Genomic DNA, 144,179 nt, shown 5'->3' with positions numbered 1-144,179 from the left:
AGAGCTGAATGTATTGCTTCCTTCAGGAAGGACAAGCCCCATCAGTCACTCACGGTCTCTCTGAACTGGCCACACTGCTGATCTTATGTAGAATTTTTGGGAAGTGTGGAGTTCTGGAAATGGTGAATGTCAGGGACATAAATGAGCTGGTGTCAGCTGCTGACAGGTTGGCACTCAAAAGCAGTAGACTAAGATGTGGTAACGTGCTGATTTACAGTAATGCGGAGACTGCATTGATTGACATGCTTTAGAAATGTGTTCACTGATGGGGGTAGCTATGGTAGAGTAGAGCTTCCCACAAATGTCCACATGATCACCCCATGAATTTGGTAATAGGCTACTTTACATGGCATAGAGACTTTTTAGTTGTGATTAGATTAAGGAACTTGATCTGAGGAGATTAGCCTGGAGGGGCCAATGTAATCACAAGGGTCCATGGAAGTGAAAGAGGGAGAGTCAGTGTCAAGATACCGTATTTTGAGAGTAACTGATCAGCCATGGCCAGCTTTGGAGATGGAACGGGCTCTGAGCTGATAATGTGGGCATCTTCTAGAATCTGGAAGGGACAACAAACAGATACTTCCATGGAGCCTCCAGAAAGAAACGCAGCCCTGCTGCCTTGTTGACTTTAGTGCAGTGAGCCTCATTGTGGACTTTTCATGTTCAGACCATAAGAATAAGTTGGTGTAGTTTTAAGAAACTAAAACTGGTAATCTGTTACAATAGGAATAGGAGGCTCCTAGAGTGGTCATTGACAGATACAGATGATTGAAAAATGAACCGAGTCCCTGAGAACTTTCCCAGGCTTTGGACATTTCAACGCAGTCTGTGTCGTCCTGCTCCTGAATTCACAGCCACTCTTCCCTGTTGACTAAAAGCGCTTGATGAAGGGGAAAATCTCCTGAGATCTAAGGTCATACCTCAGAATACATGTGTCCCAAGCTCACCAGACCTTGAGTCACATCTCACAGGAAACTGGCAGGAGGGGGAACTCCCTGGTCTTGCCTGGTACCTGCAAGGCACACCGCCAGGGCTGGGACATTTTTGGATGGGGACTGCTGCGACATCCAAGGTTGTACAAAAGCCAACAGATACCATAAGCAATTCACACGAAGGGCCTCACTCATACTTCCTGCCGCTCCCAGCCTTTAGGTACACTAGAGCTAAACACAGACCAATGAAATAAGAACAAATGGACCAGAGGCCCACTTGGAACACTGAACTACAGGACAGAGAAACCTGAGGGCAGGAGGGGAAGGCAGAAACAACGTGCACAGAAAGTGGCTTCTGTGATCACACAAAGAGGCTACATGAGAGCTGTTCTAGACATTGGACATTTGAGCATAGTCTGTTTCCATCCTGAGTCTGTAAAACGAAGCCACAGTCCCCCGTTCACAAGTATCCCATGATCTAGGGACAATTCTCGTGTGATATAATGCCAAATCTTGCAAGATCTCACTGTTACTCTCAGGAGATTTTGGGCCAAATCTCCCAGGAACACAGCAGGAGGGGGAACTCCCTAGCCAAGTCTGCTTTGTGCATGGCAGGGACATTCATGGATTGGGGACACCTAGGTGCACCTGGGTCCCACAAATGTCTTCAAACTCCACCATCAAAATGCCATAAAGTGTCTCACTAGTAGTCCCTATCCCTCCCAGCATTCTAGGAGCAGTGGGGGTAACAAGGACCACTGACCTAGGAGAGAATGGCTGTCAGAAGAAAAACTAGGAAAAACAACAACAACAACAACAACAACAACAACAAGATAAAAGGGACCAGCCAGATGCCTGAGGCTGCATGCTTCCCATGCCTTCATTTGGCTTCTTCTGTAATCTTGTTTTCCTCCTGCCTCCACCAACTATCCATGTAGCACCACTAGTAAGGACCCCTCTATTTTTCCATTGTCTCTCAACTGCCTAGCATAACAGCCAGATAAGGAGGTGAATGCCAAGGTACGGGGCTCAGCCTTTGGAGGTGACTCTGCTGGGGCGTCATGGGTGCACAATAAACAGTTTTTCTGATTCCCCGAGTTCTGTGGCTTGTCTCTTTCTGGGCACAGCATTTGCTGTAACAGCTGGACTTCATATTGTTCATGCTAAATAAGAGGTGATACAAAAAGGAGGTCAGGAGGTACAGAGAGAAAGAAAGTGCCGCCTCTTCTGAACACACAGGCAGTCTGCCATTGCACCTCTTAGGGTGCAGGAACTTCAGGGTATTCTGTGTCTCTCCTGCCGCCAGAGAACACAGCCACCTTGTCCCTGTTGACAAGTCTCCTGTGATCTAGGGGCAGATCTCATGAGATCTATGGCCAAATTTGGCAAGATCTCTTCCAACCTCCTGGGAACTTGACAGGAGCAGGAACTAGGTAGCATAACCTCTTTTGTGCAGGATAAAATAGTAGAGTTGTGATATGCCTGGGTTGGGGACACCTTGGAAAACCTGTGGTCCCACAATAGACCCTGCCATGTCACCAGCACCAAGACACGAGGGGTCGTGTTCATATTTCCTGTCTGTCTCAGCATCCTAGATGTGGTGGGTGAAACACCTGGCCACAGAAACAGGGGCTGCTGGACCAGACTAGCCTGCTATTCCCAGTAAACTAGAGGCACAAGACACAGGAGAGAAGGAGGAGTGGGGTGAAGCACAGTGCACAGAAATTGATTCCTGTGAACACAGAAAAAGTATCGCTGAGTGCTGTCCTAGGCCATGGACACTTAGTGCAGTCTGTGTCTGTTGTGACTCGAAAAGATGCAACCACCTCTGCTCTGTTGACCAATCTTATGAGATCCCCAGGCCAAATCTCATGAGATGTCAGGCCAAATATAGCCAGAAGGAGGCAGGCATGAGAACTCCTTAGTGTAGTCACCTTTATGAAGTGTAAATAGGTAGGTTGGGACACTCCTGGTTTGTGGACTGCTACCAACACCCAGGGTCCCACAAACAACCCAAGGCCACCACCAAAAGGATAGGAGGTCCCTGGCTCATACTTTCCAACTCATCCAGTATTCTAAGAGCAGCGGGGGTAAGAACCACCACTAAAATAAGGAAGACTTGGCCTGGTGAAGCTAGAGGGGATTGAAACGGGAGGTGAGGATGCATAGGGGAAAGGAAAGTGCGCAGGACCTGTCTCCTCTGAACACACAATAAGCCCTCATTGATTCTCTCAGGCTATGGAACCTTCAGGGGAGTGTTTCTTCTCATCTCAGAGCAACGGGCCAACTCTGTCCTGTTGATAGATGTCATGAGATATAGGGGCAAATCTCATGAGATCTTAGGTCAAATATGTAGAGATCTTGGGCCAAATCTTACAGGAAGTTGCGGCAGCCACAACTTCCTTGCCTAGCCAGGTTTGTGCAGGGGAATTAGGGAGGGTTGTAATATTCCTGGACTGGGGACACCTAGGAAAACATAGGGTCCCACAATAGCCCCCTCCATGTCACCAGCACCAAGACACAAGGGGGCTCCTTTGAACTTCCTCTGTCTCTCAGCATTCTCACTACCCAGAGATCATGACCTGAATAGAAACAAAGAGTGGGGTGCTTAAGTGTAAGTGAACATAGATATATGTAATTATTTCAATTTAACTGGCTAATTGTGCTGGAGTTTCAATATTTACACTATACTTACAGTCAAGTGGTTTAAAGAGTTTTCATACTTGAAAACAATTTTAAGAGGCACTTAATTGATTTCTCAACCACCAATCGTTTAATTCATACTGTCATTTATCTTAATGTAATTTCTTTAAAAATTTTTTAATGTTTATTTATTTTTGAGACAGAGGGAGGCAAAGTGTGAGTGGGGGAGGGGCAGAGAGAGAGGGAGACACAGAATCTGAAACAGGCTCCACGCTCTGAGATATCAGCACAGACCCCGATGCGGGGCTCAAATCCACAAACCATGAGATCATGATCTGAGACAAAGTCAGACGCTCAACCGACTAAGCCACCCAGGCGCCTCGATACTGTCATATATCTTAATACTATATGTCTGTAAGCTCACTAATTCTTATTTTTAACTTATTGTTTTACTAATTATTCTATTTAAAAGTCAATGATCATTCACTTAAAATATTCATATATATTCATTAAACGTCATATTCATTAATATGTATAAATCACACACAAACATACACATATATTTTTACTCTTCTTATTTCCTTCATAAATGTTTACTGGAGGGAGAAAATTTTCCTTCAGCTCAGGAATTACCTTTTGTATATTTTGTGGTGCATATCTAGGGATGCATTTTCTATGTTTTGTGGGACATAGTTTCTCACAGATCATTACTTAAAAACCCTTGCCTTTAAAACAAGGAATGAGTATAAAGGCAGATATTTTAGGCACTCTAGACCTGGCTGATAACATGCTCCCATGTGGATTTCTTTGTTCCCTTTCCCCTTTATCACCCCTTGTGCCACTGGTTGTGGAAGTACCTGATATCCTCAGGAGGGAGACAGGACAAAATGGAGGAACACTGGGTTCCTGAATGACCATATGAAGAAGTTTAGTCTCCAATCTAAACACGCACCCAGCACTGTCATGTGAGGAAATCTATGGGGGCAAGCTATTGAAATTTGGCCCATTCTCTGGTAATTCAGCATAACTTAATGTACCTACAAAATGTTAACCTTTAAGATAACTTAGAAATCAGTCTAGTTCCATTAAAATTGCCTGTTTCACTCAGCAGGGCATGAGACTCTTGATCTTGGAGTGTGATTTTACACCTCAAGTTAGGAGTGTAGTAGACTGAAAATATATAAAATAAAATAAGTATTGAAAAATGACCCAAGTAAATCAGGCTATAATGACTGGGCTGCTAAATGGTGGGATGGATCCCCTTACCTCTTCATTCAGCCACTGGGAATGAACATCTGAGCATTCAGATAGTGCTAGTGCTGGTAAGGAAGCCAGGCCTTCCCTCTAGAAGCTCAAGATATAGACAGGAAGATGGAAAGAACATGAAAGAAAAATGTGAATGACATGAGCAATGACTCCATAGAAAAAAATCAAGGTGCTAAACAGGGTCCTGAGCTCCACCAGGTGAGGGTCTGACAAGTCTGTGCTGAGGAAACATTAATACCTCCTGCAGCAGTGCAAGAATGAGTCAGCCCTGCACAAATCCGAGTATATGCAGCCTGGCAGAAGGCACAGTGGTGCAGACCTTCGGAGGCAGAGGTCGGTGTTGTCAGGGTGGACATGTGAAAGGATACCAGGGAGACCGGAAAGAGCTGGGGAGGAGAGCAGAGAGGGAAGGTGAGGAGGGCCAGGGCCTGGGGCAGGAGGACATTTTCAGTACTCTGCTCTAGTGCTGTGTGACAATATTCCCTCACCCTTAATGGCTTCCCCATAAACTTACCATCTCACAGGCCCAGGGGACCGGGAATTCAGCAGTGCTCAGCTGAGGGCTCTTGCCAGAGCCTCTCAGGACATTGGGGCTGCTATCATTACTGAGACAGAACCTGCTTCACTCAACCCCTGAGCTCACTTCAGGGTGGTGGCAGGATTCAGTCCACATTGAATGCCTTAGTTCTTCCCTGTCTGTTGTTGTCTCTCAGGGCTAGGGTGTGTGTACTGTCTGTGTTATTACTCAACACAGGCGTTGTTCCCCAGTGTGAGGATCCGAGAGACAACACAGAGAGTAACAGTGTGCACGTGGCTGTGTCATAGACATTTTATCATCAAACTTGGGTGGTGTGGGGGGTCACATTGCCATCTTCTTTGGAACATAAATCAAACACTAAGTCCATACCACACTCCAGGGAGGAAATTACACAAGGATGTGTTTACAAGATGTGGGGATCCCAGGGAGCCACTGAGTGGAGGAGAAAGTGAAGACCTTTCCAGGGTCAGTGCCTTGCCCAGAACCAAAGACTGGTAAAAAGTCCGAACCAGGCATGAACCCAACTCCATGTCCTCAAAATGGGGTCCTTGACTTGACCCAGGTTTTCTGAGGGGGCTCTGGAAAAGGTTGTGTCACTGTAACTGTGTGCAGACATGGAGGTGGCGTGGGGGTGAGGCTGAAGAGGAGTGTAACAGGAGGCATTCCAGCATGTTCTTCTCTGAGGAGCACTCCAGGCTATGGCAACCCACTGAGTACAACCCTGTCCCCACTGTACCCAGTGGAGTGGGAGGGAATGGCTCATGGCACACAACTAACAAAGTCTAGGTAAATTGAGTTCTGTCCTACTAGACCACAACTGCAATCCCATCTGTAGGGATTGCTTTAGAAATTAGAGAACCTAAGCATTTAAGAAATTTTTGGCCATCCTTCCCTAGGTGGGGATGTTGTCTACTGGGACTCCAGAAAATGAGCACTGGTAAACACACATACACGCACACACACACACTTGCACGCACACACATATGCACACACGTATGCACACTTGGGATCAGAGGAGCAGCAGAATCAGAGGAGGTGAGAAGTTGAAGAAAATGTGGTTGGATAAATTTCCAATGGGTGACACCACTCCTCCAATTTCACAGGTATCATCCCACATATGCCTGAGGACATCCTAAGGAAGTACATGCTAGAATTATCTCCATTGGGCAGAAAAGACATGGACCATACCTGAGAAGCACAATCACGAATCTGGGACCAGAAAGAGGTAAGAATGAAGAGTTATGTCTCAACCCAGATATGTCTCACGGCTGGGACCCTGGCTGCCCCTATACCTTTCCAGGGGGCTGTGGAGAGGGGTGCATTGGTGTAACTGTGGACCGATGTGACAGTTCATGGAGAAAGGGGTGAGCAGTCAGCAAATAGAGAACTATTTGCATAGGTGTTATCCTAGGAGGGGACCATCTCAGGAGGTGGATCATAGGCAGTGCCATCACTTTGTTCACAATAGGCCCCAGGAGATCTTGGGACTCCTGTAACCTGGCACCCATGTTCTAGTAAGGTCCCATACCAGGCTCACTTGTGTACAGACACAGAGAGTTTGGGATGTTCTCTTGTTGTTTTCCCAGGTACCGGGGCTCTGGATACCAGAAACCCCAGTGTGCAGTATCATTTTGATGTTGGAGAGGGTTACTTAACCCACACTGGTGATGTCTCAGGATGTTTTCCAGGAGGTCACATAAGGTAACACAGAGCACCTAGAGCATGGCAGGTCAGGTCAGGTCAGGACACAGCTATGAGCCATCTCTGGGCACCCCTATCCCCTCGAGTTCAGTTCCAGGGAAAGGGGGACATGTGAGGCGCTCCTCTCCTGGACTGAGGGAGGTTGGATGGCAGTGGACGACCTGGTGGACCCATCATGGCCATGTAGATGTCATGCTGGGAAGGAGGGAAAAGGGATCTCTTAGATGCCGCTAGCCGATTACAGGTTTAATCCAAGGTCCTCAAACCACATGGCTTCTCCTTCTTGGGCGAGGTGTGTGCACACTGTGGTGTCATATCTGGAATGAATTCACATGGGTCTGAGGAGAAGCAAAAGCAAGCACACAGGGCTTTGAGGACTCCTGCCTGCCTGCTGGGCACTGTCTTTACAGAGCCACATGACACAGATGGAGGAGAAGCTGAATGATGAGAGCCCCTGCTCTACTTCCCTGAAGGACAGGAAGAAGCCCCATGCCATCAGGAGGATGCTGCGCTGGCTCAGGGTGAGTGCAGGTACCAGGGAAACCCAACACCCAGGCCCCCAGGCAATGAAAAGAATCCCAGGGCACAGAAAACACACTGCTACTCTCCTGGTATCTCTCGTAGACTCCTGTTCCCAGATGAACCTGGAACCCCATGTGCTCCCCAAACATGACCTCATGGCCCAGCCCCTTCCATGGCCAGATGCAACGTCACTCTCCATTTATTTGTAGGAATATCAGAAAAGAGATGTGAAGCCATTTCACGTCCCATTCTGTCTAGGATATATTGGCATTGTCGTACATGTTTCCTCAACAACTGTTCCCAGGTGTCCTGGTTCACCTGACCATCCTTCCACAACTTCTCCACGTCTGACACATGTTCATGATGAGCAGGGAGATTTTTACACAAAGGGCATGGGGCTCATGGTATTATGTCTACTGCTCTGCACTTTGGTTGCCAAGGAACACACGCCTGGGGCCCCTCCAGATCAGGAGCAAAGGCCTTACCACTGAGACTACATTCTGGAAATGAGATCACTTACCTCACCCATTCAGCCCTTCACAAATGCGGGACTGTGACATGATTCCCTCTGTTGCCATGTTACAGTGCTGCACTGAACATCCTACATGTCCTATTATCCTGACCCAACCTCTGCCAGGTAATGTTCCTGTCTTCTGGTCCCTAGAAAGGGCTGTACTGTTAGAAATCACAGGGACAATGCTGTTAATGCAGGGGGATGCTGTCCATACTCATCTAAGAATCTGACTTGAGATCCTAACGTGTTCAGTCATTCCCCACCTCAAATTCTCGTGTGAATGCCAAGATCCTTTTTCCTACTCTGGGCACCCAGGTCTCACGCTTGCCACAAGTCACTGGGGTCTGGGGATTTGGTCTGCATTCTGGACTCCAACCCTCCTGTTGGCCATAGTGCTGTGTCTGATTCTGTGTCCTTCCTGTGTTCTACCTCAGGGTACAAAGGTCACACCCGGGAATGAGAATGAGAACTGTGTGGGGTGGACCATCGAGGCAGGCCTGCTGAAGCAGCGAGTGGAGCACCTCGTGCCTGCCTTCCTGGGGAGAGACCCCATGTATGTCTCCACATTCATGGGCACGTACACAGCTTTTGCTACCACCCAGCAGGTCCTGGAACTGTTGTTTATGAGGTGAGCACCTTGCCCTTCACAGCCCAGTGTGATTCAGCCCCTTAAAGCTTTGAGTCTAAGGAAAGTCACCAAATGTCCTTGAGTCTGATTTTTTTCCTCTCATAAGAGTAGAATAACTCCAGGCACTCAGTGGGGGCACTGCAGGGAACGTCACCCTGGCCCTGCAGAAATGTCTGCTGGAAGGGCTGTGTCTGTGCTGGGTGATCTTTGTCCTCTTCCCCATGATCAAGTTTCTGCCTCATCCCTCACTGTCACCAGGTGTTGTGTTGTGCTGTTTCCCCATTTGAAAAGGAGATTGGAGGTTCTATCTGTGTGTCTGAGTCCTGGGTCAAACCAGTCAAGGATGCCCAGGATAAGCAGCAGGCCCAGACCCACACCAATATGTGTGATGGAGCTGATTGGGGCCCTATCATTCATCAAACATACAGGAAGCCCCACTACATGCAGGCACGTCTGTAGGAGCTGACTGGGATCCAATGCACAGAGCAGACAGCACCCTCCCCTCCAGAGCTCCATTCTAGTCAGCAGTCAGTGACTCTGGATATGACAAGAGGTAGTATCCACAGGACACCTGATATGATGCCCTTCTGGCCTCCTCCAGATATGACTGCTTCCTTCCTGAGACTGAGGAGGATGGCGGACCCTGGGAGCAGGAGAAAATTTGAGTAGGCTGAGCTCATGCTGGAGGGCCTTCCTTCTCCAAGATTGCAATTCTGAGACTGTGCGTGGGAGGGCCTGCAGGACCCAGCATCCCACACATCTGAGAGTCCTGTGAGAAGGCAAAGGCCTGAGGGCTTCTCCTTGGAAGCAAGGAAAGGGGTCTTGTCCTGTCTGGTAGAGGATGGGCTGTGGGCACAGTGAGACAGTAGACAGCACCAGAGGACAGCATCAGCCCCTTTGAGAGTCCAACCCCATCCCTTTCCCACTCACAGCCTTGCCTCCACCCCCATCAGGGGACCCAGATAAAGGTTTTGGGGAACATCACACTCACCACCTTGTAGAACATCAACAGTGTGTGCTTAGCATGAGTTCAGGAGACACAGTGAGGGTTCAAGGAGCACATATCACCCACACTATGGGAGACCAGTGTCAGTGGGAGGACACCCACATGTGCACTGAGTGAATGAGGCAGCATAGAGGCACAGGTCGCCACGTTGAAGGTATGAGGAGGGTCCCAGCAAGCCCAGGTAAGAGACAGAGTCCCTTTGTCCCATATTTGTTCAGATTTTCATGGAGCGCTAAGGTATGCAGTGAAGGCACTGACTCATCCTGACACAACCCCTTCACTCACGCACGGAGTTGAATTCTAGTAGGAGGTAGGCAGGGGGACACACTGAGGAGTCTGGCTGGCTTCCCCAAGAGGGACAGACTTGGCCACATCATTGGTTAAGGGGTTCCCGTCAAACAGAGTCTTGACAGTCCCTCTTCAGTGACCAGGACTCTCTTAGGTGGGACTGCCAAACCCCAGGTGGACAAGGTATAGAACCACCCTCTGTACATCCAGGAGCAGGAGTATAGAGGCCAGGCCCCACAGGGCTGTCCTGAGACATCAGGGAAAGAGGAACACCCCATGTTGATTGTTCTGGCTACTTTTGTATCCCCAGAGCCATGTCTTCCATCCTGGGCACCTGGCTGGACCACTACCCGGAGGACTTTTTCCAGCCCCCAGATTTCATCAGCCGTAAGATGTTGCAGGAATATGTATGGGTCCACATGCCAGGCTCCGAACTGCAGCACCACACTCGCCTTCTCTACTCATTGTGGAGAAACCATGAGCCCAATGAGCCAGAGTCCCTGGGTGAGGAGGACTCTGGGTGGGAGATGTGGGGATGTGGAAGTGACAGGGTATGCCACACAGAGCACGTTTTTTGAGACTGCGGGTGGGCTAGGAGTTGTGAGTAGTCTCAGATCACTGTTCCATTAGCCTGCCATCTGGGAGATTTCCTCCTGGTGGGTTCTTTGACTCAGTTGACAATGTCTATGGGAGAGGTTTCCTTTATTTGGAAGGGCCATGGAATGGCAATCACGGTGATGACACTTTCTATTCTTGAAGCTATGACACCAGCTCCAGAGCAAGATCCAGACATCACTCAGGAGCTAGCCCCCACTATCTCTGTGGTGCCCACTTCAGCTTCACAGCCCAGGTTGCCTGAAGCCACCACTCATCCTGGAGCTCAGCAATTAGAAGCAGTGATGCTCCCTGCAGAGTCACCACCAGTGCAGGTGGTAGTCCCAGCTCTGCTTCACTGTCAGGAGCTGGAAGAGCCACCTGCCCCTTTGGTGGACTCACAATCTGAGCAGCCTCCAGCCCCAGCTGGCGGGGTCATGGAAGGGCTGGAGCAACCACCTGCTGCAGCTGAGCAACCAGCCTCTGCTCCCAAGCAGTGGGTCATGTTGGCTGCAGCCCCAAACAATGAATTCCCTGACCCTGTCATTGTGTTCTTTGTAATTTTTGTGGTTTTTATAGAGGTATTTACTGTCTTAGGTATTGTTTTATAAATAAAACATAAATTAACTTCCAAAAATTTACTCTTATCCTTTTAATTTACAAATTCAAATCTCATTACGTACATTCGCAGGATTTTACACCTGTGACCACTATGTACTCGAACATTTGCATCACAGAAAAACGTATACTACTAATCACCCACAGCTCATTCCCTCACCCCAGTACTCTGAAACCACCTATCTAGGTTTCTGCTGCTTTAGCTCCTCTAAAATTTTCAGGTGTGTGCAAACACACAACATTTCTTGTTGTGTCTGGCTACATAACATGAGAGCGATTAATAATTGGTTAAATATTTAATGAAACTAATATTTTTATGACAGAGGAATATTCCCCAAAAGACAAAGATTATGTGAAACTCCTACTTGAAATATCTTCTTTATCTGACATGGGGACCCTTTGAGGTTTGACACAAGAGCAGAAGCCAGAAGAGAAATGTGTGGACCAGAGTGATACCTTGAAAATCTTTCATTTCCCTGGACAGGCCATGTTGATATCGGTCTAATGTGTATATTATAAGAATACCCAAATGAGATATTCAATATCCCATTTATGCTAATCTATTAGCATATTAGCAATAAAGTATAAAGTTCTTAAAGGTTTTCTATAAGTGACGTTTAAGTAGTAAAATTAAGATTTAAATAATGAGGACAGGCACCAAGGTGGCTCAATCGTTTGAGTTTCCGAGTTGAATCTGGCTCAGGTCATGATCTCATGGTTCTTGAGATCAAGACCCAAGTCAGGCTCTGCAATGACAGCTTGAAGCCCTGGTCAGGATTCTCCTTCTCGCTCTTTCCAAATAAATAAATATGAAAAAATAAATAAATACGGAGAAAAAAATTATATTATTCAAAGAAATAATTGCCCATAAGACATGGTGTCATCTTCACAGTCCTTTTGCTTTGAGTGTATCAGGTGTCTGTGTTTGTGTCTACGAGTGGTGTGACAGGTTGGGCGTGTAAGGATCCAGGACTATGGTCTTGTAGTACGTGATGTCCCCACAGTGGGCAGGCACAGTCCTGTCCCCTTCTTCATTCTCAGTGGCCACACATCATCATTTACTCTGCGTTTCCAGAAGCTGAATGACTGGGCCCATTCCAATATTTTGACTCTCATCATTGTACAAAAGGTTACATCTGTACCACAAATCTCTCTTTCTTTAGGCATGTACACCGAGCACAATTTTTGGAACATTATTCATATCCATTGTTCGGGTGCTGCTTCCACTTTCAAATATCTACAGACTCTTTATACATTGGGGCCTTATGTGAAAAGCAGGGACCCCTGGGACTGAGTGGATACCTGAAGAAATAGGAGGACAAGCCAGCACTGAGGCCATCAGGGTACTTAGGAGTGACCCATGGGGCAGGAAAGAAACTACACTCCCTCATTCTGACCTTCTGCACAGCACCCCTGCCCCATGTCCTGGAACACACTCATCCAGGCCCCATACCATGACAAACCCCAGCCACCTGTGCACCTCCTGTTCCATAGCTCTGCTTCTCAGTAGAGCAGCCAGTCCCTGCTTTCAGGCCAGTGGAGGATGCAGGCTGGGCCACTGCTGTCTGCTTGCTGGCCCTCCACCCAGGCTGTGTCCCTTACTCTCTGGAAAGTACCTGTAAGTGCAGGTCAGGTCAATGAGTTAAAGACCATGACCTGAATGTGTTCATCCTGAGGATTGACAACAGCAAGAACCACTTGAACCTCAGCAAGGAAGAGAGTCCTTTACAAAGCACATCAGGAGCTCAAGGAGACTGCAGGATGGAGACTCAGTCAAGGGTTTGATACCAAGTAAAGCCCCTCCACCCTTCAGGCTCCTCCAGCAGTGACGCCCTGCACCTGCCAGCCCCATCTTTGGGGAGCAGTGTCCTTGTCATGAGCAGCTACACGACACCCTCTGCTGACCACAAGACACACAGGAATATTTCAGGGCTCCCTGATCTCTCAGCAAAGAAAGTGCCATTCCAACTTAGACATCCTCAGAGGATTCCAGGCAGATCACTGTAAAATTCAATGATTTTTCAGGTGCCTTTCAGGAAGCCTATGAAAAATATAGGTCTCTTCCCAAATGCAGTATTCTGAGATGAATTCACTGAGTGGTTGAGTCAGGCACTGGGTTCCAGGACAGAAAATAGAGACAGGGTGGCTACCTCCCAAGATGCACAGGGTGTGTTGTGGGAATGTGTTGGGAAGCATATGCTTATGTTACAGCTCTTGTGTCTGGTAAAAACAAAAAACAAAAAACAAAAAACAAAAAAACAAACTTATATCCAAACAAACCTTATTTATGGAGTTGTTTGATTATATCAACCACAAAACATTTCAGAAAATTTGTATAGTATCGCTCCATATATCTGCTTACTCTCATCTAAATTTGATCACATCATCCTATATTCCCAGATAACATTTCACTTATTAGGAGTGCATGATATGCTATATAGAGACTGCAGTGACTCTAGAACATTACTGGTAGACCTAATAAATGATTTCAGTAATTGAGATATGTATGTTGATGTATATAATGTGCTTCATTTCTATACATGAATCAAACTATCAGAGAGAGAAATTAAGAAAATAATTTAAAATCACTCCAAAAGAATAAAATATTTAAGAATAAATTTAGCCTACAGGCACCTGGGTGGCACAGTCAGTGAAGCATCTGACCTTGGCTCAGGTCGTGATCTGATGATTTGTGTTTTGAGCCCTGCATTGGGCTTTTTGCTGACAACTCAGAGTCTGGAGCCTGCTTCAGAGTCTGTGTCTCCCTTTCTCGCACCTCTTCCCCACTCATACACGCTCTCTCTCTCTCTTTTTCTCTGTCTCTGTGTCTATGTATCTCTCTCTCTCTCTGTCAAGAATAAACATAGAAAACTCAAAAAAGAAAAGAATGACTTTAACCAAGAAGATGAAGACCTCTGTACTGAAACCCAGAAATCAGTGGAGAAAGAATTTGGAGACAGAAATAAGCGGAAAGACATTCCATGCTAGTGGATCCCAAGAATTAAGATTTTCAAAATATTCACACTACTTAAAGCCATCTGCATATTCCCTAGCTATGATCCCTATCAAAGTTTAAGCACGTCTCCAAAACTAGAATAATCCTTCAATGCAGACAGAACCACAAAAGGCTCTGAATACCAAAGTAATTTTGAGAAGGAAGAACACAGTTGGATGCATCATGCTTTCTGATTTTCAACTAGCTCTCAAAGCTACAATAACCCAAGCAGTACGGTATTGGGGTAAAAGCAGACACACAGATCATTGGAACAGAACTGAAGGCCCAGGAAGAAACCCACACATATGTAACCAATGAATTCACAACAAAAGAATCAAGAATATAACATGAGGAAAAGGCAATCTCCTCAATAGGTGGTGTCAGAAACACTGGGCACAGAAAAACAACACGCAAAGAAAAACAACTTGACGCCTATTTAACAACACACACAGAAACGAATTCAAAATGTATTAAAGACTTAAGGCCTAAAACCAGAAATATCCTGGATAAAAACTTGGGCAGAAGGTGTGGGATCACACAACTATGTCCTGAGTTAGGAGATTATAGGGAAGGCTTTGCAAAGCAGATCACTGCTCTCTGGCCTTGGTGCAAACAGCCAGCAGCAGTTCACTTACCTAGTTGGTGTGTATCTGGGGGGCAAGCTAGACTTCACTGATCCAGTGGATGTGTATCTAGGGGTTGGGTTCTGCATGTGCTCACAAAGTGTTTAGATCATGTTGTTGCATGGAATATTTTATCTTATCTATATTTGGTTTTCACCATGTCTTCACTACTTTCTTTCCAATATGTGGCCCACTAACGTGTTGTACGTTGTATGTAGGCTTAATGAATAAGGGAGCTTGAGAGCAGCTCATGGAGATGTCCCTTAAACTCCCTTTCACCTCTCTTGACTTGCATGAAGTCTTAAGCAATCCTTTCTGCTGTCCTTGGCTCTGCTGGACAAATCCAAATGCCGAAACCCGGACAATGTTTTTCATCTCAGTCTAAACACTGAGTTTTTGGATTCGACACCAGAAGCCAAAGGTACAAAGGAAAAATAAAGAAGTGGGACTACATGAAACTAAGAAAAATGAGTTCTGCACAGCAAAAATATCTTCAAAGGAATGAAAAGGCAACACAGTTAATGGGAGAAAATACTTGCAAACTACATACATGGTAAAGGGTTAATACACAAAAGATATGAAGAACTCCTACAGGACAACAATGTAAAAGCAAAGAGCAATGATGAAACTGGCAGAGTCCTGAAGAGGCATTTTTCCAATGAAGACATGCAGATGGCCACCACATACATGAAGAGATGTTCAATGTCACTCCACATTAGGGAGATAAAAAGCCAAAGCCAAAGAAATATCACCTGAAACCTGTCTGAATGATCTTATCAAAAAGACAAGAAATTCCAAGCGTTGGGTAAACTGTGGAGGAAAGCAAATCATTGTGCACTGTTGGTGGGATTGGAACTTGGTGCAGCAGAAGTCGAAAACATATAAAGTTTCTTCAAAAACTTCAAACTAGAACATCCACATCATCCAGCAATTTCCCTCAATAACCCCCCTAGGTAATACTCAGAACACATGAAATCACTAACTCCCCAAAATACCTTCACACCTGTATTATGCCACATTGTTTTTAATAGCCTGGAGGGCATTATGCTAAGTGAAATACATCACACAGAGAAAGGCAAATACCAAATGCTCGCACATATATGTAGAAACTGAAACAAAAATAAGAAAACAAAATACAAAAATCCTCAAAACATAATAAAACAAACTCATAAATACATAAAGATTATTGCAAAGGTGAGGAGCAGGAAGGAGGGAAATAGACAAAAGACATAAAGGGCAAAAGACATCAGCAAATAAAAAAAGACCATGTCAACAGGGAAATAGAGAGTAAATATGACTTCAATAGCTCAAATTCTAGCTTCCTCTATTTCAAAGACCTTAGTTCATTCCATTACATTCACCAGACCTACCTGAATAATAAGGAATTATGATGACTCAGAAGTTTTTGAAAGATGATTTCTTTACTTAGTATTTCATATCAAAGAGGACAGAGTGCTTAGATTACTAGCTATGTCAGATTTGCAATTATTTTTATGGTGTATTGAAGTATCATTATATCAGAAAAATCTCCTTAGATCTATGTGGACACTCTCATCAGTCAACATATGTACATACCACTAAAACAGTACAATAAAGATAAGGTACATTGTCCATCGCACAACAGTGAGTTTTTCCTCCTTGTTGTAGCGAGCATTTTGTGATGAAAACATTTCGGGTATCGAGCACATGTATCAAATTCCATGCGATGGGATATGAAGAAAATAGCAATCATGGTAATCATGAAAATAACAATATTCAAGATAATCATAATCTCCTTAATTTCTGAGAGAGACAACTTACCCTCCCACCCCCCAAGGACAAAACAGATGCTTAGGAGCAGCTGCTGCTGAAAGTGGCCTACACCACACCATGTTACTGAAAACCTAAAGTACCAATCATCTTGATATGTAAGTTTGTGAAAGCCTCTGCTCTTAGGCTTTTGCTTTCAGTGAGGTCATGGTGCTGCCTTCAGGATGTTTTCAACCTTTGAGACAAGATTGGAACAGTCTATTGAATTGAGATATTCCCATGCAACAAAACAGTGTCTTTGGAAAGAACTGGGACCCTATCGTGGTCCAGACTACATACAGTCCACAACACCAAACACATACACACACACACACACACACACACACACACACACACCAACAAACTGGGAGAGGGAGAACCCATGGAATGAAAGAGCATTTGCTCAAGAGCTGATTTCAAAAGGAGGCTGAGAGGTGAGCACTGCCTGCTGACATACACATGCACTGGTTTCTAGGGACATGGTGGTCTCAGAGTCAATTCTCCCTCGTGCTGCCTGGTGAGTCCCAGAGGAGATGTGATTCCTAAGGTATGAAACTCTTGGAACACGGGATGAATGCAAGAGAGGAGGCGCTCCACAGAAACATGAAACACCACGCCCCCCAGATATGAAGAACAAAACCGACAAGTCTGCCTGGAACAAGGAGCTTTTCCATCTGCCTTCCTTGGGAGACTGTGAAGAAGACGTTCCCACCAAACTTTTCCCAAAGATTATTTTGTGCTGAATCCGAAAAACCCAGTCCTCTCCAGCACACAACTCCAAGTATGAAAGAGTCTGGACCACCCTCTAAAAGAACGAAGCTCCACTTGTTCATCACCCATTTGCTTTGAGTTCATTGATTGAATGCAAATTGCCTTCAGAAATGAAGAGCTCAAAGAGAGTTGCACAACCCCTAATTCAGACTCCATACCCCATAGTCCCATTAACTCCCATGTTAGAGGACCGCCTTTAGCCAAAAGCGGGGTGGGATCTCCCTGCCCCATCAGAGGGTGCAACCTTGCTGCCAGGGGCGGGGTGGGGCAGGGCAGGGGGTGTGGAGGGAGGAGGCAAGAGGCTTGTGTTGACCTGCCGCTTCCACTGTAAATGGCTTCAACAAGTTCCCTGGCTGGGCTCCAGCAACTGAAGCCCACCACCCTGACTCTCCCTGGAATGTTTCTCTGCAAACTGAGGTCCCTGCGCTTCATTTTCACAGGCAGGATTGTTTCATCCTGCTCATGACTGTGACTTCCCTGGCCCTGCCTTGACATTTTCCGACAACCGCAGGTCCACGCGTTCTTTCCTTCGTTTGTTCGCACCTCCACCCTCCAGCCACCAACCCAGTCAGACCTCCAAGGGCACTCAGGGCGTCCCCTCTCTGTACCTGTGCTTCTCTCCACCACCGGAGCCTAACCCCCTACTCCATCTCGGACCCTCCTCCTCCAGGGAACCAGGGTACAACCCATAAAGGTCACTCCTATGACCGCAGCCAGAAAGGAGCCCAAGAAGAACCCCGTAGCATGAGGGAGGGAGGTGGGGATGAAAGGGGAAGACAGAGAGGGGCAGGGGGAAGTCCACATGGCACCTTGTCACTAGGATCCCTACCTTGGCAGCGCCGCGACTGAGGCAGGTCTTGGAGGGAGGCTGTGGGTCTCAGCTGCTCCACCTTTAGGCTTCTCCAGATGGTCTTTTGGGGGCACCTGGGGGCATCGCATCATGCTCAGCCCCTGGCAGTGTTGGTGCTCCAGGAGCACAGCTGCAGCTCAGAGGCGCCTTTGGGAGCACGTCCGGGGACTTGGCCTCTGCCTCCAGGAGCAGCAGGAGCAGCAGGGCCGCCACCCTCCGGGGCTGGAGGCTCATGGCTCCCAGTCCTCCCTGCAAGTGCCCCACTACTCTTACCTCCACAGCTACCTGGACACAGGTGCCAGGCAGCAGCCATGTCCCTGGTGGGGGAGTGGGTGGGCAAAAGCCGCTGGCTGGCAGAGACTTGGGAGCTTGGGGTGGCAGGTGGTCTGGGAGCCAGGATGCACAGCACAGCTGCACCCTCAGCTGCATCCCTCACCGGGTTCTGCTCCTGACCCATGCGCCTATGCTCACCCGTGGGCTCACTCCTGCACACCTCTTGGATCCAGGATCCAATTCCCACCCCGCCTCCCCCTCTCCCTGCAGGGGACACAGCTGCTGGGCGCCAGGGTCTGCAACACCACACCTCTGTGCGCCCACCAGATGGTATGATGGCCTGCCCACCAACCTGACAGCCAGGAGCCAGAGAGAGGGCTCCAGAGACCAGGCTAGTGGGAGAGGGACTGTCAGGTGTCTCTTTCCCAGGTGGAGACCTACCTGTCATCCCTGAAGAGACCCAGGAAGGTTTTGAAAAGCTGGTTTCACAGGGAGGTGGCTGTACATGAACCTAGTGCTCCCTCTTGCATCCTAGGCCTCTGTGTTTGTTCCTCAGTCTCCCTCAGATTCCTGCTAACTAACATCTGCAGCTAACATCTGCAGCTGTGCACCCTCCCCACTCATGACCCATGACTGAAAGGGCAGCCCTGAGGGACAGGGAGACACTCTGGGAATACGAGACTCCTTCCACCTCCCTCCTCCTTGAAATGTCGGTGCTTTTCAGCTCTGCATGCCTTTCCCATGGCTCTACCTGGACTACACCACCATTAAGTCCACCCTGCCATCGCTGACTTTGTCATGTCCTTCAACTCCGTGGAACTGCCTTTCCACCTCCACTACCTCCAACCCCCATGTTTTCTTCACAGTGTGCCTCGGATCCCAACTCATCCGTGTGATTTTTCTTTTCTTTTTTTTTCAATTTCTTTTCAATGTTTATTTATTTTGGTGACAGAGAGAGACAGGGCATCCTACGTGCAATTTTTCAACAAGCATCTATTGAACGTGTAAGGTGTACCAGACCCTGATCTGGAGGACCAGTGTGCAGAGGTGGGCAAGAAAACTTATGCCTGAGGTTTCAAGGGTAGCCACAGGACTACCATACAGGGTGAGGAGGAGTAGAGAGACCAAGTAGTCAAGGGTTTATATGAAAGGAGCATCAAGGGCATGAACCTACGCAGCACTGGAAGGAGAGCAGGGAGTCATGGAAATATAGATCATCGAAGGCTAGTCCCAATCTCCAGCCTTCATCACATGTCCTCACCTGAGGACTTGCAAATAGGCATCCCCAGACTGGACAGGTTAGAAACAGGACTTACAGGAAAAACACAAAACTCGTCTGTGGACATCATGGTCATGGTAAGGGCGCCATCACACAAGCCCACCAAGGGACTCTGGACTCTGGCAACTTGGACATACTGTGTACAATGAGGACCTGTTAGGACTCTTGCAAGTGCACAAGTGAAGAGAAAACTAAGCCACAAGCCTAGGAGAATAGAGATGCAAAACCTTTCTCTCCCCAGGGGCAATGTAAATGATCTCATGCTATACAAAAGCCAATGACCTCTGCTAGCATTAAAAACTTTACCAGTTTTCTGCCTCATTTATCAGTCTCATCCCAGAAGTGGACTCCTGCTTCATTGGCTCTATACACAGCATTTGCCTGCATTCTTCTTGGAAGCAGCTTCCTACCTACCAGAACCCTGACGTGTGTCTCCATGTCATGGCACGTATTGAAATGTAAGTGAATGATGTTTCCATTTCATTTTGAACATTATGCTGATGCCTGCCTCCTGGCTCTGCATCTCCACTGAGAAGACTGTTTAGCTGAGTTTACTTTGTGTGTGTGTCTGTGTGTGTGTGTGTGTGTGTGTGTGTGTACGTATATATGTATATATGTTCTTTATCACTGTGTAGGGCTCCCTAGTGTGGATGGAATGCTTTGTTTATCCATTCGAGGGACATTTTGTTTGCTTTCAGTTGTTTGGCTATTACACATTACCCTGCAGTGAACATTTGTGCTCAGTGTTTTGTGGGATTTTAAGTTTAAATTCTCTGGGATAAATAAATGTCCAGGAACCTGACCGCTAGCTTGTAGGGTTTATGTTCAGCTATCAAACTGTCTTGCAGAGTGGCTGTGCTATTTACATTCCCACCAGCAATGCATGAGAGAGCCGCCTCTTTCCAACATTTTATCTTTTCACTGTATTAGTTGAACTAGCTCTTCTAACAGGCAGGGAGTGATTACTCAGTCAATTGTCATTTGTATTTACCTCATGGCTAGTGATGTAGAACATTTTCTCATGTGCTTATGCCACCTGTATGTTGTCTTTGCTGAAATGTTTCTTCATGTCTTTTGTCCATTTCCCATTTGGAAAATGTTTTCCTTATTATTTTTTGTTGCATTCTGAATTTTTTTATACTGTGTAGATATAAGTTCGTTGTCACATGTGTGGTTTGCAAACATGGTCGCCTAGTGTATAGCTTGCATTTTTATCATATTAACAGGATATTTTTTTAATGTTTATTATTTTTTTTGAGAGACAGAGTGCAAGTGGGGGAGGGTCAGAGAGAGAGGGAGACACAGAACCTGAAGCAGGCTCCAGGCTCTGAGCTGTCAGCACAGAGACTGATGTAGGGTTCGAACACATGAACAAGGAGACCTTGACCTGAGTTAAAGTCGGACACTTAATGGACTGAGCCACTGCCCCTACATTATTTTTAATATAATTTACATTATAGTATCATCATTATAATTATAATAATTATATTTATTATTTATATAATTAATAAAATTATAATATATGTTATATTAAGTTAGCTAACAAACAGGGTCTTTAAAGAGCATAATGTTCTCTCTCTCTGACACTCCCCCGCTCATGTTCTGTCTCTCTGTGTCTCAAAAATAAATAAACGTTAAAAAAAATTTAAAAATGGGGCACCTGGGTGGCTCAGTCTGTTAAGCGTCCGACTTCAGCTCAGGTCATGATCTTGCGGTTCGTGAGTTCAAGCCCCGGGTCGGGCTCTGTGCTGACAGCTCAGAGCCTGAAGCCTGTTTCAGATTCTGTGTCTCCATCTCTCTCTCTGACCCACCCCCGTTCATGTTCTGTCTCTCTCTGTCTCAAAAATAAATAAACGTTAAAAAAAATTTAAAAAAAAAGAGCAAAATGTTTTAATCTTGATAAAGTCCAATTCACCATGTATTTTAGTTTCTGAATCTTGCTTTATTGCAATGTGTAAAAATGCACTAAGTTTAAGCCAATGGATAAATATCCATAATGCACTTTCTTACAGTTTCTAGGATAGAAATCCAACAAGGGCACCAGTGTGGTCACGTTCTGGGGAGACTCATCTTCTTGGCTTGCAGATGGCCACCTTCTGGCTTTGTGCTCACATGACCTCTCTCTGTATGTGTGCATGGAGAGAGTGTGCCAGCTCTCTGGCATCTCTCCTTGTAAGCATGCTAACCTCATCATGAGGGTCCTTAACTTGTGACCTAACATAACCTCATTACCTTCCAAGTCCCTACATGCAAGTTCATGGGGATAGAACTGGAAAATTGTGAATGGGGTGGGAGCATAGTGTAGTCCATAGCATGTTTCTTGGTGGACTTCTTGAGGTTTCAACTCTTTGGTATTTACTCATTTTCTTAGATCATTAGGTTCACCGAGGCTTCTAGGGACAATTCCTGGATCTGTGCACAGCAAACCCCAATAATGCAAGAGGTTATGGGTCATCTCAGAGGCTTGTTGCCATGTTGAAATAAGCAAACCTATGCAAACTTTTAATTTTCATGTAAGTTGTTATGGACTAAAATGCTGCCACAGGGTTAATACTGTAAATGTTAGCTGTCACTATTGTTGGGTTTTAAATTGTAATTTTCTTAGATCCAAGTTGCCCCAAAGCAGCCAGAAGACCTCCTGAGCATGCTGTCCAGAGCCACATGATGGAGTATCTTGCCTTCAGTCCCTAACACCCCTGGGGGCAGGCAGGGGACAGGCTGTTGCATTCAGTATACAGGTGAAGAAGCTGAGGCTTGTGCAGGGAGTGTCCTCATCCCCAGGGGACACTGCTCAGGCCCTTCCAGCCTGCCTGAGTGACCCTGACATCTACCAATGCAGCTTCTATGTGAGGGGCTGGGTGGGGGGGTGTGCAGGTGTACAAATCCCACCACTCCCTTGCTCCCTCCAGGACTTTCAGGCTCTGAAGCCAAATAAAGCACCAAAGCTCTCTCAGAGCATGTGGCCTGGACAAGGGATACGAAACAGGGTTTCTTCTCTCCAAAATCCAGAGGGCTGGTGTCTATGGGAAAATCCCTAACTCTGCTCACCAAGTAGCTGCAGGTACACACACAGCTAACCTGACTCAGCCACCCCTGGTCGAGTGGACAGACACTGCATATAGCCCACACTAACCCCTGTTGCGTGCTGACTCTGCCACTGTGAGCGGAGCCCACGGAAGGCCAGCCCTCATCAACAGTACCCTTCCTCCCTTGAGGAGGTACCAGTCCTGGGTGGGCAGAGGACCCAATGGGGCACCTGTCTCTTCCTCTACAGTCCATAGGCCCCACCTGGACCACGCCCAGACCCACGTGGGCAGGCTTGATCGCCACTGTGTTCCCAGCAGCCAGACAGTCAGCCGTCTTCCAGGAGAGCATCATCAGGGGGTAGTTCCAGGGGATGACGATGCCACAGACCCTGTGGTACAAAGAAGTGGGTCTTCGTTTCTCCACTTGGCCTGGGTGCCAGACTGCACCTGCCAACTGCTTCCTCTCCCCCAGCCTGACCCCTTTTCCACTACAAGCATCTTGATATGGTGCCCAAGGTCCCCCTGAGAGAGTTCACCCCTGGCCTTCCAGTCCCTGATGGGCAGTATGTCCGGCGTGGCAATAGCCCCTCTTCCTGGCAGGGCACAATGCCAGGGAACATGTTTCTCATTGGAACTGTCAGACCTGCCTAAGGACAGTCCAGTAGGGCATGACACCAGGCAGTGAGGGGTTGACAGCAGGCAGGGCCAGGGAGAAGGACAGGGATCACCCAGGTGGGCAGAAAGAATATGGGAGGGAGTTGGAAATGGGTGGGCCAGGAGGAAGTCAGCTAGGGTCCTCTTGGGTGAGGCCAGGGTGTAGTTCCATGGAGAAAAGGAAGCAGTCAGCTGAGGAGGCCTAACAAGGCTTGTCTGCTTTGCATTAAGAGATGGTACCCAGCATCTCTGTTCCCCCTTGGTCCCAGAGAAAGCCTCTGGGTGAGCAGTGTCTCCATCAAAGCAAAGCCCCTCATGGTCCTGGGGGGCCTAATGATGACACATGTGGTCCCAGCAGCCTACTTTCCCCTGACTCCTGTAAAACACAAGGCACTGTCTTTATCAGTGTCAGACAATTAATAAGCCCATCCACACAGAGCTGCTCAGGCTACCTAGCTTGTATTCTTCATCATATTAATGATCATCATTACCACAGAATGTTTCCCAAAAGAGGACTTAGCTGAATGCAGGAAGGGGGAAGATCGTGTGTGAAGGCTGAGGTCAGGACAATCTGGGGACCAGCACACCATCCTGGGAACAACATGGTACACTCAGGGGTTTGGAGAGCCACTCCCCACCCCATGTACATCCAGTAGACCCAACAGGATGAGAAAGAGGATGGAGCACGGTGAGTGTGTCTAGAGAAGAGGGTGAGGTCATCAGGATTGTGGAGGCTCCAAAGGAGAATGGACGTCAGAAAGTCCCACTGTCATGGCTGAACTGTACTCCCCAAAATTCGCAGTTGAAATCCTAACTCCAGAATGCCCTTATTTGGAAATTGGGCCATCCCAGATGTAATTAGGTAAGACGAGGTCATACTGAAATAGGGTGTGTACCTAACCCAATAGGACTGATGTCCTTCAAAAAACAGAGCCATGTGAACAGACAGACATGCACAAGAAGGACACCAAGTGAACATGAGGGCAGAGATTGGGGAACACCCAAGACTGCCAGTAAGCCACCAGAAGCTGGGGGAGACGCCTGGAGCAGATTCTCCCTCATACCCTTAGAAGAAACCAACACTCTGACAACCAAATCTGGAACTTCCAGCCCCAGAATGCTAAGGCAACAAATGTGTGCTGCTTGAGTCTCTTAGTTTCAGTACTTTGTTATGGCAGCTCTAGCAGACACATAAACCCGCCCATATAGGGACAGCTTTCCCAGTCCCCCAACTCCCTGGGAGGCTCTGCATTAGTATCCTCCTCAGTCTGATGGGGACAGACTCCTCAGGAGGCATCTGGAAGAGCAGTGACCATGAAAATTCCTGTGACTGGCAGCCAAGTGGGCCCTGGTCCCCCTGTCCAGCCCTTCTCAGGCCTATGCCCAAGGAAAGGGCTCCAAGCACATGGGCTATGCAGGGCTCTCACTCTACACTCTGACACCTGGGCAGGGGAGTTCCTCCAAAAGTTCCTTTGCAGCCTTCCCATTTTGAGTAGAGACTGCCCCACTACAGTCTCTGGAGGGTCTCCCACTAAGGGGATGTCGCCTCCTGAAGCCTGTTGCGTGTTTCTACTTCTCATAGTCTGATCTTTCCCCTCGATTAGCCCCAAATCCTTCCAATTCTTCCAAACAATGTCACCTGCACGTGCACATGATGCCATGTCATAAAGCCCTGAAGTAACTATCACCTGAGCACGCCATTTGGGAGGCTCAACGAGAACTGAGTAGGATTGTTCACTGTCAACTTTGTTGAGCTGTACCTCTGCCTCCAGCATCCTGTCTACAGAAAGCACCAGGGGGAAGGCAGTGAAGCAACCACCATCATCCCAGAGGTCCTCAGGACAGCCATGAGGAAGGGCAAGTGTGTGGTGCCACACAGGCTCAGCCTCACTCCCATCAACCTGGGCCACCACCAGATGCTTGTCTGTGAACCTAAGGAAGTGTCTAAAGAAAAGGTGACAGCTTCCTACAGACTCTGCCACCAGCTCTTGGTGGCCCCACTCTGGCAGCTGTGGACACTAGCCTCTAGGTTCCTGAGAGGCTCTATCTTCTCCCTCAATGGTTCTTGCGGCCTGTCTATTGACTTTAACTACTTTTCTGGATTTTTCTTCCTAGTATCTCCCACAATTGCATAATGTCTCAACCCTCTAATGTATTCTGTATTCCATAATATGTATCCATGGTGGTCTAGTTTCCTCATTGAACCAGGGGCTGCTCCATTCTGAACCAGCAATGGGTGAACCTCCACCATGGGGACTGGGAGGTTGAATGAGGCAGCAAGGCCAGCACCCTGCTTGTTACCACAGGCATGGTACACCCTCCCTGCCCAAGGGCCCAGAACCCAAGCAACCCTGTCCAGACAGCTTCCCTTCTGGGATTCCCCAAACAGGCCTCAAGGTGGTAGCAGCTCATGTTTCTGCCTGAGGATCCCCTTGTTTGTGTCCCCACACCCGGTATACTCCTTTGTCAATTATTTTCTTTAAGCTACCTTCAACTGACCCATTTGATTGTGCTGTTTTCTGCAGGCCCTGAGGGATGATATAGGTAGGGCAAAATGGAAAACTGAGTATGCACCTGTAGGAATAAGTGTTGTTTCAGGTAGGTGTGTGTATGTGTGTGTGTGTGTGTGTCTGCGTGTGTGCATGTGCGTGAATATGATATGTGCATACTGGGTCATGACATAAAAAGGCCAAGGTCCAGAAAGTCTGACAAACATGGGATTCAAGGAAGAGTTCTCAACAGTGGAGTGTCACATATTCAAGAAGGGAACACCCATGTTGAGATTATTGTTGACACGTGGAAGGGGAAGGAATGGCTTCATTTCTTCCATGGGGATGTTAGGTCTGGTCCCAGTCTCTGAAGCAGGCTCCAGACCTTTGGAATCCTCCCTCCTCCCAGCTCCAGCTCCCCTCTGAGCCATTCCTGTGGAAGGAGTGTAAACTGACTGCAACCATTCTGTGTGCAAGTAGAGGCTCCTTAATCCAGCATCCCAGACAACAGGTGGAGTAGATGAGAGAGGAGGCCTTGCAGGGGGAAGGTGGAGGGAGAGCAGGAGGGAGTGCAGGAAGTGTACTTACCCATCAATCTGTTGGGTTGACGGCCTTCTAGGTCTTGGCACCCCAAACACGTCCCGAGTGAAGAGCTCTGGGCATCTGGAGGGTCAGCTTTTTCACCACCTTTTCCACCTGGGAAGGGAATTTTTGCACAGATTTACTGCAGTGTGGAGTCTTCACAAGGTGCATTAGTGACAGATATGAACCCACAGAGAGACACAGAAAACACAGACAGATAGATAACCACTCATGCACACATGTGCGCGCACACACACACACCAAGGGGTCAGGGCTCAAGGCCCCTTGGCCTTGTCAGGTCTCTTTAGCCAAATCCAGTCCTGCTGCCCTCCTTATCCCAGGGAGCTGTTATGTAGGCAGTGGTGGCAGCTGAACAATAAGAAGCGATGATGAGCATGGAATCTGAGGTCAGGCTGCTTGGGCTGCAACCTCTGTCCTGCCACTTACCCGCTGTGTGATCTCAGACTGGTTGCTAGGCATCTGCAAGTAGGAAGTGCCAGCTGGCAGACAGACACTTGTGAGTCACCAGACATGACACCAACTCCATCGCTCATTTCCCTGTAGACCTGAAATTCCAGACGGAATGGCATCCTCTGAAACACCATCTGTCTCCTGAAATCTGTTCATCAGTCATCTGACCACAATCCTAAGGCCAGCCTGGTATCCATCCTGGCCACCTACACTTTCTTCATCAGCTTTTGATCCAAACAAACTATCCCAAATTTAATTCCTATGGCAGCTCGTAGCCTGCCAAGACACCTCAGGATGATTTTTCAAGAGTTTCTTTTAAAAATATGCTTGCAGGGGTGCTTGGGTGATCTCAAGATTCGTGAGTTCGCTCCCTGCATTGGGCTCTCCACGGTCAACACAGAATCTACATCAGATACTCCACTACCTGCCTCTTTGTCCCTCCCCGCATACTCTCTCTCTAAAAATTGAATAAAATGTTTAAAAATTAAAAATAAGTTTGCAATTATACCATCACACTTCCATATATGCAAGTTGAATGTATAAGATCACTTGTTTCCCTTATTGGGAAAATGTTCTCAATTACTCATTCTCTTTCTCTTTCTCTCCTTCTCTTTCCATATAGCTACCTCACTCTCTCCCTTTCTCTCTTTCTTTTGACGTTTCAACAAAAATAATTTAATGCATGCAGTTCGTTACAGAGGTGATGAAAGAGCTGAGAAGCTATGAGTCAAACCAGAGATTGATAACAGCAGGAAACCCCTGTCATTAATAGATTAAAAGGACAAATGGAGGAAGTGGTGGTCCCAGAACTAGGGTTTAGGGTCCGCCAGCAAAACTAGAATACTGGAAGGGTGATCTGGCAGAGGCTGGAGCCACAGCAGCGAGAAGGCAACTACTTGGAAAAATCACCATAGGACATAGAGGGTAGGAAGTACTCTGTAAATGTCACTTCTTAATATCCTACTCTCATATCTTTGGGGGTCAAAATTTGTCCCATAGACAACAATTTCCTCTGTTGCATTGGCCTACATGTGCTGGCAGCCTCAGGCTATCAGGGTTACCAGGGAGAGTTTGGGACATTGAAGGTGGGCTCTTGAGTGCCCTGGATTCTGGGATGCTCAGTTTTTCCCCATGTGTCATTGAGATCACGGATGTGAGTGTTTGAGAGGTCTTCAGGGCCAAGGCCACATGGAGGGTCCCAGGACTCACATAGCCAATGATTCACTCGCTCTCTTTGTTGTCCCCTTGTAGCTTCCTCACTAATAGTTGGATGAAGTCCCCAAAGGTCGTTGCCACATAAACATCCTCATTTTCTAATTCCAGTCCATCACACATCTCCTTCATTTCCTCAACCAGTCTGGAGAAAAGAAGATGGGAAAGTGGGTGCATGGAAGAGGCTTGGCAGACCTGCGTCATTCTAGCGGCAGAGGTTATGGTGCCAAACATTTACCCAGAAGGAAACTTCATCTCAACAACCAAACTGTCGGTGTTAATCTTGAACTGGGGTTAAGAGCCCAGTCCATTGATTCACAAGGCCCTAGTTTCAACCTATGGCTCCGCTACTTACTAATACATGACCTTGCACAAGTGGAAAACTCTGAGTCTTAGTTTCTTCACCTGCAAAACTACAATAATAGCTCCTCTACTATTTTCTGATAAGTAAATGAGATAATCTACATTTTGAGAATAATCAATAGCAGATTAAGAATAGTCATTGACCACAATTTCTTTATCCATTCATCAGTTGATGGACATTTAGGCTCTTTCCATAATTTGGCTATTGTTGAGAGTGCCGCTATAAACATTGGGGTACAGGTGCCCCTATGCATCAGTACTCCTGTATCCCTTGGATAAATTCCTAGCAGTGCTATTGCTGGGTCATAGGGTAGGTCTATTTTTAATTTTCTGAGGAACCTCCACACTGCTTTCCAGAGTGGCTGCACCAATTTGCATTCCCACCAACAGTGCAAGAGGGCTCCTGTTTCTCCACATCCTCTCCAGCATCTATAGTCTCCTGATTTCTTCATTTTGGCCACTCTGACTGGCGTGAGGTGGTATCTGAGTGTGGTTTTGATTTGTATTTCCCTGATAAGGAGCGACGTTGAACATCTTTTCATGTGCCTGTTGGCCATCCGGATGTCTTCTTTAGAGAAGTGTCTATTCATGTTTTCTGCCCATTTCTTCACTGGGTTATTTGTTTTTCGGGTGTGGAGTTTGATGAGCTCTTTATAGATTTTGGATACTAGCCCTTTGTCCGATGTGTCATTTGCAAATATCTTTTCCCATTCCGTTGGTTGCCTTTTAGTTTTGTTGGTTGTTTCCTTTGCTGTGCAGAAGCTTTTTATCTTCATAAGGTCCCAGTAGTTCATTTTTGCTTTTAATTCCCTTGCCTTTGGGGATGTGCCGAGTAAGAGATTGCTATGGCTGAGGTCAGAGAGGTCTCTTCCTGCTTTCTCCTCTAAGGTTTTGATGGTTTCCTGTCTCACATTCAGGTCCTTTATCCATTTTGAGTTTATTTTTGTGAATGGTGTGAGAAAGTGGTCTAGTTTCAACCTTCTGCATGTTGCTGTCCAGTTCTCCCAGCACCATTTGTTAAAGAGACTGTCTTTTTTCCATTGGATGTTCTTTCCTGCTTTGTCAAAGATGAGTTGGCCATACGTTTGTGGGTCTAGTTCTGGGGTTTCTATTCTATTCCATTGGTCTATGTGTCTGTTTTTATGCCAATACCATGCTGTCTTGATGATGACAGCTTTGTAGTAGAGGCTAAAGTCTGGGATTGTGATGCCTCCTGCTTTGGTCTTCTTCTTCAAAATTACTTTGGCTATTCGGGGCCTTTTGTGGTTCCATATGAATTTTAGGATTGCTTGTTCTAGTTTCGAGAAGAATGCTGGTGCAATTTTGATTGGGATTGCATTGAATGTGTAGATAGCTTTGGGTAGTATTGACATTTTGACAATATTTATTCTTCCGATCCATGAGCAGGGAATGTCTTTCCATTTCTTTGTATCTTCTTCAATTACCTGCATAAGCTTTCTATAGTTTTCAGCATACAGATCTTTTACATCTTTGGTTAGATTTATTCCTAGGTATTTTATGCTTCTTGGTGCAATTGTGAATGGGATCAGTTTCTTCATTTGTCTTTCTGTTGCTTCATTGTTAGTGTATAAGAATGCAACTGATTTCTGCACATTGATTTTGTATCCTGCAACTTTGCTGAATTCATGTATCAGTTCTAGCAGACTTTTGGTGGAGTCTATCGGATTTTCCATGTATAATATCATGTCATCTGCAAAAAGCGAAAGCTTGACTTCATCTTTGCCAATTTTGATGCCTTTGATTTCCTTTTGTTGTCTGATTGCTGATGCTAGAACTTCCAGCACTATATTAAACAGCAGCGGTGACAGTGGGCATCCCTGTCGTGTTCCTGATCTCAGGGAAAAAGCTCTCAGTTTTTCCCCGTTGAGGATGATGTTAGCTGTGGGCTTTTCATAAATGGCCTTTATGATCTTTAAGTATGTTCCTTCTATCCCGACTTTCTCAAGGGTTTTTATTAAGAAAGGGTGCTGGATTTTGTCAAAGGCCTTTTCTGCATCGATTGACAGGATCATATGGTTCTTCTCTTTTTTTTTTGTTAATGTGATGTATCACGTTGATCGATTTGCGAATGTTGAACCAGCCCTGCATCCCAGGAATGAATCCCACTTGATCATGGTGAATAATTCTTTTTATATGCTGTTGAATTCGATTTGCTAGTATCTTATTAAGAATTTTTGCATCCATATTCATCAGGGATATTGGCCTGTAGTTCTCTTTTTTTACTGGGTCTCTGTCTGGTTTAGGAATCAAAGTAATACTGGCTTCATAGAATGAGTCTGGAAGTTTTCCTTCCCTTTCTATTTCTTGGAATAGCTTGAGAAGGATAGGTATTATCTCTGCTTTAAATGTCTGGTAGAACTCCCCTGGGAAGCCATCTGGTCCTGGACTCTTATTTGTTGGGAGATTTTTGATAACCGATTCAATTTCTTCGCTGGTTATGGGTCTGTTCAAGCTTTCTATTTCCTCCTGATTGAGTTTTGGAAGAGTGTGGGTGTTTAGAAATTTGTCCATTTCTTCCAGGTTGTCCAATTTGCTGGCATATAATTTTTCATAGTATTCCCTGATAATTGTTTGTATCTCTGAGGGATTGGTTGTAATCATTCCATTTTCATTCATGATTTTATCTGTTTGGGTCATCTCCCTTTTCTTTTTGAGAAGCCTGGCTAGAGGTTTGTCAATTTTGTTTATTTTTTCAAAAAACCAACTCTTGGTTTCGTTGATCTGCTCTACAGTTTTTTTTAGATTCTATATTGTTTATTTCTGCTCTGATCTTTATGATTTCTCTTCTTCTGCTGGGTTTAGGCTGCCTTTGCTGTTCTGCTTCTATTTCCTTTAGGTGTGCTGTTAGATTTTGTATTTGGGATTTTTCTTGTTTCTTGAGATAGGCCTGGATTGCAATGTATTTTCCTCTCAGGACTGCCTTCGCTGCATCCCAAAGCGTTTGGATTGTTGTATTTTCATTTTCGTTTGTTTCCATATATGTTTTAATTTCTTCTCTAATTGCCTGGTTGACCCACTCATTCGTTAGTAGGGTGTTCTTTAACCTCCATGCTTTTGGAGGTTTTCCAGACTTTTTCCTGTGGTTGATTTCAAGCTTCATAGCATTGTGGTCTGAAAGTATGCATGGTATAATTTCAATTCTTGTAAACTTATGAAGGGCTGTTTTGTGACCCAGTATATGATCTATCTTGGAGAATGTTCCATGTACACTCGAGAAGAAAGTATATTCTGTTGCTTTGGGATGCAGAGTTCTAAATATATCTGTCAAGTCCATCTGATCCAATGTATCATTCAGGGCCCTTGTTTCTTTATTGACTGTGTGTCTAGATGATCTATCCATTTCTGTAAGTGGGGTGTTAAAGTCCCCTGCAATGACCACATTCTTATCAATAAGGTTGCTTATGTTTATGAGTAATTGTTTTATATATCTGGGGGCTCGGGTATTTGGCGCATAGACATTTATAATAGTTAGCTCTTCCTGGTGGATAGACCCTGTGATTATTATATAATGCCCTTCTTCATCTCTTGTACAGCCTTTAATTGAAAGTCTAGTTTGTCTGATATAAGTATGGCTACTCCAGCTTTCTTTTGGCTTCCAGGAGCATGATAAATAGTTCTCCATCCCCTCACTCTCAATCTAAAGGTGTCCTCAGATCTAAAATGAGTCTCTTGTAGACAGCAAATAGATGGGTCTTGCTTTTTTATCCATTCTGATACCCTATGTCTTTTAGTTGGCGCATTTAATCCATTTACATTCAGTGTTATTATAGAAAGATATGGGTTTAGAGTCATTGTGATGTCTGTATGTTTTATGCTTGTAGTGATGTCTCTGGTACTTTGTCTCACAGGATCCCCCTTAGGATCTCTTGTAGGGCTGGTTTCGTGGTGACAAATTCCTTCAGTTTTTGTTTGTTTGGGAAGACCTTTATCTCTCCTTCTATTCTAAATGACAGACTTGCTGGATAAAGGATTCTCGGCTGCATATTTTTTCTGTTTAGCACACTGTAGATATCGTGCCAAGCCTTTCTGGCCTGCCAAGTTTCAAAGGAGAGATCAGTCACGAGTCTTATAGGTCTCCCTTTATATGTGAGGGCACGTTTATCCCTTGCTGCTTTCAGAATTTTCTCTTTATCCTTGTATTTTGCCAGTTTCACTATGATATGTCGTGCAGAAGATCGATTCAAGTTACGTCTGAAGGGAGTTCTCTGTGCCTCTTGGATTTCAATGCCTTTTTCCTTCCCCAGTTCAGGGAAGTTCTCAGCTATAATTTGTTCAAGTACCCCTTCAGCACCCTTCCCTCTCTCTTCCTCCTCTGGGATACCAATTATGCGTATATTATTTTTTTTTAGTGTATCACTTAGTTCTCTAATTTTCCCCTCATACTCCTGGATTTTTTTATCTCTCTTTCTTTCAGCTTCCTCTTTCTCCATAACTTTATCTTCTAGTTCACCTATTCTCTCCTCTGCCTCTTCAAGCCGAGCCGTCGTGGATTCCATTTTGTTTTGCAATTCGTTTAAAGCGTTTTTCAACTCCTCGTGACTGTTCCTTAGTCCCTCGATCTTTGTGGCAAGAGATTCTCTGCTGTCCTGTATACTGTTTTCAAGCCCAGCGATTAATTTTATGACTATTATTCTAAATTCACTTTCTGTTATATTATTCAAATCCTTTTTGATCAGTTCATTAGCTGTTGTTATTTCCTGGAGATTCTTCTGAGGGGAATTCTTCCGTTTGGTCATTTTGGAGAGTCCCTGGCGTGGTGAGGACCTGCAGTGCACTTCCCCTGTGCTGTGGTGTATAACTGGAGTTAGTGGGCGGGGCCGCAGTCCGACCCGATGTCTGCCCCCAGCCCACTGCTGGGGCCACAGTCAGACTGGTGTGTGCCTTCTCTTCCCCTCTCCTAGGGGCGGGATTCACTGTGGGGTGGCGTGTCCCGTCTGGGCTACTTGCACACTGCCAAGCTTGTGTTGCTGGGGATCTGGCGTATTAGCTGGGGTGGGTAGGCAAGGTGCACGGGGGCTGGAGGGGCAGGCTTAGCTCGCTTCTCCTTAGGTGATCCACTTCAGGAGGAGCCCTGTGGCAGCGGGAGGGAGTCAGATCCGCTGCCGGAGGTTTGGCTCCGCAGAAGCACAGAGTTGGGTGTTTGCGCGGAGCAAGCAAGTTCCCTGGCAGGAACTGGTTCCCTTTGGGATTTGGCTGGGGGATGGGCGGGGGAGATGGCGCTGGTGAGCGCCTTTGTTCCCCGCCAAGCTGAGCCATGTCATCCGGGGGCTCAGCAGCTCTCCCTCCCTTTGTCCTCCAGCCTTCCCGCTTTCCGAGCAGAGCTGTTAACTTCTGATCTCCCAGACGCTAAGTCGCGCTTGCTGTCGGAACACAGTCCGTCCGGCCCCTCCGCTTTTGCCAGCCAGACTCGGGGGCTCTGCTTGGCCGGCGAGCCGCCCCTCCGCCCCGGGTCCCTCCCGTCAGTCCGTGGAGCGCGCACCGCCTCGCCGCCCTTCCTACCCTCTTCCGTGGGCCTCTGGTCTGCGCTTGACTCCGGAGACTCCCTTCTGCTAATCCTCTGGCGGTTTTCTGGGTTCTTTAGGCAGGTGTAGGTGGAATCTAAGTGATCGGCAGGACGCGCTGTGAGCCCCGCGTCCTCCTACGCCGCCATCTTCCGGAACCCCCCCCCCCCCCGATCTCTCTTTTGAAACTTGGCAGGCGAGAACGGATTGGCATGAGATCTACAATGTGCTGAAGAGAAAAACTATGCAGCCGAGAATCCTTTATCCAGCAAGTCTGTCATTTAGAATAGAAGGAGAGATAAAGGTCTTCCCAAACAAACAAAAACTGAAGGAATTTGTCACCACTAAACCAGCCCTACAAGAGATCCTAAGGGGGATCCTGTGAGACAAAGTACCAGAGACATTTCTACAAGCATAAAACATACAGACATCACAATGACTCTAAACCCGTATCTTTCTATAATAACACTGAATGTAAATGGATTGAATGCGCCAACTAAAAGACATAGGGTATCAGAATGGATAAAAAAACAAGACCCATCTATTTGCTGTCTACAAGAGACTCATTTTAGATCTGAGGACAACTTTAGATTGAGAGTGAGGGGATGGAGAACTATTTATCATGCTACTGGAAGCCAAAAGAAAGCTGGAGTAGCCATACTTATATCAGACAAACTAAACGTTAACTTAAAGGCTGTAACAAGAGATGAAGAAGGGCATTATATAATAATTACCGGGTCTATCCATAAGGAAGAGCTAACAATTATAAATGTCTATGCGCCAAATACCAGAGCCCCCTAATATATAAAATAATTACTCATAAACATAAGCAACCTTATTGATAAAAATGTGGTAACTGCAGGGGACTTTAACACTCCACTTACAAAAATGGATAGATCATCTAGACACACGGTCAATAAAGAAACAAGGGCCCTGAATGACACATTGGATCAGATGGACTTGACAGATATATTTAGAACTCTGCATCCCAAAGCAACAGAATATACTTTCTTCTCGAGTGTACATGGAACATTCTCCAAGATAGATCATATACTGGGTCACAAAACAGCCCTTCATAAGTATACAAGAATTGAAATTATACCATGCATACTTTCAGACCACAATGCTATGAAGCTTAAAATCAACCACAGGAAAAAGTCTGGAAAACCTCCAGAAGCATGGAGGTTAAAGAACACCCTACTAAAGAATGAGTGGGTCAACCAAGCAATTAGAGAAGAAATTAAAAAATAAATGGGAACAAATGAAAATGAAAATACAAAAATCCAAACGCTTTGGGACGCAGCGAAGGCAGTCCTGAGAGGAAAATACATTGCAATCCAGGCCTATCTCAAGAAACAAGAAAAATCCCAAATACAAAATCTAACAGCACACCTAAAGGAAATAGAAGCAGAACAGCAAAGTCAGCCTAAACCCAGCAGAAGAAGAGAAATAATAAAGATCAGAGCAGAAATAAACAATATAGAATCTAAAAAAAAACTGTAGAGCAGATCAACGAAACCAAGAGTTGGTTTTTTGAAAAAATAAACAAAATTGACAAACTTCTAGCCAGGCTTCTCAAAAAGAAAAGGGAGATGACTCAAATAATAAAATCATGAATGAAAATGGAATTATTACAACCAATCCCTCAGAGATACAAACAATTATCAGGGAATACTATGAAAAATTATATGCCAACAAATTTGACAACCCGGAAGAAATGGACAAATTCCTAAACACCCACACTCTTCCAAAACTCAATCAGGAGGAAATAGAAAGCTTGAACAGACCCATAACCAGCAAAGAGATTGAATCAGTTATCAAAAATCTCCCAACAAATAAGGGTCCAGGACCAGATGGCTTCCTAGAGGAGTTCTACCAGACGTTTAAAGTAGAGATAATACCTATCCTTCTCAAGCTATTCCAAGAAATAAAAAGGGAAGGAAAACTTCCAGACTCATTCTATGAAGCCATTATTACTTTGATTCCGAAACCAGACAGAGACCTAGTAAAAAAAGAGAACTACAGGCCAATATCCCTGATGAATACGGATGCAAAAATTCTCAATAAGTACTAGCAAATCGAATTCAACAGCATATAAAAAGAATTATTCACCATGATCAAGTGGGATTCATTCCTGGGATTCAGGGCTGGTTGAACATTCGCAAATCAATCAACATGATACATCACTGTCAATCGATGCAGAAAAGGCATTTGACAAAATCCAGCATGCTTTCTTAATAAAAACCCTTGAGAAAGTCGGAATAGAAGGAACATACTTAAACATCATAAAAGCCATTTATGAAAAGCCCACTGCTAACATCATCCTCAATGGGGAAAAACTGAGAGCTTTGTCACTGAGATCAGGAACACGACAGGGATGCCCACTCTCACCGCTGGTGTTTAACATAGTGTTGGAAGTTCTAGCATCAGAAATCAGACAACAAAATGAAATCAAAGGCATCAAAATTGGCAAAGATGAAGTTAAGCTTTCGCTTTTTGCAGATGACATGATATTATACATGGAAAATCCGATAAACTCCACCAAAAGTCTGCTAGAACTGATACATGAATTCAGCAAAGTTGCAGGATACAAAATCAATGTACAGAAATCCGTTGCATTCTTATACACTAACAATGAAGCAACAGAAAGACAAATAAAGGAACTGATCCCATTCAAAATTGCACCAAGAAGCATAAAATACCTAGGGATAAATCTAACCAAAGATGTAAAAGATCTTTATGCTGAAAACTCTAGAAAGCTTATGAAGGTAATTGAAGAAGATATAAAGAAATGGAAAGACATTCCCTGCTCATGGATTGAAGAATAAATATTGTCAAAATGTCAATACTACCCAAAGCTCTACACATTCAATGCAATCCCAATCAAAATTGCACCAGCATTCTTCTCGAAACTAGAACAAGCAATTCTAAAATTCATATGGAACCACAAAAGGCCCCGAATAGCCAAAGTAATTTTGAAGAAGAAGACCAAAGCAGGAGGCATCACAATCCCAGACTTTAGCCTCGACTACAAAGCTGTAATCATCAAGACAGCATGGTATTGGCACAAAAACAGACACAGAGACCAATGGAACAGAATAGAAACCCCAGAACTAGACCCACAAACGTTTAGCCAACTAATCTATGACAAAGCAGGACAGAACATCCAATGGAAAAAAGACAGTCTCTTTAACAAATGGTGCTGGGAGAACTGGACAGCAACATGCAGAAGGTTGAAACTAGACCACTTTCTCACACCATTCACAAAAATAAACTCAAAATGGATAAAGGACCTGAATGTGAGACAGGAAACCATCAAAACCCTAGAGGAGAAAGCAGGAAGAGACCTCTCTGACCTCAGCCATAGCAATCTCTTACTCAACACATCCCCAAAGGCAAGGGAATTAAAAGCAAAAATGAACTACTGGGACCTTATGAAGATAAAAAGCTTCTGCACAGCAAAGGAAACAACCAACAAAACTAAAAGGCAACCAACGGAATGGGAAAAGATATTTGCAAATGACATATCGGACGAAGGGCTAGTATCCAAAATCTATAAAGAGCTCACCAAACTCCACACCCGAAAAACAAGTAACCCAGTGAAGAAATGGGCAGAAAACATGAATAGACACTTCTCTAAAGAAGTATCTTCTCTAAAGAAGACATCCGGATGGCCAACAGGCACATGAATAGATGTTCAATGTCGCTCCTCATCAGGGAAATACAAATCAAAACCACCCTCAAATATCACCTCATGCCAGTCAGAGTGGCCAAAATGAACAAATCAGGAGACAGATGCTGGCGAGGATGTGCAGAAATGGGAACCCTCTTGCACTGTTGGTGGGAATGCAAACTGGTGCAGCCACTCTGGAAAACAGTGTGGAGGTTCCTCAGAAAATTAAAAATAGACCTACCCTATGACCCAGCGATAGCACTGCTAGGAATTTATCCAAGGGATACAGGAGTACTGATGCATAGGGGCACTTGTACCCCAATGTTTATAGCAGCACTCTCAACAATAGCCAAATTATGGAAAGAGCATAAATGTCCATCAACTGATGAATGGATAAAGAAATTGTGGTTTATATACACAATGGAGTACTACTTGGCAATGAGAAAGAATGAAATATGGTCTTTTGTAGCAACGTGGATGGAACTGCAGAGTGTGATGCTAAGTGAAATAAGCCATACAGAGAAAGACAGATACCATATGGTTTCACTCTTATGTGGATCCTGAGAAACTTAACAGAAACCCATGGGGGAGGGGAAGGAAAAAAAAAAAAGAGGTTAGAGTGGGAGAGAGCCAAAGCATAAGAGACTCTTAAAAACTGAGAACAAACTGAGGGTTGATGGGGGGTGGGAGGGAGGGGAAGGTGGGTGATGGGTATTGAGGAGGGCACCTTTTGGGATGAGCACTGGATGTTGTATGGAAACCAATTTGACAATAAATTTCATGTATTAAAAAAAAAGAATAAATAGAGCAAAAATGGAGACAAGGAGTGCAGTGAGTTTCAAGAATTGTGTGTAAAGGGACAGAAAGAAATAAATGACATGGTGGCTGCATGGCAAAAATGGGTTTAAATATGTAGAGGATATTTGAATGATACAATTATTCATTACATATCGGAAACAGTCAATTGACCTGAGTTATATCATCTCAGTGTACTGACTACATTGAAATAATTTCACCCAATCTAATGAATGAGAAATTTTCTCCATCAGGCTTAATTAGGTACTTATTTTAGCCATGGTAGGTTCAGCTTCCCTCAGGTGGTTCTGTCACTGATATTCATAAACGTTACCAGTATGCTTTCTGTATGAGTGAATCCATGTTCAATATAGTGCCTGGTTGTTCTTCAATAGCACATTGCCTAGTCATATTTGGTTGACGTAAAGTCAAAATACCTTCAGCCACAAGAAATGGAAAAGAATGGAAATTTGTGGGAGGGATCTGTGGAAATTGTTCTATGAGCAATACATCTTTAGTGGATTGGCTGTGCTCTAGAGAAATTCAAGCTTCTATTCTTTGCTTTTAGTGCTATCTTTATAGGAAGTTGTGGTTATTCAAATGATAAACATAACTCTGATATTATGATTGAAACTGACCTATATACCAAAAACAATGTGAAAAGGCAACTTACTGAATGTGAGAAAATAGTTACACATTATTTATTTTATTGGAGTTTAGTCTTTAATGTATATACCTCAATAACAATGTAAAAAACAATTTCATTAAAATATGGGCAGTTTGGGGCACCTGGGTGGTTCACTTGTTTGAGTATCCAACTTTTGATTTTGGCTCTGGTCATGATCCAGGGTTGTGGGATCAAGCCCTGCATCAGACTCCAGGGTGAGTGTGGAGCCTGCTTGGAATTGTCTGTCTCCATTCCACTGCCCCCTCCCCTGTTTGCATGTTGTCTCTCTAAAAATTAAATATCTTAAAAATTTAAAATAAAATATGGGCAGAAAATCCAAATAGATATCTATAAAAGGAAGATGGCAAAAGAGGTAAATGACAGGATGGCCAACCCCAGGAATTATCAAATAAATGCAAATGAAAACGAGGAGCCATTACCTCATACGGATTAGAATGGTTATTATCAAAAACCAAGAAATAATAATAATAATAAAGAGTTTGCATGTATATATATAAAAAAAGTAAACACTTGTGTAATATCGGTGGGAATGTAAATTCATGTAGCCACTATAAAAACATTATAAAGCTTTCTTTAAAAAATTACAAATACAACTAAGACATGATCCAGCAATTTCACTTCTGAATATATATTGAGAAATGATATAAACACTAAAAAATATATATGCATCTACATGTGCATTGCAGCATTATTTACAGTAGCCAAAATATGAAAACAACTTGTGTCCATCAAATAGTTACATGGACCAAAAAAAAAAAAAACAAAAACAAAAACAAAACGTGGTACAAATATGAAGAGACTATTATTCAGTCAAAAAAAAAATTATCCTGGCTTTTAGAACAACATGAATGGATGGGTATTATAGGAATTATTCTAAGTGAAATAAGTCAGGCAGTGAAAGACAAATACCATGTGAAATACTTATATATGGAATCTTAAAACAAATAGAGCTCAAAAGTACAGAGAATAGACTGGTGATTTCCAGAGGTAGGGGTAGAAAAATGATCAAAATGGGTTAATGGGGTAAAAAGGTACTAAAGCCCAGTTATAAAATAATGTCAAAAGGGTATTTAGTATAGTTAATAGTGTATTGCATACTTGAAAGTTGCTAGAAGTACCTCTTAACAATTCTCATCCCAAGAAAAAAATATAACTATGTATGGTGATGGAGGCAGGAGTTAAGATGGTTGAGGAGTAGGGAGACCCTAAGCTTGTCTCATACTTTGAACACAGCTAGACAGTTATTAAATCATTCTGAAATCCAAAGAAATAAATCAGAATCTGTAATGAACAAAAACTGCAAAACTTTATGTAGAAAAGGGACCACTGTTTGGAAGGTAGGAAATGCAGAGTTTACCTGGGGAGAAATTGCTCTGGGTCCAACCACCAGGAGGGAGCCTGTTTACAGAAGCTACAGCAAAGTAGTATAAGGAACATCGTGCAAAATCTCAACCTTTCAGCAGTTTCCACAGTAGGGGAAGTGCCTGGTTAAGGGGCTCAAGTGGTGAAACACAATAGAATCCCAGGAGTGACTGTGTTCTGAGGATTCCTTGGTCACAAGAAAGATAGGTCCTGCCAATGTGCCGCGTTATTTCCAGGCATAAGAGAGGGGACTGGCTCCAGCCAAGGGCTACAAGCAGGGGTGCCTGCTTTCTGCTCTGTTATGAGTGAAACTGAACAGTCGCTTAGTCATGAAATTGCTTTTTTTGCTTTGTTTGTTCATTTGTTTGTTTTGCAAAAGCCAGCAAAAGCATGGCCAGACCCTTCCCCAAGAAGTAGCAGAGGTCCATTCTGAGAGAATCCCTAAAATTTGAGTTTTGAAACTCAGTGGTGTGCCTAAAATGAGAAACATGTTTGAAGGAGTAAAAAGTAGGATGGAAGAAGCAGAGTAATAAATTAATGACCTAGAAGACACTGTTCTGGAAGGTAATCTAGCTGAAGAAAAAGGGAAAAGAAGTATGCAAAGTGGCAATAGACTTCGGGACCTCGGTGACTCCATCCAATATAATAACATGTATTATAGGAGTGATTGAAGAGAAAGAAAGAAGTGGAAAATTTCCTCTAAGAAATGATAGCTGTAAAATTTTCTAATTTGGAAAAGGAAACAGATATCCAGACCCAGGAGGCACAGAAAGCCCAAACCTAATCAACAATAGCAGACCCAAATCCAGATATGTGGTTAATAGATTTACAAATTATACAGATAAAAACAACGTCTTAAAAGCAGTAAGACAAAAGAAGTCATTGACTTACAAGGCAAGGCCCATAGGCTAACTGTAGATTTCTCAACAAAATCTTGACAAGTCAGAAGTGAGTGGGATGATGTTTTCAAGGTGTGGATTGGGAAAAATCTGCTGCCAAGTATACACTACACAGAAAGGGGATCATTCAGAGTAGAAGGAGAGATAGAGTTTCCACACAAATGAAGACTGAATGAGTTTCTGACCACTACACCAGTGCTGCAAGACATAATATAAGTGACTGAGTGAACAAAAGAGATAGAAGTGACAATGACAAGAAAGCATCAGAGAAAAACTCCAGAAAAGAATAACAAAACAATGATGAAATGATATTATCTAAACGTATCTATCAATACTTAGTTTTAATGAAAATGCATTTAATGGTCCAGTCAAAAGGTAAAGGGTTTCAGAATGGATAAGAAAACAAGATCCACCTAAAAGTAGCCTAGAAGAGATGTATTTTAGACCTAAATTCATCTGCATATTGAAAGTGAGGGGATGGAGAAATGTGCATAGTGTAAATGAATGTCAAAAGAAAGCTAGAGTATCAAAGTTTACATACAGAAACTAGATATTAAAACAAAGACATTAAAACAAGAGATGAAGAATGGCAGTACAAAATAGTAAAAGTTCCAAGGCAAGGAGAAGACATAGTAATTGCAAATGTTTATGCATCCAACATAATATCACACAAATATATAAAATTATTAATAACAAACATAAAGGAACTAACCCACTGTACTAAAATATGTTAGGGGACTTAAAACCCGACTTCAATAGAAAGATCATATAAACAGAAAGTCAAAACATTGGATTTGAATGATACCCTGGATAAAGATATATTCAGAACATTTCATCCTAAAACAGCATGATACACATTATTATAAAGTGCACACAAGGAACATTCTCCAGAATACATTACATACTAGGTAACAAAACATGCCTGAACAAATACAAAATATTAAAATCATACTATGCATATTTTCTGGTCACAACACTATGAAACTAGAAGTCAATGACTAGAAAATAATTCTAAAGTCTACAAATACATGGAAGTTAAACAACATGCTAATGAGGAAAAGAGGAAATCAAAGAAGAAATTTTAGAAATGCATGGAAGCAAATGAAAAGGAAAATACTATGGTACAAACCTTTGGTATACAAGAAAAGTGGGCATGAGAGAGAAGTATATAGCAATACAGATCTACCTCAAGAAGCTAGGAAAAGCTCAAAAAAACACAAATTTACACCTAAAAGAGCTAGAAAGCAAACAACAAATGAAACCAGCCAAAGGAAGGAAGTAATACAGAGAGCAGAAATAAATAATATAGGAAATAAAAAACAAACAATCAAACAAAGAAAAAAGAGAACAGATCGATGAAACCTTGAGCTAGTATTGTTGAAAAAATACAATAAACTTCTACTCATAATATCACAAAGAAAAGAGAAATGACCCAAATAAAACCACAAATTAGAGAGGAGAAATAACAGCCAACACCACAAAACTGCTACCAATTATATGATAATATAAAGAAAAACTATATGGCAAGAAATTGAACAACATGGAGAAATGGATAAAGTCTGAGAAACATATAAACTACCAAAACTGAAAGAGGAAGTAATAGAAAACTTAAACAGACCGATACACAGCAAAGAAAGCAAATAAGTAATCAAAAATCTCCCAACAAACACAAATTTAGGGCCCAATATTCACAAATTAATCAACGTGATACATCATATCAATAAGAGAAAGGATGAGAACAATCTATTCAATAGACACACACAAAAAATAATTGACAAGCATCCATTTATTTTAAAAACCCTCATTAAAGAATGTGTAGAGGGATCATACCTCAACATAATAAGAGCCATCTATGAAAAACCCACAGTTAATATTATTCTTGATGGGGAAAAACTGAGAGCTTTTCCTCTATGTTCAGGAAGAAGATAGGGATGTGTGTTCTCACCACTGTTACTTAACATACTACAGGAAGTCATACTCATAGCAATTAGACAAAAATAAAAATAAATATTAAATCATGGGACATTCAAATGGCACAGAAGAATACTAGGTTCTCTTTTTGCAGATAACAGGATAATCTCTATACTAAACCTAAAAGACTCTACCAAAACACTGCTAGAACTGATACACAATTCAGTAACCCTGCAGAACACAAACTTAATGTAAAGAAATCTATTACACTTCTCTACAATGGTAATGAAACAGCAGGAAGAAAATAAGCAATCAATTCCATTTACAATTGCACCAGATATTTAAAAATAAACCAAAATTTAAAAAGGACAGAGGTGAAAGACTTGTACTCAGAAAACTATAAAACTCTGATAAAAGTAATGGGAGATGACACAGAGAAATGGGAAAATATCCCATGTTCATGGACTAAAAACAATATATTGTTAAAAAGGCTATACTATCCAAAACAGTCTACACATTTAATGCAATCCCTCTCAAAATACCAACAGCATTTTTGACACAGATAGATTAAACAATCCTAAAATGAATATGGAAACACCAAAGACACTGAACAACCAAAGCAACCTTGAAAAAGAAAAGCAAAGCTGGAGGTATCACAATACCAGACTTCAAGTTATATTACAAAGTTGGAGTGACCCAATGTTGTAAGTGGGGTATTAAAGTCACCGAGTATTACAGCATTCTTTTCAGTAAATGTCTTTGTGGTTGTGATCAATTGATTTATATATTTGGGCGCTCCGATGTTGGGATCATAAATATTTATAATTGTTAGGTCTTCTTGGTGCAGCCACTCTGGAAAACAGTACAGAGGTTTCTGAAGAAATTAAAAATAGGACTATGCTATGAGCCAGCAATTGCACCACTAGGTATTTATACGAAGAATACAAACATGCTGATTTGAAGGCCACATCCACCCCAATATTTATAGCAGCAGTATCAAAAACAGACAAATTAGGTAAAGAGCCTAAATGTCCATCAACTGATGAATGGATAAAGAAGATGTGGCATATATATATACAATGGAATACTCTTTAGCAAGGAAAAGGAATGAAATTTTGCTATTTGAACAACGTGTATGAAAATAGAGTGTATTAAGCTAAGGAAAAAAAGTCAGCCAGAGAAAAACAGGTATCATATGATTTCACTCAGATGTACAATTTAAGAAGCACAAAGATGAAATGGGAAAGGGAAGGAAAAATAAAATAAAAACGGAGAACAAGGTAAACTGTAGAAGATTATTAATACAGAGAGCCGACAGAGGGTTGACAGAGGGAAAGTGAGGAGTGCAATGGGCTAAATAGTTGTAGGCATTAAGAAGGACACTTGATAGGTTGAGCTCTGGGTGTTATATGCAAGTGATGAATCACTGGGTTCTACTCCTGATGTCAATACTCCACTGTATTGGAGTAAATAAATAAATAAATAAAGCTGAAATAATCAAAACAGCATACCACTGGCATAAAAATAGACCCACAGACCAATAGAACAGAATAGAAAACCCAGGAATGAACCCACCCCTAAGTCAAATAATGTTTGACAAAAAAGGAAAGAATATCCTATGCAGAAGACAGTTTATTCAATAAATAGTGTTGGGTAAAGTGGCTAGTGACATGAGAAAAAATGGAACTGTACCACTTTCTTACACAATACACGAAATTAAAATCAAAATTGATTAAAAATATAAATGTGAGACCTGAAACCATAAAATCCTAGAAAAGAACACAGGCAATAACTTCTTTGAGTTGAGCTGTAGCAACTTTGCTGATATGTGTCTTTAATCAAGAGAATCAAAAGCAAAAATTAATTTTTGGGACTTCATCAAAAGGAAAAGCTTCTGCACAGTGTAGGAAACAATCGGCAAAACTAAAAGGCAACTTACAGAATGGGTGAAGATAGTTTCAAATGACATTTCTGGTAAGTGTTAGTATCCAAAGTATATAAAGAACTTACAAAACTCAATACCCAAAAACTGAAATGGGCAAAAGATATGAAAAGACATTTTTTCAAAGAAGACATACAGATGGCCAACAGACCCTTTAAAAGATGCTCAATATGATGATTATCAGGGAAATACAAATTCAAACTACAATGAGATATCACCTCACCCCCCTCATAATGGCTAAAATGAACAACACAGGAAATAACACGTGTTAGCATGGTTGTGGATAAGGAGTAACCCTCTTACACTGTTGGTGGGAATGTAAACTGGTGCAGCCACTCTGGAAAACAGTATGGAGTTTCTTCAAAAAGTTAAAAATATAAGTACCCTATGACTCAGTGATTGCATTACTAGGTATTTACCCAAAGAACACAAAAATAGTATTTCAGAGAAATACATGCACCCAGATGTTTATACCTGCATTGCGTACACTAACCAAATTTGCAAACAGCTTAAGTGTCCATTGACCAATGAATGGAAAAGGAAATGTGTATGTAGGTATCACATATAATAGAATATTACTACGCCAACAAAACAAAACAAAACAAAACAACGTATTCTTTTTCTTTTCTTTTTTTTTCAATTTTATTTTTTTATTCTTTTAAATACATACCCAAATTAGTTAGCATATAGTGCAACAATGATTTAAGCAGTAGATTCCTTAATGCCCCTTACCCATTTAGCCCATAGCCCACCCACACCCCCTCCAGCAACCCTCAGTTTGTTCTCTATATTTATGAGTCCTTTCTGTTTTGTCCCCCTCCCTGTTTTTATATTACTTTTGTTTCCCTTCCCTTATGTTAATCTGTTTTGTCTCTTAAAGTCCTCATATGAGTGAAGTCATTATTTGTGTCTTTCTCTGACTGACTAATTTCACGTAGCATAATACCCTCCAGTTCCCTCCACATAGTTGCAAATGGCAAGATTTCATTCTTTTTGATTGCAGAGTAATACTCCATTCTATATACCATTTTTTAATGTTTTTTTTTTTTACTTATTTTTGAGACAGAGAGAGACAGAGCATGAACAGGGGAGGGGCAGAGAGAGAGGAAGACACAGAATCCAAAGCACGCTCCAGGCTCTGAGCTGTCAGCACAGAGCCCGACGCGGGGCTCGAACTCACAACCTGAGCCGAGTTCGGACGCTTAACCGACTGAGCCACCCAGGCGCCCAGACCATTTTTCTTTATCCATTAATCCATAGATGGACATTTGGGGTCTTTCCATACTTCAGCTATTGTTGATAGTGCTGCTATAAACATGGGGGTGCATGTGTCCCTTCAAAACAGCATATCTGTATCCCGTGGCTAAATGCCTAGTAGTGCAATTCCTGGGTAGTTCTATTGTTAGTTTTTTGATGAAACTCCATGCTGTTTTCCAGAATGGCAGCACCATTTTGCATTGCCACTAACAGTGCAAAAGAGATCCTCTTTCGCTGCATCCTTGCCAACATCTGTTGTTGCCTGAGTTGTTAATGTTAGCCATTCCGACAGGTGTAAGGTGGTATCTCATTGTTTTGATTTGTATTTCCCTGATGATGAGTGATGTTGAGCATTTTTTCATGTGTCATTGGCCATCTGGATATTTTCCTTGGAGAAGTGTCTATTCATGTCTTTTGCCCATTTGTTCACTGGATTACCTGTTTTTTGGGGGTTGAGTTTGATGAGTTCTTTTTTTTTTTTCAACGTTTTTTATTTATTTTTGGGACAGAGAGAAACAGAGCATGAACGGGGGAGGGGCAGAGAGAGAGGGAGACACAGAATCAGAAACAGGCTCCAGGCTCCGAGCCATCAGCCCAGAGCCTGACGCGGGGCTCGAACTCACGGACCGCGAGATAGTGACCTGGCTGAAGTCGGACGCTTAACCGACTGCGCCACCCAGGCACCCCGATGAGTTCTTTATAGATTTTGGATACTAATCCTTTATCTGATATATGTCATTTGAAAATATCTTCTGCCATTCTGTTGGTTGTCTTTTAGTTTTTCTGATTGTTTCCTTTGCTGTGCAGAAGGAGGTCCCAGTAGTTCATTTTTGCTTTTGTTTCCCTTGCCTCCAGAGACGTGTTGAGTAAGAAGTTGCTGCGGGCAAGATCAAACAGGTTTTTGCCTGCTTTCTCCTCGAGGAGTTTGGTGGCTTCCTGTCTTACATTGAGGTCTTTCATTCATTTCGGGTTTATTTTTGTGTATGGTGTAAGAAAGTGGTCCAGGTTCATTCTTCTGCATGTCGCTGTCCAGTTTTCCCAGCACCACTTGCTGAAAAGACTGTTTTTATTCCATTGGATGTTCTTTCCTCCTTTGTCAAAGATTAGTTGGCCATATATTTGTGGGTCAGTTTCTGGGTTGTCTATTCTGTTCCATTGATCTGAGTGTCTGTTCTTGTGCCAACAACAATGTATTCTTGCTATTAGCAAAGTCATGTGACTGAGAGAGAGGTTATGAGGCTAAGCGAAATAAGCCAGTGATAAAAAGACAAACACCATGTGATTTCATTCATATGTCGAATTCAAGAAAGAAAACCAATGAGGAAAATGACAAAAAAGAGAAAGAGGCAAATCAAACCACAGACTCTTAAGTATTGATGACAAACTTCTGGTTACCAAGAGGGAGGTCAGTGGAGAATGGAGTGAATAGGTGATGGGGGTTAAGGAGTGAACTTGTAATGATCACTGTCTGATGTATGGAAATGTTGAATCACTATATGGTATATATGAAACTATATTTAACTATATGTAAAAAAACTGGAATTTAAATAAAAATTAAGGGCGCCTGGGTGACTCAGTTGGTTAGGCTTCCAACTTTAGCTCAGGTCATGATCTCACAGTCCGTGAATTTGAGCCCTGCATCAGGCTTTGTGCTGACAGCTCAGAGCCTGGAGCCTGCTTTGGATTCTCTGTCTCCCTCTCTCTCTTCTCTTCCCCTGCTCATGCTCTCTCTCTCTTTGTCTCAAAAATAAATGAAAACATTAATTTTTTTTTAAATGTATGGTTTTCAGGTTTCACATTTAGGTCTTTAGTACAGTTTGATTTTATTTTTATATATCAATAAGAAATGATCCAGGTTCTTTCTTTTGCATACGCCTGTTCAATTTTGTAATGGTGTAAATATATTGACCATATAGTTGTGGGTCTGTATTCATTTTCATAGATCTATGTAACTATGTTTGTGCCAATACCATGATGTTTTGTGTTTTTTATCATTGTAGTGTACCTTGAAATCTGAGATTGTTTTTTTTAATTTTTTTTAACGTTTATTTATTTTTGAAACAGAGAGAGACAGAGCATGAATGGGGGAGGGGCAGAGAGAGAGGGAGACACAGAATCGGAAGCAGGCTCCAGGCTCTGAGCCATCAGCCCAGAGCCTGACTCGGGGCTCAAACCCACGGACCGCGAGATCCTGACCTGAGCTGAAGTCGGACGCTTAACCAACTGAGCCACCCATGCGCCCCTAATATCTGACATTGTGATGCCTCCAGCTTTGTTCTTTCTTTTCTTTTTTTTTCTTTTCAAAATTGCTTTCTATGTGGATTTGTTGGTGGTTCCATTCCAATATTAGGATTCTTTGTTCTACTTTTGTGAAAAACCCTATTAGCATTTTGATAGGGAGTCCACTGTATCTCTAGGTTACTCTGGTTGTATATATATTTCATCAATATTAATTCTTCCCATTCATGAGGATTGCATATCTTCCCATATGTTTGTGTCATTTTTCATTATTTTGTTGTGTTTTTTGTTTGTTTAAATGGTATTATGTTACTATGTAAAAGGAAATTTTAGAACACAATTTTCTTTTTTTTTAATATATGAAATTTATTGTCAAATTGGTTTCCATACAACACCCAGTGCTCATCCCAAAAGGTACCCTCCTCAATACCCATCACCACCCTCTCCACCCTTCCACCCCCCATCAGCCCTCAGTTTGTTCTCAGGTTTTAAGAGTCTCTTATGCTTTGGCTCTCTCCTACTCTAACCTTTTTTTTTTCCTTCCCCTCCCCCATGGGTTCCTGTTAAGTTTCTCAGGATCCACATAAGAGTGAACACATATGGTATCTGTCTTTCTCTGTATGGCTTATTTCACTTAGTATAACACTGTCCAGTTCCATCCACGTTGTTACAAGGGGCCATATTTCATTCTTTCTCATTGCCATGTAGTACTGTATTGTAGAACACAATTTTCAAAAATTTAATTGGGCTTATCACACCCTCACAGGTTCAAGACACATTATGGTGAATGATTTTTAGAATTATGCTACGCCGAAAAAGAAGTAATATTAGCTAGATTATAGGAAGGTGTTCTCAAGTGAAAATAAATATAAATATACAATTTCACTGTTTGTAAATCTCTGCTCTGTGGTATTAAACTTCTGTCATCCATTACTTGATGTTTCTAGAGATTTTTTTCTCTATGCAATAGAAGTAACGGAAATACACATTTTATTTTTACATTTTCAACATTAATTACAAAATATTTCAGATTCCAAAAATGTTCAAGATATATGTGTGTGTATATATGTGTGTGTATATATATATATATAGTCATAATCCCCATCACCCATTTTACCCAATCTCCCACTCACCTCTTCTCTGGTGTCCAACAGTTTGTTTCCAAGTTTGTTGGTTGGATTGTTTTTCCTTTCCTCCTATTATTGATTTGCTTATGTTCTTAAATTGTGTATGTGAGTGAAATAAAATGGAATTTGAATTTTCTGAATTATTTTGCTTAACATTATACTGTTTAAAGAGGAAAGAAATCTTGCCATTTTCAATAACAGGATGGATATAGAGAACATACTGCATATATCCAATCACTCAAGGTCATGAGCAGAGGACAACCTGGGACTTGGAGGACTGAGGACCCTGGTTTCTGGAATGCAGCAGAGCAGTGGATGCAGGTGTGGGGACCAAGGTCACAAGCCTACTTGCAGGAGTCTCAGGTCCTCCTTAGGAACTGGTTCCAGAGGTAGTCCTGGATGCGGGAGGGGATGCCTCAGGAGTGACCAGAATACTAGGACAGGGGTGGGAGACAGGGCACCAGGGAGGATTCTGAGGATTATCACCTGGAAGCTGAATCCCACAAGTTCTGTTCATATGGAGACACAGAGAGAGTCTGAGGCAGAAACAGAATGGACACAGGAGAGAGGAAACCAGGAGAAACCACAGAGTTGCACAAAGCAGCTTGGAAATGACACCCCATAATTCTATTCTATCCCTTAGAACCAAGTCACATGGGCCACCCACCTGGGAGGAGAGGGCATGACAGGGATGTGTGACCAGGAATCAGGAACTCTGGGAGACACTATGGGGACTGCCCAGCACATTGGCCCAGAGGAGGCCCTGGGACCTGAGTCCAAATATCATGGGATCCCCTGTAAGTATGTGTCAGGTGGGGACAAGATCTGAATGAGTTCATTTCAACTTTTCCACTGGGCTTGGGAACCAGACAGGAAGGGGTGCCTGTGCCTGGAACCCAGAGCAGACCCAGGACACTTTGAGTGTGTTCTATGCCATGACCACCCCTCTCTCACCTTTTCATGGCCAAATGTACGCATGAGCCTCATGTGATAGCAGGTATGGGGCATTTCTATAGGCAGATCCCCTCATAGTGTCCCTAGAAATAGATGCCAGAATGACCCCACATTGTAGATACAAAGACTGGGGAGGCTCTGAGAAGGCCAGAATTTGAGCAGGGTCACACTTCTGGTCAGGGTCAGGAACCTGGCCTCAACCCAGCTTTGTGTCCTCAAATCTGGGGTACTGGCTGCACCCAGGCCTCCTGGGGGCTTTAAGTGAGGTGTGTTGGTGTCACTGTATAGACAGGGGATGGTGTGGAGTGGAGCCCTTTTGAAGTCTGAGGGAGTGGCTCTTGTATGAGGAGGAAGCCCAGTAAGGGGACCCCAGGCAGTGAACTCCATTCTTTGACAACAGAGCACAACAGAATTCAGAACCTGGGTAACCAGGCACCCAGATTCTGGAGACCGCATCCTGCTGGGCTTCTTTGTTTGGAAACCTGCACATAAGCAACATGCTCTCCTACTGTGTGCCCATGTCATGAGGCTATTGGCTCAGGAGGGCGAACAGTGACACAGTTTCCCGGTCCTGGAGACTGTGTCATGTCTCACACTGGGCACCGCTGGATTCTAGCTTGGAAAGACCCAAAGGTAACATAGGGAGTCCCAGATCTGACCAGCCAAGCCTGATACCACTCTTACTGACCTGTGTGGCCCCACTTCCCCTCCATAGGTATATGTGTCTATGTGTGGAAGGAAGGGTCATGTCTCGAGGGCCCACCTGAACAGGTGAAGTCTGATGAGGGGTCAGATGCCTGGTGGGCCCTCATGCTCACAATCCAGGTAAAGGCTGACTGAGAGGGACAGGGTGTTCTAGGGCTTGCCTCTTGTCCCCAAAGATCATGCTGAGCCCTGAAGTTGTATGTCACTGTGTCCTGGGTGCAGGGCTGTGCACAGGTCAGTGTCCAATCTGGGAGCAGCAGGGGGAGAAGGCAGAAGGACCCTGAGGATGTTCGAGCAGAGCTGTGATACCTCTGGGACAGCTGCTATTCAACACTTTTACAGAAGTCTACAGATGAAATCGGGTATCGGCTGGCAGACCCATGCTTTGTCTCTCCTGTTGAGGTGCCCATGTGTCCAACTACCCAGGAGGGTCACCCTGGACACAGGGATAAAGTGACCATTGGGAAGTTTCCAGAAACAAGGCCTGGAGATTGCTTAGAGAGGTCACAGTCCAGAACACTGCACAGGACAATGGTCCACCAGTCACTGGTCCAGGAGATAAAAGCCCACGGAGGTAGAGCCAGAGGGTGAGAAGGCTGAGGGTGGGTAATGTGGGTGTATGGTGCCAGTCAGAGTTTGGTTACCCAGGGAGGAGCCCCCAGGTCGTGTTGGGGGACAGGAGCAAAGAATGGCCTCAGGGTACCCAGCTTGGGATTGCAGGAAGGAAGAAGTCCTGATGTGGGTTCCTGTCTGTGGCTTCTCTGGGAGGCTCAGGGTGTGTTTTCTCCTTGCAAAGGCACCCTGAGGGGTGATCTTTCTCGTCTCACAGCTGAGGACTTAGCATTGCTCCAAATATCACTGTTTTATTCTGAAGAGTCAGGTGCAGGAGCAGAAGCCACTGTGTCTCCAGAGCTTGAGGCACCACCATCGCTGGCATCAGCAACTCTGCAGGGAAGGGTGCTGTCTGGAGGGACTCCTGCAGAGTCCAGGAGCCAGAAGATGACCTGGCACATTTGCAGGGAAAGCCAGTACCTGTTCAGAGTGTACAAGCTCCTGCCCCAATTGTTGCCTATGCTCCTGATCCTATTCCTGCTTCTATTCCAGCTCTTGCTCCTGACACTGTTCCTGACCCTGCCCCTACTCCTGACAGTGTTTGTGCTCCTGACACTCCTCCTGCTCCTGCCTCTGCTTCCACTGTTCCTGCTCCTATTCCAGCTTCTGCCCCTGCCACTGCCTCTGCCCCTGTTCCTGTTCCTGCCCCCAGCCCTCCCACAGTTCCTGCCCCTGGCCTTGCTCCTGCCCCTGTTGGTGTCACTGCCCCTGCGCCTGCCCTTGGTCCTGTTCTTCCCTTGCCCCTGTGCCTGCTCCTGCCTCTGCCCCAGTCCCTGCTCCTTCCCCTGCCCCTGTTCTTGCTCTTTCCCCTGACCTTTTCCCTGTCATTGCCCCCACCATGATCCCAGAGACATTGAGAGCCCACACAGCCCCATGGGGACACCTAGTTGTAGGATCACCCTTAGTTCAATCACCCAAGCCCAACACCCCAGCAGAATGCTTCTTCCTCTCCCCACTTGTGCTTTCTTTCTGCTATATTTCAACTATTATTTTATCATTTTGGGTTTTGTATATTCTTTATTATTAATTTAAAAATTGATTATATAATTGAAATAGTAAAATTCCTGAGCATTGAGTACACTCACAAAGCTGTGTAACATCGCCACAGAATAGTGTTGCAGAATATCTCGGTCACCAAGGGACACCATGTATCCGAAGCCCTTACTCTTTATTTGTCCCTGCACCCAGCCTCTGGGAAACACTAATCTGCTTTCTCTCTTACCTACTATGGATGTTTCCTATAACTGGAACCTCACAATACGTGGCTATGTGTCTGCCCACATATTCTAAGTTGGGACAGATTAATTTTTGTATTTTGTGTTTATTTGAAATAGAATTCTTCTCATTTGATATTTAAATCCAAAATGGATTAAAAATTGGATGTGAAAAAATAAGACCATTTGGTAAAAATGGGCACAATCTTGGGGTAGAGACCCCTGTTCCTTCTGTGATACTACAGCCTGACAGCAGACAAGACATGACTGTTCATCTTGTGGCCAAAACAGAAAGAGGGAAATGCAGGAAGCTGGACACTGACACAACAGAAGGGAAAAGCGTTCCTCACAACCCAAGTCCAGAGAAACATTTCACAGGCCCCGGTTCCAGAAATACTCCAAAGTCAATGTATTCCTGGGATGAAGAGCAAACACATGCAAGTCCAAGGGGAGGTCACCTCCATGGGGATCAGTTGTCAGATATATGGGATGTTTCTGGAAGGAATTCAGGCAAATGAAACCTTATGGAAGCAGTGCTGATCACCCTAAGATGGTGGTTTATGGTCTGGGGAGCAGCAGGTGAGTTGACAGCATAAGTAAACCAAGCCCCAGGAGATCCACAGTGAGAAATCCTGACCTGAAAGGGAGCGGCTGTCCAGTACCAGGAGAGTCCATGGAGCCCAGCTGATCTGTTACTGGGAGAGACAACAGAGCCCAGATGGTCCAGTACTGGGAGAACCTATAGAGCCCAGGGTCCCCCTTCCCCAGCCACCATGTGTGGTCCCAGGCAGATGGGTCAGCTCGGCTCCCTTGAGTTCAGAGGGGCCTCATGGCAGGAGGGTGGGGTGCTCCGGAGGCAGGACCTGATTTCCAGAATGCTGAGATGCAGGCCTGAGGTTAGGACAATCAAAAGTCAAAGGGACTGCGATCCTCACCTAGTTTGTCTTACTAGTGACCCCAGGCTGTGCTATTAGCCTCAGTTACCACATAGGTGACTGGGGGACATAACTGGCCCATCATGATGGGTGGTTTGTTGGATTCTCTAAGAGATGAGGTGGAATCATTGCCTGGTGCCTACAAGACATAAAGAGCCACCTGGCAGGTTGCCACATGATCCTCTAGGGCAGGGCACTCCTGGAAGACCCTGCTCAGGCCTCGTCCTGGTGCCCAGCTCCTGGGAACATTCATCATAGTCTGAGGAGATGGAGATGATCCCGGATGTCAGCAGGTGCCACACAAAGGAAGGTCAGCCATGAGAGGAGAGCAGGACGCATGCTGTGCCACCTTTCAGGGCCCAGGCTGTTATACCTTTTGACCTCAGCCCAAATAAATTCCCCTGCTGTGTGTACTTGACCTCCATCATTCACTTCCTCACTCCCTCTCTCATTCACTCCCTCATTCACTCACTTCTTCCTTATTCAGCAGGTGATCTCTGGTCCCTGCCATGTGCCCAGCACACTGACTCCATCCGTGAACATGACCCCAAGGGGGTCACCACATGAGGCATCTTCCTTTGCAGAGTCTGCACCTTCCTGTGCTGTGTCCCCTTTGATGAGGCTCAGGTCTGCTGTGTGACCGTGTCCTCCTGACCAGCTCTGTCCCCAAGGCTTGGGGTCCTCAGGATATCTGTGTTCCCAGACTTCCAGGAGAGGATGTGACTGTGACTGTGGGGAAGGATCAAGTCCTCTGGAAGAGTGCAGAGTCACAGATGCGACTCCCTTCCAGGGGCAGGTGGGCTCTGGGGGCATGAGGTGTCATCAGCAGGACTGCAGTGCATTTCTAGCTTCAGATTCCCAAATCCAGGACCAAGACCCTAACAGCACCTGCCACACACCCTTGTGCTGTCAAACTAACAGTCACCATCCTGTGTCCCTACTTGCAGTCTGCTCTATTTGCATTTGATCATGTTCTGTCCTGATTTGGGGAGAAGGGGCCACCTTCTGTCTGACAGGATTCTAAAGAATGAACAGGGAGAGTCCTGCTGTTGTGCAGATTTGGATTTTCGAGTTCTGTGTTGTCCAGAAAGAGAGTGGTTGCAGAAATATTATGAGAGTCAGGGAGGAGATGTCAGGGAGGAGAAAAGAACTAACGGTCCTTGCTTTGTATTTTTTAGCAACAGAAGGCTTACAAACATGATGGACATGTAGAAAGAGACAATAAAAGGGTGATTTTTAACTCACGTGTGTGAGAGAAAGAAGCGTTTTATGTTATGTGGTGTTAGGGGTTTGGTCAATATAAAAAAAAAAAATCCTGGCACCCAGCAGATGGCTGTTTATGGCAGGCATGAGACGCATTGTCTGTTTATCTTAACTTGCCTAGCAGATAAGACAGATAGAGAATGCTACCTCAGGGTTAAGAAGGCAGGTTTCTGTTGCTAGTTAGCTCTGCTCCAGGTGATTTCACCCTGTTGAGGCTGTCTTTATCCCTCTTTACCTGTATAACTATTCTGGACCTTCCATCTTGAGAAAGCAGCTTTCTGCTTTTGTAGTATGCTAGGGGTGCTTTCGCCCTGTTTACTTAACCTTAGATGCTTTCATCTGTGTCTTCCTATTCCTGTGTCTTTTTTCTATGCTGGGGGTGCTTTCACCCTCTTTACCTCTTCTGGATGCTTTCATCCTGCGGCTTCCTATTCCTCTATTTCCATGCTCAGGGCGGTTTTGCCCTGCTAACCTAATCATGGATGTTTTCATCCTTAGCCTTGTTAACCCATTGATACAAGCTCAGGGATTCCTATACTCAATTCCCACAGTCCCACCTTTTTTTTTCTTGTTTTTTTTTCTAGTTTTTTTTTGTTCACAGACCGTCATGATAAGCTCCTGGTCCTTGTTTTATTTTTGGGTGGCTTGGCACTTGACTCTGCAAAGATATAAAAAGAGACACGGTATAAGTATTCTGCCTCCCAGAGCTATCCAGAATTTGACATGTGTGCTAGCTGTAAGTGAGAAAAGATTTAAGTCATGCCACCTTGCCCCCGAATCAGGCCATTCATTTTTAATTTGGTCGTCTGTAATATTGTAGCTGTTGGCTCAATGTCACATCCAAATTTCCTATATTGTTAGACACATAGAAAAACAAAACAAAACAAAACAAAACACTGCAAAGGTGTGTCTGGAAAGCACCCCAGGCTTGGGAGTGACTATAAGGAATGGCAGTCATGCAAATGTGCTGGTAGTTAGGGTCACGTGGCAGTTTAGAGTAGAGGAAAAAGGCTTCCTTTCTTTTTCCAATAAATTCCACTGCAGCTTCAACAGATTCAAGGCAGGCCAAAACTTGTCTATCAATAGAAATTTGGTTTATTAATTCTTTGGTACTGCTGACCATAAATTTATTGAGGACATGGGCTGTTTGATGTAGGCTGATTCCAGTGACAGTGGCAGAGGTGATAATGCTCACTGCTGCTAAGGCGCCCATGATTAACAGGCCAACAAATCATTTTTGCCTTACAGCTGAATATGAGTGTTGAACAAGCTTGGAAAGTGAGCCTCGTCCTGATGGATGCATATAGGCTCAGAGCTATTAACAGAAACCCAGGCTGAGACACACTAAGTACTAACAAAGAGGAGAGATTTAATTGGTTGAAGTTATATTTATTTATTCAGGACATAAACCAGCCCATGGTGGTAGAAATGTTATACTTATTTCTATTTGTTGGGTTTGTAAAGTGGAGGTAATAAAGAGAATGTAGGGAGAAGGAATGCAAATAGTGGCCCATGCAAGTTGGTCATTGGTCAGGGAGTCCCATGTTTTGTTAATATGTGTATTTATATAAATTTCATCATGGCTAACACTATGAGTCCAGAAGGGAAGGCCAAGCTCTCAAAGGTTAACAATCAAGGTCCTTTACATTTTCCTTTATGAGTAGAAATACAGGGGCAGACCAATCTCTGTCTTTCCAAAAAAAAAAAATATTATTCTTACTAGACTGGTCAAAGGATATGGTCTTATTCGAATACTTTCTTCCAAGGTGTCATCTAGGATCCCTATCAATTAAAGTCCAAGTGACCCAGCAAATATTATGCTCAGTCTTTCCATACCAGGTTGTCAAAGGAATATTATTCCAGCGGAGATATGAGATATGAGACTTGAGGCTAGAGCAAACTAGAACATTAGCAGCATGAGATAAGTTTGTTTTTGAGGTATATCAAAGATTGTGTCTGAGAAAAATCTAAAATTGCCTGGCCTTGTAGAGGTTTTGGCCTGTACATGTAAATGTCAGTTGACTCTTCATTTGAGACAAGCACATAAGTTGCTAAGTTTAGTAACACACCTAAGGAGGTTCTGAAGTAAGCCACCATTGTGATCTGGACATATAAAGCCAATGCCCTTGTTCAGCTTGGAGGGGTGGGTTGAGATTGGCTCCTCCCATGATCTCCATGTCATTATTGCTAATAGGTATATTATCCCCGTCTAGGAGGCAGACAAAGGCACAGAGAGTAGAGAAAGATTTCCTGTAGTCTCAAAGCATGTCAGCTCAGATAGATGATCAGATATAGATTTTTGTTTTGTTTTATTTGGTTTTGCACTAGCAGATTAGGTAGTCCATGTCAGGCCAGAGAAGACAGGGACATTCGCCAAAGCAAAAGGAGTTTCAGCGGCTGCTAGGGAATATTCCTTAAAGTCTCCATCCCGAGGTACACTAATCAGAGACAATTGGCTCTATTCATTATAGTCATTGCCCCAGGAAATGAATGAGAGAGAAGCTCCTACATAAAGTTAGATATTGGGAGAAAGGGGAGAGACAGAGTCCCCTTCAATAGGGATGGCCTGTGTAGAATAAGACACACTATTTTAGTGTATTGTTGTTTGATAATTATTCGAAGCTGGGCTAGCTGCCTTAGTTGGGAATAGTGTCCTGGGCCAGAAAATTGTTGAAAAGACACCAGGATAGCAGCATCAAAGTTATGCATGACATGAGTCACACAAGCATATAAAATTCTTGGGCATACACAGCATGGACGGCTGGGGTCAAAATGATTTTCATAAGAGAGCCCCCATCACTGGCAGACATGGAATAAGTGCCACAAATAGGTCCTAAACTGATGATTTTAAAAGGGCTGTGGAGACCATTCAACTGAACTGATTTCTGCAATTCTTTTACTATTTGGCAGAGGACTTCATTTGCTTGACAGTGTGAAATGGCTGGAAGTCACCAGTCTTATGGGCATCCTTAATGTACTTTTGCATTGGGGTGAGGACTTTATCAGAACTAGTCAGTGAGGTTTCTGGACTCTCAATATCATCTAACCCTTTTGAGTGGGGGGAGGAGTATCTTTTGGCTGTAAAGACACCAAAGGCACAGGCTGACTATAAAAAGCTTAGTCCCCCCCCCCATTTTGGTAATTCTACATTTTCATATACATCTTCTGAACTCAAGGGGAGAAGGGCATAATGGACAAGGGACTGAGTGAGGATTACCTCGGCATGGGGCGGGGGTGGGGGGCATTGGCCCCCTCAGAATGTTGAGCTTTTAATGTTTTCTGTACTCGTTCCCAAATATCCAGATCATAAGTTCCTTTTTTTGGAACCAAGTGCATTGTTGCTTGTTAATCATTTATAACTTAAGAAGTGCTTTCTGATTGAGTACAGTGGTGAACCTATCCCAATGATTGTAAAATATGAATGTATTATTTCTGCTCTGGGGGTAGGGAGTCTCCCCTAAAAATTCTCTCAAAAGTCCCATGGCAGCAAATCCTAATACAGTTTCACTTTTCTCTGACCTCGTCAGGAAGAGATTGAGGTCTGATGCATTTTTGTTGTCATTTTGCAGAGTTCTGCTGCCCTTGGGTCACGTCAGCTTCTGGCCACATTGACTTCTAGTCACGTCAGGGTCACCATCTGTTACAGGCTTTGAGTCTGGAGTTCTCTCTTGTCCTAAATTTTCCCTCCTCATTTTTCTTTCTTTATTTTTTTTACTTCCTTTACTTATTATGAAGAGAGAGAACCAGTGGGGGTGGGGCAGAGAGAGAGACAGAGGACACAGCGTGGACTCTGTGCTGACAGCATAGAGCCCTATGAGAGGCTCAAACCCATAAACCATAGGATCATGATCCGAGGTGAAGTCGAATGCCCAATGCAATGAGCGCCCCAAGCAACCCTAAGTTTTATCTCACTAAATAATCAGCATTACTTTAGGATACAATTACTTCTTTTTTCCTCAAGAATAAGTGCATTTTCCTTTCCTTTACTGAAAGCAAAGGTTGGGTCCTGGTGATAAAATGACAATTCAACACTTCAGGACATTTTGTTGCTAAGACCAAGATTGTTTACATTAATAACTCCTTTGTTCTGGAAAAGTCAGTGGAAGCCCCAGGCAGAAAATCACTAATTTTCAGAGACAACAGTGGGCAAGGAAATCAGGAACAAAAAATCAAGCTAATTCTGACTCAGCAACTGGCCACCTGCTCCCTCTGCCCACTGAACCTGTACGAAAACCACAGGTGATGTGTGTGCTCTTCAAGGTGTCAGGAGAAAGGGACTGGGTTTTCATTTAGCAGTTCATGCTGGGGACCTGAGTCCAAGGACATCTTGTACCTTGTGCAGAAGTAATTCCTGCATTCCCCAAAGCCAGCCAGAAAGAGGCTCAGAGTGCCCTGGGGGTGACATACCTGGCAAGCACTTCTGCCCCTGAACCAGTGACCTGAGTGAGGCATTAGGCAGAGTAGTCCATGCAGAAGGCTGAAGTCGCTCAGGATGCAGAAGCTGGAGATTGGGCACAGAGCCCAAAGTGGGACACGAGGGTACCAGTGACCACTACACGTCACCTGTTGCCCTGAGGAGCATGGGCCGATAGGTGCCCAAGGGCAGTGCATACTTGATGTCTCTGTGAAGCACCCAGAGTCTGAAATGTGCCCCATATATGTGGTCTTGGGCCTTTCAGAGCTGTGGCTTTATTCCCCACCCCCTACCATGGTCCTGTCCTGGGGCTCCATCTGTCCTGAGTCTCATGTCCATTTGGATTTAATGCATGGTTTACCTAACAACAAATCAAGCCCACTCTGGGTTCAGGGTAGTTCCGTATCCTGTTCACAAGGACAATGCGTTAAGGTATTTAATAAAGATTGTGGGGTCAGTGGAGCCCTTGGATGAAGAGCTACTGTTCAGATATTACTCCATATTGCATAGAACTAGATTTTGTTAGACTGTATCTTTCAATGTGGCTTGCTAAAAAAAATGCATTCATTAGTGGAAAAAAATACCTACTGGACACTGACCAGACTGATGGGTTAAGTACCTGTGCTCATGGAGGTAATGTTCTGGGAAAAAGAAGACAGTCAAATGAGGTAATCATAATGAATCCCGGGGCCAGTGTGTTAGCTCAGGGGCTGGATGTAGAGAGCTGAGTGGTGGATTAGTTTGTGGAGAGAGACCTACCCTGAGGGGTGTCTTAGGGAATGTGAATGCCCCAAGCACATGGATGTGGTGAGGAGCACTCCAGGGGAAATAGATAGTGACAGAGTGGGTGACTGCAGGACTGGGGGACCCTGTTGGGTAGGGTCAAACAAGAAACATGTGTCTTGGAATCCACATGAGGACGGTTCAGGGACAGGGTGGGATACAGGGTATTTGCTCAGCTTTCACTTGGGCTAATACAGGGAGAACATCTGCCCAGGCAAATAGAAGCAACACCAGGAAGATGGGTGTGTGCCGGAATGTTGTCTACAAGGACAATTTGGTTATGGACATAAGCAGGCAGAATGGGGCCATTTGATGAATAGTAATAATTTTACATATTTGTGTGATATTATGTTGGATGCATAAACATTTGCAATTACTATGTCTTCTCCTTGCATTGACACTTTTATTATTTTGTACTGCCATTCTTCATCTCTTGTTTTAATGTCTTTGTTTTAATGTCTGGTTTCTCCATGTAAACTTTGATGATCTAGCTTTCTTTTGACATTCATTTACATAATTCACGCTTCTCCATCCCCTCACTTTCAATATGTAGGTGACTTGAACTCTCAAATACATCTCTTCTAGGACGCTTTCCGGTGGATCTTGTTTCCTTATCCATTCTGAAACCCTTTACCTTTTGACTGGAGCATTGAATCCATTTTCATTCAAGCAAAATATTGATACATGTTTGTTGGCAGTTTATATTTGTTGTTAGATATTTATTGATAGTTACTGTTTCAGAAGTTTTTCTCTGATACTTTCTTGTCATTGTCACTTCTATCTCTTTTGTTCACTCAAACAGTCCTTTATATTATGTCTTTCAGGACGGTTTAGTGGTCAGAAACTCATTCAGTTTTCATTTCTCTGGGAAAATCTTTATCTCTCCTTTGTCTCTGAATGAAACCCATTCTGTATACTGTACACTTGGCAGCAGATTTTTCCCAATCAGCACCTTGAATACATCCTCCCACTCACTTCTGACTTGTCAAGATTTTGTTGAGAAATCTACAGATAGCCTATGGGCCTTGTCTTCTTTTGTCTTACTGCTTTTAAGATGTTGTTTTTATCAGTATAATTTATAAATCTATTGACCACATACCTTGATTTGGGTCTGCTCTTGTTGATTAGGTTTGGGCTTTCTGTGCCTCCTGGGTCTGGATATCTGTTTCCTTTTCCAAATTAGAAAATTTTACAGCTATCATTTCTTAGAGGAAATTTTCCTTTTATTTACACTTCTCTTCAATCACTACTATAGTACATGTTATTATATTGGATGGAGTCACTGAGGTCCCTAAGTCTATTGCCACTTTGCATGATACTTTTTCCTTTTTGTTCAGCTTGATTACTTTCCAGAACTGTGTCTTCTAGGTCATTAATTCATTCCTCTGTTTCTTCCATCCTACTTTTTACTCCTTCAAACATGTTTCTCATTTTAGGCACACCACTGAGTTTCAAAACTCAAATTTTAGGGATTCTCTCAGAATGGACCTCTGCTGCTTCTTGGGGGAGGATCTGGCCATGCTTTTGCTGGCCTTTGCAAAACAAACAAATGAACAAACAAAGCAAAAAAAGCAATTGCATGACTAAGCGACGGTTCAGTTTCACTCATAACAGAGCAGAAAGCAGGCACCCCTGCTTGTAGCCCTCGGCTGGAGCCAGTCCCCTCTCTTATGCCTGGAAATAGCACAGCACATTGGCAGGACCTATTTTTCTTGTGACCCAAGGGATCCTCAGAATACACCGTCACTCCTGGGATTCTATTGTGTTTCACCACTTATGCCCCTTAACCAGGCACTTCCCCTACTGTGGAAAACTGCTGAAAGGTTGAGATTTTGCACAATGTTCCTTATACTACTTTGCTGTACCTTCTGTAAGCAGGCTCCCTCCTGGTGGTTGGACCCAGAGCATTTCTCCCCAGGTAAACTCTGCATCTCCTACCTTCCAAACAGTGGTCCCTGTTCTACATAAAGTTTTGCAGTTTTTGTTCATTACAGATTCTGATTTATTTCTGTGGATTTCAGAATGATTTGATAACTGTCTAGCTGTGCTCAAAGCATGAGACAAGCTTAAGGTCTCCCTACTCCTCAACCATCTTAAATCCTGCTCCATCACCATACATAGTTATATTTTTTTCTTGGGATGAGAATTGTTAAGAGGTACTTCTAGCAACTTTCAAGTATGCAATACACTATTAACTATATTAAATACCCTTATGACATTATTTATAACTGGGCGTTAGTACCTTTTTACCCCATTAACCGAGTTTGATCATTTTTCTATCCTTATCTCTGGAAATCACCAGTCCATTCTCTATACTTTTGAGCTCTATTTTTTTAAGCTTCCACATACAGGTATTTCTCATGGTATTTGCCTTTCACTGTCTGACTTATTGTACTTAGAATAATTCCCATAAGACCCAACCATCCATGTTCTAAAAGGCAGGATTTTTTTTTTTTGACTCAATAATAGTCCCTTCATATTTGTCCCACATTTTCTTTGTCCATGTATCTATTTGATGGACCCAAGTTGTTTTCATATTTTGGTTACTGTAAATAACGCTGCAATGCACTTGGAGATACATATATATTTTTTAGTGTTCATATCATTTCTCAATATATACTCAGAAGTGAAATTGCTAGATCATGTCTTAGTTGTATTTTTAATTTTTTAAAGAAACCTTTACACTGTTTCCCATAGTGGCTGCATGAATTTACATTCCCACCAATAGTACACTAGTGTTTCCTTTTTTTTCTATATACATGCAAACTCTTTTTTTTATTATTTCTTGGCTTATGATAATAGCCATTCCAATCCATATGAGATAATGGCTCCTTGTTTTCATTTGCATTTCTTTGATAATTCCTGGGGTTGGCCACCTTGACATTTACCTCTTTTGCCATCTGCAGGTCTTCTCTTTATAGCTATCTACTCAGATTTTCTGCTCATATTTTATTTGAAATTTTTGAGATTTATTTAATTTTTAGAGGGACAATATGCAAGCAGCGGAAGGGGCAGTGGAAGGGAGATAGACAATTCCAAGCAGGCTCCACACTCACCCCAGAGCCTGATGCAGGGCTTGATCCCACAACCTTGGATCATGACCTGAGCCAAAAATCAAAAGTTGGATACTCAAATGACTGAACCACCCAGGTGCCCCAATCGGCCCATATTTTAAAGAAATTGGGTTTTTTTTCTTTGTTATGAAGGTATATACATTAAAGAGTAAACTCCAATCAAATAAATAATGTGTAACTATTTTCTCATATTCAGTAAGTTGCCTTTTCACTTTGTTTTTGGTAAATAGATACGTTTCAATCATAATATCAGAGTTATCTGTACCAATTTAATAACAACAACTTCCTATAAAGATAGCACTAAAAACAAAGAATAGAAGCTTGAATTTCTCTAGAGCACCGCCAATCCACTAAAGATGTATGGCTTATAAAACAATGTCCACAGCTCCCCCCCAAAATTTCCATACTTTATCCACTTCTTGTGGATTAAGGTATTTTGACTGAAGTTCAATCAAATATGACTAGGCAATATGTTATTGAGAAGAACAACCTGGGTACTATGTTGAGCAGGGATTCACTCATACAGAAAGTGTAGTAATGATTATGAATATCAGTGACACTCAGAACCACCTGAAGGAAGCTGAACTTACCATGGCCAAAATAATATCTGATCAAACCTGATGGAGAAAATTTCTCATTCATTAGATTGGATGAAATTATTTCAATGTAGTCAGTACACTGAGATGATATAACTCCGGTCAAATGACAGTTTCTAACATATAATTAATAATTGTATCATTCAAATATCCTCCACCAATTTAAACCCATATTTGCCATGCAGCTACCACATCATTTCTTTCTTTCTTTTCCTTACAGCACCATTCCTGAAACTCACTGCACTCCTTGTCTCCATTTTTGCTCTATTTATTCTCTTAAAGGTAGGGTGAGTTTGGTTTCCTCCCAAACTCCACTCTAGCTTCTAAATTTAATATCAGATCCCAGATCCAGCTTTCTACCCCACTTACACCACACACCTGATGCTTCTTCTCTGGATTATTCTCATCACAAGCTGTCTGGGACCCCACTCTCAGCCGTCTTCATTCCCTGGAAGACACTTCAAATTTAACAAGTCCAGAATTTACAATCTGAATTACTTTGCTCCAAATTTCTCCCATTGTCCTCTCCATCTCTGCTAATTAAAAATTCACCTTCTAGTTTCCAAGATCAAACTCCTTGGAACTTTATTGGCTCCTCTCTTTTGCTTACAGCTTGTCCTTTGTTAACATAATTGTGCGATCTACCAGAGAAGACCATAACTAAAACACTTTCACTGACTTCCTAGCAACATCCCAGACCCTGTGACCACCATTTCCATTTAATTTTTCATTGGCATCTTTTTCCCCCGTGTTGTTTTTTAAATGTTTATTTTTGAGAGAGAGAAAGACAGAGACAGAATGTGAGCAGGGGAGGAGCAGAGAGAGGGGGAATCCAAACCAGGCTCCAGGCTCTGAGCTGTCAGCACAGAGCCCTACGGGGGCTGAACTCACAAACCATGAGATCATGACCTGAGCCCAAGCCGGCTGCTCAACCGACTGAGACACCCAGGCGCCCCCAAAGTAATATCTGTGTATATTTTGTTTGTTTTAGTTTATTTTGTTTTATATACAAGTTAGTTAATATACATTGCAGTCTTGGCTTCAGGAGTAGAACCCAGTGAATCATCTCTTATTTTTGACACCCAAACGTAATCCCAAAAAATGCCCTCTTTAATGCCAATCAACCATTTAACTTACCCTGTGCCCCCTTCCAGCAACCCTCCGTTTGTTCTCTGGTTTTAAGAGTCTCTTAGGGTTTGCCTCCCTCTCTGCCTTTATCTTGTTTTCCGTTCCTGCCCTTATGTTCACCTGTTGAGTCTCTCAAGTTCCACATATGAGGAAATCATATGATATCTGTGTTTCTCTGACTGACTTATTTGGCTTGTTGCAAATGGCAAGATTTCATTCTTTTTCATCATGGAGCATATAACCATTGTGTATATGTACCACATATTTTTTATCCATTCATAAGTTGATGGACATTTGGTTTCTTCTCATAATTTGGTTATTGTTGATAATGCTGCCATAAACATTGGGATATATGTGCTGTTCAAATCAGCACTTTTTTATTCTTTGGATCACTTCTTAGTAGTGCAATTGTCAGTGTTGCAGAGTTCTACTATTTTTTATTTTTTGAGGAACTCCCACCCTGTTTTCCATAATGGTTACACCGGTTTGCATTCACACCAACAGTGCAAGATAGTTGCCCTTTCTCCACGTCCTTGCCCACATCTGTTAATGTCTGAATTGTTAATTTTAGCCATTCTGAGAGGTGTGACATGGTATCTCATCATGGTTTTGATTAATATTTTCCTGATGATGAGTGTTGTTGAACATCTTTTAATGTGTTTGTAAGCCATATGATGTCTTCCTTGGAAGTGTATATACATGACTTCTGCCCATTTCTGCACTGGATTATTAGTAGTAGTAGTATTATGTGTGTGTGTTGAGTTTTGTAGGCTCTTTATGGATTTTGGATACCAACCCTTTATCAGATATGTCATTTTCAAATATCTTCTCCCATTCTATCAGTTGCATTCTAATTTTGCTGATTTTTTAAATTTTTTGTGCCGAGGTTTTTAACTTGATGAGGCCCCAATTGTTCACTTTTGCTTTAATTTCTCTGGCCTCTGGAGACATGTCAGTTAACTAGTTTCTGTGGCCTAGGTGAAAGACGTTGCTGCCTGTTTTCTCCTATAGGATTTTGAAGGTTTCCTGTCTCACATTTAGGTCTTCCTCCATTCTGAAGGTATTTTTGGTTATGGTGTAAGAAGGTAGTCCAGCTTCATTGTACAGCATGTTGCTTTCCAGTTCACCCAGCACCATTTGATAAAGAAAGTATATATTTTTTCCATTGCATGATCTTTCCTGCTTTGTTGAAGATTCACTGGCTATATATGTGTGTGTGTCAATTTCTGGGTTCTCTAATCTATTCCATTGATCTATGTGTGTGTTTTTGTGCCAATATCATACTGTCGTTATTATTACAGCTTTGTTATATAGGTTAAAGGTCAGGATTGTGATGCGTCCAGGCTTGGTTTTCTTTTTAAATATTACTTTGGAAATTCAGGGTCTTTTGTGTCTCCACACAAATTTTAGAACTGTTGCTCTAGCTCTGTGAAGAATGCTGGTGTTATTTTGATAGGAATTTCACTGAATGTGTAGATTGCTTTGGGTAGTATCTACATTTGAACAATATTCCTTGTTCCAATCCATAATCATGGGATGTTTTCCCGTTTTTTGTGTCTTCTTCAATTTATTTCATAAGCTTTCTATACTGTTTAGCATACAGATCTTTTAACTCTTTGCTTAGGTTTATTCCTAGGTATTTTACGGGTTTTGGTGCCATTGTAAATAGTATTGATTCCTTGATATTTCTTTCTGTTGCTCCACCATTGGTATATAGAAATTCAACTGATTTCTATACATTGATTTTATATCCTGCCACTTTGCTGAATTCATGTATCAGCACTAGCAGTTTTTTGGTGGAGTCTTTTAACTTTTCTATGTTATCTGCGAGGAATGGAAATTTGACTCTTTCACAAACATCTTTTACTGAACTTCCGGATTCCACCCCACTCTGCATTCTGATCTTTCAACCCAGCAGCCACAGTGACACTGTCACAATGTCAGGTTGCATATGTCATTATTTTGGTCAAGACCCTCCACTGGCTTCTAATCTCATAGTAAATATTTCATCCTTTTTTTCTACCTGCAAGTCCCTAAGGGCTCTGATCTTTTCTTCAGCTGATGCTTATTTCATGAGCATTCTGTACTACACTACACGTGAGGACTTAAAATTACTTCTCCATTCCACGTGCAATTGACACTGCAGGTATTTGCACCTTTTCCACCTGCCTGCAATTTTTCTTCCAGATTCCCACAAAACTCATGCCCTTACTTCTTCAGGTTGTTCCCTCCAAAGTCTCCTTCCTATCGAGAACTTCCTTAGTCCTGTCTTCTCAACTGTTTTACCTGCCTTATACTTCATTCTCTCTTTTTTATGTATGTTGCCCTCTTTTAATTATCTCTCTAAGAATGACATAGGTTTTTACATGTTTACTTAATGTCTTACTTAGTGTTCATATGTTATGGTGGTAGCATAAGCATCATTACATTAGTAAATGGTGTCTTTTTTTTCCAAACCTGCATTATCAGCCTATACAACTGTACCTTGAGGTCTGGATGAGAAGACAGTTCTTAACTGTCATCTGAAAATAGAGACAAATGGGAAACATGTGTGCAGACCACTAGAAAGTACTTGAACCTATGGGGTGCATTAAGGAAATGTGACACACTATTCTATTCATCTGGAGTAAGAGTTATTGTTTAAAATTTTGTTGACAAGAACTGAGACAATATAACCTACCAGGGCAAGGTGACATAGGAAAACAAATTCACCCATGAGAAAGTTTGGAACCCAGATGCTTCTCCTTTGTTATAGTCCAAAAATAAGTTCAGTTTTTCTTTTGGTGGCTCCTATGTCTAACCATCCAAACACCAGGTCTTGTTTAGCTTCTATAGATGACATGATAATTATGGAGATGAGCTACTGAATCCCGCCTTAAAACTGTCTTAAATAGGCCTCTGCTTATATATATGAATGCACTGCAATGACAGTCAAGTAAGTATGTATTTCTCAGTTTTATTAAATTTGAATGTTCAAAACTCAAGAGGAGGGTGAGATAAGGAAAGTGATTTCAATAAGATGTTAAAGGAATCTAATTCACATATTCAAACTCTTAGTCATAACAAATACAGTAGATGTTTCAGAGAAAAAAGACAATTTTTGTAAATCTTATGAGACAATAAATTTATAGATTTTTGAAAACACCTTTCAAAATTTGTTGTGTTTTATTTGAATTGGAATTACACTTGTCTTTTTATTATTTTACTTATTTTTCACAATGTCACTATTATATGCTTTTAGTAAAACATCTTTAATCTTAAAAAAATAGTGTTTATTTTTGAGAGAGAGACAGAGAGTGAGCAGGGGATGGGCTGCGAGAGGAAGAAACAGCATCCATATCAGGCTTCAGGCTCTGTACGGTCAACACAGAGCCCGATGCGAGGCTCATTCCCATGAATCGTGAGATTATGACCTGAGCCAAATTCAGACACCCAACCGACTGAGAGACCCAGGCACCCCAGTACTTTTATCTTTAAAAGAGAAGTTGTTTGAACTAATTTAGAATACTGTAATTATATGCCTTCCTCTTTTAAGCTTGTAATTACTTTGGGGTGTGTGTATGTGTGTGTGTGTGTGTGTGTGTGAGATATACACACACACACACACACATATATATATATAATTTTTTAATGTTTATGCATTGGAGAGAGAGTGTAAGTGGGGAAGAGTCATAGAGAGAGGAGCACACGGAATTGGAAGCAGTCTCCAGGCTCTCAACTGGCAACAGAGGGCCTGACCTAGGGCTTGAACTCACGTACTGCAAGATCATGACCTGAGCTGAAGCCAGATGCTTAACCAACTGAGCCACCCAGATGCCCCAAGAATGGACCACTTTCTTTGGCCACATACACAAATATAAACTCATAAGATATTAAATATCAAAAGTATTTAAAATGGCAGATTAGTACGGTCCCTGGACTTGCCTTCTCCCTTGTACATAGTACACAGTTACATCAACTACAAATCATTTTGAACATCTAGGAAATCGATCTGAGAATTAAGAAAACATTATACATAATCTGAGGGAGAGAAGTGGCAGGTATTCTGTGTGGAGACATAAATTGAGGGAGAGAAAGCCTCAGTGTCAGAGAGGGAAGAGAACTCTTTGTAGAAAGGAGAAAGAAAGAGGGGGAGAGAGAGTACTGTATTGGGTTCACATAAGAAAAGGACTCCTCCCAAATCATTTAACTGGGGAATCTGGAGGAATTTCCTATTGCAAATTTTTGCAAACAGTGGAGCTCCAATTATGAGCTTTTGTAAGCGCGTGTCACTTTCCAGAGTCAAACCTGGTGGGATGTGACGCTACTGGGGATGGGGCAGAGACCCAGAGCAAAAAGCATGGCATGGGGAAATCCTGGTTCATACTGGCTGAGAATATTCCCCTTCCCGGAGTACGTTTGGAAGAGGCTATATAGCTTCTTAAGAACAAAAGACCCTCTGGTACCTTTGAGCAACTGTTCAACAACAAAGACAGAGTCCCACACATTGGGTGCATAACCTGGTCACAGATTTCTCTGTGGTTCACCATAAACTCCAGGCCTTTGTTCGGGGATGCGATTGTTTTTCCGGCACAGAAGGGCACCAGGTGTAGTGCTGAGAGGCTCTCCTCCAGAGGAGGGGATTGGGTCCATAGCTTGCTGAGTCCTGTAAGATTTGGAGTTTTTAATACCAGCTATGCACCAGAGATAAAACACAGGAGAGCTGTGATGCTGGGCATGTCAATGTCGAGGCAGAGATGAGTTGAGGGCAGAGATATGATGGAAGCCTGAGGCACAGAAGAGGAGATTGCTTTTCTGTTAGGGCTCCCTCAACAACAGCGCGTGTGAGATCTCCCACCTGGGACAGAAAAACAGGGAGATGCCATCTTTCCTCTTTGCCCACTGCCCACTTGCAAGGTCAGAATTTGGAGAGCAATGCAACACCCCTAGTGGAGGCTGGGGCTGCTCATATCAGCCACCCTCTACTCATCAACCACCCCCCACTCCCTGCGGGGCGTCTTCACCAGGACAGTTCTGCCAGCAGACATTTCCCACAGAGAACCAGCACAGCCCTCCCTGCCATGGACACACCAAGTCTACTGATCACAGAGTGCTCCAAATTATCAGCTCTAGTGTGGTGGAAATAGCACCAGCATTTTTTTTCTGTTCTTTTCTTTTCTTTTCTTTTCTTTTCTTTTCTTTCTTTTTCTTTTTTTTTGTTTCCTTTTATTTATTTTACTTTCTTTTCCCTTTTTCCTTTCCTTTACTTTCTGTTCCTTTCCTTTCCCTTTCTTTCACTTCCTATCCTTTCCTTTCCTTTCCTTTCCGTTCCCTTCCCTTCTGCTCCCTTCCGTTCCCTTCCCTTCCCTTCCTTCCTTTCCTTTCCTTTCCTTTCCTTTCCTTTCCTTTCCTTTCCCTTCCCTTCCCTTCCCTTCCCCTTCCCTTCCCCTTCCCTTCCCTTCCCTTCCCTTCCCTTCCCTTCCCTTTCCTTCCCTTCCCTTCCCTTCCGTTCCCTTCCTTCCCTTTCCTTTCCATTCCATTCTGTTCCTTTCCTTTCCATTCCTTTCCCTTACTTTTTTCGTTTTCCTTTGAGATGCAGCAAAGTTAGTCCTAAGAAGAAAATACGTTATAATCCACTCCTATCTCAAGGAACAAGAAAATAATAGTAGTAGTGCACAGCATTTTAATGACATTGATGTTACCTTGTTACTTGTTTAAAGAGACATTTATGTCTATAATAGTTTTCTATCATGTTTCAACACAGTAATAGTAGATACGCAAAGGTTAAAGAGAAAAGAATCAAATCGTATCACCAAAGATGATCAAACCACTAAGAAAGACAGGAGGAACATAGTTAGGAATAAGAGAACTACAAAATATAAAGAAAATTGTTAATAAAATGGAAATAATAAGTTCTTACATTTGAGTAGTTTCTTTAAATGTAAATGGAGAATTATGCCAATCAATGCAGACATATAGATTGTTCAATGAAAAATAAACAAAAACAAACTAAAACATACATTATTTGCAGGAAACATCTTTGATTTATAAACACATAAATCTGAAAGTGAAGGTACAGAAATAGATATTTTATGCAAATATTGACAACAGGGGTAGTAAAAAACAGGGGGAGTCAGTTATGCTTAAAATACACATGAAGTCAATATTTGCCACAAGAGAAAACAAGTTCATTACATAATGATTAAAGGTTTGAGTCAATAGCATGATACAACAGTTATAAGTACATATGTCCCCAACATCTGAATATTTAAAGCCAATATTGATACAGCTTCAGGGAGAAATAGACAGCAACATCATATATAATAGTAGACTTCAAGAACCCACTTGTGATAATTGGTATCTCATCCAGAGAGAATATATATAATAATCTTTTTAAAAATCATACTTGAAAAAGGTATAAACCAAATGTGTGAATCAATCCTATACAGAACATTCTACCCAACAACAACAAAATACATCTTCTTATCAAGCACACTTAAATACATCATTGTCTAAATTGGATCACATGCTAGGTCACAAAGCAAATATGAAGTGATTTAAAGAAATGGGGTTATACCAAGGATCTTTTCTGAGAAAAACGAAATGTAAAATGATATCAATAACTTAAGGAAAAGAGAAAATTCAAAATTATATGAAAATTAAGCAGCACACTGTCGAACAAGCATGAGGTTAAAACAAAACAACAAAATTTGTCTCCAGACCACGAAAAAAAAAGTTAAAACACAGCATACTGAAGCCTATGGGATGCAACATGAAAAAAGTAGTAAAGATGGAAAATGCCTACATTAAAAAATCATTTCAATAAACAAGATACCTGCATCTCACAACATTTGCAAAAGGGGAAACTGAGCTCTAAGTTGGCAGAAGGAATTAACATGGTGTATATCAGAAATAAATCAAATAGAGAACAACAAATTTAAAAAGTAAAATCAATCAAGTTAAGATATATGTTTTTGTTCTTGGAAATATAAGCAGATTCAGTTTTGTTTTGTTTTGTTTTCCCGGACTGAGACAGAGAGTGAAAAAAAGGATAAATGGAAGGAGGAAGGTAAGGAAGGAGAGATATAATAAGAGATTATTATAAATGTTATGTCAAAAATTTATACAACTTAGATAAAGAAAATAATTCCTATAAACACAAAATCTACCAATATTGAATTGCAAGGAAGTTGAAAGTTTGAACAACCCAATAATAAACCAACCCAGAACTGGATATATTCCAGGATAATTCTATTAAATAATTTTAAAAATACTTAATTGTGGGAGATGCAGGAGAGAAGCATCAAAGGAAAAGACTTCAAAAGGGAAGGGCTGGAGAAGGTGCAAGGCCTCAGGACATGTTTACTTAGCTGAACTTGGTTGTGGCTCCTAAGGAATGCCTAGAGACATTAACATCCTCCAAGGCCAGATCCTCCTTCACACCTGACCCTTCCTAGTGTTATAGAAACCAATTAACTCAAAATTCAACCTTGAAAAGCTAAACCGCTAGACTGATTAACACACTTGCTTAGCTGAATTTATGCACGTGGTCTTTAGCAATTGTCCTCATAAAGAGGAACTCCATTCTGGAGTTGGGGCCTCATTCTGACTCCAGTATGAGGACCTTCACTTAGCAGCATTTTGTTTGCAGACTCATCTTTTGCTACTCCAGCCATATTCCCTGCAGCACTTAACATTGACTCTTTCTCAACTCTTCCAAAATGATAAAGAGGAAACTATTCTGAGCTCATTTTATGTAGCCTTATTACACTGATACCAAAGCATGAAAATTACACTACAAAATAGGAAAGCTACCTGCCAATACCCTGATGAACATAGATGCATATATTCTTTTTCTTAATTTATTTTGAGAGAGAGAGAGAACACAACTTGGGAAGTGTCATAGAGAAAGAGAGACACAGAATCTGAAGAAGGCTCCAGGCTCTGAGCTGTCAGCACAGAGCCATATATAGGGCTCAAACCCACGAACCCTGAGATCATGACCTGAGCTGAAGTCAGATGCTTAACCAACTAAGCAATCCAGGAGCCCCTGATTGCAGAAATTCTTAACAAAATAGAGGAAAGAGAAATCAAACATCACATAAAAATACTCATATGTAATTTTCAGCAGAATATATTCCTAATACACAACATATATAAATCAGTCAGTGTGATAAGCCACATTAGGAAATTATGGAGGGGTGACCTGGATGGCTTTTTTGGTTAAGCCACTGTCTCTGGATACCAGCTTAGGTTATGATATCCCAGCTTCATGAATTTGAGCCCAGGATCTCGTTCTGTGGTGGCAGTGTGGAATCTGGTTGGGATTGTCTCTCTGTCCCCTCTTTCTGCCCCTCCACCCACTCATTTTGTTGCTATCTCTCAAAATAAATAAATAACCTTAAAAAATATGGATTAAGATTACAGGACTATGTCAATGGATGCAGACAAAACATTTGACAAACTTCAGCACCCTTTCATGATAAAAATTTTCAACAAATAATTTAGAGGAGTAAGTTATCACAACACAATACATGCCATGTAACTAAACTTACATCTTACTCCTGCTCAGTGGTGAAAAACTGAAGTTTTATTTTTCCTGTAAAATTTTAATAAGGAAAAAAATTCCCCATTCTCATTCCTCCTATTCAATATCATATGGTTATTGCTAGTAAAATTAGTTGTATCAAAAAAATAAAAGACATCCAAGTCTGAAAGGAAATTTTAAAATATTTGTTTGCAACTGGCTTATAACCACAATTAGAATCAATAAACAAACTTAGTAATATTTCTGGATTCAAGGTCAACACATTAAAACCTTTATACTACCTATGAAATATCTGAAAAGTAGATCACAAAAACAATCCCATTTTCAACAGCATCAACAAGAGTAAAATAATTGTGAATATGCCTATTCAGGGAGGAAAATAATTGTATGTACCCTGAAAAGTGTAAAACATTGCAAAATATGAAAAAGACAGAAATAGTTAGAAATATATTCTGGGTTTATAAATTGGATGAATCAATAACGTCAAAATGTCCATACTAACACTAAATTACACATTCAGCAGAGCCCCTATCAATATCCCAATGACTGTTTTTTACAGACATAAAAATATACACTGAAAAGTTTTTTGGAAGCATAAATTACAATCAAAATGAAAATCAGTCTTGAACAAAGAGAAACAAACTGGGGGAATAATACTTCCTCTTTTCAATATATATATTACAGGCTAAAGTGTATCACTGGCATATAGACATACACGATAGACCAAAGAGGATTCTGAAATTAATGCACACATATAGAGACAATTGATCTTTGACAGTAGGTTAAAGAGCATATCATGGCCAAGCTAAATCTCCACAACAAATATATTTTTAAAAACTTAATAATGGCATGTAAATGAATTAAATCCCACTATTTCCTTATACTATACAGAAACACAACTATATGCTGATTAAGATTTACATGAAACCCCTAAAAATGTAAATCTACTAGAAAAATAACATAGAGGAAAAACTTCTTGATTTTATCCTTGGGAATTATTTCATACATGATACCAGGAGCATGTAAACACAAAATTTTATTTAAGCAAGATACTAAGTTCTAGAAAGCTGCTGTACAACATTCTACTTATATTCAACAATAATACATTGTGTGTACAATCCTCTTAACATAGGATCTGTTTAATGTTAAGAATTCATTTCAAAATAAACTGAATCTAAAAAATAGCATAACACAAAAAGTTCAATGCTTTAAATGTATTTATAGATTCATTTTATTAGATTTATTAATCCATAATTTAAATATAATCACAGATATTAAAAACACAATTCAATGCTTTTGAAATGTGTAGTGACTCATAGAAGCAAGATTATAAACTTAGAATATTTTGACCTACATCACTGGACAAACCTACATTCTTTTTTGAAGGATTATTTTAATGTATAACTTTTGTCAGGGAAATTATACATTATATGGTCTTTTCTATATGGTTTATTTCATTTAATATGATGTACTTATGAGGTTCATACGTGCCATGTGAGATATTATCTCTTTTCATTGTGGAACTCTACCCAATTGTATGGATGCACCACCTTTTTCTTTGGCCTATATATTTTATTATTATTAGAGACCAGAGACCACAGGGGACAGTGAACTAATAGAAATGAAAAGCTTTCAAGCAGATGCCATAAGCCATTGGAGGGAGTAGAATAGAGGCTTAAAGAGACCACAGGTAAGGAGACAAGAAATGAGAATGTGGCCATGAAGGTACCTCTTTAGAAAAGCCTGGGTGGATGATTACCCACCAGCAGAGGGAGTCTACAGGTAACATCTTTCCCCTCCCTTTCCTCTGGCTATGTCCAAATGCCTTTTAGAGTTTCCTGTTCTCTGGGAAGTTGTCTTTGACAGCCAGGTCCATGTGTGTTCTGAGAATACCCTGGGTTTTCTCCTATCAGAACACTTATTCCACAGCACAGCAACTGCCTGTCAGCTATCTGTTTCTTCCACTGTTCTGTCAGGAGCTCCTAGAAGACAGACACTATTTTCTCTGTATTGTCAGTATCAAAGACAGAGCCTGACACACAACTGGCTCCTTCTCTGTTGGGCAAACACGCATCACACACTTGCTATCTGCTACCATTGTATTAAGAGTATAGATACATTAGGAGCAGGGGCGGCACATTTGGTCTCTGCCTTCATGGAGCCTGTTTAACTGGTAAGTGCTACAAAGGGCACCAGGGACATGTCTACAGTGGGAGTGATACATGAGTTGGGGGAGGTGCTTGGTAGCCCAAAGGGAAAAAAAAAACAACTCTCATTGGCCAGAGGAGGAGGGATTGGGTCTGGAGCACAGAGTGGAACACAGAGAGCCTAGGAGACCAACTTCTGACCTTATCTCAGAACAACACATAGCCATTAAAGGTTTTTAAGCATTAGGGCCCTGGTGGTAGCTTTGGCCATGACTTTACAGGGCCAATCTTTCATCAAACACTCATGAGTGAGCGCCACCTCACCTCAAAGCTAGATTCCACTCTAAATCCCATTCACCCCTTTTCTTTATGGCTTAGCACACACCAAATGTACCCCATCCTCCTCCCAGACAGAACAGATCACTCTGTGCTTTAAATCAGTTATCCCAAACTTTATGAATGTACACTCCACCAGAAAATGCTTTTTTCCCATTCTGCCTGAACCACACATTCATTTTTAAACTGTATTCATGCTCAAATGTGTTTTTATACACAGCATAAAACCCACATGATCAGGATTTAGGATGTGGGAAAGGTGGCTTCAGTTAGAAGTGACTCTTTGTACACAGGAATGGCTCTTCTTCCGTGAGACTATCTCCCATTTGTGAGCCAAAGGATTTACTAAGGAGACAACCTGCCCTTGTGCCACTTACTAAATTTCACCTTATTCTCATAAAATAACTCCTATAAAAATCACAAAAGCAGCTCCAATTACAGAGATAGTACACAAAACAGCAAGGTACTGGCATAAAAATAAACACATGGATCAATGGAACAGAATGGAGAGAACAGAAATGATCCCATAGAGTTTATGAATTTACAACAAAGAAGCCAAGGACACACAATGGTGAAATGACAGTCTCTTCAAATTAATGGTGCTGGGAGAATAGAAAGCCACATGCAGAAACATGAACCTAGACCCCTATCTTCAACCACAACCAAAAGTCTCTTCAAAATGTTAAAGAGTGAAACATAAGACATGAAACCATAAAACTGCTAGAAGAGAATGTAAGTGGTAAGCATCATGGCATCAGTCTTTGTGATGAATTTTTTGGAGGGATTTCACACCACAAGTAAATAAATGTAAAAATAAACAAGTGGGACTACATAAGACTAAAGAGTTCTGCACATCAAAAGAAGCCATCAACAAAAATGAAAAGGCAACCTAACGAATTGGTAAAATACTGTCAAATTGTAATCTGAAAAAGGGTCTAGTATCCAAAATATAAAAATAAAATAATTTCTACAACTCAATAGCAAAACAACCATTCCTCCAATGAAACCATGGAAAGTGCTGACCAGTAGGAAAATCATAATCAAAATCACAAAGCGCTATCACCTCACACCTATCCCAATGGCTTTCAGTAAAAAGACAAGAGCTAACAAGCGTTGGCATACTGTGGAGAGTAGGGAATCCTGTGCACAGTTAGTGGAAATGTAACTGGGTACAGTCCCTCTGGATAACAGCATGGTGTTTCCTCAAAAATTAAAACTGAAACTACCATATATTCCAGAAATTCACTTCTGGGTATTAATCTGAAGGAAACAAAAAACACTAATCCTAAAATATATACCCACACCCACAATCGCTGTGGCATTATTTACAATAGCCAACATCTGGAAACAGCCTATATGACCATAGATGGATGTGTGGGTACAGGAAACATCACACACACACACACACACATACACAGTGGAGTACTATTTAGCCATAAAAATGATTAAATCTGGCCATTTGTGTCAACATGGATTGACCTTGAGTGCAGTGTGCTAACTGAAGTAAGTCAGAAACAAATATACATGATCATTTATACGTGGAATTAAAAAAAAAAAAACAAACAATAAAACTCTTAGATACAAAGAAGAGATTGGTAGTTCCTGAAGTGGGGTCAGAAGGTGGGTAAAATGGGTGAAAGTGGGCCAAAAGTAGAAACTTCCAGTTACAAGACACACAAATTCTTGGCATATAACTAACGTGCAGCATGGTGACTATAGGTAATGATCTTTTCTATTTGAAAGATATTAAGAGAGTTGATTTTCACTAGAAGAAAAAAATGTAAATACACATGGTGACGAATATTAAGTACATGTTCTGTTGATATTTTCACACTATATACAAATATCAAATCATTATGTTGTGTGCCTAATACTGTTATATACCAATTATATCTCAAAAACAAACAAACAAAACTACTATGTAATGTGTAAGAAGATACACTGTGAGAACATGAATACTTAGTGACATTAAAGGTAATAATAATGGTGATCCTGACTGGGCACATTGTAAGGATAGACACTGTGCACACAGTTTCATATGCATGATCTCATTTAAACCAAATACAACCCTAACAAGATATGCACATGATGTCATTTTATAGAGAATGAAACTCAGGCTTACTGAAATTAAGAAATTTTCCTAAGACAGCAAATGGTAGGGCAAAGATTCAATCCCAGGTATTTCAAGTAAAACTAATTCAGAGAACAAGTTATGGGCATTCCCTAAAAAGGAATATACCTGAAGCAGGTAACTGCAAACTCAGGTGGCAGGATCCATGCAGGGAGGTGGGAGGGAGGGATTCAAGTGGTAGAACCAAAGTACTATGCCAGCATCCCTGTTGTGGGAAGAGTCCTGAGCCTGTGACCATGGGAACCCTGGGGTGGAGGGTCTCCTGCTTCAACCTCTGTCCTCACTCCCAAGAATCATTGCCCACCTGAGAGCCCCAGGTTGGGGGAATTCTGATTGGCTGGTCTTCTATGACATCATATGTGCCCTGGACATCCGCCTGGGATGCTGCCATGATGGTATTTGTGGTGCAATCCTCCTTTATTCTAATGAGTGTCCATGAGCACACACTAGCACACACAAACTGGCACACGCTAGTATAAACATTGGTGTAATTTACTACACATTATACATATTAGATCACATTAGCATGTCTAGCACACTCTACTACTCACTAGCACACAAAAGCATACAAGCTAGTACTCATATTAGGACAAATACAAGTACACTCCTAGTACATGCACTAGTACACAATAGTATACAACTGGTGTATGTCAGTACACATAGCAGTATGTTCAGTAAATGCTACTACACATTAATACACCATAGCACACATGTTATACTCAACCTAGCATGAATGCTAGCACACAGACTTGCAATCATATTACACATTAGTACATATGCTAGTACTAGTGCACACTAGTGAACACACTGGCATCGACTAGTATACACACTAGTACATACTAGCATACATTAGCACATCTCATACACACTAACACACACTAGTACACATACTAGTTCCCAAATATTAGTTCACACGAGTACACCTATGAGCACACACACTATCATATGCAAGTACACATGCTAGTATACACCTGAGCACACACAAGCAGTAGTTGTACACTCACTGTCACACCTGGGACGCATACTATCACACACACTAGCAGGCACAAGTACACATGCTAGTATACACAAGTTTCCACACTAGCACTGGCTGTAGGCTCACTGGCACACCCAGGACACATTAGCACACACAACAGCAGACGTAAGCACACATGCTGCAATATACACTAATGTGCACTAACACTACATCATTACACACACTAAAACACAGAACACATCAAGTGGGAAGTCCGACACAAAACTTGTGACACGTGTGTCTAAATGCCCAATTTACTGCTCTCAGTACTGAAAATATGCACTGCAAGGGGCGCCTTGGTTGCTTAGTCAGTTAAGCGCCTAGCTCTTTCTTTTGGCTCAGGTCATGATCTCACATTTCCTGTGTTTGAGCCCCATATCGGGATCTGCTCTGACAGTGTGGATCCTGCTTGGATTCTCTTGCTCCTTCCCTCTTTCTGTCGCTCCCCTGCTCTATCTCTCTACCTCAAATAAATAAATAATTTTGGATTCTAATTAAAAGTAGCTGGCAATTGAAGAGTGTAATTTGTGACTTTACAATTGACTTTACCTTCTTGGAGGTGTCTTATGTATAAGTTCAAGTCTGCAAAAACAAGCAGGCAGGTACAAAATATCAATTTGTGGCTTTCAGCAAGAATTCAGTAATTTATCATAATTAACAATAATAATTTCCAAAATGATCTTTTTGGCTTGTTATTGACCACCATAAACAAAGAAATGAGAAGGTTTTCTTTTTTAGATACAACTGGTTCTTTGGTAAAAACATAATTTAGGGGCGCCTGGGTGGCTTGGTCGGTTAAGCGTCCAACTTCACCTCAGGTGACGATCTCACGTTCCGTGAGTTCAAGCCCCGCATCGGGCTCTGTGCGGACAGCTCAAAGCCTGGAGCCTGTTTCAGATTCTGTGTGTCTCTCTCTCTCTCTGCCCCTCCCCTGTTCATGCTCTGTCTCTCTCTGTCTCAAAAATAAATAGACGTTAAAAAAAACAATTTAATGTTTTTATGACACCACCTGTGTCAGATGCTTTGATCAGCTAGTAACACACATATAGGGTAAAGTTACAAAGAAAGGGAAGGAAAAGGCATCCACAGAGAGGATATTTAGACACATCTGATTAAGTGGAGCACTGATTTTCAATCCATTTTAACATGTTTATACTAAAGTCCTCACAGTGGGGTGGTGTATTTTTGGACTACAGCACGCTTCAGGGTTCCCTTTGTCATGGCTGCATCTGAAATATATGGAATCAGAGTGGGAGGCAGTGAGTGGATGAGAACTCCCCTCCCTGTACGTACGTGAGCACAGAGTGTTTCAGATGGACAAGTGCTTGGATCACTGCAGTGTAAACCCAGTCCTTCCAGTGCTGTTATCATTAAATATCCTCACTCTTAGCTACATAAACTTCAAAGTGTTCCCAACATAGAAAAAATGAAGGGCATTTCTGTTTTCTCAAGGCTGCTCACACACACACACACACACACCAGAATTATAGTGTTCAAAATCAAAGAACGCTAAATTGAAATCCAGAGTGAAATTGTATCACCTTTTCTTCAGTCTTGGAAGAAAGTCTTTGGTAACATAAACATTATTGTAACATGTCTATTGAATATATTTGGCTGACGTCTATGAAAACATACAAACAAACAAAGAAAGCAAACAAAAACTGCAAACACTGTTTTCCTGGGGTAGGTTTAAATAGAAGAAAGGAGGTGCAAATAAAATAGGTGACCTTGGTGGAAAACCTCATCGTGGTTTACATAAATGTCAATCTACGGGTACCTAGCATTGACAACAACATAGGATTATATGCAAAGAAGCTGGCATGTCTTTACACGATACCAGTTATTTGAATTATATGGGAATGTAGGCATTGGAACCCTTATAACAAAATTTTGGAAATGGTTGTAAACTCCTTTTATCTGAATGACTGCAGATTGAAATGAAAGAGCCATTTTGTTGAGTATCTTAACATTACCAATTGTCCATTGTGAACAATGGGCTTCAGAACACTGGTGATTACTAGGCATTTTCTATTCATAATTCAACTGAATCTAACAAGGCCTAGTACCAAAGTTGATATTGATGAGATATGTAAGGAACCACATGAAATAGCATGAAAGACACAGAAGAATCCCTTTCTGAAGATCATCAACACATAAGAGTCATGACAGTTGTATACAGTGTCTGTGTATTGTGGGTAGACATGTGGGTAGGCCAGGTGTCGGATAGAAACAGAACCCAGGCTGCTTTCCTCTCAGAGTTGAAATTTTCCCGTTAGGAAGAAAGAGCCAGGATCAAAGTGGACCTTCCACTTTTCCTCCATCCATTGGACACCATCTCTCCTGTGCTCTGTGGATCCCTCCACAAACTTGCCCTCTCCTGGCTCTTATTCATACAATCACCTCCCACCCAAGTTGTCCACATTCTACACATGAAGGAATGGGGATTCAGGGGGTGAGAAAATCTCCGTGGTCTCAGCTCAACCAGGAGTCTGATGTTTCTGGAAACCCAGGGTGTGATGAGCAGGGTCTGAGCAGCCATGCACAGGATGTTCCAAGTGTAGGGATCACATAAGTAACACACATCCCCCTTACATCTAAGTGACCTGGACTCCACCAGCCTCCCCACAGGCTCTTAAAAGCAGCAGCTCTCATGTCAGCTCAGACACCATCCATCTTAAAGACAGACTCCTCCACTTCCTATATCCTCCTGAAATTCGTGTTCCACCCCCACAGCTAGTTTCCTCATGGCTCCCATCAATTGTGCCCAGTGGCTAGGAGAACAGTGTCTTGAGCTGACCTGAGAACCAACTGGACTAGGAACTTCCCTTGAATCTCAGGTGGAGCCACAAGTGGGCCCCACCTCACTGGTTCTGCACCTCACTTGAGCTTCCACCCCACATCCCTGCAACTAAGAGGGACCATTTCCAAGGAGGGTTTGAGACTGGAACCTTGACCTCGAAATCCCTTCTAAACCCAGTGCCCAATTCATCATGGAATCTTAGCTGTACCTCTTGAGAGTGACTACTTCCTTCATGCTCATGCACACCCTACAATTGCCAAGGTGTATCTGTTTCCTCCTCTCTCACACACTGCCTTACTCTGTCGAGACCTCTGAATCTAAAGCACACAATTTGAATCCCACATGTGTCCCCGCAAGTCTGCAGTGCTTCCTTTGTCAGAACAGAACCGACCATCATGGCCCCTCACCCCACTCATTGCTTACTGCACCTCCTCAAGCAGAGGCAGGGAATGATCCAGTGCCCCTGGCCTCCCTCCTCTCTGGTTACCTGGTATTCTTGTGACATTAGCTCTTCAAAGGCCTGCATGAGAAAAGACACTGAAGTGTAGATACACCTGTTGCTATGGCCTGAGTTTGAAGCCATAGCATCAGGGTCCAAACTCAAGTTTAGGAACAACCTGGCTGGGACATCTCAGGACAGAAATGCTTTATGCATAAATATCTGTGTGCAGACATATTGCTTCTCTTATTGTTTCTAACAGAATAGAGCTGATTTGATCAACTGACCTGGGGTTCGAGAAGTCAGTGTGTGCGAAAGTGCTCATGGGGACAGGCAAGTTGATATCAAGGTCATCTCCCTGTAGTTCACTTACACTTTCTCAGAGCCGTGTAGACACTGTCCACCATCAGAACGATGTTATGAGTCATAAAGCACAGTATTGACTGAGCCAGTCTGCACATCACAATCACCCAGGGATTGTTTCTCATAATTTTTCTTATAATATCATCGTAAATTATTTATTTAAAATTCATTTAAATTGTACACTTATGCCATGCCCCCACTCCTGGAGATGACCACTTTATAATTGGTGGCGGTTTTGTGGTGTTGGCTGTTATTAATCCTCTCTCATTTGTGGGTTTTTTTTTTATTTGGGTTATTTCTATTTTCTTTGTGATATTATGACTAGAATTTTATCAGTATTATTTTTTTTCAACAAAACTAGCTCCAGATTTCATTGATCTGCTCTCTTTTTTTTAATTGTTTGTTTGTTTTTTTACTTCTTATATTAAGTATTTCTGCTCTCCTCTATATTCCTTCTTTTGGCTGGATTCATTTGTTGTTTGCCTTCTAGCTCCTTTAGGTGTAAAGTTGGGTTGTTTATTTGACCTTTTTCTAGCTTCTTGAGGTAGATATGTATTGCTATATACTTCTATCTTATGCCCATTCTTCTTGGATACCAAAGGTTTGTACCATTGTATTTTCTTTTTCATTTGCTTCCATTCATTTCTAAAATTTCTACTTTGATTTCCTGGTTTACTCACTATTGTTTAGTAGCATGTTGCTTAAACTCCATGGATTTGTGGACTTGAGAATTATTTTCTAGTGATTGACTTCTAGTTTCATAGTGTTGCGGTCAGAAAATATGCATAGTAGGATTTCAATCTTTTGTATTTGTTCAGGCATGTTTTGTCACCTAGTATGTAATGTATTCTGAAGAATGTTCCCTGTGTGCCCTTTATAAGAATGCGTATCATTCTGTTTTAGGATGAAATGTTCTGAATATATCTATTAACCGGCGTACCATTCAAATCCATTGTTTCCTTTTTGATACTCTGTTTAGATGATCTTTCCATTGAAGAAAGTGGGGTTTAAATCCCCTAAGCTTATTGTAGTTCAATGGATTAGTTTCTTTATGTTTGCTATTAATAATTTGATATATTTGTGTGGTACCATGTTGGTTGCGTAAACATTTACAATTCCTTTGTCTTCTTCTTGCATTGATACTTTTATTATTTTCTACTGCCATTCTTTTTTTATTCTTTTTAATTTTATTTTTTATTTTTTAAAATTTATATCCAAATTGGTTAGCATATAGTGAAACAATGATTTCAGGAGTAGATCCCTTAATGCCCCTTACCCATTTAGCCCATCCCCTTCCCACAACCCCTCCCCCCAGTAACCCTCATTCTTCATCTCTTGTTACAGTCTTTGTTTTAATGTCTAGTTTGTCTATGTAAGCTTTGATACTCCAGGTTTCTTTTGACATCCATTTACATGATTCACATTTCTCCACCCCTGACTTTCAATATGCAGGTGAATTTAGGAATAAAATACACCTTTCTAGGTCACTTGTAAGCGGATCTTGTTTCCTTATCCATTCTTAGACTCTTTACCTTTTGACTGGAGCATTAAATCCACTTTCATTCAAACTAATTATTGATAGATATGTTTAGATAGTGTCATTTCATCACGTGTTTTGTTATTGTTGCTGCAGTTTTTCTCTGATACTTTCTTGTCATTGTCACTCCTGTCTCTTTTGTTAACTCAAATACTCCTATTATGCCTTGCAGTGGTCACAAACTCATTCAGTTTTCATTTGCTGTGTGCTGTGTGTGTTGGCTGTGTACATGCCAACTCTTTTCTAATTTCTTGGTTTTTGATAATAGCCATTCTAATAGGTATGAGGTAATAACTCCTCATTTTCATTTGCATTTATTTGATGATTCGTGAGGTTTACCTTGTTGTCATTTACCTCTTTTGCCATCTGCAGGTCTTCTTTTTATAGATATCTATTCAGATTATCTGCCCATATCTTATTTTAGTTTTTCTAAGATTATTTCATTTTTAGAGAGACAGCATGCAAGCAGGGGAGAGGGGCAGAGGAAGAAAGATAGATAATCCCAAGCATGCTCCACACTTACCCTGGAGCCTGATGCAGTTCTTGTTCCCACAACACTGGATCATGACCTGAGCCAAAATCTAAAGTTGGATACTCAAACGACTGAGCCACCCAGGTGCCTCAATCTGCCCATATTTTAATGAAAATTTTTTTCTTTGTTATTGAGGTATATACTTTAAAGGGTAAACCTCAACCAAATAATTTGTAACTATTTTCTCACATTCAGTAAGTTGCCTTTTCACATTGTTTTTTGATATATAGATCAGTTTCAATCATAATATCAGTTATCTATACTATTTTAATAACAATAACTTCCTGTAAATATATAACTAAAAGAAAAGAATAGAGGCTTGAATTTCTCTAAGGCACATCCAGTCCACTAAAGATGAAAGGCTTATAGAACAATTTCCACAGCTCCCCCCCAAATTTCCATACTTTATCCACTTCTTGTGACTTAAGGTATTTTGACTCAAGTTCAACCAAATATGACTAGCCGATGTGCTATTGAGAAGAACAACCTGAGCACTATGTTGAACAGGGATTCACTCATGCAGAAAGTGTACTGGTAATGATCATGAATATCAGTGACATTCAGAACCACCTGAGGGACGCTGAACTTACTATGGTGAAAATATGTACCTAATCAAGCCTGATGGAGAAAATTTCTCATTCATTAGATTGGATAAACTTATTTCAATGGAGTCAGTACACTGGGATGATATAACTCAGGTCAAATGACTGTTTCTAATATATAATAAATAATTGTATCCTTCAAATATCCTCCACAAATTTAAACCCATTTTTGCCATGCAGCTACCACATCATTTCTTTCTTTCCCTTTACAGCAAAATTCCTGATGCTGCGCTCCTTGTCTCCATTTTTGCTCTATTCATTCTCTTTTAAAGGCAGTCCCTAGCTTCTAAATTCAAGATCAGATCCCAGGTTTAGCTTTCTTCCCCATCTGAACCACACACCTGATACTTCTTCTCTGGATACTTCTCATCACAGGCTGTCTGGGACCCCACTCTCAGCTGTCTTCATTTCCTGGAAGACGCTTCAAATTTAACAAGTCCAGAATTTACAATCTGAATTCCTTCCCTCCAAATTTCTCCCATTGTCATCTCCATCTCTGCTAATTACAAATTCACCATCTAATTTCCAAGATCAAAACCTTTTAACTTTTTGGCTCCTCTCTTTTGCTTACAGCTTATCCTTAGTCAGCATAATTGTCCAATCTACAAAAGAAGACCATAATTAAAACATTGACCAACTTCCTAGCAGCATCCAGGACCCTGCGACCACCATTTCCATTTAATTTTTCATTAGCATCATTTTCCCCCATGTTTTAAGTGATATCTGTTTATGTCTTGTTTATTTCATTTTGTTTTATATACAAGTTAGTTAATATACACTGTGGTCTTGGCTTCAGGAGTAGAACCCAGGGATTCATCTCTTACATATGACACCCAGTGCTAATCCTGAAAAATGCCCTCCTTAATTCCCATTACCCATGTAACTCATCCTGTACCCCCTTCCAGTTAACCCTCAGTTTGTTGTCTGGATTTAAGTGTCTCTTATGGTTTGCATCCCTCTCTGCCTTTATGTTTTTTTTTTCTATTCCTGCCCTTATGTTCACCTATTGAGTCTCTCAAATTCCACATATGAGTGAAATCATATGATATCTCTGTTTCTCTGACTGACTTATTTGGCTTGTTGCAAATGGAAAGATTTCATTCTTTTCATCACGGAGTATGTACCATTGTATCTATGTACCACATCTTTTTATCCATTCATAAGTTGATGGACATTTGGGGTCTTTTCATAATTTGGTTATTGTTGCTAATGCTGCCATAAACATTGGGATACATGTGCTCCTTCAAATCAGCACTTTTGTATTCTTTGGATAACTTCTTACTAGTGCAATTGTCATTGTCTCAGGGTATTTCTATTTTTAATTTTTTTTTAAGAACCACACTGTTTTCCAGAATGGCTTCAGTGGTTTGCATTCCCACCAACAGTGCAAGAGGGTTCCCCTTTCTCCACATACTTGCCCACATCTGTTATTGCCTGAGTTGTTAATTTTAGCCATTCTGACAGGCGTGACATGGTATCTCATCATGGTTTTGAATAGTATTTTCCTGATGATGAGTGTTGTTGAGCATCTTTTCATGTGTCTGTGAACCATCTGATGTCTTCTTTGGAAAAGTGTCTACATATGACTTCCGCCCATTTCTTCACTGGAATATTTGGGTTTTTTATGTGTTGAGTTTGGTAAGTTCTTTTTGGATGTTGGGTACTAACCCTTTATCTGATATGTCATTTGCAAATATCTTCTACCATTCCATCGGTTACATTTTAGTTTTGCTGATTTTTTTCTTTGTTGTGCATAAGCTTTTAACTTGATGAGGTCCCAATAGTTCAGTTTTGCTTTAATTTCCCTGGCTTCTGGAGACATGTCAATTAAGAAGTTGTTGTGACCAAGGTCAAAAAAGTTGCTGCCTGCTTTCTCCTGTAGGGTTTTGAAGGTTCCCAGTCTCACATTTAGGTCTTTCATCCATTTTGAATTTATGTGTATAGTGTAAGAAATTAGTCCAGCTTCATTGTTCTGCATGTTGCTGTCCAATTCACGCAGCACCATTTGATAAAGAGAGTGTCTTTTTTTCCATTGCATACTCTTTCTGGCTTGTCCATGATTAGTTGGCCATATATTTGTGTGTCCATTTTTGGGTTCTCTATTATATTCCATTGATCTATGTGTCTGTTTTTGTGACAATATCATACTGTCCTTATTATTACACCTTTGCTCTATAGGTTAAAGGTCAGGATTGTGAATGCCTCCAGCCTTGGTTTTCTTTTTAAATATTATTTGCAAATTCAGGGTCTTTTGTAGCTGCACACAAGTTTTAGAATTGTTGCTCTAGCTCTGTGAAGAATGCTGCTGTCATTTGGATAGAGATTTCACTGAATTTGTAGATTTCCTTGGGTAGTATCTACAGTTTAACAATATTTGTTCTTCCAATCAATAGGCATTGAATGTTTTCCCATTTTTTTGTGTGTCTTCCTCAATTTATTTCATAAGTTTTCTATCCTGTTCAGCATACAGATCTTTTAGCTATTTGCTTAGGTTTATTCCTAGGTGTTTTATGGGTTTTGGTGTCATTGGGAATGGTATTGATTCCTTGATATTTCTTTCTGCTGCTTCATTATTGGTGTATAGAAATGCAACTGATTTCTATACATTGATTTTTATCCTGCGACGTTGCTGAATTCATGTATCAGCTCTAGCAGTTTCTTGGTGGAGTCTTTTGACTTTTCCATGTAGAGTATCATGTTATCTGCGAAGAGTGGAAGTTTGACTTCACTAACATCTTTTCCAGATTCCACCTCACTCTGCACTCTGATCTTTCAACCAAGCAGCCACAGTGACACTGTCACAATGTCAGGTTGCATATGTCATTCCTTTGGTCAAAACCCTCCACTGGCTTCTAATCTCAAAGTAAATTTTTCATCCTGTTTTTTCACCTCTAAGTTACTAAGGAGCCCTGATCTTTTCTTCAGCTGATGCTTATTTTATGAGCTTTCTGTTCTACACTACACTTGAGGACGTAAAATTACTTCTCCATTCCAGGTGCAATTTCCACTGCAGTTGTTTGCACCTTTTTCTTCTGCCTGCGATTTTCTTTTTCTTTCAGGTTCCAACAGCACTCATGCCCTTACTTCTTGAGGTTGTTCCCTCCAAAGTCTCCTTCCCCCTAAGAACTTCCTTAGTCCTGTCTTCTCAACTGTTTTTTCCTGCCCTCAACTTCATTCTTTCTTTTCTGGGTACATTGTCCTCTTTTAGTTAGCTCTCTAAGAATGACATAGATTTTTATATGCTTACATAATTTCTTACTCTGTGTTCACTTAACATAACCACCATTAAAATAGTGAATGGTGTCTGTTTTATTCCAAAGCTGTTTTCTCAGCTTATACAACTGTATTTTGAGGTCTGGATGAGAAGGCAGGTTCTTAATTCTCATCTGAAAATAGAGATTAATGGGGAACATGTGTGCAGACCACTAGAAAGTACTTGAACCTGTAGGGTGCATTAAGGGAATGTGACACGCTATTCTATTAATCAGAAGTAAGAGTTACTGTTTTAAATTTTGTTGACAAGAATTGAGACAATATAATCTACCAGGGCAAGGTGACATAGGAAAACAAGTTCACCCATGGGAAAGTTTGGAACCCAGATGCTCTTCCTTCTTTGTTGTTCTCCAGAAATAAGCTTAGTTTTTCCCTTTGGTGGCTCCTATGTCTAACCATCCAAACACCAGGTCTTCTTTAGCTTCTATGGATGACACGATAATTATGGAGATGAGCAAACTTAAACTTCCTTAAAACTTAAGCAACCTACTTAAAACTGTCTTACTGGCCTCTTCTTATATACATGAATGCACTGTAATGACAGTCAAGTAAGTCTGTATTTCTCCATTTTATTAAAATGAATGTTCAAAACTCAAGATGGGAGGTGAGATAAGGAAAATTCTTTCAAAAAGATGTTAAGGGAATCCAATTCACATATTCAACCTCTTAATGAGTTATAAGACATGCAGTAGAGGTTTCAGAGTAGAAAGACCACTTTTTTAAATCTTATGAGACAATAAATTTATAGGTTTTTGAAAACACCTTTATAAATTTGTGATTGTTTTGAATTGCAAATACACTTGTCTTTTTCATATTTTACTTATTTTTCCCAAGGTCACTTCTATATGTTTTTAATAAGACATCTTTTATCTCTTTTCAAAAAAAATTCTTTATTTATTTTTGAGAGAGAGGCAAAGAGAGAGTGAGCCGGGGGTGGGCAGGGTGAGGGAGAAACAGCATCCAAAGCAGGCTTCAGGTTTTGAACTGTCAGCACAGAGCCCGAAGGGGGTCTCAAACCCAGGAATTGTGACATCATGACCTGAACCAAACCCGGACGCCCTACCGAGTTAGCCACCCAGGCACCCCAGAACTTTTATCTTTAAAACAGAATTTGTTTGAACTAATTTAGAATATTTTAATCATATGCCTTTACTCTTTTAACCTTGTAGTTATATAAGGTTGTGGAAAATGAAGATCCTTTAATATAAATACTTAGGGATTTTACCTATTAAGGTATGGAAAAACATGAGATGTGGTGGTCAGAAAAAAACACCGCTAGTCAGGATTCTTGTAGTTTACTGATTATTTAATAAGATTGTAATCAAAGCCTTCCAGTAGTTTTTTGTCTTTTACTTGTTCAGTGAACACTTTCCCTTCTTTTATTTTTCATAGGGGAACTGAGAAATTAATGTCTGGAAATTATAAATAACCTTCTCATGAAACAATGTGTTTCTAGCTTCACCCTACACTAAATAAATTGCTACACAATCATGGATGAATTTTATTTATTCAATTTTATATGGGTATCTGATTTCTTCTTTGGCATTTGTACACTCAACAAAGTTCTTTTTATGACTAACCTTGGTGAGGAAAATGATTTCCTTTCCTGGCATTCTTAGCTCTGTTTTCCTTGTTACTAAATAATGTCATTGTTTCCATTACCAGAAACCCTCAAAATTACGTAATTCTGTCAGTGTCCAGTCACATGTCTCACAATGATATTCATAGAATATGGTAAATATAATGAAAATTAAACTCTTTATTAGTGTAATCATAAGCAGAACACAGTATGTTATTTTGTCATGTGGATCATATATTTAAATTAATAAACAGACTGAATGCAAATATCTGTAAAAATAATTGTAATCCTTATATAACATAATTCTAACAATCCCATATTATTGTCAGTATAAGGGAACAGATTTTATCAAACTTTCCTTTTTTCAAAAGAACATATTCATCTTATGAAAATAGCACATGCTTTTTTGTAAACATCTTCATTTTATTACATCTCTAGTTCAATGAACTGATCTAAGTGCAAACTTTATGGTTAGTGTCTTGTTCCATCCATTCAGTGCCATTTTTTTCCTAGAAATATTCAAAATTATGCATATATTTGGGGACTTGTAATATTGAGACTTTCCTAAAATGAAAGCCAGTGTAATGATGATAAACTTGACTTTTATTATCTGTCTTCTACGAATGTTCAGGAACATCACTTCTTCAAAAGCAAATTTATCACTGTTCATAGTGAGTGCTCCTATATGCATTTAGAAGTTAAAATTGTTAATGTATCTAATAGGACCCCATTTTCCTACACACTCTGGTCTATCTCTCGGTGACCTCTATGCATTTTTTCTCTATTTCATTTTTTCCCATATCATCACTATATTATTGCAAATTCCACAATTTGTTCATGTTGGAGTTTCCAAATTCATCAAATGAAAATGCAAGACACAGAGTTAAGCATTTAGATAAATTTTAAAAATTGAGGTGTACAAGTATGTTCGTTCCTGGGAACTATTACTCAGTTCCCGCGGTAGATACAAATTTCCAAATATACACTAAACTTCATCATAATTTAGCTGCCCACCCAAATGAGTGGGAACCACGTTACTTTCCAGTCCATACTGTCCTCAAGAGTCTCAGCAAAAATAATGCATATGATGGTCAAGAAGATAAACTCTTTTTCAGGATTTAATCATCATTTACAGAATAAGGGGCATGAATTACAGTAGATGAGCTGAATATCCCTTGGAACTTAAATATAATGGATTTAAATTCTTATGAATGTTATTTTATCTAATCATTTTGTTGTTGAAGGACTTCTGATGTATGTGGTATATCCACATATCAGTTATGTATTCATCATATATGGAGCTAATCAATAATTATACTTATATTGATGGTTAGATTATGCCTAAACATTCTCTGTCTACATGTCCAAGGACACTGTTCCTTGAAAAATGAAGATCCTTATTCCTTTAAGTCAACATCCTATAGTGCTTCCCCTGAGTCCACCAGGACAATAAAAAAAATGTACTGAGGTTTCAGATGTATGTTGGTGGGAATTATCAGTTGTCTTGTTTTATCACATACAACATATGTGTCCATCTATTAGATTAGGCTTGGTAAAAAATAGTATCAGTCATAATCAACTATACATTTTAAAATAAATTTACACCATACTAGGTTATCTTAGATTTTTTAGACCAATGTTCTATCTCAAGCATGGGATTCTGAGCATGTGCCAAGAGGAAGAAATGTCAACATTTCTGCATCCGATTATATATTTATATGTATTGGCCATCTAGTTATAAGTGATTTTGAATATATAATTGAACACCATTCCATAACAAAAAAAAAACAAAACTGGAGTGAATGTGGCTTTTTGTTCTATTTTATTTGCACCATTCAACTAATCACTGGACTAAAATAAATACAGAAATGATTGTGCACGTATCAAGGAAAAATAAAGTGAAAAGTGATGGAGAGTTATTTGGTGAATTTTAACAGGATGTCTTGATACTGCAGATATCTTGATAACATCCTGAGTGGAAATTTCTTCATTTTTGAGGACCTAAATATTTTTCAACTTATGGGAGGATATCCATGTGGTACATGAAGACTTCAGTACATGATCCCCCATGAAAATGTTTTAAATATGAAATTTATTGTCAAATTGGTTTCCATACAACACCCAGTGCTCATCCCAGCAGGTGCCCTCCTCAATGCCCATCCCACACTTTCCCCTCCCTCCTCCCCCATCAACCCTCAGTTTATTTTCCATGATAATTTTGATGCAACCTCACTGATGTCACTCTTGCTCCTTCACCCAATGTGCAGCATGATTTGACTTTCCCATACCGAATCTTGTACTCATTTTGATTTTCAGACTTTCATATAGAAAAAAAGTCTTCCTTAAGTGGACTTTTAGGGATCTCCTATTGAGAATAAAGACTTTTAAAATATTTTAATTTTCTCTTATTCTATATATACATATATATATATATATATATATATATATATATATATATATATATATACTTTGCCTCTGTGGTCAATTCCAACTTAAATAATTTCTACAATGGTTTTAATATATATTTCCCTGTGTACTGGCTTTAAACAGATTTTTTTTCTCTTTCCCTATCACTGCTTTATTTATTTATTTATTTATTTATTTATTTATTTATTTAATTTTTTAAAATTCTCTTGGTGTGTCATTTGTGTGAACACCTAGTAGTACAATTGGTGGGTTGTAGAGAAGTTCTATTTTTAACTTTTTGAGTAACCTCCATAATGTGCTGCACCAATTTACATTCCCACCAATATGTATGAGGGTTCTCCTTTCTCCACATCCTCGCCAACCTGTGCTCCTCTTGTGTTGTTTATTTTAACCATTCGACAGGTGTAAAGTGATATCTCATGTACTTTTCATTGGAGCTTGTACATGATAAGTGATGTTGAGCATCTTTTCATTTGGCTATTGGCTGTTGGCATGTCTTCTTAGGGAAAATGTGTATGCATGTCTTCTACACTCTTAGGGTTTTTTAGAGTTCATTTATTTTTGAGAGAGAGACAGGGCACAAATGGGGTAGGGGAAGAGAGAAAGAGAGGGAAACACAGAATCTGAAGCAGGCTCCAGGCTCTGAACTGTTAACATAGATCCCAGAGTGGCGCTTGAACTCGTGAAGTATGACATCATGACCTGAGCTGAAGCCGGATGATTAAAAAAGGAGCCACCCAGATGCCCCTATTTTTGTGTATGGTGTAAAAAAGTGGTCCAATTCACTCTTTTGCATGTTACTATCCAGTGTTCCCAACACAATATGTTGAAAAAACTGTCTTTTTCCCACTGGCTATTCTTTCCTGCATTCTTGAAGATTGATTGACCATATATTTGTCGGTTCATTTCTGGGTTTTCCATTCCATTCAATTGATGTATGTGTCTATGTTTGTTCCACTACCATACTGTATTAATCCCTACAGCTTTGTAATCATATAACTTGAAGTCCAGGATTCTTCTGCCTCCAACTTTGCTTTGCTTTTGCAAGCAAAGGCTATTCGAAATTTTTGTGGTTGCATATACATTTCAGTATTTCAGTTTTACCTCTATAAAAATGCTGTGGTATTTACGGGGGTCCCGGGTAGCTCAGTCGGTTGAGCTTCCGACTTCAGCTCAGGTCATGATCTCACATTCTGTCAGTTCGAGCCCCAAGTCAGGCTCTGTGCTGTCAGTTCGGAGCCTGGAGCCTGCTTCGGATTCTGTGTCTCCCTCTCTCCCTGCTCCTCCCCCACTCATGCTCTGTCTCTCTATCAAAAAAATAAATAAACGTTAGAAAAAAAGCTAGTGGTATTTTGAGAGGGATTACATTAAATATGTAGATTGCTTTGGGTAGTATAGCTATTTTAGCCATATTTGTTGTTCTGTCCTTGATCACAGAATGTCTTTCTGTTTCTTTGTGCCATCTTCAATTTATTTCATCTGTGTGTCATAGCTTTCAGAGTACAGGTCTTTCACTCTCTGGTTAAGTATATTCCCAGGGATATCACTATTTTCAGCGCAATTGCAAATCAGATCGCTTCTTCAATTTCACTTTCTGTTGCTTCGTTACTTTGTATACGTTAATTTTGTACCCTTGGACCTGACCGAATTTGTGTATCAGTTCTAGCGGCTTTTTATAGTCTTTGAAGTTTTCTGTATAGAATATCACTCATCTGCCATTAGTGAAGTATTGACTGCATCCTTACTGTTTGTATGTCTTTATTGTTGTCTTATTCTTGAAGCTAAGACTTCCATTACTATGTTGAATATTAATGTTGGAATTGGACATCTCTGTCTTGCTCCTGACTCTACAGGAAGAGCTGTCAGTTTTTCAGCCTTGATGATGATATTAACTGTGGGTCTTTCATATATGGACTTTATGATGGTGATGTATGTTGCTTCTATCCCAATGTTGTTGAGAGGTTTTTTTTTTAATAAAAAATGGTTGCTATATTTGATCAATTGCTTTTTGTGCATTTATTGAGAGGTTTCTTATCCTTTCTATATTGATGTGGGGGATCACTTTGATTAACTATGAATATTGAACCACCCCTGCAGCCCAGGAATAAATCCCACTTGACACTGGTGAACAATTCTTTTAATATATTGTTGGATTCAACTTGCTAGTATCTTGTTCAAATTTTTGCATCTATGTTCATCAAAGACAATGGCTTGTAATTCTCCTTTTAAGTCAGGTCTTTGTCTGGTTTTGGATTGAAGGTAATTCTAGAAATGCAGAAGGAGTGTAGTTTTCCTTCCATTTCGATTGTTTAGAAAAGTTTGAAAAGAATGGGTATTATTTCTTCTTTAAATAGCTGGCAAAAATCCCAGGGGAAGCAATCTGGCCCTGGAATTTTGGGGAGATTTTTTTATTATTATTATTGATTCTATTTCCTTGCTATGAATTTTTCTATTAAGAAATTTTCTATATCTTTCTGTTTCACTTTTCTTAGTGTGTGTTTCTAGATATTAAAAAAAAATTTTCCAGATTTCCTAATTTGTTGGCATACATTTTTATCATATAGCATTAAAATTGTTTGTATTTCTGTGGTGTTGGTTGTGATTTCTCCTCTTTCATTTGTCATTTGTATTATTTGGGTCCTTTTATTTTTCTTTTGATAAGTCTGGCTAGGAGTTAATAAATTTCATTAATTCATTCAAAGAAACACCTCTTAGTGTCATTGATCTGTTATGGTGGATTTGCATTTGTTTGTTTCTACATCATTTATTTCTGCATTAATATTTATTGTTTTCTTTCTCCTACTGGCTTTAGGCTTTATTTCCTGTTCCTTTTCTAGCTTCCTTAGGTGTAAGGTTAGGTTTTGTATTTGAGATTTTTCTTGCTTCTACAGGTATGCCTGTATTGCAATATACTTCTGCCTTTTTTTTTAATATGAAATTTATTGTCAAATTGGTTTCCATATAACAGTGCTCATCCCAACAGGTGCCGTCCTCAATGACCATCACCCACTTTCCCCTCCCTCCCACCCCCATCAACCCTCAGTTTATTCTCAGTTTCTAAGAGCCTCTTATGGTTTGCCTCCCTCCCTCTCTAACTTTTTTTTCCTTCCGCTCCCTCATGGTCTTCTGTTAAGTTTCTCAGGATCCACATATGAGTGAAAAATATGGTGTCTGTCTTTCTCTGCCTGGCTTCTTTCACTCAGCATAATACCCTCCAGTTCCATCCACGTTGCTACAAAAGGCCATATTTCATTCTTTCTCATTGCCAAGTAGTATTCCATTGTGTGTATAAACCGCAATTTCTTTATCCATTCACCAGTTGATGGACATTTAGGCTCTTTCCATAATTTGGCTCTTGTTGCAAGTGCTGCTATAAACATTTGGGTTCATGTCCCCCTATGAATATGCACTCATTTATCCTTTGGGTAAATTCCTAGTAGTGCTATTGCTGAGTCATAGGGTAAATCTATTTTTAATTTTTTGTGGAACCTCCACACTGTCTTCCAGAGTGGCTGCACCCGTTTGCATTCCTACCAACAATGCAAGAGGGTTCCCATTTCTCCACTTCCTCTCCAGCATCTACAGTCTCCTGATTAAACACATTTTTAAAATATACATTGCCTTCTTGGTCCTATAAGAATAGAAATACATATTTTAAATATGTTTTTCTTAAAGTAAATTAAGAAAAGACAAGACATATACATTCTTACTGTTTTTTATTTTTTATAATTCTTGCAATGTTTACTTAGTTTGAAAGAAACAGAGCATATGATGGGGAAGGGCAGAGGGAGACACAGAATCCAAGGCAGGCTCCAGGCTCTGAGATGTAAGCAAAGGGCCTGATGCGGGGCTTGCACTCAGGAGCCATAAGATCATGACCTGAGCGAAACTCGGACACTTAACTGAGTCACCCAGATGCTCCCCTACTGTCTTTTATAATTATAAAATCATTTATACTGGTACTATGTGTGTGTGTGTATGTGTGTGTGCACACACACACACAAGTACGTGTATTCTGTTTGTGGTCAAATGTTTTCTAACTGAAGAACTTCCTCTAGTATATAAGGTGGCTAGCAACAGTTTAGCTCAAGTTTTCTTTTTCTGAGATGTCTTCATTTTTATTTTTCATAGTTTCCTGGGTACAGGATTCTTGGTTGAAAAGGTTTTTGTTTGTTTGTTTATTTGTTATTGTTGTTGTTTTCTTGTTATTTATTTTGGAGTGCTTGTTGCAGGTGGTCATAAAGAGGACAGGACTGTTGGTTGACCTGTGAGCTACAATTGGACATTTAGAGAATCCTCACCCTTTCCCCTGTCTTTGGAAGTTATATGCTACACCAATCCTATGGTGGGAGCTATTTCAAGGACCATAGCCTTGGAGAGTAAAGTGTATTTGAGACCATCTGGATGGTGTTCATGACTGAGCCCAGTCACGTGCTATGTAAACTTCAAGATTTTGGTGAGAGGATCCAGAGATCTACTCATCTACTCTTCTTGCAGCCAACCTAACTGAACTTTGTATGTGCTACTGCTTATTAAATCTTCCACCTACCAATCTGTACTGTTCTGCCTATTTTTTTTCTTTTTCTTATCTCTTGTCCTCTGTGAGTACAGGGTCCAGTTTACAACCCAAAAGCTCTATACAAAAAAATTTAAAAGAAGGAGTTTAAAGAGATTTCAAGATGGTAACAAATACTAGACCTAAGAAATTGTCCTGGATTCGACAATGTCGTAGTGACAGTGGCAAATAATAGATTGGGCTGGATTTTGATGGCAGAAATAATTGTAATTTTAGACTGTAGAATACTGTAAAACAGGTATTTCTCATGTCAAATGAACTTTTTTTTTTGGAGAAGCACAAAATGATTTGTGAGAAGTATACTATGTTGAGTTCAACAGGCTAAGAACTGGTATCCTATTCAGGAGTGAAAAACAGCCCGAATTTTTCTCCCCATGCCAGATTGCTTTTTCCTCCCAGAGCTGTGTTCTTAGGAGGACAAGATTTTACCCAGTACGGGTCAGGAGGAGAGGACATTTTCCTAATTCCTCAAATGAGCTTGTAGTTTAGTTTTGCCCTAAAATAGAGACCAGTTGGGAAACATGTAAAAGACACTTGGAATCACTTAAATTAGTGTGGTATCCTGGAGAATCTTCCATGGTATTCTACTTCTTTTGAAATTAGGATGCTTGATTATTTTTTGTTGACAGTAACCAAAACAATACAATCTGCCGGGACAAGGTGGCCATGCAAAATGAGATCATACATGGAAAATTTGGGAAAGCAACTGCTCCTTGTCTGTTCTTGCCCAGGAGTTAAATAAGTTTAGTTCCCTTTCGTGGCTCCAAGTATAGCATTTCTAAGCCAGGGCTTGTCCTAGTTCTACAGGTGACATGATAATTATGGACCTGAAGGGAGATGATCTAATGGACTCTTTCTCTTTTAACAGTATAATGTGGGACACATCTCACAAACAGACTCACCCCAAAGACAGTCTGGTGAGGGTCTATTCCTCAGGCTCATTAACCGAGACTGCTCAAGAAGCAGGTGGGTGATGGGATGAGACAGGATATTCTTAACAAAGTACTATAACTTCCTTATAATTCCAGGCATTTTCCAGCAAAGCATACTTAGATACAGCAGACGTTATAAGACTAAAACACCAATTTTATGAATCATGGGAGGTTAACAACGTTTAGATTTTTGGAATAATTTTTATAATTTTTGATATATTTTGAACTGGAATTGATTTTCTCTTTTTCTTATTATACCAATTTTTTTCTCAGTTTATGTGTTTGGGTGTTATTATGTGTTTTAATATATAAGGAATCTGAAATAACTCAAAATGACAGTTATACTTTGTTCTGTTAAATCATTTTTAACATTTTGGGACTCATTACAATTATTAGGTCATAAAAATGATGTTTTAAACATTTTTACATGAATTCTATATTAGCATATTAATGTAAATATTTTATTTTATTCCTTTATAGTGGGTTCTAACATGGCCAAATTTTCCTGTTTACAAAAAATTGATCTGGGAATTCCACTTTCTGGCACTTATATAATATTTGCAGAAATAATGAAGATAGTACATGATATGATGAATATTCATACATGAATAATACAAGAATGCTTAGTCTGCATGGTTTCAAATTCCATTATTTCCTAAAATAAATTCAGTTTACATATTTTTAATATAGTAAATCATAAGATGTCCTTTACATTAATTTTGTTGAGATAGATTAAGAACAGAGCAATAGTTTGCCAAAATGGAAAGACAAAGCATTATCTTGTGATAAAATTTATTTTCTAAATATTGTGACCATGCTGTTTCTTCTGAACACTTCAAATTGTTATTTGTTCATTGGAACTTTTACTGACAAATGTGCAGGTAAACTATAATTTTATTATTAAAATCCATAACTACAGTAAGTGAATTCATTTGGCATAGTGTCTTCCAGTGTGTATGCTCTAAAAGTATGAGAAAGAATTGGTGTAGGATAGAGAAAGATATGATGATAAATGTCATTGCCTATTTGCATGAGGACATCAAGCTCTCTCGGATTTCAAACAGTAAAAACCTCTATGCCTCTGGATATAAGAAAATGTTAAGATTTCAAGAGAGAACTCATGTAAAAAAAGTCTACCCTTCATGCAATTAGGGAGGATTATGTCAAGAAAGAGACAGCTTGACTGATTCTAATTAACATACTTAGAAAACAGAATATACTCCTCCAAATTCCAGTTTCAAAATTGGTGATATCCCTACATGTTAATTTTTCTATACACTTGATGTGACTCCCTTTTATTACTTTGTGGAACACAGTCACAATGATAAAATACTTTGCAAGATCTTGGAATAAAAAAGTGTTATGCTTTTCTGTCATCCTCTGTTGTGATGGCCAGAAAGGCACACCACCAAGATTTTTACATTTTTCCAAAATTTATTGCATGATATTTCTGATAAAACTCTTCCAGCATTTTTTCTGACTCCTAATTCTGCAGTGATATTTCCTTCTTATGATTTTCCCCAGGGAAACTAAGAATTAAATATCTTGAAGTTACAAATCTCCTTGTCAGCAAACATAGTGGTTTCAGCTTTACCCTACTCTAAGATCCATTGCCAGACTACTACATGCATTTCAGTTATTCAATGACTTCCGATTCTTATATTTATTAATTTGGGACTTGTACCTTTTTTAAAAATAAATTTTTATGGAATTAATTTTAATGAGAACGGTGTTTCCTTTTCCTGAAATTGGCAGCTGTACTTCTCAGGTAGAAACCTATTGCCACTGAACAAAAAAATATCCCCTCATTTAGTTACCTGCAATTCCAACAATCACTTTATGTGTTACGATGTCCAGTCATAGAGTACACAATGCTGTTCATATAATATGAGAATGATCGCTAAAATGATACTTTTTATTTGTATAGTAATAACACAAACATAATATATTTTTTAATTTTTTTAACGTTTTATTTATTTTTGAGACAGAGAGAGACAGAGCATGAACAGGGGAGGGGCAGAGAGAGAGGGAGACACAGAATTGGAAGCAGGCTCAAGGCTCTGAGCCATCAGCCCAGAGCCCGACGCGGAGCTCGAACTCACGGACCGCGAAATCCTAACCTGAGCTGAAGTTGGATGCTTAACCGACTGAGCCACCCAGGCGCCCCAAACAAACATAATATTTTATTGCACAGGTAATATTCTGAAAACTATAACGGGAAGTGAGTGTTCCAATATCTTGTACTTCATAAAATAATGCAAATTTAAAATTGGATTATTAAAAATTTGGTAAAACAGATGTTACAAAATTCTGTTACTTCAAAAAGCATTTTCATCTACACAAAATAGCCCTTAAGTTCTTGAAATTTATGTATTTTTTTCTTTCTTATTGTCCTCTTTACTCCAGACAACTGATCTAAACCTATAGACTTTATGATCGGTCTTCTGTCTGTTACAAGTGACAGTGTTATTTTCCCCACCATTACCTGGTATTGTGTACATACTCTGGGACTTCCAATATTTATTATAGGCTGGGTAAAATTCAATGCAAGAGCATAAATTTGACCTGCATTTTGCCTTCTGTGAGGGATCAGATGCAAGTCACTTAGATCGTCCAGCCCATTATTGTCACATAGTAAATTATCAGATGCACATCTGATTTTAAGTTCTCAATGTATCAGTTTGGATCCAATTATATTTTGCACTCAAGCCATCTATAGATGACAGCCATGGATTAATTTTGTTCGAATTCTTCTGGGTCATTACTATATTTTTGCAAATCCTAACATCCTTACATCGTGGAGCTATAGGCTATTTTTTAAAAACAGAAAACACATCATTAAGTTTAAATTAAAGAGAAAAAAGATGACCTTTTTTTTTCAATATATGAAATTTATTGTCAAATTGGTTTCCATACAGCACCCAGTGCTCATCCCAAAAGGTGCCCTCCTCAATACCCATCACCCACCCTCCCCTCCTTCCCACCCCCCATCAACCCTCAGGTGCTCTCAGTTTTTAACAGTCTCTTATGCTTTGGCTCTCTCCCACTCTAACCTCTTTTTTTTTTCTTCCCCTCCCCCATGGGTTTCTGTTAAGTTTCTCAGGATCCACATAAGACTGAAAAAATATGGTATCTGTTTCTCTCTGTATGGCTTATTTCACTTAGCATCACACTCTCCAGTTCCACCCATGTTGCTACAAAGGGCCATATTTCGTTCTTTCTCATTGCCACGTAGTACTCCATTGTGTATATAAACCACAATTTCTTTATCCATTCATCAGTCGATGGACTTTTAGGCTCTTTCCACAATTTGGCTATTGTTGAGAGTGCTGCTATAAACATTGGGGTACAAGTGTCCCTATGCATCAGTACTCCTGAATCCCTTGGGTAAATTCCTAGCAGTGCTATTGCTGGGTCATAGGGTAGGTCTATTTTAAATTTTCTGAGGAACCTCCACACTGCTTTCCAGAGTGGCTGCACCAATTTGCATTCCCACCAACAATGCAAGAGGGTTCCCGTTTCTCCACATCCTCTCCAGCATCTATAGTCTCCTGATTTCTTCATTTTGGCCACTCTGACTGGTGTGAGGTGATATCTGAGTGTGGTTTTGATTTGTATTTCCCTGATAAGGAGCGACGTTGAACATCTTTTCATGTGCCTGTTGGCCAACCGGATGTCTTCTTTAGAGAAGTGTCTATTCATGTTTTCTGCCCGTTTCTTCACTGGGTTATTTGTTTTTCGGGTGTGGAGTTTGGTGAGCTCTTTATAGATTTTGGATACTAGCCCTTTGTCCGATGTCATTTGCGAATATCTTTTCCCATTCCGTTGGTTTCCTTTTAGTTTTGTTGGTTGTTTCCTTCGCAGTGCAGAAGATTTTTATCTTCATAAGGTCCCAGTAGTTCATTTTTGCTTTTAATTCCCTTGCCTTTGGGGATGTGTCGAGTAAGAAATTGCTACGACTGAGGTCAGAGAGGTCTTTTCCTGCTTTCTCCTCTAGGGTTTTGAAGGTTTCCTGTCTCACATTCAGGTCCTTTATCCATTTTGAGTTTATTTTTGTGAATGGTGTGAGATAGTGGTCTAGTTTCAACCTTCTGCATGTTGCTGTCCAGTTCTCCCAGCAACATTTGTTAAACAGACTGTCTTTTTTCCATTGGATGTTCTTTCCTGCTTTGTCAAAGATGAGTTGGCCATATGTTTGTGGGTCTAGTTCTGGGGTTTCTATTCTATTCCATTGGTCTGTGTGTCTGTTTATGTGCCAATACCATGCTGTCTTGATGATGACAGCTTTGTAGTAGAGGCTAAAGTCTGGGAATTTGATGCCTCCTGCTTTGGTCTTCTTCTTCAAAATTACTTTGGCTATCCGGGGCCTTTTGTGGTTCCATATGAATTTTAGGATTGCTTGTTCTAGTTTCGAGAAGAATGCTGGTGCAATTTTGTTTGGGATTTCATTGAGTGTGTAGATAACTTTGGGTAGTATTGACATTTTGACAATATTTATTCTTCCAATCCATGAGCAGGAAATGTCTTTCCATTTCTTTATATCTTCTTCAATTACCTTCTTAAGCTTTCTATAGTTTTCAGCATACAGATCTTTTACTTCTTTGGTTAGATTTATTCCTAGGTATTTTATGCTTCTTGGTGCAATTGTGAATGGGATTAGTTTCTTTATTTGTCTTCCTGTTGCTTCATTATTAGTGTATAAGAATGCAACTGATTTCTGTACATTGATTTTGTATCCTGCAACTTTGCTGAATTCATGTGTCAGTTCTAGCAGACTTTTGGTGGAGTCTATCGGGTTTTCCATGTATAATATGTCATCTGCAAAAAGTGAAATCTTGACTTCATCTTTGCCAATTTTGATGCCTTTGATTTTCTTTTGTTGTCTGATTGCTGATGCTAGAACTTCCAAAACTATGTTAAACAACAGCGGTGAGAGTGGACACCTCTGTCGTGTTCCTGATCTCAGGGAAAAAGCTCTCAGTTTTTCCCCATTGAGGATAATGTTAGCTGTGGGCTTTTCATAAATGGCTTTTATGATGTTCAAGTATGTTCCTTCTATCCCGACATTCTCAAGGGTTTTTATTAAGAAAGGGTGCTGGATTTTGTCAAAGGCCTTTTCTGCATCGATTGACAGGATCATATAGTTCTTTTTTCTTTTATTAATGTGATGTATCACGTTGATTGATTTGCGAATGTTGAACCAGCCCTGCATCCCAGGAATGAATCCCACTTGGTCATGGTGAATAATTCTTTTTATATGCTGTTGAATTCGATTTGTTAGTATCTTATTGAGAATTTTTGCGTCCATATTCATCAGGGATATTGGCCTGTAGTTCTCTTTTTTTACTGGGTCTCTGTCTGGTTTAGGAATCAAAGTAATACTGGCTTCATAGAATGAGTCTGGAAGTTTTCCTTCCCTTTTTATTTCTTGGAATAGCTTGAGAAGGATAGGTATTATCTCTGCTTTAAACGTCTGGTAGAACTCCGCTGGGAAGCCATCTGGTCCTGGACTCTTATTTATTGGGAGATTTTTGGTAACTGATTCAATCTCTTTGCTGGTTATGGGTCTGTTCAAGCTTTCTATTTCCTCCAGATTGAGTTTTGGAAGAGTGTGGGTGTTTAGGAATTTGTCCATTTCTTGCAGGTTGTCCAATTTGTTGGCATATAATTTTTCATAGTATTCCCTGATAATTGTTTGTATCTCTGAGGGATTGGTTGTAATAATTCCATTTTCATTCATGATTTTATCTATTTGGGTCATCTCCCTTTTCTTTTTGAGAAGCCTGGCTAGAGGTTTGTCAATTTTGTTTATTTTTTCAGAAAAACCAACTCTTGGTTTCGTTGATCTGCTCTACCGTTTTTTTAGATTCTATATTGTTTATTTCTGCTCTGATCTTTATTATTTCTCTTCTTCTGCTGGATTTAGGCTGCCTTTGCTGTTCTGCTTCTATTTCCTTTAGGTGTGCTGTTAGATTTTGTATTTGGGATTTTTCTTGTTTCTTGAGATAGGCCTGGATTGCAATGTATTTTCCTCTCAGGACTGCCTTCGCTGCATCCCAAAGCGTTTGGATTGTTGTATTTTCATTTTCGTTTGTTTCCATATATTTTTTATTTTCTTCTCTAATTGCCTGTTTGACCCACTCATTCTCTAGTAGGGTATTCTTTAATCTCCATGCTTTTGGAGGTTTTCCAGACTTTTTCCTGTGGTTGATTTCAAGCTTCATAGCATTGTGGTCTGAAAGTATGCATGGTATAATTTCAATTCTTGTGAACTTATGAAGGGCTGTTTTGTGACCCAGTATATGATCTATCTTGGAGAATGTTCCATGTGCACTTGACAAGAACGTATGTTCTGTTGCTTTGGGATGCTGAGTTCTAAATATATCTGTCAAGTCCCTCAGATCCAATGTAACATTCAGGGCCCTTGTTTCTTTATTGACCATGTGTCTAGATGATCTATCCATTTCTGTAAGTGGAGTGTTAAAGTCCTCTGCAATTACCACATTCTTATCAATAAGGTTGCTTATGTTTATGAGTAACTGATTTATATATTTGGGGGCTCCGGTATTCGGCACATAGACATTTATAATAGTTAGCTCTTCCTGATGGATAGACCCTGTAATTATTATATAATGCCTTTCTTCATCTCTTGTTACAGCCTTTAATTTAAAGTTCAGTTTGTCTGATATAAGAATGGCTACTCCAGCTATCTTTTGGCTTCCAGTAGCATGATAAATAGTTCTCCATCCCCTCACTCTCAATCTAAAGGTGTCCTCAGATCTAAAATGAGTCTCTTGTAGACAGCAAATAGATAGGTCTTGTTTTTTTATCCATTCTGATACCCTATGTCTTTTGGTTGGCACATTTAATCCATTTACATTCAGTGTTATAGAAAGATACGGGTTTAGAGTCATTGTGATGTCTGTATGTTTTATGCTTGTAGCAATGTCTCTGGTACTTTGTCTCACAGGATCCCCCTTAGGATCTCTTGTAGGGCTGGTTTAGTGGTGACAAATTCCTTCAGTTTTTGTTTTTTTGGGAAGACCTTTATCTCTCCTTCTATTCTAAATGACAGACTTGCTGGATAAAGGATTCTCGGCTGCATAGTTTTTTCTCTTCAGCACACTGAAGATCTCGTGCCAATCCTTTCTGGCCTGCCAAGTTTCAAAAAAGAGGTCAGTCACGAGTCTTATAGGTCTCCCTTTATATTGAGGGCACGTTTATCCCTTGCTGCTTTCAGAATTTTCTCTTTATCCTTGTATTTTGACAGTTTCACTATGATATGTCGTGCAGAAGATAGATTCGAGTTATGTCTGAAGGGAGTTCTCTGTGCCTCTTGGATTTCAATGCCTTTTTCCTTCCCCAGTTCAGGGAAGTTCTCAGCTATTATTTCTTCAAGTACCCCTTCAGCACCTTTCCCTCTCTCTTCTTCCTCTGAGATACCAATTATGCGTATATTATTTTTTTTTAGTGTATCACTTAGTTCTCTAATTTTCCCCTCATACTCCTGGATTATTTTATCTCTCTTTTTCTCAGCTTCCTCTTTTTCCATAACTTTATCTTCTAGTTCACCTATTCTCTCCTCTGCCTCTTCAATCCGAGCCGTCATTTCCATTTTGTTTTGCATTTCGTTTAAAGCGTTTTTCAGCTCCTCCTGACTGTTCCTTAGTCCCTTGATCTCTGTAGCAAGAGATTCTCTGCTGTCCTCTATACTGTTTTCAAGCCCAGCGATTAATTTTATGACTATTATTCTAAATTCACTTTCTGTTATATTATTTAAATCCTTTTTGATCAGTTCATTAGCTATTGTTATTTCCTGGAGATTCTTCTGAGAGGAATTCTTCCCTTTGGTCATTTTGGATAGTCCCTGGAGTGGTGCGGACCTGCAGGGCACTTTCCCTGTGCTGTGGTGTATAACTGGAGTTAGTGGGTGGGGCCACAGTCAGGCCTGATGTCTGCCCCCAGCCCACTGCTGGGGCCACAGTCAGACTGGTGTGTGCCTTCTCTTCCCCTCTCCTAGGGGCGGGATTCACTGTGGGGTGGCGTGGCCCATCTGGGCTACTTTCACACTGCCAGGCTTGTGGTGCTGGGGATCTGGCGTATTAGCTAGGGTGGGTAGGCAAGGTGCACAGGGGCAGGTTGGGCAGGCTTAGCTCGCATCTCCTTGGGTGATCCAATTCAGGAGGGGCCCTGTGGCAGCGGGAGGGAGTCAGATCCGCAGCCAGAGGTTTGGCTCCACAGAAGCACAGCGTTGGGTGTTTGCACAGCGTTGGGTGAGCGAGCAAGTTCCTTGGCAGTTACTGGTTCCCTTTGGGATTTTGGCTGGGGGATGGGCGAGGGAGATGGCGCTGGCAAGCGCCTTTGTTCCCCACCAAACTGAGCTCTGTTGTCCCGGGGCTCAGCAACTCTCCCTCCCTTTGTCCTCCAGCCTTCCAGCTTTCTGAGCAGAGCTGTTAACTTATGACCTCCCAGATGCTAGGTCCCGCTTGCTGCCAGAACACACTCCGTCCGGCCCTCCACTTTTGCAAGCCAGACTAAGGGGCTCTGCTTGGCTGGCAGGCTGCCCCTCTGCCCCGGCTCCCTCCCGCCAGTACGTGCAGCGCTCACCGCCTCTCCGCCCTTCCTACCCTCTTCCTTGGGCCTCTCGTCAGCACTTGGCTCCAAAGACTCCGTTCTGCTAGTCTTCTGGTGGTTTTCTGGGTTAGTTAGGCAGGTGTAGGTAGAATCTAAGTGATCAGCAGGACGCGCAGTGAGCCCAGCGTCCTCCTACGCCACCATCTTCCCTCCTCAAAGATGACCTTCTGATATCTTGATGACAACTATCAGTTGTTTGGTTCTAGAAGTTAAATTAAATTTTCACAATTTGTACTGAATGAAGTTACACTTTACACCCTAATCCATGGGAACCATAATTAGTTTCTTGTCCAGACTCAGGCTTATTGAGCTGAAGAGCCTCACTGGAGAAACATAACATTTGATGATCCAGAAGATCAAAGATTTTGTCAGTGACATAGTCATTTACCAAATTAAAGATATGAATTAGAAAGCAAAAAGTGGAGAGAACTTGGTGTGAGATTTAAAAAAAATATATATTGTCAGTATTTAAGAGTCTCTTATGGTTTGCCTCCAGGATTGATGGTGGGGGGTGGGGGAGAGGGGAAAGTGGGTGATGGGCATTAAGGAGGGCACCTGTTGGGATGAGCACTAGGTGTTGTATGGAAACCAATTTGACAATAAATTATATATACAAAAATTAATTAATTAATTAGAAATTTTAAAAAAGTATTAGAGTTCTTATTTATGTTACTTTATTTATCTCTCTACACGATGTGCCATAAGCTATGTGTGGTATATTAATAAAATGATTCAGATATATTGTTAATAAGTAAACTTATCTGTAAGTCTCTTATGCCCATATATTCTGTTATGGTACTGAAGCATGATCCTTTTAATGTGGAAAGCATTGTGCCACTAAATGAATGCTTTCCTCTGGCTTTTCCTGTATACCACGTAAAAATAGAACCCATCAATGCTGAGGTTGCAGATGTATTTTGGTGGCGTTTATCAGTTGTTTAGTTCTTATATATAGGGTAAATGTGTCCCTTTTTAGGTCAGGCTTATGAAGAAATGTAAAATCCATTAAATCCACTACAAAATGTGTCCTTTATAAACTCCTGCTTGAGAGGCAATTTTAGAAAATGTTCAACCTCAGGGGCGCCTGGGTGGCGCAGTCGGTTAAGCGTCCGACTTCAGCCAGGTCACGATCTCGCGGTCCGTGGGTTCGAGCCCCGCGTCAGGCTCTGGGCTGATGGCTCGGAGCCTGGAGCCTGTTTCCGATTCTGTGTCTCCCTCTCTCTCTGCCCCTCCCCCGTTCATGCTCTGTCTCTCTCTGTCCCAAAAATAAAAAAAAAAAAAAAAAAAAAGTTGAAAAAAAAAAATTTAAAAAAATAAAAATAAAAAAAAAAAGAAAATGTTCAACCTCAGACATTAATTTCCAAGCATGAGCCAATAACATTAATAGCAAACATTTCTGTATTGTCTCATGTATTTATATGTATTGACCAGTATAGTTATAAATGCTTTGAATATATAATTGAACATTTTTCCACCTCAGAGTAATCTGTGATTGTGATGGTCTTTCATTATACTGCACCATACAGCTTAAATTTTGTAAATCATGCATTAAATCATATTGTTAAAATATTTATGCCTGCTTCCAGAAAAATAATATAAAATCTTAGGTGCAAAATTATTCAGTTACAGACTTTGTAAAAATTATGATTTGAGATATTTTAGAGGAAATATTTTACTCTTGATACCCTAAGTATTTTTCAAGGTATATGGATATAGACCTATATTAAGTAAAGTTTCCAAAAAAAGGAATTAATACATAGTTATTTCTATGCAACTTCATGAGTGTAACACACTAGATAAATGTTGTTTTTATCCTTTTGAAAATTGATAGTTGGGCTAGCATTTAACTCCTGAGATGAAAATAATTTACATTAGAGATCTCTGGAATGGAAATTAAACTGGGAGAGAATCAATTTGTAGTTGTGAGAAGATAATTTTGATAGGGTTGAGTTAAGGAGAATAATTCTCTTCCCACAACTATTTTTGTGTCTTTATCGCCAGAACCTGGAAATATTTTGGATTTAATGGAAAATGGAATATAAGTTTATGGAGGCTGGCAAGATTACTAATATCCTTGTTTAAAATACAGAAATTAGGGGAGGCTGGGTGGCTCAGTCAGTTAAGCGGCTGACTTCAGCTCAGGTGATGATCTCATGGTTCGTGGGTTCGAACCCCACATCAGGCTCTGTGCTGACAGCTTGGTACCTGGAGACTGCTTCATGTTCTGTCTCTCTCTCTCTCACTCTCTCTCTGCCCCGCCCCCTCTGCTCAGTCTATCTCTCTCGCTAAAATAAACAAACATTAAAAAAATAAAATAAATAAAGTAAAATACAGAAATATATGGGATTGTTAAAATGTGTCACATATAATCACAATGGACCACAAACTTGGGAGAATAAGAAAGTTAGAAAAAATCAAAGTGATGCAATGAGACAAAAACTCAATTCGGAAATTACTTTTTTTCCCATTATTTGCTTAGATTAGTCTTTTCTATTTGTAAAAAAAAATAATTCAGTTTTCCTTATAACTATCTTTTTTAAGGATTTTATATGCACATAAATGTCATGGGTGCTAAATATTAAGTAAGTTAACAGAAAACGGGAAAAATGTTTTGCAAAGAGGAGGACCTGGGTACAATAGGAATATTCATAATGGAAACCTTATGTAGGCATGACTGTGAGTGTGTTGGTGTTTGATATATATTAAAGTCATTTGGTGTAGAAAATATTGCTGAGGCAATTACTAAAAATAATGAGGTGAAAACCCTGATGGCTGTGAGGATTTTGACTCCTGAAGAAAGAACATTGGTGATAAGTAGTTTATTTTTTCCCAGATATACAAAACTATTACTTATACCATTAAGACCATCTCTGTTCCCTTATTTTTACCATTAAATAATGTGGTTTTTTTTTTCAAGCTGGCATTGGACTTTCAGCCAACTTTTTTCTCGTTTTCTTCCACATCTTCACACTTCTGAATCACAGACCTGAGCCTACTGACCTGATCACATGTCACTTACCCCTTGTCCAAATAATGATGCTCCTCATCGTACTGTGATTGTTGTCTCCAGACCTGTTTAACTCACTGTTTTCTCAGAATGACCTCAAATCTAAGGTATTTTTCTACATGTACAGGGTAAGGAGGAGTCTCTCCATCTATACTACCTGCTTTCTGACCATGACTCAAGCCATCACCATCAGCCCTAGCACCTCCTGTTTGTCCTCTTTTAAACATAAATTCACAAATTATGTGATCTATATTTTTGTCTTCTCATGGTGCCACAGTTTGTCTTGCAGTAGTTACCTGATCTTCTACACTGTGGCTTCTTCCAATGTGAACCAGACACAACTGCTGTCTCTCAGCAAATTTTGCTCACTCTCCCCCACGAAATCTATTATTCATGAACTGTTTTCCACCCTGAAAACATCTTATGATATCACCTTTATAAGGATCGTGCTTTGTTCAAGCGCATACATTGTAATTCTCTTGTTCAATCCTCATAGATGGTCCCAGCACCTTCATATCACCAACTTCTCCCCAAGAGTCTCCCCAGAGGAAAGAGCCACACATACAATTATGCTGCTGGTGAGTTTCTTCGCGGTCATGTACTGGATGAACCTTATGTCATCATTGGCAATACTGTTTTGGGTGAATAACTCAGTCATCTTGGGTATCCAGAAGCTTGTGGTCAATGTCTATGCCACTGTCAGCCCTTCGGTGCTAATCATCTCTGATACAAGAATAACTAATATTCTCCAATTTATGCAATGAAAATGTCATCCATTTTTAAAAAGTTAACGCTGCAAAAAAAAAAAAAAAAGAAAACTGGATCCTTTTTTTTACCCATTAAACAAATGTGTGAAATAACAAAAAAACACTTTTAATTATATTTGAATACTCTTAAAACTAATATTGCCAATGATGATATAGTTCTTTTAGTCCCATGTCCACCATTACGTTCTATTACCATACAGTGGACCTTACCCATTCATTTTGATTCTTAGACCTTTCTACAAGATACCTTTTCTTTCCTCTTGAAGTATACTATTAGGAAGCTCATATTTCTCTAAAGGATATTAAAATGCTGATTCCAATGGGCACATGCACTCCAATGTTTGTAGCAGTGCAATCAACAATAGCCAAGTTATGAAAAGAGCCCAAATATCTATCACTGATGAATGGATAAAGAAGATATGCTGTCTATACCCCAGAATACCACATGGTGATCAAAACAAATGAAATCTTGCCATTTGTGAAAACGTGGATGGAACTAAAGTGTGTTCTTCTAAGAAAAATAAGTCAGTCTGAGAAGGACAAATATATAATTTCATTCATATGTGGAATTTAAGAAACAAAACAGATGGGTATAAGTTAGGAAAGGGAAAATAATGTAAAAACAGAGAGGGTGGCAAACCATAAGAGACTTTTTTTAAATTTTTTTAATTTTTATTTTTTTTGAAATTTATTGTCAAATTGGTTTCCATACAACACCCAATGCTCATCCCAAAAGGTGCCCTCCTCAATACCCATCACCCACCCTCCCCTTCCTCCCACCCCCCATCAGCCCTCAGTGTGTTCTCAGTTTTTAAGAGTCTCTTATGCTTTGGCTCATAAAAGACTCTTTAATACAGAGAACACATAGGGTTTCTGGAAAAGAGGTGGGTGGGAAATGGCTAAATGAGTGATAGGCATTAAGGAGGGCACTTGGGATGAATACCAGGCATCACATGTAAGTGACGAATCACTAAATTTTACTCCTGAAACCAATACTGCACTATACGTTAACTAACTTGTATTTAAATTAAAAAATATATATACATACGTAACATGGGGGAAAGAAGGAGTAGAAAATTGTTTGCTGGGATAGTGTGTGTGGGGAAATAGGGAGCGGCTGGTAAAAAGGTGCAAACTTTCAACTATAAGGTCTGAGACTAATGTGAAACTTGGTGACTATCATTGATAACACTGTATTGTATAATTGAAATTTGCTGAGAGTAGAACTTAAATTTTGTATCAGAAATAACCATGTGAGATGATGGATGGGTTAATTAACTAGATGATGGGATTGCTTTCACAATGTATATGCATATCAGATCACCAAAGTGTACACATTTCATGTCATACAATTTTGTCAGTTATACCTCAATAAAGCTGAAATTTAAAAATCAAGTCCTTAATGTAGTCAAATTTCTCAGGCTTTTACTTTTTTTTTTAAGGGAGCAAGTAATTTATTTATTTATTTATTTATTTATTTATTTTTTATTTTTTTATATTTACATCTAAATGAGTTAGCATATAGTGAAGCAATGATTTCAAGAGTAGATTCCTTAATGCCTCTTACCCACTTAGCCCATCCCCCCTCCCACAACCCCTCCAGTAACCCTCAGTTTGTTCTCCATATTTATGAGTATCTTCTGTTTTGTCCCCCTCCCTGTTTTTATATTATTTTTGTTTCCCTTCCCTTATGTTCATTTGTTTTGTCTCTTAAAGTCCTCGGTGCTTGTACTTTTGAAAATAGTATTCTTATTTATTAAAGGTATTTAATTATCTAGTTTTAGCTTGAATAATAAATTGTATGGGCATCAATATTTTTTTTCCTTTCTTTTCTGGCAATACAATAGCTGTGGAGATTTTGCTCTCATATTTGTAGGTTTTCTCTTTGTCTCTCACCCTCTCTCTCTCACCGTTTTTAATCCTTTTTTCAACTTGTGGAGTTTCTCTGTTTTACTAACATATATTTTAATTATTTTATTTATCTCTCTTTGGCACACCCCTCTTCTAAATTCAAGTCTTCATGTCAGGTGTTTGAACTCAAGAATTTATAATTCACTATTTATTTGATTATTCATTTTTTATTTTACACATTTAGTGAAACAGTTGGATGTGTCTATTGTCTTATTCCTTCTCATGCTAGTATTCATGTTTCTACAACCAGTATGCACATACTTTATTGTTTTGGACTATATTCTTTACTCATTGAGTTTTATACTCCAGTTTACTCTTCCTTTTATCATCTCAGTCTAATTTAATCTTTAACTCCTATATATGTATTAAGTGTATTATGTTTAGAATTTTTACTTTTTATATGACCATTGCCAAGCTTATGGTGTCTTGTTATTCCACAGTATTTTGATTTTCTGTTTTTCCTACATATTTTTTAAATATTTTAAACATAATGCCAATATCTGACATTTATGTGACATCTAATTTATGACACACCATTCTGATTTTGTATTTTCTTATGGGCTTTATGTTTACTTTTTCTTTATTTTTGAAGGATAAAGAGACACACCAAGAGTGGGGAAGAGGCAGAGAGAAAGAGAGGGAGAGAGAGAGAGAGAGAGAGAGAGAGAGAGAGAATCTGAAGCAGACTCTAGGCTCTGAGCTCTCAGCACAGAGACCAATGTGGGGCTCCTACCACAGACTGCGAGATCATGACCTGAGTTGAAGTTGGCCGCTTGAATAAGTGTGCCACCCAGGCGCCCTGGGCTTCAAAATTTTTAATTTGATTCTTACTTTTGGGAAATATCACATTTGAAAGTCAGTGCATTTGTTTATTCCATTTGCCCTGGGGAAAAAAAAAAAGTTCAACACACATGAATTTTAAGTCCCTGTGATTAACCATTATCTGAAGGGAACATTTGCTTCTTAGTCAACTCATCTAGATATTCCCTTGATGTATTTCTGCTCTAGAGGAGATCTTATATTTTCCTTCCAATTCTATTCAGCAGGCTTTAGGGTTCTTGTAACTTCTTGAGGGTTTTTTGTTACCTACATTAAAAGATTAGGAAATAACTAGTATTTTACCTAAAAGCACATATATCCAGTAACTACACTAGTAAACTATTTCACAACGATATTTTTGGCAGACAACATCTCATGACTCTCACCTTTGTATATTTGTGTAATTATAAATATACTTATGTTAATAATAATTTGTAGAGTATAAATAATTTATGTTAAGTTTTGAAAATTTATTTTATGTTTTACACAATTTCATGGTATGATATACTCCACTGTATTTAATATTACCTGTATATGGTCAGAATTAGTTATTTTCTTAGCATTATGCCACCATTAATATAGTTATTTACCTGAATTTATGTCTTTGACTTCAACGTTCTTTTAGCTTATGCTTCCCCTTTCACTTCCAAGGTCATTTTGAAAAATCTCAGGTTTAATTTTTATTTATTCTACAATATACTTAAAATTCTATTAACATCCTGTGAGATTTATGTTTTCAAGAAGTTAATTATGATTAATAGGTCTACAGCCATTACCATTAAAATTTATGCTTTTTATTTGAAAATAATGTGTATCCTATATTCTCTGGTTTAAAATGTTAATATTTTGTAGTTATCTCTAATTAAAGAAACTGCTTAATAAAGTCACTTGAAATTCTTTATATTTATTGTAGTGTACAAAACAATTTCTTGTCTATGATGTCTTAAATGTCATTTAATATGATAAAGATGTACCAAGTTGGCATCTTCCATAAATTTAAGTTGAACATTTTTTTTTTAACATTTATTTATTTTTGAGACAGAGAGAGAGCATGAACGGGGGAGGGTCAGAGAGAGAGGGAGACACAGAATCTGAAACAGGCTCCAGGCTCTGAGCGGTCAGCACAGAGCCCGACGCGGGGCTCGAACTCACGGACCGTGAGATCATGACCTGAGCCGAAGTCGGCCGCTCAACCGACTGAGCCACCCAGGCGCCCCAAGTTGAACATTTTTAATTCAAGTGTCACCTAAATGTATAAAAGACTAGTGTCTAACAGACTGTATTTTCTAAGTTGGTTTTACCCATTGCGATTCATGAAATGTTTATTTTTATAACTTTCTTAATTTACTATGTCATTTTTCATTTGTTCTTATGGAAAATTTAGTATTAGGTCTTAACTCAATATTTATTTTGAAAAAAGAGCAGGATCCTTCTTTTGTTTTGATAAAATCTAAATTCAAAAGACATTATTCATAAATTCAGTTTGTATTTAGCATCTATTTTAGTCACACAATAAATATGAGTATGTATATTCATAACTTGTATCCTACAACAGTATAATCATTGGATCATTAATTGATTTCTCCAAATCATTATTCTCATGTTTTATTCTTCCTGATTAGTTTATGCCAACTGACTAGAAAATCATGAAACAAAGAGTACTAAACATTAGCAATAAACACCTCGATATGCACAAGGCACAAAGATAAATCAAGAAATAAAATATCTGAATAGACATTTAGGAAAGAAATATATAAACAGATATATAGCAAGAAAATGGATTAATTAAAAATAACTTCACAAATAAAAACGAAAATCTAAATGCCTTAACTGGTAATTTTGCCAATATTTAGTGAATAATTGATTCAAAGTCTGCACAAACACTTCCAAAAAATACTAGAAGTGGGAATACTTCCCAGGTAATATTAGGTGATTAATATTACTCTGATTCCAAAAGCAGACCGAGGCATGATAACAAAAGATCATGACAGATTATCTCTTGAATATAGACTCTCGTTCTCAAAAAGACAGCAAATGAAATTCAGCAAAATATATACAAATTACACTCCATGAATTTTGAGATTATTTCACACATAAAACATAGGCTAAACTTCCAAAAATCAATGTTTTCCAGAATGGAAAAAAAAAGGAACTAAAACTGCATTTTGTTACACATGATATGATTCTGTATATCAAATTTGTAGGGAGTTACCAAAATTTCACAAGAAGTAATAAACAAGGTGAACAAGATGCAAGATACAAAATCAATATTAAATACAAACCTACAATATATATTTATATACTAGCAATGAAAAAATTGAAAAGGAAATGAAAAATACATCCACAATTGTATTAAACAAATAAAAAACATTTAGAAATAACTTGAAGAAATGAATTTAAGGTATTGAAAATAAGGAGATATAAATTTAAACTTTTTACAAGTAGGGGCACCTGAGTGGCTCAGCTATCTGAGGGTCTGTCCTCAGCTCAGGTTATGATCTCAGGGTTTGTGAGTTTGCGCCCCACATTGGGCTCTCTGCTGTCAGCGCAGAGCCCTCTTTGGATCCTCTGTCCTCCTTTCTCTGTGTCCCATCCATTCATGCTTTCTCTCTCAAAGATAAATAAAGCTTTAAAGAACTAAAGTTTTTGAAAATAAAATATTCATAGCTACATAAACTTTAAAAACCAAAAAAAAATTAGAAAGACATTAGATGTATAAGGATAAAATTACTTATTATTTAAGAGTAGGAGGACTCGAAGTTTGCCTCCTCCTTCAAACACAGCTATATAAATGTTAAATCATCCTGGACACCCAGAAAATCAATTTGAGGACTTAGAGAACAAAATTGCAATTCAATAAGAATCATTCAAGGTAGGAGATGCAGAGAATTGATTTCGTGTAGATAAGGACTGAGGGTGTTGAAGGTGTTGCAGATGGGAAGGAACCCTGCTTACCGTGTCTACCACAAGACATTATAAGCAGCAGAGTAAAAACTCTGAAGATTTAGAAGTTCACCACCTTCAGGGTTATGACAAGCTCAGTGATGGTCTTGTGGGGAAGAAGGGCAGAGACACTGGACTGGACAGTCTGGTCTGAGGAACTCCTGGGTCACACAGGGGAAAGGCTCCTCCACTTAGAGTGCATTTGAGAGTGGCAGCGGGGCCTCTATGAGGACAGAAGGAAGGGTGGTGCCCACCTGCTGCACCATCCCAGACATAGGAGCAGCAGCTGGGAGCTGTGAGTCTTGGTGCCAGCTTTCTGCTCCACTTTGCCATAACTTATAAACCCCTGGGCGATTGAGCTAATGTTTTCCTGGAAATGGACAGGAAATAGCAGAAATGTATTGAGGTCTTCCCCCAGAATCAACACTGGACCACCGCACACAAGTCTCTAAAATTTGGAGTTTAGAAACCCAGCCTGGTGCCTGTGATAAAACAACTCCTACACACACAGGGTGAAAGTAAGGATCTGGTGGAAGCTGGGTACATAAGAAGGGTGATTATTTATATTCTTTGAAGACATACTGATGAGTGGCAGGCACAAGCTCTCCACCTCTGGGACAAGAGAGAGGGTGAGGGAGGAAGAAAAAAAATCTTTCACTCTTTGCAGATGTCATGGTACTCTACCTGGAAATCCCAAAAGACTCCACCAAAAAAAAAAACAAAAAAAACCAGCTAGAACTGATACATGAATTCAGCAAGGTGACAGGAAACAAAATCAACATAGAGAAATCAGTGGCATTTCTATACACCAATAATGAAGCAACAGAAAGAGAAATCAAGGAATTGACGCCTTTTACAATTAAGCCAAAAACTTTAAAATACTTAAGAATAAACGTAACCAAAGAGGTAAAATATCTCCATGCTGAAAATTATAGAAAGCTCATGAAAGAAATTGAAGAAGACACGAAGTAATGGAAAAACAGCCCATGCTCATGGATGTAGAGAAAGAGGAATAATCTCTTTGCACGGCTTGTGGAAATTCAAACAGGTACAGCCACTCTGAAAAACAGTAGGGAGGTTCCCCCAAAAATTAAAAGTAGAACTACCCCACAACACAACAACTGCAATACTAGGTATTTATTGAAAGGATTCAAAAATGCTGATTTGAAAGGGAACATGCATCCCATTGTTTACAGCAGCACTATCAACAATAGCCAAATTATGGAAAGAACCCAAATGTCCATCACTGATGACTGGATAAAGAAGATGTGGTATACATATATACAACGGAATATGACTTGGCAACCAAAAGAATGAAATCTTGCCATTTGCAACAATGTGGATAGAAATAGATTGTATTATGCTAAGTTAAATAAGTCAGTAAAAGAAATACATCATATGATTTCACTCATATGTGAAATTTAAGAAAGAAAATAGAAGATCATAGGGGGAAGGAAGGCAAAATAAGATAAAAACAGAGATGGAAGCAAACCATAATTATTAGACTCTTAAATACAGAGAACAAACTGAGCATTGTTGGAGGGATAATGGGTGGGGGTCTGGCTAACTGGCTGATGGGCATTAATGAGGGACATGTTGGGATGAGCACTGCGTGTTATATTTAAGTAATGAATTGATAAATTCTACTCCTCAAATCATTATTAGAGTATGTGTGAACTAACTTGGATTTAAATAAAAATTTAAAAACTAAAAGAAATAATCTAAACTAGTGTAAAAGAAATTATTAAAAAGAGAGAGAGGGTGAAGTCATTTTGCCCTCACCCATTAAGACTGACAAAACTCAGTGAGCTAAACATTGCCACCAACTGGGGACTGGAGCAAATACACCAAACCCAGACACTTTATGCCCTGCAGGTGCATCTCTAAACAAGCAAGTGAGCATGAGACACAGTGCAACAGGCCCTTCCCACAGAAGACTAGCACAGACCACTCACATGCACCAAATCTACTGATCATAGACTGCTGCAAACCTTCAGTTTAGTGCAGATAGAATCTGCACAGAATATATATATATTCTTTCATTATTTGGATCTACCTTATTTTTTAAGAGATTTTATTTTTAATTACTCTCCATTCCCAACATGGAGCTTGAACTTACCCAAGTTCAAGAGTGGCAAGCACACCAACTGATCTAGCCAGGCGCCCTAGATCTAGCTTCTTTAAGAAACATAACAAAACACTCCTAAGATCAAACTTGCTTGCTTGCATGCTTTCTCTCTCTTTTTCTTTCTTGCTTCCTTTTTTCTTTTTCCTGGAGAAAATGACAAAACAGAGTAATTCACTGCAACAGATAATAACAAGAAGTAGAAGTAATGGACATGGATTTAATCAACAGAGGTATAGGTAAAATACAGACATAAAATTTAAAGCGACAATTATAAGTATGCTAGCTTGGCTTCAAAAAAGAAAAGACTATAGAGAATCCTTTACAGCAGAGATAAAAGAGTTAAAATCTAGGCCAAAATTGGAAATTCTAGAACTGAAATGCAAACCATACGGAAAGCCATAAAAAGAGGGTGCATAAATCAGACGTATGAATCAGTGATGTAGAAGATAAAAGTATGCAAAATAATGAAGCTGAAAACAAGGGGGGGAATTAAAGTATTGGATCATGAAAGTAGACTGAGCAAACTCAGCAAATTCTACAAATGCAATCACATTCATATGAAGGAGTCCCAGCAGATGAAGAGAGAACCAAAAGGGCAGAAGGTTTACATGAGCAAATTATCGCTTAAAGCTTCCTGAATCTGGGGGAAAGACACAGACATCAAAATTCAAGAAGCCCAGAGATCTGTTAAATTCAACAAAAGCCAGCCATCACAAGATGTATCAGAATGAAATTCACAAAATACACAGTCAAGGAAAGAATCCTTAAGCCAACAAGGGAAAACAAGTCCTTAACCTACAAAGGAAAAGAGATCAAGTCTGCAGCAGATTTCTCCAAAGAAACTTGGCAGGCCACAGCGGAAAGTCAGTATATATTCAACATGCTGAAAGTATGCAGACAAGACTACTTTATCCAGCGAGGCTGTCATTCAGAATGGAAGAAGTAGCTTCCCAGACAAATAAAAACTGAATAAGTTTGTGACCACTAAACAAGCCTTGCTAAAAAATATTAATGGGTACACTCTGTGTGGAGAAAAAAGCCCAAACAATAAAGCCTGGAAGGGAGCAGAGAACATCACAGAAACACAAGCTTTACAGGTAACATAACGATATTAAATTCATGTCTTTCAATAATAACTCTGAATATAAATGCACTAAATGATCAAAATACATAGGGTACCAGAATGGATAAAAATTAGACCTAGGTACATACTGCCTAAAGAGACCCATTTTAGACCTAAAGACAACAACAGATTGAAAGTTAGGGATAGATGGGGCACCTGGGTGGTTCAGTTGGTTAAGCATCTGACTTCAGCTCAGGTCATGATCACACAGTTCATGATTTGAAGGCCCACATCTGTCTCGGCACTGGTGGCACAGAGCCTGCTTTGGGCTCTCTCTGCCCTTCCACACTTGCATGCTCTCTCTCAAAATAAATACACAAACTTTAAAAAAAAACATAAAGTAAGGTAATGGAGAACCATCTGCCATATGAAAATATTTCAAAAGAATGTTCAATAGCCATACTTATATCACACATACTATACTTTAAAAACAGAGTGTAACAAGAGGTGAAAACTGGCACGATATAATAATCTAAGGGATCTATCCATCAATAAGATTTAACATTTGTAAATAATTGTGTCCCCAACATGGTAGATACCATACTGCAGTACAATACAATACATAATACAGTAATCTAAGAGACAGTGATAACCCACTTAGGGAGTGGACAAAGTATCCAAGCAGAAAATCAAAAGGAAACAATGACTTTGAGTGACACACTAGACCAGATGGATTTAACAGATATATTCAGTATATTTCATCCCAAATCAGCAGAATACATATTATTCTCAAGTGCACATGGGAAGTTATCCAGAATAGATCGCATAGTGGGTCACAAAACATCCCTCAACAAATGCAAAAAGATCGAGATCATAGCATGAATATTTTCAGACCACATCGCTATGAAACTTGAAGTTGACCTGAAGGAAGAATTTAGAAAAGCTACAGATATACGGAGGTTAAAGAACATCCTACTAAAGAATGAATGTGTTAACCAGTAAATTAAAAAAATACATGGAGACAAATGAATATAAAAATACAACAGTCCAAAACTTTTGGATTCAAAAATGGCAGTCCTAAGAGGGAAGTGTATTCCAAATCAGGCCTACCTCAAGCAGCAAGAAAGATCTCAACTAATCACACTAGCCTCATACCTAAAGGAACTAGGAAAGGAAGAGCACACAAAGCCTAAAGCCAGAATAAGGGACATAATAAAGACTAAGAAAAAATAAATGGTATGCAAACAAACAAACAAAAATAATAGCACAACAGGGCACCTGGGTGGCTCAACTGTTCAAGCGTCCAACTCTTGATTTAGGATCAGCTTATGATCTCATGGTTGTGAGATCTATCACTGCATAGGGGCTCTGCTGTCAGTGCAGAGTCTGCTTGGGATTCTGTCTTTCACTTTCTGTCCCTCCCCTGCATGCTTTGCCTCTCTCTCAAAATAAATAAATACACATTTTTAAAAATACCAGTGGAACAGATGACTGATACTAAGAGTTGTTTCTTGAAAAAATTAGTAAAATTGATAAGCTCTGGGACATACTTACCAAAACAAAAAAGAAAGAAAATAAATAGATGAAATATTGAATGAAAGAGGAGATCACAGCCAACACCACAGATATAAAAATAATCATAAGATAATACTATAAAAAATTATATGGCAATAGTCTGGCAATCTGGAAGAAATGGTCAAATTCCTAGAAACTCACAAAGTACCCAAACTGAAACATTAAGAAATAAATATTTGAGAAAACATATAACTAGCAAAGAGATGGAATCAGTATTCAAAAATTTTCCAATAAACAAAACTCTTGGTCCAGGTGACTTCCCACGTGAGTTCTACCAGACATTTATAGAAGATTTAACACATATTCTTCTCAAAATTTTCTAAAAATAGACATGGAAGGAAAACTTCCAATCTCCTTCTGTGATATGCTAGAATTACCTGAAATCCAAAACTGCACAAAGATCCTACAAGAAAATAGAAATACGGACCAATATTCCTCATGAACGTGGATACAAAAATTCTCAAGAGAGTAACAAATCAAATCCAACAGTCATTAAAAGAATTATTCACCATGATCAAGTGAAATTTATTCCTGGGATGAAGGGCCGATTCAATGTTCACAAATCAATCAACGTGATAAACCACATTAATAAAAGATAAGAATCATATGATTATCCCAATATATGAGGAAAAAGCATTCGAAAAAATACAGAATCCATTATTGATAAAAAAAAAAACCCTCAAAGAAGGAAGTAAGGGAGCACTGGAAGAAGATGGCGGCATAGGAGGATGCTGGGCTCACCGCGTCCTGCTGATCACTTAGATTCCACCCGCATCTGCCTAAATAACCCACAAAACCGCCAGAAGACTAGCAGAACAGACTCTAGGGAGCCAAGCATAGACAAGAGGCCCAAGGAAGAGGGTAGGAAAGACGGAGAGGCAGTGCGTGCTACATGGACTGGCAGGAGGGAGCCAGGACGGTTGAGGGGCAGACCGCCCTGCAAGGCAGAGCCCCTGAGTCTGACTTGCAAAAGCAGAGGGGTGGGACAGAGTGTGTTCTGACAGCCAGCGGGACTTAACATCTGGAATGTTATAAGTCAACAGCTCTGCTCTGACTGCGGGAGGGCTAGAGGACAATGGGAGGGAGAAGTGTTGAGCCCCAGAGGACAGAGCTCAGCTCAGCGGGGAACAAAGGAACTGGCCAGAGCCATCTCCCTTGCCCATCCCCCAGCCAAAATCCCAAAGGGAACCAGTTCCCATCACGGAACTTGGTTGCACTGCGCAAACACCCAATGCTGTGCTTCTGTGGATCCATCTCTCCAACGGGTCAGCCTCCCTCTCGGTGCCACTGGGTCCCCTCCGCAGTGGACCACTGAAGGGAAAGCAAGCTGAGTCTGCCCCTCCAGCCCCTGTCCACCTTGTGGATCCACCCCAGCTAATACGCCAGATCCCATAGAAGCAGCAAGACAAGCCTGGCAGTGTACAAGTAGCCAGAACAGGGGCCATACCACTCCACAGTGAGTCCTGCCCCTGGGGGAGAAGAAGATAAGATACACACCAGTCTGATTGTGGCCCCAGCGGTGGGATGAGGCAGACATCAGGTCTGACTGCGGCCCTGCCCACCAACACAAGTTACTCCAGACACCACAGGGGAAGAGCCCTGAAGTTCTGCGCCACTCCAGGGTCTATCCAAAATGACGAAACGGAAGAATTCTCCTCAAAAGAAACTCCAGGAAGTAGCGACAGCTAGTGAACTGACCAAAAACGATTTAAGCTATATAACAGAAAATGAATTTAAAATAATAGTCATAAAATTAATCGCTGAGCTTGAAAAAAGTATAGAGGAAAGGAGAGAATCTATTGCTACAGAGATCAAGGGACTAAGAAACAGTCAGGAGGAGCTAAAAATGCTATAAATGAGGTGCAAAATAAAATGGAGGCGACCACAGCTCGGATTGAAGAGGCAGATGAGAGAATAGATGAATTAGAATATAAAATTATGGAAAAAGAGGAAGCTGAGAAAAAGAGAGTTAAAAAAATACAGGAGTATGAGGGGAGAATTAGAGAACTAAGTGATGCGATGAAACGCAATAATATAAGTATAATAGGGATTCCAGCAGAGGAAGAAAGAGAGAAAGGTGCTGAAGGTGTACTTGAAGAAATCATAGCTGAGAACTTCTCTGATCTGGGGAAGGAAACAGGCATTGAAATCCAAGAGGCACAGAGAACTCCCTTCAGACGTAACTTGAATCAATCTTCTGCACGACATAGCATAGTGAAACTGGCAAAATACAAGGATAAAGAGAAAATTCTGAAAGCAGCTAGGGATAAACGTGCTCTAACATATAAAGGGAGACCAATAAGACTAGTGACGGATCTATCCACTGAAACGTGGCAGGCCAGAAAGGAATGGCAGGAGATCTTCAATGTGATGAACAGAAAAATATGGCGCCGAGAATCCATTATCTAGCAAGTCTGTCATTTAGAATAGAAGGAGAGATAAAGGTCTTCCCAAACAAACAAAAACTGAAGGAATTCATCAACAATAAGCCAGCCCTAAAAGAGATCCTAAGGGTGATCCTGTGAGACAAAGTACCAGAGACATCACTACAAGCATGAAACATACAGACATCACAATGACTTTAACCCATAGCTTTCTATAATACCACTGAATGTAAATGGACTAAATGCTCTAACCAAAAGACATAGGGTATCATAATGGATAAAAAAAGAATACTCATCAATTTTCTGTCTACAAGAGACTAATTTTAGACCTAAGGACACCTTCAGATTGAAAGTGAGGGGATGGAGAACTATCTATGATGCTACTGGAAGTCAAAAGAAAGCTGGAGTAACCATACTTGTATCAGACAAACTACACTTTCAATTAAAGGCTGTAACAAGAGATGAAGAAGGGCATTATATAATAATTACAGGGCCTATCCATCAGGAAGAGCTAACATTTATAAATATCTATGCGCCGAATATGGGAGCCCCCAAATATATAAAACAATTAATCACAAACATAAGCAACCTTATTGATAAGAATGTGGTCATTGCAGGGGACTTTAATACTCCACCTACAACAATGGATAGATCATCTAGACACAGGATCAATAAAGAAACAAGGGCCCTGATGATACATTGGATCAGGTGGACTTGATAGATATATTTAAAACTCTGCATCCCAAAGCAACAGAAGATACTTTCTTCTCAAGTGCACATGGAACATTCTCCAAGATAGATAACATACTGGGTCACAAAATAGCCCTTCATAAGTATACAAGAATTGAATCATACCATGCATACTTTGAGACCACAATGCTATGAAGCTTGAAATCAACCACAGGAAAAATTCTGGAAAACCTCCAAAAGCATGGAGGTTAAAAACACCCTACTCAAAATTAGTGGGTCAACCAGGTAAGTAGAGAAGAAATTAAAAAAGTTGTGGAAACAAATTAAAATGAAGATACAACAATCCAAACGCTTTGGGATGCAGCGAAGGAAGTCTTGAGAGGAAAATACATTATGATCCAGGCCTACCTCAAGTAACAAGAAAAATCCCAAATACAAAATCTAACAGCACACCTAAAGGAAACAGAAGCAGAACAGCAAAGATACCCCAAGCCCATCAGAAGAAGAGAAATAAGAAAGATCAGAGCAGAAATAAACAGTATAGAATCTAAAAATAAGGTAAAGCAGATCAATGAAACCAAGAGTTTGTACTTGGAAAAAATAAACAAAATTGATAAACCTCTAGCCAGGCTTCTCAAAAAGAAAAGGGAGATGACCCAAATAGATAAAATCATGAATGAAAATGGAATTATTACAACCAATCCCTCAGAAATAAATACAAGCAATTATCAGGGAATACTATGAAAAATTATATGCCAACAAACTGGACAACCTGGAAGAAATGGAGAAGTTCCTAATCACCCACCCACATCAAAACTCAAACCAGAAGAAATAGAAAACTCGAAAAGACCCATAACCGGTGAAGAAATGGAATCAGTCCTCAAAAATCTCCCAACAAATAAGAGTCCAGGACCAGATGTCTTCCCAGGGGAATTCTACCAGGCATTTAAAGCAGAGAGAATACCTATCCTTCTCAAGCTATTCCAAAAAAATAGAAGGGGAGAAAAATTTCCTGACTCATTCTATGAAGCCAGCGTTACTTTGATTCCTAAACAAGACAGAGACCCAGTAAAAAAAGAGAACTACAGGCCAATATCTCTGATGAACATGGATGCAAAAATTGTCAATAAGATACTAGCAAATTGAATTCAACAGCATATAAAAAGAATTATTCACCATGATCAAGTGGGATTCATTCCTGGGATGCAGGGCTGGTTCAACATTCGCAAATCAATCAACGTGATACATCACATTAATAAAAGAAAAGAGAAGAACCATATGATCCTGTCAATCGATGCAGAAAAAGCATTTGACAAAATTCAGCACATCCTAATAAAAATCCTCGAGAATGTCGGAATGGAAGGAATGTACTGAAACATCATAAAAGCCATTTACGATAAGCCCACAGCTCATATCATCCTCAATGGGGAAGAACTGAGAGCTTTCTCCCTGAGATCAGAACACGACAGGATGTCCACTCTAACCACTGTTGTTTCACATAAGGTTGGAAGTTCTGGCATCAGCAATCAGACAACAAAAGGAAATCAAAAGTGTCAAAATTGGCAAGGATGAAGTCAAGCTTTTGCTTTTTACAGATGACATGATGTTATACATGGAAAACCCAATAGACTCCACCAAAAGTCTACTGGAATGGACACATGAATTCAGCACAGTTGCAGCATACAAAATCAACGTAGAGAAATCAGTTGAATTATACACTAATAATGAAGCAAAAGAAAGACAAATAAAAGAAACTGATTCCATTCACAATTGCACCAAGGAGCATAAAATACCTAGGAATAAATCTAACCAAAGATATACAAGATCTGTATGCTGAAAACTATAGAAAGCTTATGAAGGAAATTGAAGAAGATATAAAGAAATGGAAAAACATTCCGTGCTCATGGGTTGGAAGAATAAATATTGTTAAAATGTCAATACAACCCAAAGCAATCTACACATTCAATGCAAATTCAATAAAAATTGTACCAGCATTCTTCTGGAAGCTAAAACAAGCAATGCTAATATTTGTATGGAACCACAAAAGATCCCAAAGAGTCAAAGTAACATTGAAGAAGAAGACCAAAGCAGGAGGCATCACAATCCCAGACTTTAGCCTCTACTACAAAGCTGTAATCATCAAGGCAGCCTGGTATTGGTACAAAAACAGACACATAGACCAATGGAGTAGAATAGAGACTCCAGAATTGGACACACAAAAGTATGGTCAACTCATCTTTGACATAGCAGGAAAGAGTATCCAATAGAAAAAAGACAGTCTCTTTAACAAATGGTGCTGGGAGAACTGGACAGAAACATGCAGAAGGATGAAACTAGACCACTTTTTACACCATTCACCAAAACAAACTCAAAATGGATAAAGGACCTGAATGTGAAACAGGAAACCATCAAAACACTAGAGAGGAAAACAGGGAAAAACCACTCTGACCTCAGCTGCAGCAATTTCTTACTTGATACATCCCCAAAGGCAAGGGAATTTAAAGCAAAAATGAACTATTGGGACCTCATAAAGATAAAACCTTCTGCACAGCAAAGGAAACAATCAACAGAACTAAAAGGCAGCCAATGGAATGGGAAAAGATATTTGCAAATGACATATCAGACAAACGGCTAGTATCCAAAATCTATAAAGAGCTCACCAAACTCCACACCCGAAAAACAAATAATCCAGTGAAGAAATGGGCAGGAAACATGAATAGACACTTCTCTAAAGAAGACATCCAGATGGCCAACAGGCACATGAAAAGCTGCTCAACGTCGCTCCTCCTCGGGCAGTGAGGAGGGCACATGTTCAGATAAGCACTGACTGTTGCATGGAAACCAATTTGACAATTTCTTATTAATAAAATTAAACATAGATCTACCCTATGACCCAGCCATAGCACTGCTAGGAATTTACCCAAGGGATATAGGAGTGCCGATGCATAGGGTCAGTTGTACCCCATTGTTTATAGCAGCAGTTTCACCAATAAACAAATTATGGAAAGAGCCTAAAAGTCCAGCAACGTACATATGGATAAAGAAGATATTGCATATATAGGTGTGTGTGTGCATGTGCGTGTGTGTGTGTGTGTGTGTGTGTGTGTGTATACACACACATATGGGACAGAATGAAATCCAGCCATTTGTAGCAACGTGAATGCGTGAATGAACTGGAGGGTATCATGCTAAGTGAAATAAGTCAGACAGATAAAGGCAGTTAATAATGTTTTCAAGCTTATGTGAATCTTGAGAAACTTAACAGAAAAACATGGGGGAGGGGAAAGGGGGAAATAACAAAGAGAGAGGGAGGCAAACTGCAAGAGACTTAAATGCTGAGAAAAAAATGAGGGTTGATGGGAGGTGGGGGAGATGGGAAAGTGGGTGATGGGCAGTGAGGAGGGCACCTGTTGGGATGAAAACTAGGTGTTTCATGGAAACCAATCTGACAGTAAGTTGTATTTAATATATTAAAAAAAACGAATGAATAGGTTAACCAGGAAATCAGCAAATAATTTAAAAACATATACATGGAAGCAAATGAACTTGAAAACACGACTGTCCAAACTCTATGTGATTCAGCAAAGATCATCTTAACAGGAATATACATAAAAGTCTATCTCAAGAAGCAAGATAGGTCCCAAATACACATCTCACGTTACACCTAAAGAAACTAGAAAATGTGCAGCAAATAAAGCCAAACGTCAGCAGAAGAAGGGGAATGATAAACATTAGAACAGATATGAACAATATTTGAAACCAACAAACAAAACAGTACAATAGATAACTAAAAGTAAATGTAGTTTCCTTCAAAGAAAAAAAAAACTGATAACATCCCTAATCAGACTTATCAAGAAGAAAATAAAGAATACTGAAATCGAAAAAAATCACAAATAAAAGAGGGAAGACCACAATGTATGTCAAAGAAATATAAACAATTATAAGATCCTGGACCAGTTGGCTTTCCAGGAAATTTCTTCCAGGCATTTAAAGAAGAGTTAATACCTACTTTTCAAAGTTTTCCCCGAAAATATAAATGGAAGGAAGGCAGGCAAACTGATTCCAGGACACCATCATTACCTTGGATCCAAAACCAGACAAAGATGCCACACACACATACAACACAAACACACACACACATACACACACACACACACACACACACACACACCAAACAAACAAACAAACAAAGGAGACTTATCGGCCAATATCCCTGATTAATCTGGATGCAAAAATCTCAACAAGTACTAGCAAATAGAATTAAACATTACGTTAAAAGAACTATGCACAGAGACCCAGTGGGATTTATACCTGGGCTGCAGGGATGATATAAATATTTGCAAATAAGACAACGTGATATACCACATTAATAAAAGTAAAGATAAGAATCATCATACCCTAAATAGATACAGAACATGCATTTGACAAAATACAGCACTCTTTCTTGATAAAAAACCCTCGAGAAAATAAGGATAGAAGGAACAACCCTCAACATTATAAAGGCCATATAGGAAAGACCCACACCGAATATCATCCTCAATGGTAAAAGCTGAGAGTTTCCCCCCTAATGTCAGGAACACGACACAGATGTCCATTCTCACAGTTGCTGTTCAGTATATTACTGGAAGTCCTAGCCTCAGCAATCACACAACAGAAAGAAATAAAAGACATACAAATTGGCAAGGGAAAAGTCAAATTTTCACTCTCCACAGACGACATGATATTCTATGCTAAAACCCCAAAGACACCAAAAACTGCTAGAACTGATTCATGTATTCAGAAAGCTGCAAGGTATAAAATCAACATACTGAAACTGTTTGCATTTCTTTACACCAATAGTAAAACAGCAGGAATAGGAACCAAGGAATCAATCCCATTTACAATTACACCAAATGATGTAAAATACCAAAAAATAAACCTAACCCAAGAGGTCAAAGACCTATATGGTGAAAAATATAGAAAGCTTATGAAAGAAATTGAACACACAAAGTGGGGCACCTGGGTGGCTGAGTCAGTTAAGCATTTGACTTTGGCTCAGGTGATCATCTCTGAGAGTGTGATTTAGAGCACTGTGTTGAGCTCTATGCTGAAAGCTCGGGACCTGGAGCCTGCTTCAGATTTTGTGTCCTCCCCCCCCCCTCCAATTCACACTTTGTCTCTCTCTGTCTCTCAAAAGTTAATAAACACTTAAAAATTTAAAAAAAGAAGACACAAAAAAGCATAAACATTCCATGCTAGTAGATTGGAGGAACAAGTATTGTTAAAATGCTTATACTACCGAAAACAATCTATACATTCAATGGAATCCTTATTAAAATAACACCCGCATTCACAGAGTTTCAAGAAACAATTCTGAAATTTTTATGTAAAGAGAAACATCCCCAAGTAGCCAAAGTAATGTTGAAAAGGAGAAACTATGGAGGCATCACATTATGGACATCAAGCTGTATTACAAAACTCTAATCATCAAGACAGTATGGTATTGGCACAAAAAACAGACACATAGTTCAGTGGAACAGAACAGAGAATCCAGAAATGGACCCACAATGTGTGACCAACTAATCCTTGACAAGACAGCAAAGAATATCTAGTGGAAGAAAAGGCAGTCTCTTTCACAAATGGCGCTGAGAAATCTGGATAGTGAAATGCAGAAAAATGAAGCTGGATCACTTTCTTATACTATAAACAAAACTAAATTCAAGATATATGAAATCCCTAAATATGAAGCAGGAATCCGTCAAAACCCCAGAATAAGAAACAGACAGTAGCCTCTTTGAACTCTGCAACAGCAAATTCTTACTAGACATACCTCCGGGAGAAAGGGAAACTAAAGGAAAAATGGACTATTAGGACCCTATCAAGATAAAAAATCTGCACATCAAAGGAAACAAACAACAAAACTAAAGGACAGCCGATGGAATGGTAGAAGAGATTTGTAGATTAGATATCAGATAAAGGGTCAGTATCCAAAATAGGTACTTATTAAACACAACAACCAAAATACAAATAATCCAGTGAAGAAATGAGCAGAAGGCATTAATGCACAATTTCCAAAGAACACACCCAGAGGACCAACGGACACAGAAAAGATGCTCAACATCACTCATTATCAGAGAATTACAAATCAAAATCACAATGAGATACCACCTCACACCTATTAGAATGGCTAAAAAAACAAGAGAGGAAACAACAGATTTTGGTGAGGATGTGGAATTAGTAGAACCCTTTTACACTTTGGTGGAGATACAAACTGGTGCAATCACTCTGAAAACAGCATGGAGGTTCCTCAAAAAATTAAAAATAGACCTACTGTATGACCCAGCAATTGCACCAGTAGGTATATACCCAAAGGATACAAAAATGCTAATTCAAAGGGACACATGCACCACAATGATTATAGCAGCACTATTAACAATAGCCAGAGTATGTAATGAGTCAAAAGGTCCATTGACTGAGGAATGGAGAAATATATGATTTCACTCATATGCGGAATTTAAGAAACACAATAGATGAATATATGGAAGGGAGGTAAAAATGAGATAAAAATGGAGAGAGAAAAACCATAAGAGACTCTTAAATACAGAGAACAAACTGAGGGTCACTGGAGTGGTGTTTGTTGTACGGATGGGGTAATTGTGTGACGGGGATTAAGAAGGCACTTGTTCAGATAAGCCCTGGTCATTATTGAAAGGGATGCATCACTGGGTTGTACTCCTTACAACAATACTACACTTTAATTTAAATAGAAAAAATATATATAAAATACAAAAGTAAAAGGATCCATATAATGTACAGCAAGGATAATAAAATATAAGAACATCCCAGAAAGTTAAGTAATTCAAGTTAAGGTTCTAAAGAAGCAATCAAAATCAGAGACCGTCTCGCCATCCAGATCTTGACTGACTACAGGGAGCTCAAACCTGTGTGGTACTCCAACTCGTCCTCAGGGTGATTGGTACAAAGAGACTAGAGATACCTGCACTGTGATATGTCTCAAAGTTCACAATAAAATTATTAATGGTGAAACACAATTAAATTAGTTTTGGGTATAGGTTAGAAGAAATTACATGTCACAAAATAAATATATCAGCAATATGTTTAAATTATTTGATAGTTATTGAGGAGGGCACCAGTTGGGATGAGCACGGGGTGTTGTATGGAAACCAATTTGACAATAAATTTCATCTACAACATATAAAATATTTAAGTAAAGACAGGAAAAATAGGAAATAAAAATAACGTCGAAAGACAAACTATACGCTTGTAAGATATATTGTGAAGAAGAGGCCTAATACAATTAAATCTTGAAAATTAAATAACTCAATTTAGTACACAATAATTTAGTTAAATATTATATTAGTCTGAGTTGATGAAAGAAATAATAAACTAGAATACTGAACAAAAATTTGAAGCCAGATCCATTCAAGAGAGAACATTTATAGAGAATAGAATTGTCACTATATTATACGAAGATCAGAATGGGAAGAAATAAGAATCATTTAAATGTTTAACTACTGTATACAAATTAAAAAACAAAACTAAAAAAATGACGATTATAAATTTCTAATTTCAAAACTAGGCATTAAGTTACCAATAAGAAATTAACTGTAACAAAAGCAGATAAATAAAATACTCACCAGAAATATTACTCAAACTGTGTAAATGAAAGAAATTAAAATATATATATAGGTTGTAACATGAGACAAAGTTTACAACCTTTAAAAGAAGAGAATGATAAATTAGAAAACATACAGAGGTGAGAGTACACTCTCTGGAGCCCTAATAGAAGCCGGAACTCATAGAAATAAATATAAATAGGGGCGCCTGGGTGGCTCAGTCGGTTAAGCGTCCGACTTCGGCTCAGGTCACGATCTCGCGGTATGTGAGTTCGAGCCCCGCATCGGGCTCTATGCTGACTGCGCAGAGCCTGGAGCCCGTTTCAGATTCTGTGTCTCCCTCTCTCTCTGACCCTCCCCCGTTCATGCTCTGTCTCTCTCTGTCTCAAAAATAAATAAATGTTAAAAAAAAAAGAAAGAAATATAAATAGTGCTGAGAAAAGTGTTGCTCAGTTAAAATTAGAGGCACAACTAAATATCTTGAAGTAAAAAGAGTAAACAGAATTTTCAAATGTTGCATTATCAATAGGTAATGCATTGTAATAGAGTACAATAGTCATGCTTTAGACTGTATTTCACTGCATTGTAATAGAGTACAATAGTCATGCTTTAGAGTGTATTTTACTTTTATAGAGAAAATTTTCCTTAAGAGTGTTTGAGAAATAAAATGAAAGATAAAGGAATGTTCAACACATGGCAATATTGAATCTTACTTGATACTAAACTCAAAAAAAGCTGGTGGGTAATTGTTACCAGAGGTTTCAAAAATATTTATTATTTACACACAGTAAACCTTTCAATGACATACAAATTAAAATTACATTTAAATGTTATATATAAATAAACACTCTATAATTTGAATGAAATAAAAATGATCATTATCAGAACTTATTAGCACCAACACACTGACAGTGGCATAGACATTGGGCACAAGCTTCTGGAAATCCAGAATGACTGTGTCATATGCCCATAAGAGAGTGGAGGAGAAGGAGATAATGGCGCCCACCTAGTACATGACCACAAAAAAAAACTTGCCAACAGCAGGATGGTTTGGGTGGCCCTTCTCTCTGGGGAGACTCTTGAGGAGAGGTTGATGCTGGGAAGTTGCTGACACTGCCTCTGAAGCCTGGACAAGAGAATCACAATGTACACACTTGAGAACAGCATGCCTCCAACAAAGAAAACATCCCTGGATATTGAAAACGTGAAAAACAGTCCCCTGATGATGGAGTTTAGGCGGGAAAGTGAGCAGTGTTTACTGACACACAGTAGATTGCTCTGGGTCACATTAGAAGGAGTAGCAGTATACAAGATGCAGGCACTAATGAGAGACAAACTGAGAAACCATAAGATGATAAAAGAATGGAAGATGTCCTTTTTGCACGTATGTTTAAAGCTGGCCAACCAGGAGGTGCTAGGGATGATCATGATGGCCTTGAACATGCTGAGGAGGCAGGTGGTGCTCAAGGAGAGACCCCGTGTCACCCTTATCATGCAGAATAAAGCCATGCATTTGAAATCATTTAGAATGTTCAGTACTTCAAACAGGCCTGTAGACATTAAAAAACAGTGCAGTGAACAGTTTCATTATGTGGACAAAGGCCAAGTGATAGATGATCAGGACAGTTGGCTTAGGTCTGTGATCCAGAAGTAGCATGAAGATGTGGAAGAGAAGCAGGAAGATGTTGGCAAAAATTCCAATACGAACTTGTAAAAACTGGCCTATCTTCATACAAATATAATGGACGATATCATCATCACAGTGACAAAGAAAAAACATATTTTGTCTATATGAAAAATTAGACCTCACGTTATCAATGTCATTTATTCCTTTGTCAAAATCATCACCACAGATCATTTTTTGTTTTACTCAATTAATCATTAAGTCTATGTTGTATAAAGTCTTAGAAATAGAGTCTCAATATTATTTGTGCACCATTTGACTGTGTGTATATTATGTACATACGTATCTATATGTTATCTTTCTATATCTACCTCTCTATCTATCTGTCTGTCTATATGTGTCATCTAAACTGGGAAGGAGAGAAGGAAAGAGAGGAAGGAGAGAGACACAGAGAAAGAGAGATCTCATATCCATATTAATGCCAGGATGATGTCCCCATTCCCCATACTCCCCATACAGTATATTCATTTCTTTTTTTTTAAAGTTTGCTTTCCTGTTCTGCATTTTCCTGTCTCATATTCAGCATCAAGAATCCTAATAGCCATTAAAGTTTTCATAGATGTTTGTATAGTTCAACTGTTGCACATTTTACACTAATGGGAAAAGAATTATGAAAGAAACAATTGGGGGGAAAATTATGCCCAGGCAAGTCTTCCATCACATACTGTGACATTTTTTCTTCTTCCTGCTTCCAAACTTAGAGACCATCATGATCGCGTTTGGTCTATCCTGTTAATTCAGCACAATCTCCCCTTAAAATTAGATAATTATTAATAATCTTTCAACAAAAACCTTAATTCTCATTGTCATACAATCTAATGATTCATATCAGGGATATGAAGATTTGCATACAAACATATGAGAGGATGGAAATAACTATTTTATTACAAATCCTATTAACAAATTTTATTGACATTGAACCTGGCACACTCCCCTCTATTTTCATCATGGTGATTCATTTTATAATCTCTTTTTATATCAGTAGGGAATTGCTGAAGTTGAACTCTCAATTTTCAAGAGAACAAGAGGACAAACAACTAATATCCACTTTATGATGTCCACAAAATTGTTTTAAAATATTTTTATGGACACCTTTGCAGGGAAATTCATTTAATAAAAGGATACCCTCTCGTGCCATTAAAAAATCTCCAATAGGGGCACCTGAGTGGCTCAGTCAGTTAGGGTCTGACTCCTGATTTTGGGTGTGGTCATGATCTCAGGGTAGTGACTGATGTAAGCCTCTGCACTGACAGCTCAGAGCCTACTTGGGATTCTCTCTACCCTCTCTCTCCCCTTGCCACCTCTCACATACTCACTCTCTCAAAATAAATAAATAATCATTTGTAAAATTGATTTGTATAATTGGACATATTGGATATACACACACACACATATATGAATATATGCTCACCCTCATGTGTGTGTGTGTGTATGTGTGTGTGTATATATATATATATAGGATATATATATAGGATATATGAATATATTGGAGATATATATTATCATATATATATGCTCATCCTCATGTCTCTTCAGGATATTTCCAATATCAGAATACTTTGTAAAATGTCATTGAACACTTTTGCAATTATCTTATCATGGTATTTGCCCTATATGTAGGCATAATTATTTTACTCAATTAACGTGATAAGAATATTTAGCTGTATACATATTTCATTTATTCTTCTATTGAAATGAGAGAGTACTCACCTTTGTTTTCAGTGAAGAAATTTTGAGAGTGAATATTCTTGGCTGAAATTCAGAATATCACTTGCTCTATAAAATTGCTGGGGTAAAAAATTGCTCTATAATCAATCACCTGATATATGGGATTTTATAATGCAGTAATTATACATTTGATTAAATGGCTGTAACTATGTTACCAAATAATTATTATGTGAGAAATTTATCAAAAAGTCAGAAACAAAAAACTAACTGTTGCCACAAATATATATTTGTACCACAGAGCACTTGGTTTATGCTGTCCTATTAGGCCCTAGAGACTAGAACTTATCTATTAGGCTATACTGCCTTAAAGGCACAATGATATCCAAATTGTAGGCATTATATTGCAGTGTCAGTAAAGCCACATTTGGGTGATGGCCACTAATATACATGTATAATTACTTAATAAGTGTATGAATGAAATATTTTATTTTATTTTATTTTATTTTTTAATTTATTATTTTTTTATTTTTTAACATTTACATCCTAATTGGTAAGCATATAGTGCAACAATGATTTCAGGAGTACATTCCTTAGTGCACCTTACCCATTTGACCCATTCCCCCTCCCACAACCACTCAAGTAACACTCAGTTTGTTCTCCATATTTGTGAATCTCTTCTGCTTTGTCCCCTTCCCTGTTTTTATATTATTTTTGTTTCCCTTCCCTTATGTTCATATGTTATGTCTCTTAAAGTCCTCATATGAGTGAAGTCATATAATTTTTGTCTTTCTCTGACTAATTCCACTTAGCGTAATACCCTCCAGTTCCATCCACATAGTTGCATATGACAAGATTTCATTCTTTTTGATCGCTGAGTAATACTCCATTGTATAGTATATATAAAACACTTCTTTATCCATTTATCCATCGATGGACTTTTGGGCTTTTTCCATACTTTGGCTATTGTTGATAGGGCTGCTATAAACGTGGGGGTGCATGTGTCCCTTCGAAGCAGCACACCACACCTGTATCCCTTGGATAAATACCTAGTAATGTAATTGCTGGGTTGTAGGGTAGATCTATTTTTAGTTTCTTGAGAAACCTCCATACTGTTTCCCAGAGTGGCTGCACCAGCTTGCATTCCCACCAACAATCCAAAAGAGATATTTTTTCTCCGCATCCTTGCCAACATATGTTGGTGCCTAAGTTGTTAATGTTAGCCATTCTGACAGGTGTCAGGTGGGATCTCATTGTGGTTTTGATTTATATTTTCCTAATGATGAGTGATGTGGAGAATTTATCTGGATGTCTTCTTTGGAGAAGTGTCTATTCATGATTTTCGCCCATTTCTTCACTGGATTATTGGTTTGGTTTGGTTTTTTGTCTTTTTTTTTTTTTTTTTTTTTTGGTGTTGAGTTTGATAAGTTCTTTATAGATTTTGGATACTAACTCTTTATCTGATATGTCATTTGCAAATATCTTCTTCCATTCTGTCAGTTGCCTTTTAGTTTTGCTGATTGTTTCCTTCGCTGTGCAGAAGCTTTTTATTTTGGTGAGGTCCCAGTAGTTCATTTTTGCTTTTGTATCCCTTGCCTCCAGTGACGTGTTCGGTAAGAAGTTGCTACAGGCAAGATCAAAGAGGTTTCTGCCTGCTTTCTCCTCGAGGATTTTGATGGCTTCCTGTCATACATTGTATGTACATACATACATACCTCAATGTATGAGGTCTTTCATCCATTCTGAGTTAATTTTTGTGTATGATGTAAGAAAGTGGTCCAGTTTCATTCTTCTGCATGTCTCTATCCAGTTTTCCTAGCACCACTTGCTGAAGAGACTTTTATTCCATTGGATATACTTTCCTGCTTTGTCAAAGATTAGTTGGCCATACACTTGTGGGTCCTTTTCTGGGTTCTCTATTCTGTTCCATTGATCTGAGTGTCTGTTCTTGTGCCAGTACCATATTGTTTTGATGATTACAGCTTTGCAGTATAGCTTGAAGTAAGTAATTGTGATGCCTGCTCCTTTCATTTTCTTTTTCAAGAATGCTTTGGCTATATGGGGTCTTTTCTGGTCCCACATAAATTTTAGGATTATTTATTCTAGATCTGTGAAAAATGCTGATGTTACTTTGATAGGGATTGCATTGAACATGTAGATTGCTTTGGGTAGTATTGACATTTTTACAATATTTGTTATTCCTACCCAGGAGCATGGAATCTTTTTCTATTTTTTTGTGTCTTCTTCAGTTTCTTCCATAAGCTTTCTATAGTTTCATTGTATAGGTTTTTCACCTCTTTGGTTAGATTTATTCCTAGGTATTTTATAGTTTTTGGTGCAACTGCAAATGGGATTGATTCACTGATTTCTATTTCTGTCGCTTCATTGTTGGTGTATAGAAATGCAACTGATTTATATGTGTTGATTTTATATCCTGCAACTTTGCTGAATTCATGAATCAAGTCTAGCAATTTTTTGGTAGAATATTTTGGTTTTTCCATATAAAGTAGCATGTCGTCTGCGAAGAGTGAAGGTTTGACCTCCTGGCTGATTTGGATGCCTTTTATTTCTTTGTGTTTTCTGATTGCAGAGGCTAAGACTTCTAATACTATGTTGAATAACAGTGGCGAGAGTGAACATCTCTGTCTCATTCCTGACCTTGGGGGAAAGCTCTCAGTTTTTCCCCATTGACCATGATATTAGTGTTGGGTCATTCATATATGGCTTTTATGATCTGGAGGTATGATCCTTCTATCCCTACTTTCTTAAGGGTTTTTATCAAGAAAGGATTCTGTTTTGTCAAATGCATTCTCTGCATCTATTGAGAGGATCATATGGTTCTTGTCTTTTCTTTTTCCGATGTGATGAATCACATTAATTGTTTTGGGGATATTGAACCAACCCTGCATCCAAGGTATAAATCCCACTTGGTCATGGTGAATATTTTTTTAATGTATTGTTGGATCCAGTTGGCTGATATCCTGTTGAGGATTTTTGCATCCATGTTCATCAGGGAAATTGGTCTAGAGTTCTCCTTTTTAGTTGGGTCTCTGTCCAGTTTTGGAATCAAGGTAATACTTACTTCATAGTAAGAGTTTGGAAGTTTTCCTTCCATTTCTATTTTCTGGAACATGTTCGAGAGAATAGATGTAATTCTTCCTTAAATTATTGGTAGACTTACCCTGGGAAGCCATCTGAACGTGGACTCTTGGTTTTTGGCAGATTTTTGATTACTAATTCTATTTCCTTACTAGTTATGGGTCTGTTCAAATTTTCTATTCCTTCCTGTTTCAGGTTTGGGAGTGTATATGTTTCTAGGAAGTTGTCCATTTCTTACAGATTGTCCATTTTACTGGCAAGTAATTGCTCATAATATTCTCTTATTATTGTTTTTATTTCTGCCGTGTTGGTTGTGATCTCTCCTCTTTCATTCTTTATTTTTTTATTGTGTCCTTTTCTTTTTCTTTTTGGTCAAACTGGTTAGTGATTTATTAATTTTGTTAATTCTTTCAAAGAACCAGCATCTGGTCTCATTGATCCTTCTACTGTTTTGTTTTTGTTTTTGTTTTTGTTTTGTTTTTGGTTTCAATAGCATTAATTTCTGCACTAGTCTTTGTTATTTCCTATCTTCTGCTGGTTTTGGGTTCTATTTATTGTTCTCTTTCTAGCGCCTTAAGGTGTAAGGTTAGGTTGTATATCTCAGAACTTTCCTCCTTTTGTAGGAAGTCCTGGATTGCTATATACTTCCCATTTATGACCGCCTTTGCTGCGTCCCAGAGGTTTGGGTTGTGGTGTTATCATTTTTATTGACTTCCATATACTTTTTAATTCCCTCTTTAACTGCTTGGTTATCCCATTCATTCTTTAGTAGGATGTTCTTCAGTCTCCAAGTATTTGTTACTTTTCCAAATTTTTTTCTTGTGGTTGGTTTCGAGTTTCCTAACGTAGTGGTCTGAAAACATGCATGGTATGATCTCAATTTTTGTTCTCACTTAGGGCTGATATGTTGTCCAGTGTATGGTCTATCCTGGAGACCATTCCATGTGCACTGGAGAAGAATGTATATTCTGCTGATTTAGGAGGAAATGTTCTGAATATATCTGTTAAGTCCATCTGGCTCAGCATGTCACTCAAAGCCATTGTTTCCTTGTTGATTTTCGGATTAGGTGATCTGTCCATTGTTGTGAGTAGGGTGTTGACGTCTTCTACTATTATGGTATTACTATTGGTGAGTTTCTTTATGTTAGTGATTAATTGACTTATATACTTGGGTGCTGTCACATTTGGCACATAAATGTTTACAATTGTTAGGTCTTCTTGGTGGATGACCCCTTGGTTATGATATAATGCCCTTCAGCATCTCATGATACAGTCTTTATTTCAAATTCTAGATTGTCTGACATAAGTATGGCTATTCCAGCTTTCTTTTGTTGATCATTAGCATGTTAGATGATTCTCCATCCCTTACTTTCAATCTGAAGATGTCTTTAGGTCTAAAGTGGGTATCTTGTAAACAGCATATATATGGATCTTGATTTCTTAGCCATTCTGTTACCCTATGTCTTTTTTTTATTGTTTTAATGTTTTTTTTTATCTTTGAGACTTAGAGAGACAGAGCATGAATGGGCAAGGGGCAGAGAGGGAGGGAGACACAGAATCCGAAGCAGGGTCCAAGCTGTCAGCACAGAGTCCAACATGGGGCTCAAACTCGCAGACCGTGAGATCATGACCTGAACCAAAGTTGGACACTCAACCAACTGAGCCACCCAGGTGCCCCTACCCTATGTCTTTTGATTGGAGCATGGAGTCCATTGACCTTTAGAGTGAGTACTGAAAGATATGAATTCATTGCCATTATGATGCTTGTAGAGTTGGAGTTTCTGCTGGTGTTCTCTGGTACTTTCTAATCTTTGGTGCTTTTGGTATATATACCAAAAATACCATATATTTTTCATCTTTTCTCCCCTCAGAGAGACCCCCTTAAAATTTCTTGTAGGGCTGGTTTAGTAGTCACAAACTCCATCCATTTTTGTGTGTCTGGGAAACTTTTTATCTGTCCTTCTATTTTTTTTTTTTTGTTTTTTTTGTTTTTTTTTTATTTTTTAATATATGAAATTTACTGTCAAATTGGTTTCCATACAACACCCAGTGCTCATCCCAAAAGGTGCCCTCCTCAATACCCATCACCCACCCTGCCCTCCCTCCCACCCTGCCCTCCCTCCCACCCCCCATCAACCCTCAGTTTGTTCTCAGTTTTTAACAGTCTCTTATGCTTTGGCTCTCTCCCACTCTAGCCTCTTTTTTTTTTTTTCCTTCCCCCCCCCCCATGGGTTTCTGTTATGTTTCTCAGGATCCACATAAGAGTGAAACCATATGGTATCTGTCTTTCTCTGTATGGCTTATTTCACTTAGCATCACACTCTCCAGTTCCATCCATGTTGCTACAAAAGGCCATATTTCATTTTTTCTCATTGCCACGTAGTATTCCATTGTGTATATAAACCACAATTTCTTTATCCATTCATCAGTTGATGGACATTTAGGCTCTTTCCATAATTTGGCTATTGTTGAGAGTGCCGCTATAAACATTGGGGTACAGGTGCCCCTATGCATCAGTACTCCTGTATCCCTTGGAGAAATTCCTAGCAGTGCTATTGCTGGGTCATAGGGTAGGTCTATTTTTAATTTTCTGAGGAACCTCCACACTGCTTTCCAGAGCGGCTGCACCAATTTGCATTCCCACCAACAGTGCAAGAGGGTTCCCGTTTCTCCACATCCTCTCCAGCATCTATAGTCTCCTGATTTCTTCATTTTGGCCACTCTGACTGGCGTGAGGTGATATCTGAGTGTGGTTTTGATTTGTATTTCCCTGATAAGGAGCGACGTTGAACATCTTTTCATGTGCCTGTTGGCCATCCGGGTGTCTTCTTTAGAGAAGTGTCTATTCATGTTTTCTGCCCATTTCTTCACTGGGTTATTTGTTTTTCGGGTGTGGAGTTTGATGAGCTCTTTATAGATTTTGGATACTAGCCCTTTGTCCGTTGTGTCATTTGCAAATATCTTTTCCCATTCCGTTGGTTGCCTTTTAGTTTTGTTGGTTGTTTCCTTTGCTGTGCAGAAGCTTTTTATCTTCATAAGGTCCCAGTAATTCACTTTTGCTTTTAATTCCCTTGCCTTTGGGGATGTGCCGAGTAAGAGATTGCTACGGCTGAGGCCAGAGAGGTCTTTTCCTGCTTTCTCCTCTAAGGTTTTGATGGTTTCCTGTCTCACATTCAGGTCCTTTATCCATTTTGAGTTTATTTTTGTGAATGGTGTGAGAAAGTGGTCTAGTTTCAACCTTCTGCATGTTGCTGTCCAGTTCTCCCAGCACCATTTGTTAAAGAGACTGTCTTTTTTCCATTGGATGTTCTTTCCTGCTTTGTCAAAGATGAGTTGGCCATACGTTTGTGGGTCTAGTTCTGGGGTTTCTATTCTATTCCATTGGTCTATGTGTCTGTTTTTATGCCAATACCATGCTGACTTGATGATGACAGCTTTGTAGTAGAGGCTAAAGTCTGGGATTGTGATGCCTCCTGCTTTGGTCTTCTTCTTCAAAATTACTTTGGCTATTCGGAGCCTTTTGTGGTTCCATATGAATTTTAGGATTGCTTGTTCTAGTTTCGAGAAGAATGCTGGTGCAATTTTGATTGGGATTGCATTGAATGTGTAGATAGCTTTGGGTAGTATTGACATTTTGACAATATTTATTCTTCCAATCCATGAGCAGGGAATGTCTTTCCATTTCTTTATATCTTCTTCAATTACCTGCATAAGCTTTCTATAGTTTTCAGCATACAGATCTTTTACATCTTTGGTTAGATTTATTCCTAGGTATTTTATGCTTCTTGGTGCAATTGTGAATGGGATCAGTTTCTTCATTTGTCTTTCTGTTGCTTCATTGTTAGTGTATAAGAATGCAACTGATTTCTGCACATTGATTTTGTATCCTGCAACTTTGCTGAATTCATGTATCAGTTCTAGCAGACTTTTGGTGGAGTCTATCGGATTTTCCATGTATAATATCATGTCATCTGCAAAAAGCGAAAGCTTGACTTCATCTTTGCCAATTTTGATGCCTTTGATTTCCTTTTGTTGTCTGATTGCTGATGCTAGAACTTCCAGCACTATGTTAAACAAGAACGGTGACAGTGGGCATCCCTGTCGTGTTCCTGATCTCAGGGAAAAAGCTCTCAGTTTTTCCCCGTTGAGGATGATGTTACCTGTGGGCTTTTCATAAATGGCCTTTATGATCTTTAAGTATGTTCCTTCTATCCCGACTTTCTCAAGGGTTTTTATTAAGAAAGGGTGCTGGAATAGGGTCACCTGTACCCCAATGTTTATAGCGGCACTCTCAACAATAGCCAAATTATGGAAAGAGCCTAAATGTCCATCAACTGATGAATGGATAAAGAAATTGTGGTTTATATACACAATGGAATACTACGTGGCAATGAGAAAAAATGAAATATGGCCTTTTGTAGCAACATGGATGGAACTGGAGAGTGTGATGCTAAGTGAAATAAGCCATACAGAGAAAGACAGATACCATATGGTTTCACTCTTATGTGGATCCTGAGAAACATAAAAGAAACCCATGGGGGGGGGGGGGAAGGAAAAAAAAAAAAAAAAAGAGGCTAGAGTGGGAGAGAGCCAAAGCATAAGAGACTGTTAAAAACTGAGAACAAACTGAGGGTTGATGGGGGGTGGGAGGGAGGGCAGGGTGGGAGGGAGGGCAGGGTGGGTGATGGGTATTGAGGAGGGCACCTTTTGGGATGAGCACTGGGTGTTGTATGGAAACCAATTTGACAGTAAATTTCATATATTAAAAAATAAAAAAAAATAAAAAAATAATAAAAAAAAAAAGAAAGGGTGCTGGATTTTGTCAAAGGCCTTTTCTGCATCGATTGACAGGATCATATGGTTCTTCTCTTTTTTTTTTTGTTAATGTGATGTATCACGTTGATCGATTTGCGAATGTTGAACCAGCCCTGCATCCCAGGAATGAATCCCACTTGATCATGGTGAATAATTCTTTTTATATGCTGTTGAATTCGATTTGCTAGTATCTTATTAAGAATTTTTGCATCCATATTCATCAGGGATATTGGCCTGTAGTTCTCTTTTTTTACTGGGTCTCTGTCTGGTTTAGGAATCAAAGTAATACTGGCTTCATAGATTGAGTCTGGAAGTTTTCCTTCCCTTTCTATTTCTTGGAATAGCTTGAGAAGGATAGGTATTATCTCTGCTTTAAATGTCTGGTAGAACTCCCCTGGGAAGCCATCTGGTCCTGGACTCTTATTTGTTGGGAGATTTTTGATAA

At 40.1% G+C, this 144,179-nt stretch overlaps 1 protein-coding gene and 1 long non-coding RNA gene across 2 annotated transcripts; one reads left to right on the top strand and one right to left on the bottom strand.

Moving 5' to 3' along the window:
• The first annotated feature begins 7,500 nt into the window (after positions 1–7,500).
• Positions 7,501–8,715, top strand: LOC109261211 (uncharacterized). The gene is made up of 2 exons (XR_008424696.1): positions 7,501–7,601; positions 8,551–8,715. It is a non-coding gene; the product is annotated as an uncharacterized LOC109261211 (long non-coding RNA).
• Positions 8,716–28,272: 19,557 nt separating this feature from the next.
• On the bottom strand, positions 28,273–134,481 carry LOC109261218 (vomeronasal type-1 receptor 90-like). Its single transcript, XM_053909497.1, is given in 5 exon segments — positions 28,273–28,408; positions 117,270–117,385; positions 133,382–133,498; positions 133,501–134,040; positions 134,042–134,481. Coding segments are annotated over 5 exon segments (1,197 nt in total). The 5' UTR covers positions 134,330–134,481.
• Between the last annotated feature and the right edge of the window lie 9,698 nt (positions 134,482–144,179).

The sequence above is a fragment of the Panthera pardus genome, unplaced genomic scaffold, assembly GCF_024362965.1.
Source record: "Panthera pardus isolate Hobbes unplaced genomic scaffold, ASM2436296v1 HiC_scaffold_21, whole genome shotgun sequence".
Taxonomy (NCBI): domain Eukaryota; kingdom Metazoa; phylum Chordata; class Mammalia; order Carnivora; family Felidae; genus Panthera; species Panthera pardus.
The sequence above is the reverse complement of the archived record's forward strand: the minus strand, read 5'-3'. Positions and strand labels throughout refer to the sequence as shown.